Genomic DNA, 144179 nt, shown 5'->3' with positions numbered 1-144179 from the left:
GGGTGCAGGTGGATAGAGACTATAGTGGGTGCAGGTGGATAGAGACTATAGTGGGTGCAGGTGGATAGAGACTATAGTGGGTGCAGGTGGATAGAGACTATAGTGGGTGCAGGTGGATAGAGACTATAGTGGGTGCAGGTGGATAGAGACTATAGTGGGTGCAGGTGGATAGAGACTATAGTGGGTGCAGGTGGATAGAGACTATAGTGGGCGCAGGTGGATAGAGACTATAGTGGGCGCAGGTGGATAGAGACTATAGTGGGTGCAGGTGGATAGAGACTATAGTGGACGCAGGTGGATAGAGACTATAGTGGGTGCAGGTGGATAGAGACTATAGTGGGTGCAGGTGGATAGAGACTATAGTGGGTGCAGGTGGATAGAGACTATAGTGGGTGCCGGTGGATAGAGACTATAGTGGGTGCAGGTGGATAGAGACTATAGTGGGCGCAGGTGGATAGAGACTATAGTGGACGCAGGTGGATAGAGACTATAGTGGGTGCAGGTGGATAGAGACTATAGTGGACGCAGGTGGATAGAGACTATAGTGGACGCAGGTGGATAGAGACTATAGTGGACGCAGGTGGATAGAGACTATAGTGGGTGCAGGTGGATAGAGACTATAGTGGGTGCAGGTGGATAGAGACTATAGTGGGTGCAGGTGGATAGAGACTATAGTGGACGCAGGTGGATAGAGACTATAGTGGACGCAGGTGGATAGAGACTATAGTGGGTGCAGGTGGATAGAGACTATAGTGGGTGCAGGTGGATAGAGACTATAGTGGGTGCAGGTGGATAGAGACTATAGTGGGTGCAGGTGGATAGAGACTATAGTGGACGCAGGTGGATAGAGACTATAGTGGACGCAGGTGGATAGAGACTATAGTGGGTGCAGGTGGATAGAGAATATAGTGGGTGCACATGGATAGAGACTATAGTGGGTGCAGGTGGATAGAGACTATAGTGGGTGCAGGTGGATAGAGACAATAGTGGGTGCAGGTGGAAAGAGACTATAGTGGGTGCAGGTGGATAGAGACTATAGTGGGTGCAGGTGGATAGAGACTATAGTGGGTGCAGGTGGATAGAGACTATAGTGGGTGCAGGTGGATAGAGACTATAGTGGGTGCAGGTGGATAGAGACTATAGTGGGTGCAGGTGGATAGAGACTATAGTGGGTGCAGGTGGATAGAGACTATAGTGGACGCAGGTGGATAGAGACTATAGTGGGTGCAGGTGGATAGAGAATATAGTGGGTGCACATGGATAGAGACTATAGTGGGCGCAGGTGGATAGAGACTATAGTGGGCGCAGGTGGGTAGAGACTATAGTGGGCGTAGGTGGATAGAGACTATAGTGGGTGCAGGTGGATAGAGACTATAGTGGGTGCAGGTGGATAGAGACTATAGTGGGTGCAGGTGGATAGAGACTATAGTGGGTGCAGGTGGATAGAGACTATAGTGGGTGCAGGTGGATAGAGACTATAGTGGGTGCAGGTGGATAGAGACTATAGTGGGTGCAGGTGGATAGAGACTATAGTGGGCGCAGGTGGATAGAGACTATAGTGGGTGCAGGTGGATAGAGACTATAGTGGGTGCAGGTGGATAGAGACTATAGTGGGTGCAGGTGGATAGAGACTATAGTGGGTGCAGGTGGATAGAGACTATAGTGGGTGCAGGTGGATAGAGACTATAGTGGGTGCAGGTGGATAGAGACTATAGTGGGCGCAGGTGGATAGAGACTATAGTGGGCGCAGGTGGATAGAGACTATAGTGGGTGCAGGTGGATAGAGACTATAGTGGACGCAGGTGGATAGAGACTATAGTGGACGCAGGTGGATAGAGACTATAGTGGGTGCAGGTGGATAGAGACTATAGTGGGTGCAGGTGGATAGAGACTATAGTGGGTGCAGGTGGATAGAGACTATAGTGGGCGCAGGTGGATAGAGACTATAGTGGGTGCAGGTGGATAGAGACTATAGTGGGTGCAGGTGGATAGAGACTATAGTGGGTGCAGGTGGATAGAGACTATAGTGGGTGCAGGTGGATAGAGACTATAGTGGGTGCAGGTGGATAGAGACTATAGTGGGTGCAGGTGGATAGAGACTATAGTGGGCGCAGGTGGATAGAGACTATAGTGGGCGCAGGTGGATAGAGACTATAGTGGGTGCAGGTGGATAGAGACTATAGTGGACGCAGGTGGATAGAGACTATAGTGGGTGCAGGTGGATAGAGACTATAGTGGGTGCAGGTGGATAGAGACTATAGTGGGTGCAGGTGGATAGAGACTATAGTGGGTGCCGGTGGATAGAGACTATAGTGGGTGCAGGTGGATAGAGACTATAGTGGGCGCAGGTGGATAGAGACTATAGTGGACGCAGGTGGATAGAGACTATAGTGGGTGCAGGTGGATAGAGACTATAGTGGACGCAGGTGGATAGAGACTATAGTGGGTGCAGGTGGATAGAGACTATAGTGGGTGCAGGTGGATAGAGACTATAGTGGACGCAGGTGGATAGAGACTATAGTGGGTGCAGGTGGATAGAGAATATAGTGGGTGCACATGGATAGAGACTATAGTGGGCGCAGGTGGATAGAGACTATAGTGGGCGCAGGTGGGTAGAGACTATAGTGGGTGCAGGTGGATAGAGACTATAGTGGGTGCAGGTGGATAGAGACTATAGTGGGTGCAGGTGGATAGAGACTATAGTGGGCGCAGGTGGATAGAGACTATAGTGGACGCAGGTGGATAGAGACTATAGTGGGTGCAGGTGGATAGAGACTATAGTGGACGCAGGTGGATAGAGACTATAGTGGGTGCAGGTGGATAGAGACTATACTGGGTGCAGGTGGATAGAGACTATAGTGGGTGCAGGTGGATAGAGACTATACTGGGTGCAGGTGGATAGAGACTATAGTGGGTGCAGGTGGATAGAGACTATAGTGGGTGCAGGTGGATAGAGACTATAGTGGGTGCAGGTGGATAGAGACTATAGTGGGTGCAGGTGGATAGAGACTATAGTGGGCGCAGATGGATAGAGACTATAGTGGGTGCAGGGTGGATAGAGACTATAGTGGGTGCAGGGTGGATAGAGACTATAGTGGGTGCAGGGGATAATAGGGGCTTTAGTGAATGCAGAGGTATAAGCCAGCTGTGATGGGTGAGCTGTACTAGGTACAGGGGATAATAGGGGCTGTCGTGGGTAGGTAATGATGGCTAAAGTAGGTAAAGGGGGATGGAAGATACGCTCTTTGATGGTGGATGGGGCAGCAGAGAGGGGATAATTGATCATTTCATAAATGTAAAAGTAAAAAAATATATAAATTCATAAAAGCATTTATTCCCCCCGGCCTGAGCCTTATCTTTGGCCAGTGAGGCGGGAATCCATATCCCTGGCAGTCCGAATGGGTATCAGATCATTACCGCAGTAACGCGCGCAAACACTCTGAAACAGTAGAAGGAAGGAGATTAAGTTCTCCCGCCTCTTGCTCGCCATTGGCGCAGCCTGGCCAGTGAGGGAGATTTAGGATTAACCCACCTGCCATAAAACTTAGTGCAGGGGCACAATACGATTCCCCCCCCCCCCCTTATCCCCTGTAGCAATGCCTATGCTAAAGCCACCATGATCACTACATTGTACTGAAGTGGTTATGGTGATTACGACTTAAGAAGGAATTCTCAGAAAAGCATCATAGAACATCTTATCATATCAAGTATAAAATAATTTAGCTATTGTACTGTGCATTTTTATTTATGTTTTTTCCCTAGAGAGAAAAAAAGTCTACTAAATGCCAGGATTTAAACTATAAATCTGATTACTATCGAGATCAGGTTTTAGACAACCGTCAGCACTCCAGATGTTGTGGACTACATCTCCCATGATGCTTTGCCAACATTATGGCTGTAAGAGCATTAAAAGAGATGTAGTCCACACAACAACTGGAGTGACGAAGGTCGGCTTCCCCTGATCTAGACGAAGATATGAGAGATGAGCAGCTTGAACAGATGTACTTTTATCCACGTTTACACCAATCACTCGAACAGCAGCGAATAAAAAAAAAATATATATATTACAAAAAAAGTCAGATCTGGTTATTTTCGCCAGCTGCTGTCAGCCAGTTAGGAAAAGCGAACAAATGTAATTACTATTTATATAGAATGAGGCAGATCTGCTCGCTAATTGACACGTTTATTGCAAATGGGAATGAAGCACGCACTCCTACACACCATCTCAGCGGTGACGAGAAACACACAAAGAGACCCGACGAGAAATAAAGTGATTTGGGGGCAAATGAGGGAAATTAAGGTCGAGTTTAACAGCGCCATAACGTTCCAGTTATCTGGTTAATATACATCTTTTCTTTAAGATTTCGAACTCCTGCAGTTTCCCCCATGCTCTCTCTAGATCTAGAATGAATGTTTAATTTGTTCGGCAGGTATTGCAATGTTCTGCTCTCCTGCATGCCGGTCCAATTTAATCATTCAAGCCACATTCACAACCCCCTCACAGCACTCTCTATACCTCCCACATGTCCCGATTTGTAGGATGCAGTCCCAATGTGGGTTCAGCATCACACTTGTCCCCGCTGGTGTCAGGTTACTCGAGGCAGTCTAGTCCTTATGCACCCTTAGTGGTCCAGCATTCAGTAATCTCTTAGTTATATCTCAATGATGTTAAAGATGGACTGTTTATTGTTGGCGATGTATGTGAAACTACCATGGGAAATGCAATTGGCTGGCTACGCTGTATATGCGGTCATCTGACATGTCGGAATTAGAGGCCACACAGTCATGGGTCAGAGAAAAGCCATTTAGAATTTTTCAAGGTATGCCAAACCACCGTCCATATTTACCTTTTCAGAATTGATAACTCTGTAAATAACCCACAGCTTTCTACACCATTATAAAGTGCACAGTGATCTGATTTAGAAAGCTCGCTATTATTTAGGGGGGTCATTCAGCAAAGTCTTGCCAAGACTCATCAGGTATGTCAAAGATTTTGTCCATGAATTTCTCTCATTGTTGGTTCCATTGTTCAACCATCGTCCAAGGTCTAACCTCTTTGAAGGCAAGTCCAAGGGGACATCTAGGCTCTCTATCGACTTATATGGCACATAAACAGGGTGAACTTCAAATATAAAATTGACTGCTTGTCATACTAAAGGTTTTATTTCATTATACTGAAATTGCTAATTACAGGATGTTACTAAACAAAGCAGAAATTCCTGGAACTCGTCTTACAGCTTCTGTCATGCCGTGCAACCCCACCATGTTGTCTAACACCTGCCCACGTACTCAAGAAGTCTATCGAGCAGCACCATTCTGTGAAATTTACTGCTTGACTCATTATAACAGATTTAAGATGAATATGTCCTTTCCTAGAACCCAATTCTTTAAAAGATACAAATCACATCCCAGCTACCCAGTCGAGTCACGCATAGTTGCCAACGGTCCAGAATATGCTGGGACAGTCCCAAGTTTTGGGCTCCTGTCCCAGCAAACTGAGTTCTGGGTTCTATCCCAGTCCACAATCCAGGAGCAGAACTACTGGTGGTGCAGCCAGTGTAGCCACCACAGAGGCCTACAGGAAAGTGGCTAGAAATACATGTTTATTTATTTGTGTGTGTGTGTCATTTTGTGTGTGTGTGTGTGTGTGTGTGTGCCAGTGTGCATGTGTTATTGTGTGTATCTGTTTGAGTGAGTGTGTGTACATTTCCATGTGTACTTGCTAAAAAGTGTTCCTGGAATTTTCTCAAATGTTGGCAATTTATGGGGTAAATCCCTCACCCAGGCCACATTACGTTGGACACATGGCAAAAGGGTACACTGATCACTGATCATCCACTGCCCTACTAATTTTTCTACCAATTGAAACATCCCATTTTTATTTTTTTATTTTTTTACAAAGCAGGATAATACGCAGAAGCATTAAGATATCACAAAGGGGGCGAAAAACATCCTTGTGAATATTTAATAAATAACTCATCATTAGCGGATGTTACCCTCCGAGCATCACCTACGTAAATCCAGATACAAGCTGGTACATGGAAAGTGAGAAAATGGAACACGTGACATGTAGAGGAACGCAGTCACGCAGACATAATACATAGCTATTAACGTGTCTGTTATGCACAGAGATTCCAATAATATTAGCTGCGACGAGGCACTTGGAAAGGAAATTATCATATACTAAACAATGCTGCGATTTCAAGTGAAGGATGATATTAGTGATCTGTCCCTGGCTGTAAACCAGAATAATAATAGAATAAATTGAGTTTAAAGAGTCCTACATTAAAATAAGTTATGTTTCTGATAATAAACACAATAACTACCTGGGATCTTGCTAAACGAGTGAATCCATAAATTCATCATACTCCGCTGTAATACTCCCCCAAAAATATATTCCTTATGGTGACCCAACAAATGTGAAAATCAAAATGCTTCTAATGTACGAGGATATCCTACCAAAGCAGGAATTACATTCATCCCCAAAACCTAAAAAATTGTCCCTCAACATTGAAATAATGATAATTAAAATCTAACTTCCCCTGCATTCCGAAACCCTGCTCATTCTTACTGAGAATTTGGGAGTCTGCCCCATCATCATAAGACTTGTCCTCTTTGCCTCAAGAATCTGTCGATTCATCATGAGGCTCTTCTTCACCAAGAGGACTTGCTTGTTCACCACAAGAATCTGCACAACTTCCTTGTCATTCATCCCGAGACACAGAGACCCTAGCCATTCGTTGTGTCTCTTTCGTCTAGAGCTCAGAGAATCTACTTGTTCTCCCCCAGACCCAGAAAATCTAATCTTTCAGGCTGGTAACCCAGTGAATCTACTTATTCAGTCTGAGACCTCGAGAATCTACTTATTCAGTCTGAGCCCTCGAGAATCTACTCATTCAGTCTGAGCCCTCGAGAATCTACTCATTCAGTCTGAGACCCAGAGAATCTAGTCATTCAGTCTGAGATCTCAAGAATCTACTCATTCAGTTCCGAGACCTCGCAAATCTACTCATTCAGTCTTAGACCCAGAGAATCTACTCATTCAGTCGGAGACCCAGAGAATCTACTCATTCAGTCTGAGACCTCGAGAATCTACTCATTCAGTCTGAGACCCAGAGAATCTACTCATTCAGTCTGAGACCCAGAGAATCTACTCATTCAGTCCGAGACCCAGAGAATCTACTCATTCAGTCTGAGACCCAGAGAATCTACTCATTCAGTCTGAGACCTCGAGAATCTACTCATTCAGTCCGAGACCCAGAGGATCTACTCATTCAGTCTGAGACCCAGATAATATACTCATTCAGTCTGAGACCCAGAGAATCTACTCGTTCAGTCTGAGACCCAGAGAATCTACTCGTTCAGTCTGAGACCCAGAGAATCTACTCATTCAGTCTGAGACCCAGAGAATCTACTCATTCAATCTGAGACCCAGAGAATCTAGTCATTAAGTCTGAGACCTCGAGAATCTAGTCATTCAGTCTGAGACCCAGAGAATCTACTCATTCAGTCTGAGACCTCGAGAATCTACTCATTCAGTCTGAGACCTCGAGAATCTACTCATTCAGTCCGAGACCTCGAGAATCTACTCATTCAGTCCGAGACCCAGAGGATCATTGTGAGTTCTGTAAAAAAAGTAATTACGGGGGAAATTGCTGCAAGTGGAACAATCTGCAGTAATATTGGTTTCCATAGCAATTGCTCCTTTTGAATAATTTGACCTTAGAATTCCATTGTATACGAAAGCTGCATAACAGGCAACGTGTTTACATCATTTTTACAGCAACCTTGAGCTTTTGTTACCTTAATGAATACAGGTTCTATGGTACTTTTAGACAATACTCCTAGAGGAATTTAAACATAACCAGAGTGACCTCGAGATGGAGGAGGAGGCTATGTGTTGTTATGTGATATAGGAACCCTTACAAATGGACTATAGAGTCTAATTAACTCCTGTATGACTGGCGACAATGACTAGGGATTTGCCTAAATCGGTCCTGAAAGAGGTAAAGACAGATAAATAAAGTGATAACTTCCTTTTAAAGAAACACTATAGTGTTAGGAATACAAACATGTTTTCCTTACACTACACAGCTGAAATCTATATTTAGGTCACCGGCCCCTTTTTCGCAGAGATTCAAATCTTAAAACACGCTGCGCTGGTCTCGCCTCCATGGCTGAGATTAATCTTGATGATCTCAACCAATCCAATGCTTTCTCATTGGATAGGCTATTGCGCATAAGGAGGCCATTGCGTATGAGGGGCAAAATGGCGTGCTGCGCCAATCAGCATCTCCTCATAAACAAAATGCATTAAATCCATGCATCTCTATGGGGAGTGTTGAGTTCCTCCATGCAAAGGGTGGAGACACTGAACTTCAGTACTGCGCACTGTGTAGCACAGCTCCACAAAGCACCTCCAGTGGCCGTCTGAGTGACTGTCACTAGAGGTGTTACTAGGCAGCAATGCAAACACTGCCTTTTCTCTGAAACGACAGCGTTTACATTGGAAAGGCTTCAGAGACAGACTATAGATAACAGAACCACTACATTAAGCTGTAGTGGTTCTGGTAACTATAGCGTCCCTTTAAGTATAATTTCAAATATAAAAGGTACAGTGTGATTTTTTTAAATTAAATGTTGTTGAATATTATTTTAATATGATAAAAAAAAAAAAAAAGCCTTGAAAAACTGATTTTAAAAAGTCGCCATCATTTTAGCAGTGGTATAATGTAGCACTACTGCGCTGTTTATAATGCCAGATGTCATTATAGTGCTGTGTAAACTGCTGCTGACGCTGTAAGGGTACAGGATAACGCACTATATATCCTGTTAAGTCATTTAATTAGTAGTTAGGTTTTGGGGTATTAAGCTTAGGATAATTAGGGCTATTGGAGAACCTGCCTTCATGACGCTGTGCACGTTAGCTTTCACTCTCAGTAAGGTTTCACCCTGGCCTTGAACACTCCCTAAGCTCCCTAATCACCCCAAACGATACAGATCCTCATATAATTTTTCACCCATGGGTAACACCATGTGAGATCATTCACAGGTTTGGAGAATCCTGGCACCATAACCACTACAGCATGCTTAGATTTTCATTTACAAATAAAAATCATTACCCTGCTTTTAATTCCCAAGAATTAAAGTTCTCCATTACACCAAGTCTGTTTGAAGAGTAAATCATGCATCTCTTATTTTTATCTACTATTTAAGATCTGCGGAGAGGGTTAACGTAGAGTATTTCCATAGATAACTACAAAAGGAAATTAGCAGGTGTGTGTTCACACAGTGCTGCGTATTTATACCGATTAATCCACTCCGCAATCATTCATCTGGGTCCCCGAGCCGTGGGGACAGAATTTCAAAGGGACGTAATGAGACTCCTCTGTCAGATCGCTTTTATATTCATCAGTTGAAATGGAAAAGCAAAGTACACAGCAAGTGTTAGAAATACTAATGTTTGGTATAAAAAGGTATGATTTATGCAGGGGATTAGAGATCTCATTTCATTCGAATTTGTAATCTTTGTATCCATGAGATGAAGACTAAAACATGAGGTTTTGATGTAGGAGTAACTAGGGATAATTGCCATTATTACCCATTGCCCAGATATCTTGCAGACCATGAACAAGTCTGTGCCCAAAATTAAGGATCATATATTTTAGCCACAGACAATGCTAACTTCTAGCACTAGAAGTACATACCTCCTTAATGTAATTACACAACCCTGGGTTATCCCTTTGGTGTCCTCCTCTTTTTAGGAGGGGGATGTATACATGCTTTAACACCTATGCAGTAACACCTACAGCAAAATTTCAGATTTTCCACTCGCCACTAGCCATTGGCCAGTGAAATTTATGCCCTAGCATGTACAAATTTTAGTGACATCGAATTTGTCATTGACACATCCCCTTTCATAGCTTTGACCCCTCCTGCCCTGAACCTTTTTTTAGAAAAATTAGTAGGTATGAAAATGCATACATCACCACTACTAGACCTTGACCTTGTCGTGGACACCATTTGTAGTTTGGCCAATAGAATTATTCCAGTTTGTTTTTGGTATTGACCCAGTTAACGTCTCGATTGTATGGACCTTTAGAATGTTTGACATGGCTTGTCGAGTGACTGCATTTATGGAGACCCAACCTCGGCTGGTTTTGTATTGTTCTGATCACAGTCACTCTTTCTTTTCAACCACTCTAAGAATGACAAAGCCATCTTACTATACTTGCCCTACCCCTGATGTGTAGCTCATTTCTCATTTCTCTCCTCTGCTAGCTGGGGGCACATCTACTAGAGATGCCATCATGGAGGGCAATAAAGCCCAATAAATGTAATTCCATCCCTACCCTCACGGTGTCTGGCTTTTACCCCTCTTGCCCTTTACTAATTCACCCTGTGCCCTCACCCACCCTTCCTTTGTACCCTATACCGTCTGAATGCCACCCCAGCCACACTTATATACACTGTAAAAGCAGAATTCACTTTAAAGATATTTAATCTGCCCTTATCACCATTTCTTGATCTCTCCGTTTAGACTCTCTCTCTATTTCTCGGTTCTGCTCTCCTTTTTCTCTTGCCCCGTAACCCGGTGTCTTACCTTGAGAAATGGCAATCTCTGATTTAAAGGCTACTTGATGTTTCCCATGAGAGAGAATTACATTTAATAAATTGATGTTTAGTAATTACAAAGGCCTGGGAACCATATTAACACTGTATAAGAGGTCACCAATGTCACATTTTGACACATAACTGTGCTGTAGCCAGAAGAAAGCCCTGTTTTTATTGCTGTTGGACCTGAGGTCCTTTATAATGGATTCAGTAAATTCTGTCCTTAAGAAAAATAAACTAAATGCTCCCTATGGGGGATGGGAGGGTTTGCCAGGTGACTGATCTTCTTCCGAGGATAATTAATCAGTGAAAAAGGTCAGGGTGGGGGTCAGATGACTGTACTTTGGAGGAGATGAGGGTGGGGGAATGAGATCAATAGAGGCCAGCTGAATCTATCCCAGCAGCAGAACCTACATCTCTCTGAACAGCAATTAGGTTATTTAAGGACTCAGATTCTGTCCTTCATTCTCTGCCACCTAATGAATTGAATGTGCTAAAACTGAGCGAGGACCTAGTGGGGAGAGGAGAACACATTAACTGAGATAGGGATAAGGTTATGAAGTCACAATTGAAACCATACAAGTCAGGTAGTTTAAAGGGACACTATAGGCACCCAAACATTTTTTTGCTCATTGAAGTGGCCTGAGTGCTGTGTCCCTGTTCCCCTAAACCTGCAGTGCAGAACATTACCGTTTTAGAGAAACTGCAATGATTTCATTGCAAGATTAAGAAAGCCTCCAGTGGTTGTGTCCCAGATAGCCACTAGAGGCGCTTCCTCAATTCACACTGTGAAACGTCATTGGACATCGACACGCTTCACATGAGGACATCCAGCGCCGTGAAAATGCCCATTGGAAAGCTTGGGGGGAGGGGACGCAGAGGCAGAAGGACACTATAGTGTTAGGAATACAGTTTTGCATTCCTTTAATAGCACATCCAAACTGTTTTTGCTGTGTAAATCTTAATTATATGCCGACACCCCATTCTGCTCGTTACGTGTTTCATTAGTGAGGCTGGGTGGAAATGGAATCTAGGAGAATGGACAGAGTGATAGAGATTCTCAGAGTGAAAGGGCAGATTCTCAGGGCAACTGGGCAGATTCAGGGTGAATGGGGACAATTCTCAGAGTAACTGGGCAGATTCTCTGGGTAAATGTGCAAATACAGAGGTGAACAGGCAGACTCTAAGAGTATTGGTGTGAATAGACGGATTTGCAAGGTTTCATAACATATGGGTAGGTCCAAGGGACAAGGAGGCATTTTCCTCACAATCTGTGGCTAAATTCGGATGTTTTGAAAAAAGCTAAATAAAAAAAATTAAAAAAAATAGTTACCTGCACACTTTCCCAGATCCCTTTGCATATTTATATAACTGGATGTTTTTTAGGATCACTCCAATGGCCATTAAAGTGTAAGCTCTCCTGCCACGTCAAGGTTAATCTTAAATGAGACAGAAAGGCGTATTTTTGTGAATCACTACACACTTATTAACCCTTAATAGGGAAAACATGGGGGGGGGGGGGCGGCAGCATTGTAACATGGTTATTCGACATATTCTCAATGTTATCGAATGTTTGTAAGGTTTTATCTCATATGGGCAGATCATAGGATGAAGAAGCATATTCCTACAATACGTGGCTATATTCCGAAGTTATAATGATAGAGGAGAAATTCTGATTTTGAACAGGGAGATTTTCAGGGTGAATGGGCAGATTCTCGGAGTATAGGGCGAACATTTTAAAGTGGCCGTACGTGATAATAACACTAATTAAGTGGTCATGATTCCCTAAAGCGCAGCACCCCAGATTGCTGGCCACGCTTGGAATACCACCCCTGCCCCGTGGCACCTCTCCTCGTTCAGTTAAAGTGCAGATATGAATTAATAATTTAGGGAACAGGTGCGCACAGAGAACGAGAGGGGAACTGTGCCAGGCACACCAGGTGAAGGCAATAATGTGAAATAAGATATAGAGGCAAATCAATGAGAACCAGTAACCGTATCAAGATCCCAAATCAAGGTAATCAGAGAAAACAGATATTTAAAGCCTCGTTACGTTGTGCCCTGGTGCCCAGCTGGCACATCTTTCTCATTATTCCCAGAAATGTTTGCTTAATGAGGAGAGAGGAGGCTCATGGGAGGACACAGGAGACAGGCAGATTCACTAAGAAGGAAGCATCTGTGATAAGGTGACCAGGGAAATAGTCTGTGTGTATAAATACACAGCTATGTATATACTCCAATCCTGGGTATTGATTAAAGGGACACTATAGTCACCAGAACAACTACAGCTTATTGTATTTGCTCTGGTGAGTATAATCATTCCCTTCAGGCTCTTTGCAGTAAACACTGTCTTTTCGAGACAATGCTGCTCCACTGGCTACTCCTCAGGTGGCTACTGGGGAAGTGCTGCACAGTGTGACTGTCATTCAGTGTCTCCACCCTCTGCATGCAGACACTGAACTTTCCTAATAGAGATAAGTTGATTTAATTCATCTCTATGAGGAGATGCTGATTGGCAAGGGGGGTGTTTCTGGCTCTACCCTGATCTGCCTCATTGACAGTCTCAGCCAATTCTATGGTGAAGCATTCTGATTGGCTCAGACCACCACTTCTGGTGATGTCAGCAGACAACAGGCAGGTCAAGTAAGATTTTACTATAGTTATGGGGGCTAGATGGGGGTTTTATCACTATAAAACATGTTTGTGTTTCTGACCCCAGTCCCACCCCCCCCCCCCCCCCCCCCGTACTAAATCCCAGTTCCCCTACCCTATGATGCACATTTAAATGTTATATAAGTGGAGTTTTAATCAAAATGGGGATTCAAAATAAGAGAAATATGGGCAAACCTCTTAGAGATTTGTTTATCTCTCTGGCACAGCTTGAAAATGAAAACAAACAGAATACAACAATATACAGAACAACACAAATAGGAAATCTCCAAAAGGAGATAAAAATAGACTAGAACTTAAAACATCAAATGCAATCGTGAAACTTAACCAGTATTGGTACCACGGGGACAACAGGGTGGGTAAACCCTTTTCAAAGAAGTTAAAATTTAAGAAAACATTAACATCAACTGGAAAAATAATAGAAGGTAATAAGGTACATTTATCCCCAGAATCGATAAGTAAAGCTTTTGGAGATTTTTTTCACAAATCATTGTACAATTTACCTGCCCCTACTTTACCACCAACAGTAGCGACGGTATTTAAAAAAAAAAACAAACAAAAAAAAACTTAAACTTCCAAATTTAGATAGTATAACGCTTAATAATTTGAATGCTCCCATAACAATGGACGAGATTTCGAGGAATATTAAAAACTTGAAATCAGGAAAAGCCCCTGGCCCAGATGGGTATACGGTAATGTAAGAGATTTGAGCCTCAGATTTTGCCAATATTTCATAAACTATTCAATGGTATCAGCAAGCAAGATGGAATGTCCCCATGAAATGCTTCAGACAAATATACCAATATACCAAATAATAAAAATTTTAAAGCCAGGCAAGGATCCTAATTTTGTTAGTAATTATCGGCCAGTTTCTCTCATAAATATTGATATTAAGTTATTTTCAAAGATAGTTGCGGAAAGAATGAAGAAGGTGATACACAGATACCTAAATTGATCCACCACGATCAATCAGGTTTTGTTACTAATAGATGTGGTAGTGATAATATTCACAAAATTTTGAACTTGATTCAAGAAGTAAATTGTAATATAGATCCTGTGGTATTCGTGGCTCTCGATGCAGAAAAGATCTTCGACAAGGTTAGTTGGCCCTACCTGTCGGAGGTCTTAAAAGTCTTTGGGATAAAAGGTACTATATTCGAACGAATAATGAGCCTGTATATATCTCCATCTGCAACAGTTTGTGGAGGGGTATTAGACTTTGATGTATTTATGATAAATAATGGGACGAGACAAGGCTGTCCACTTGCCCCCATGCTTTACATCCTTACTATCGAACCCCTAGTCACAATGATTAGATAATCAAACGAGATAATAGGAATTTAAATAAATAACAATCAATACAAAATTTCACTTTATGCAGATGACGTAATTCTCACTCTTGCCAGCCCAGAGGTATCAATCCCGGCCACACTTAAGTGTATACACTATTTTAATATCATATCAAACTATAACATTAACGTGACTAACTCTTATGCCATATATTACAATGTAACAATTTCAGCGTTAACTATTCTAAAAGAGAAATATGAATGCCGAGTCTTTGGATTACCTGGGAATCAGACTGGGATTTAATTGGAATGACAGTATTCGGAATAACTACCCCTCTCTTCTTCAAGAAATAAAAAACTCATTATCCAAATTGAAACCAATATACATCTCATGGTTGGGTCGAATTAGTGTAATAAAAGATTATATTATACCTAAACTCAAATATGCAATGCGCTCTATTCCACTGAGGATACCCAAATAGATCCTGAGCGAGTTTCATTAAATTTTCCTGAAATTCGTATGGAGTCAAAAAAAACAAGTACTTGTCATAAAATTCTTTGTCATAATCAAAATGAAGGTGGAGATTCATTTCCAGATGTATTCATGAAACATGATGCAATTATGATCATGCACCTTCTAGCTTCAAATTTTAAAAATCCAGATCAAATAGCATGGATAGAATTTGAAAAGTAGGCTTTGGAACATTTAGAGCCTTCCTGAATGAATGCTGGGGAATTTCACAAGATATCAAGTTTATTTCAGTTAAAATAAAATTCCCTAGGAATGGTATAATGTTATTGAGTACTGCACATTAAAGATATCATGGAATTAGAAAAAACAAATGATGATTTGGTATTTGATATCAACGATCTTAAAGACTAAGAAAATACAAATTAAATACCAATTTCTGATGTGAATTATTTTTTTTTTCCAAAAAAATCCCAATCCTCTATACTAAGTCCCAGTCTCCCTCTCTCTACTAAATCCCTGCACTCCACTCTACAAAACCCCGGCCCTGGTTTAAAAAACATCCAAAAACAACAATATTAGCCAACAAGCAGACTCCACTCACATTGCCACTGCCAGTATGCAACTCTGGAGTCCAGCCTCTGGTATACCCCGAATGGCCTTTGCCAAAGTGGTCCTCCCGCTACTCACCAGCGGCAGTGTGAGTTATCAAGAGTAGAGACAGCCGGTCTCACTCCCCAGCGGCAGATAACCATGGGAACTGGGGGTGTCGTGGATGAAACTTCGGTCACCACAGGCACCCTGCCAGTGGAAAAATAAGCTCCTCCGACTCTTCCTGAGGCTGACCCCAGCGACCTGTTATGGTCTGGTCAGCGGGTAGCAGGCGAGACTACGGCCGCTGCTACCCATTCCCTGCAGGATGCACCTGCATCCGAGCAGAGCGCAGCCAGCCTCTGCTCTACCTTCCCCCGGTTCATGACCCTAGCCATTTTGCAGGGTCCGGAAGGCAGTTTAGTGTGGAGACGCGGGCAGGTAGCCTCTGCCCACTCCTGGTACCTAAGCTGGGCCCTGGCAGCTGTGCAGTGCCCCAGAAGTGAATAGGAGTAGAGGCACGGGCCTCAGGGCAGTGGGCAAATGGCCTCTACCGATCGGAGCGATGATCCCCGGGCACGGGTGCCGCCTGCACCGCTCCACAGCAGCCTCCCACCCCAGAAGCCAGCCACGACCCCAGCGATCAACTGGAAGCGGAGCCGCAACAGACTTTACAAACAACTCCAATCATCTTCAGCCAGTCGAGAAAACCGCAGACACCCCGGTGATGGAATGGTTGGGAGGGCGCGCTTGTTTGGGTGGAGGTTTTTATGGACTCTAAGACTCCTGTGTACCGGAACCTGGGCTGGACGGCCACCCGGACAAAAGACGCCTTATGTCTAAGTCACCCTATTCCTAGGAGGGTGCAGGGTGCAAAGCCGGACAGATCCCAGGACAGTAGGGGCTGACCAAGGACATTTACTGTTGCAGGCATGGCACTGACAGACTATATGTCCACTCCAGGCAGCCGCGAGCTGACCCGTGTGGATCATGCTGTGGCTGTCGGTGGTGGACAAGGGGGAGATGTGTGACGGAACGCCGTCACTGCGTGCCATGCCTGTCTAAAACAGTGTCTGCAAAAGACTATAATTATATCTGTTACACCCCTTTGTTCCAGCCCCCAAGCTTACCGACTCGGGAGCTACGAGTCCGGGCAAGTAGCTGCCCAAAGAGCGCTCTCTCCGGTGCTACCTAAGCGGAGATATCCACTGAAGAGAGACACGAGCCCTGGCCGGCCCTCTGGAACTGTGAGTCAGATTCACAAGCCGCAAAGTCCCACTGGCCGCCTGGAAGTTCGTGCCGGACAATAGGAGAATGGTTACCATTCAAACTGGTTTCGCTCCCTTTCTCCCGGTTGGCGGGCAAAACACCTCCCCTCCCTGAGCACCGATTGGTGCAAATTGGTTCATGCCCTTTTTTGGATTGGCCGCTGCATGGTTTAGGTGCGAAATTAAATCTACCAGCCTAAACCAAGTAATTCTCTGGAACTGTTTTCGGGTATGTACAGAGCTTCAAGCCCAGACTTTGTACGGCGATTTCTTAGTCTCTGTACATGCGGTAGCTCTTCAATTTGCAGGGATCATAGCTGGGTCCAGGAGCTATTTGGGATGTATGGCATGTAGGGATGTGCCGGGGTGGGCTTATGTTTTGTATTGCTGTAAATGGAGAGCCCCTGCGGGGGTCTGTGCATAAATACTGTGTATCTTGCCTACAATAAACAGTTTTATTTCACCCTTCACCAAGTCTCGACTAGTGTTTGGGTGATACCACGATTGCCCTTCTGCAAACGACTATGATCACTGGCTAGCCGCTCTAATCACTCTAGGGCTGGGCACAACAAGGAAATCAGACCACAGGCGGTAGTAACCCATCCTCAAGAGGGTATACTGCCACACACAAAAACCTCAAAAATAAACACCATAGAGTAACGCACCCCCACATACCATACATCCCCGAATAGCTCCTGGTCCCAGCTATGAACCCTGCAAATAGCGGAGCACTCAGATGTACTGAGCCCGAGAAATCATAAATCGGGAGAAAGGGCGCAAAACCAACCTGCACCAATCGGTGCTCAGGGAGGGGAGGTGTTTCGTCGGCCAATCAGTTTAAATGGTAGCCCTTCTCCTATTGCCTGACATGGACTTCCAGGCGGCCAGCGGGACTCTGCGGCTTGTGAAGCCGACGAACAGTTCCAGGGATCCTGCTGGGGCTCGTGTCTCTCCGGTGGCGGTATTCAGTGACGCGTTCCGTCACAGGGATACTATCATGAAACATAGGAAACATAAAGGAAAGGCCTAGGAAATTGGAACAGATTACACAATAGGAATTAATGGACTGTGAGATTTGTAAAAAAGGAGTTAAAAAGTTCTAGGGAACTTACTGCCAGTTATTTACTAAACCCAGAAATGTCCAGAATTGGTAAACTGCAGATTTTAGGCCAAAACAGTCAAATTGTAAATTTTCTACAACTCTGCAATGTTCTCATGATGGCTATGTTGCCCTATAATTTGCAATTCCCCACAATTCTCTGTTTAGTAAGTAATAATAAAAAATAAAACAAAATTAATTATTTGTTACCCGGCTCACCAGCATGAGTGGGTTAGCAGAAGCAATAACCAGGTAGACAACTTATTCGGTACAAGCATCTTACTATACACGTTACTATGCTGTCTGTCACGAGTGAGCAGTGCGTGGGAGCACGGGGTTTTTATTGTAAGAGCATTATGGTCTATGTTGGATGATCATAATTGGTTCCTGGTCTAAAGTGGTCGGTCATGCAATTAGTCTGAACCTGTGGGTTATCTCCAGCCCGTGGGCGGGAATGCATAAGGACTGTCCAAGGGTTTGTCCTAGTTTGGGCCTCTCTCATTGGAGTTGTGTGTGTATCCAGCTAGTTGTATGCGCCCTACGCCAGTGTCCATGCCGCATACGTAGCATTGCTGGTCTCAGCTCTATGTCGAACGGTATTCGTTTGCGCACCTCCAGGCTCTTGTAACGTCAGAGGACATAACAGGCCTAGTCTAGGAGGTGGGGGAGGGAGGTCCCTTGTGTGTCAATGGGCAAGGTTAGGGTGTGTAGTCACGTCTGTGGTAGTAAATAATAAGGGGTTGTCATCATAAAGTACACTTAAAGTAATAGCAAAAACATATATAACTTCGAACCGCATATGTAAGCTCAGGAACTGGGGCCATTGTAGGTGGGCCGAGAGTCTAGAGAGTAATTTTGGCTGATGAGTAGATCCAGGTAGACAGAAAAAAGTTGTTTGGAAGATCATAACGCATAAGACAATAGGGCGAGATTCCAAAAAGTAGCCTTTAAAAATTCAGATGACATGTAATGTGACATTATCACCAAGCTCCTGATGATCACCCCTTGCTGATTCTCTGTTAGACTAATACTTCGCTCTCTAAGTGATATTCTTCAACCTTGAGTTTCCATAACCGACAATAAACCTCAAAATAAAAAAAGTGAAAGAACAGAGTAGTCCCTATTCAAGACGGATCCTTTTCACCACACTATCTTCCAATGAGATAATGCCTTACAATTATCGTAACAAAATTAATCTAAATTCAAATAGAGGATTGCTTTAGTTGAATAGGCAGAGTGTAAGACTTCCTCTCCGTAATTAGCATTTGACAAGTCTGCGTGAATCACCCAAAAATGATAAAAAAAAAAACCCTTACATTTCTAAACTGGAGCATTCTTACTTCCAGTCTTTCATCTGCATTTCTAATCATTTCTCTCGTCTTCTGCCGTGTGGAACAGCTGTCAGACAATGAGCTCTGTATTCTCCTTACAAATACCGCCTAATTGTCTTAAAAGCACAAACCGGCTGATTCTCCATCTCTCTGCCATGCACCGGCCCGATATATCAATTCTGGAATCCATTCAACAAACGCGGATTGTAGCTCGCAGGCAACAAGGCACTCACATTCCGAGATGTGATTTATAGCCTTAGAACATGATTCAATCCCTCCAAATCTTTATGTTGCAAATGTCACAGGCACCTATATGATTCCAATGGACTCTCAAGGAGGATATTCTAAAATATAGGAGTGTAAGCTTCAAGGCCAAGCCAGTTAATCTATACCAGTTAGAATTTCTTTGGGGTATTCTTGTTTCTTTCTTTTTTTTATTCCTATTTGGTTAGTGGGTGGAGGCAGGAGAGAGCGTTCATAGGGCATCCTGTCTGAAAGGGGAAGATTTTTATGAGCAGTTCCAGGCTGCCCGGGTCACGTGCTGGGGGTGCAACTAGCCCCTGATATAGAAATTTTCAATGGATAAATCATTCAAGAGATAACCAAAGGCTCCTAATAATATGTACGAGCGCTCGGGAGAACCGATAATAAAACCAGACTTACTCCGTTGTATTTCAAATATCATCTCATCTTTTAATTGGGAGAGCATTGCATATATAGTATAGCATCAGTCTACTGCGCATGTCTGTGTACGTTAAAACAAGCAACAATTACTTACTTGAGAGTCCTATCTAAGCTAGGCTGGAATACTAAGGTTAAACAAAAGTAAAATTTCCCCTTTTAACCCCTGAAGACGTGGAATGCCTTAACTAAAGGAAAAGGTCTTAACCCTTTATTTACCTTTATCTATGACACCCCCTCCACACAATTAAAAATAACTCTGCATGTGCAGTAATTCAAGCTGAAACATATCCAGACTCCTACCACCATGACCACTTCAAATCCCTGCAGCAGTTATGGTGGTTGGAGTAACTCTTTAATCAGCACTATGTTCGTTGGATGTTCGCTGACGAATGCTAAGGATGTTCGTGACAAATTATAACAGGCCTCTCAACTGACCCGATTTTGGTGGGACAGTCCCTATTTAGGGTCCTGTCCTGCCATACCTGCCTACATAGACACAGGGGAGCTGTCTCTGGCCAGCACAGTGTCCACACACAAGTCCTTATCTCATAACTCCCAAGGATGGGAGGAGGGATGTAACAATATACCTCAGATTGTCTTGCTTGTTTCTAAAGTAACCATTCAAGTGTAAGAACAATTTGAGTTTATTCATTAAATGGCGAATTTTGTTGAATATAAAAACGAACTTCTAAGCTAGTATAGCTACATTGGAAAAATGTTCCTGCTCAGCTTTATTTTGACAGTTTAGTAAATAAACTATTTGTGTCTGTATTTTTGTCACTGAAAGTGCTCCTTTTAAGCCTTAGTCATAGGGCTGTGCCTCATTAGAGTGTTACTCTGCTGGTAGACAGTCCTGGATTACTCTAAACAGCAAATATTTATATGCGGGAACCGGTGGCAGTACTACCACGGGGGGGGGGCCTCACACTTATAGCCACCTGATGGGTATCTCTGATCAGGGGCTTGGTTGGGCGCTTCTGCCCTTTACCCATTCCTGACGTCAGGGCGTGCTATAACATCATTAGGGAGGCACTGGAGCACCCTCCGCGGTGGATCCGATCATGAGGGACTGCCTAACAACTGAGGCAGTCCCTCTGTAGCCAATTGCGTTGATCCGAGTCATGTGATCGCGACAACACCACGATCACATGACTCGAATCGTTGCAATTGACAGATTGCCTGCAGCGGGATTGCCTGGGTTGTCAGGCAGAGCCCCCGACTTACAACTAATAAAATAATATAATTATACATAAATAGGGCCGGGCAGCTCAGTCGCACATCCCGAGAGCTCCGAGGGAAAAATCAACGAAATACCCTTAATCGATGGTGTAACGGATCAACTGGCACCCCGACTGGGTACCTCCGTTGAAAGATGCTCCTAGCGCTTCCAGAGGACTCCAAGCACTCCACCAGACACCATAAGCACTGCAGGCTGCAGCTATCTCCCTTCAGAACGAAGCAGGAACAAGCTCTTACAAGAGCTCAGTGATTATAGCAAGGGAATATGCCTAGCATAGCAATCCCTTGTAGCAGATTCCCCCAATAAGAGACAGGACTCAAGTTGAGGGTAAAAATAGAACTCTCTGGCTGCTAGCTTGCAGCCCTTTTTATTAGGTGCTCCCATGAAGGGGAGGGACACACAGTAACGTACATTAACCAATCACACAATAGTTACATCCCACACATAGCCCTCCCCTCTACCTGTAAACTAATTATCTGTACACACAGGAAATACAATTATCCTAGGTAGGGAAAATACAGTTTTTACACAACATTCATAACTCCCAAAATATACATCACATTCGCATAAAAATACATATACACAATCAATTCATTCGGGGGAACAACATACTCAAAAATCATACGAATTGGACCAGGGGTTCAAAAGTTAGTACAAATGTGCATTTGACCTTCTGGAAGCATGGTTTTTAGAAGCTCAAACTAGTTCCCCAGAATCCTCTATCCTGGAGACAATGGAGAAGCTGATTTAATTATATCCAGGGACAAACACAGCCTCCATTAAGCACATGTTACCAGCAACCACCAAAAGACATAAAAATACATAACTCCTGTTATACTAAACAGAACCCCCACATTCAACCCATCCCCAGATGGCTTGGATCTGAGCGCTCAACATATCCAAACAGCGTTTAGATGCCACAAACACAGTTCAAACGCCATGGGGTTTAAGTTTCGTATGGGCTGATGAGAGGGCCCATAATCCTGGGGCAGCCCAATAACCCACAGTATGCCTAAATACCGTGCATGAAGGGCCAAATCGCCCAGGGACCGTAGTCACAGGGTAAGAGGCGGGCAAGCAGCCCCCTCCAAACCACAGTGGCGAAGTGGCTTTCGCTACATATCTTCCCATTCGGGGGTAGACTAACCAGGTACCTGACCTTCTGCCGGTCAGTACCTAGATTAGTCGGGCAGCCCACCCATAAAACAAAATTAGCAGAGTAGCCCACCCACAAAACAAATTTAGCAGTGTAGCCCCCCCACAATAAAGAATTCACAGAATGGCCCACCCACGGTACATAGTTCACAGAGGGTCTAACCCACAAAACAAATTTAGCAGTGTAGCCCCCCCACAATAAAGAATTCACAGAATAGCCCCCCAACAATAAGTCATACTGGCCTGTAGGTCCCAAGTTGTGGGGTGAAACTGTGGCACCCTCGGCCTTGCTGGGCAAATGGCTGTGAGTACTTGGGGGCCAGATGCCCGATGTGCTCTGCTCCGGGGTCAGAGCTGGGGTAGTCTCAGGGTAAGGAAAAAAGGAAGGACAGAGGCCAGCGGCGCTCTGCCCAGTTGCCAGCTCTTCCGCTGAGGCAGCCTGTAGAAAGTCAGGCTCAGGGGAAGGAAACAAGGGAGGACAGAGGCCAGCGGCGCTCTGCCCAGTTGCCAGCTCTTCTGCTGGGGGGTCAGGGAACAAAGGAGTTGACTGGGGAGGAGAAATATCACTTACCTCCCCCTGGTACTCCGGCTGCTGCTGGGGGGGGAGGTCGATGCTCTCCACTTTCTGTAACTCCAGCTCTAGTTGGGGATCTGGGCCGGTTGCCCAGCATCCCTGTAGGGCCGGTGGAGAGATCTCGGTCCCATCTCCACCTGCCTGCAGGGGGTCCTCCCAGGACCAGTCTATGAGGTCCTCTACCTCGGGTACCTCTGGTTGCTGTTGGGGAGGGAGACCGGTTGTCTCTTCCTCCAATAACACATTCTGTCGCTGGGGAGTGAGACAGACTGTCTCCCCTCCCTGTAAAACATACTGCCGCTGGGGATCTGGGCCGGGTGCCCAGCATCCCTGTAGGGCCGGTAGAGAGACCTCGGTCCCATCTCCACCGGCCACCTCGGTTTCTTCCTCGTCCCACTCTACCTGTGGCTGGAGTTTCTCCCAACGTGCCCACTGGCCTTCCCTCAACGCCCTGTGTTGTAGGTTCCGGGTCACCATGTCCCACACGAACCGCACGTATTTCTCCTCTGGATTGGGTCCGTAAAACTTCAGGCGCAACCCTACCATCGTGCCAAACTCTAGTACGGAGTAGCTATACGCCATGCTTGCTGTAGCCACTGCTGGTTCCATTATGTTGCTGAAGATAGGGACGCTGCACAACTCCACACGTTACCGGTGTCTCTGAGCTGCTTCTCCTCGCACTAGGACGCCATCCCACCGCTTGCCACCAATGTAACGGATCAACTGGCACCCCGACTGGGTACCTCCGTTGAAAGATGCTCCTAGCGCTTCCAGAGGACTCCAAGCACTCCACCAGACACCATAAGCACTGCAGGCTGCAGCTATCTCCCTTCAGAACGAAGCAGGAACAAGCTCTTACAAGAGCTCAGTGATTATAGCAAGGGAATATGCCTAGCATAGCAATCCCTTGTAGCAGATTCCCCCAATAAGAGACAGGACTCAAGTTGAGGGTAAAAATAGAACTCTCTGGCTGCTAGCTTGCAGCCCTTTTTATTAGGTGCTCCCATGAAGGGGAGGGACACACAGTAACGTACATTAACCAATCACACAATAGTTACATCCCACACATAGCCCTCCCCTCTACCTGTAAACTAATTATCTGTACACACAGGAAATACAATTATCCTAGGTAGGGAAAATACAGTTTTTACACAACATTCATAACTCCTAAAATATACATCACATTCGCATAAAAATACATATACACAATCAATTCATTCGGGGGAACAACATACTCAAAAATCATACGAATTGGACCAGGGGTTCAAAAGTTAGTACAAATGTGCATTTGACCTTCTGGAAGCATGGTTTTTAGAAGCTCAAACTAGTTCCCCAGAATCCTCTATCCTGGAGACAATGGAGAAGCTGATTTAATTATATCCAGGGACAAACACAGCCTCCATTAAGCACATGTTACCAGCAACCACCAAAAGACATAAAAATACATAACTCCTGTTATACTAAACAGAACCCCCACATTCAACCCATCCCCAGATGGCTTGGATCTGAGCGCTCAACATATCCAAACAGCGTTTAGATGCCACAAACACAGTTCAAACGCCATGGGGTTTAAGTTTCGTATGGGCTGATGAGAGGGCCCATAATCCTGGGGCAGCCCAATAACCCACAGTATGCCTAAATACCGTGCATGAAGGGCCAAATCGCCCAGGGACCGTAGTCACAGGGTAAGAGGCGGGCAAGCAGCCCCCTCCAAACCACAGTGGCGAAGTGGCTTTCGCTACAGATGGAAAAACAGTCCACAATTACTACTATAGCAGCAAAGCTACTCTGTAACCGGGTGGATCCCCTGATCGAAGTTCCGATTGTGACTTGGGCGGAATTTGGAGGGGCTCGTGGGGAACAAGCTTGCGGCCTACTACAGGTTTACTCACTCAGCTGGAGGGAAGCGGCCGATCCCTCTGCCTACCGTCTCATGCCTCACAAAGAGCCTACTCCACTCGCTTCCCCCCCCCCCCCCTACCGGTGAGGGATATCCCGGTAATCATCACAAGTGCCTGGGTGACAACCCTCAAGCGGCACTCCACAGGCCACAGCTACTCTGCCAACCACAAGATAGCGACCGCCACGTGTGAAACTACACCCCGAGTCCAGCAGCCTTGTATCCTGGACAGGCTGAACAAGTTGTTTGCAGACTTTTGGTCTAAAATCACCCACCGCTTGGAAACACCAGCAGCGGTCCCGAAGGCTACCATCTGGCCTCAGCCCACTCGTCAAAGCATACCTCCAACTCCACGCAGCGGCACTCATAAGGCAACCTATAAACGGAAAGCAGCCAAAAGACGCAAACCGAGGCAACTTTGACACCGCCTGCAGAATCACTTCGGGGACAGACGCTATGCCCGTATTCGCCACGGAATGCCAGAGACCTACCAGCGCTGGATACCAACACCACACTTGCTGAGAAGACCACCACAGACACCTGTGAGCCGCCTCTCACACTCACCAGGCTCGGGCACCTTCTCACTGTCTGGGCACGTGGACCACAGGCGAGCCGCTAACTTGCTGGACTGTGATGTATACCCGAAGGGCATAGGTTAATGGGACAATGAGCAGGCACCCCTGGGAGTCATGGTCACTATAGGCACTCACCCACTCCTTGCTTAGGAAGTTTCCTTCCTGCATGTGCCCAGATCCTATTTACATCCTAATTCTACTGAGCACTACTACCACGCTATATGCCATCCTGCTTTGAGCTTTTAACATTATTACCTACATGTGTTTGCCTAAACCGTATCATGTTAACAACTAGCCCTATCTAAACCTAAGCCCGACTAGCAATGTTTTATGTAGACATAGCCTAGCATGATGTACTGTAAATTACTGATGACAAACCTATCCTATCACAGACAGTAAGAAAAGCTCACCATTTCTAAATGTCTCCCCACTGTCTATATCTCCTCTTAACAAAAACTAAAAATGTGTTGCCTATTCATATGCCACGTTATGTTTAATATGTCTGTTATTTTACTGCTTGCGACTGCTATTGTGGCTGAGCAAGCCTATTGTTATAACATGCACAACAAAAAATAAAGAATTGAAAAAAAATTATACATAAATAATATATAGAATACATTAAAAATCAAATTACACACACACACACACACACACACACACACACACACACATACATACATACAGATAGAGTCAATAAAAAGAAAGCACACTCGTGGGAATTGCTGTAGAATTTTTTTCGCTGCTTTATTTAATGAAAAAACAGGCAATAGCATACACCGATTGTAAGCTACAGTTTGCATTTTCATGAAAGAAAGTAAAATTTTTCTATAGCAAATCCCACGTGTGTACTTCCTTGTTTATTGAGTGTGTTAGCTGCCTGACAGTTGCACCAGGGTAAGAAAACATAATTTATTAACAAGTGTGCTCGTTTTCAATACATTATCTATTAATATAAAAATATACTTGGAATGAAATTATATATCATTTGATTCTTAACGTATTTTCGATATCACTTGTAAATTATGATATAATTGTATTAATTATATACTGTATTCAGGGACCTGCCTGACAACCCAGGTAGAAATACCAGAGAATTTAATTTGCAAGCCCTGTATTTGACCCTGTAACTTTCCAAAACCCCATAAAACCTCTACATGGGGGGAATTTGTGAGACATCGCTGAACACAAATATGTGTATTTTATTGCAGTTAAAGCAAACAGTACTATGACATTCACAGTTAAAATGTCAGGCAGAAGTTAAAAATTAAATTTCTCAGTTTCTCACACTTTGTTTAGATTTTATTCATATTAAATTATGCATCACATATAAATATTTGAAATGAAAGCTCTGTTTCTCCTGAACAAAATGATATATAATAAGTGTGGGTGGACTTGAACAGACTTATAGTCAAATTCTAGGTTTTGTTTTGGTCAGAACTTGTACAATTGCCTCCGTCCTTAAGGGGTTAAAAGTGCATGAGTGGGCACATGTAAAAACAGCAGTGCGGGGAGGAAGTGAGTACAGGTCAGACTAAGCAAGCCTCAGACAAGCCTCAGACTCCCATCAACCTCAGCCAGATCCTACTGGACCCAAGGAAGCTAACCTCTTACACCCAAAAGATATGGAAACAGGCCGGTGGCTATAAATATGTAAACAATAACTTCTATATGTGTGTGTGAGTGTGTATGTGTGTGTCAGTGTGTTTGTCTTAGTATGTGTCAGTCTGTTTGTGTATAAATGTTTGAGTATGTGTGTCAGTGTTTGCCTCAGTATGTGTGTTTCTGTGTGTGTATAAATGTTTGTGTATGTGAGTCAGTGTGTTTGCCTCAGTATGTGTGTATCTCTGTGTGTATAAATGTGTTTCAGTGTGTTTGTCTAAGTATGTGTATATCTGTTTGTGTATAAATGTTTGAGTATGTGTGTCAGTGTTTGCCTCAGTATGTGTGTTTCTGTGTGTGTATAAATGTTTGTGTATGTGTGTCAGTGTGTTTGCCTCAGTATGCGTGTATCTGTGTGTGTATAAATGTTTGTGTATGTGTCAGTGTGTTTGTCTCAGTATGTGTGTATCTGTTTGTGTAGAAATGTTTGAGTATGTGTCAGTATGTTTCTCAGTATGTGTGTATCTGTGTGTGTATAAATGTTTGCATATGTGTCAGTGTGTTTGTATCAGTATGTGTGTATATGTGTGTGTATAAATGTTTGTGTATGTGTCAGTGTGTTTGTCTCAGTATGTGTGTATCTGTTTGTGTAGAAATGTTTGTGTATGTGTCAGTGTGTTTGTCTCAGTATGTGTGTATCTGTTTGTGTAGAAATGTTTGAGTATGTGTCAGTATGTTTGTCTCAGTATGTGTGTATCTGTGTGTGTATAAATGTTTGTGTATGTGTCAGTGTGTTTGTCTCAGTATGTGTGTATCTGTTTGTGTATAAATGTTTGTGTATGTGTGTCAGTGTGTTTGTCTCATTATGTGTGTATAAATGTTTGTGTATGTGTCAGTGTGTTTGTCTCAGTATGTGTGTATCTGTTTGTGTATAAATGTTTGTGTATGTGTGTCAGTGTGTTTGTCTCAGTATGTGTGTATAAATGTTTGTGTATGTGTCAGTGTGTGTGTCTCAGTATGTGTGTATTTGAGTGTGGCATATGTGAGCATCCAAAATGACAGCACCACGCACAATTACAGTCCTGCATTCAAATACCAACACTACATACAAATGCCAACAATACACACAAACACGCCGTGCACTCTAAATGACAACACTACTTACAAATACTCCACTGCAATCAAATGGCAATACCACGCACAATCACACCCCTGTATTCAAACACCAACACTACATACAGTACAAACGGCAACACCACACACAAACACATCACTGCATTTAAAAACTAACAACGCATACAAACGGCAACACACACTGCACACAAACACACGCGGTACACAAACATACAACTGCATTGAAATGCTAATACTACACAAGAATACACACACCCCCACACACAAAAAAAACCACACCAGACAAGTGTTTAATCTTCCTAGTACGCACACACTCCACGTTTACATCTTCCTCCCTTATTGCCACATTCTTATTAAAAGGTTTCTGAGTGGCAGACACTACAGTCATTTTATTGACTATACTGCATACTAGATCCTTTTGTACATGAATAATGTGCCGTATCGTTTGACCATGTGCACTTATTATTGTTTTTTGTTCTTGTTGCGATTTGTTTCCTTCTGATTTGACTTTTTATGTCTTTTATGACTGTGCAATGTTACTCTTATTGCCTGTACTACGTGAGAATTGTACTCATTGTTATTCAAAAGTATTCATTGTATCATCACCTAAAATACAAAAAACAATACAATTACGAATGGAAATTTTTTAAGAAAATACAACACAGCATTCAAAAGCAAACACACACCTGTATTCAAACACCAACATTCACAGACACTCCAGACAAAAAACATGCATACATTAGAACACACATACACGGTTTACAAATACATCTCTGCACGGGTGGGCAAATGACAGATCCCCAGCTGGCAAAGCATTTTGGAAGTTGAATCTATACTCCCTTATCAATTCCTGGCAATTTCTAGCCTAGTGTATTACACCTCCACCTTTATCATTTGACTGCTGAAGTGTGACTGTGCAATAACCAAGGACCCTCCCTGAGCTACTCCCTTTAGATATTCACTTTTTGCATGTCACAGTTTTACCTTTCGTATTTCAATTTGCAAGAATTTCGAGTTTACTGAATAGCCCCCCTTGTTTTTATTTGCTAATGAACCCCATTACATACGCTAATCACCAGATTCCCGGTTCTATATGTCTTCTGCTATTCGGACCTGTATCCACCCACTGTTCACTGACACGCCATTAATTCTTAAAATGACAAATCGCTATAGTTCTATGACTGCTCTTGCTCAATTCTCCCTTCAAAACATCCATCTAGTCATCTACCTACTAAGCTGCTCACTTGCACTATCTACAGAGCATGCCTGTCCTTTGCAATGTGAACACCCTCTTCTACCCTAATCCACTGTAACTAATTTCTCGCATCACTGGACCAGGAGTTAAAGGGACATTAAACATTCATTGGACTGCACAGAACCTGCACCAAGCCATGCATATGCGAGCCTATCTACCACCCATTTCTGCATTTTATTGGATTAAGTAAAGTTTGTTATTAAACGGATTGTACATTTTAACCTGACATTTTTTTTTCTCTTTATAACTGCGAGTTAACATCCGCCCCCTCTCTGCAATTCCGCGTCTCGACATCTGATGTTATTGTCCACGGTCTAAATAATCATCCACGCAATGAAAGATTGTATATAATTAGCATGACGTCGACCTTGGCAAGGTCAAATACTGAATTGCAAAACAATGATATAATAAAAACCAATTAGATGTGACAATGCTTTGTTGAATGAAAAAAACAAAATAAAACAAAATACAACAGAGTGCTTAACAGAGACGCTTAAAAGCCAAGAATTAGATTAATGAGTACGAAAAATACCATCATATATTGATTCTTTGATAGTTCGAAAATGTACTAACGGCAAAATGTAATGACAAATACATCCAATTTTGCAAATTAAATAACCCACTGGTATATTTTTCACAATTACTGGAAACCGATATATTTTTTTCTAGAACAGATTGCATTCACTTTTACAATAAATTGTTTAATTTGTTTGCTAGGAGTCTAATAAAATGTTGTGATTTCAAATTAAAATGCAGACATAAAGTACTGACAAATGTTAATAACAATGTTAAACAGACTGGAATTTGCAGTAAACACTGGCAATATGTACTCACATAGCTTCACGTGTTTTGTGTTTTTGCTATTGGATTTTTCCATTAATTTTACTTTTTTTTTGTTTTTTACAAATAAGGCTTTAAAAGTATTGTGTCCTTCTATAATGATTTTTTTTTTTGGCCACTAATTCAAGTGGTACTCCAAGCAACGTGATCACTTCAGTGATTTGAAGTGATCATGGTGCCTGGACTCTGTTTGAGCAAAATTTTGCTTTGAAACACTGCACATACAGAAATTAACCCCTTAGTTACTGAAGATATAACCCCACCATCAACAGTCTCATTAGCTAAACCAGAACAACACCCTTCACCCACACCCACACACACACACACACATCACCCTTCAAACACATACTGTACCCTACACTCACACACACATCACCCTTCAAACACATACTGCAGCCTTCTCACACACACACACACACACACACACATCACCCTTCAAACACATACTGTACCGTACACACACATCACCCTTCAAACACATACTGCACCCTTCACACACACATCACCCTTCAAACACATACTGCACCCTTCACACACACACACACATCACCCTTCAAACACATACTGCACCCTTCACACACACACATCACACTTCAAACACATACTGCACCCTTCACACACACACATCACCCTTCAAACACATACTGCACCCTTCACACACACACATCACCCTTCAAACACATACTGCACCCTTCACACACACACACATCACCCTTCAAACACATACTGCAACCTTCACACACACACACACATCACCCTTCAAACACATACTGCAACCTTCACACACACACACACACACACACACACACACATCACCCTTCAAACACATACTGCACCCTTCACACACACACACATCACCCTTCAAACACATACTGCACCCTTCACACACACACCACCCTTCAAACGCATATTGCACCCTTCACACACACATACACACATACACACAACTGCACCTCTCTCTCACACACACACAGAAAAAAGAAGAATAGAATACAGAAAAATAACAAAAAATAGATACATTTAAGTACATATTTAAAAAAAAACCTCCTTTCTAAAAAAAATAATCACACTTGCGCTATGAAATTACTGTGGCACTGATGGGCGGAAAGAACATTTTTCAAATCAACAAAGATACAAAAGTTGGCGGTAGGTATTAAAAGGTTGACTAGCCCTGGTCTAACCAAAAGCAGTGTTCTATGAAAACACTAGTTTCTGGTTGAAGCAACCCTTTAAGAAAAAGCTTAGAGGGTATGAAGTCAGTGATGGATGGCTAATTAAAGTTTGGCAGATGCTAGTAGACAGCATTTCCTATAAAGCTTAGCCAGGATTGAGAATATTTCTACCTAATATTCAATTTTTAGGTCTGTACCCCCGAAATTAAGCCTTATAGAATAGACTGAACACAGCACAGAGACTTGCCTTGAGGTTTAGAAAATCCAGAAAACTGATATAAAATGTAGATTAGTATGCTTTATGCTAAAAAGGTCAATGTTGTAACATAACCTATATTTAAGTTACCGTAGTAACCATTTATTGCATCCAAGTACCACCGCTAAACCTTTCCTATGAGGGATATTGTCATTCTCTAATACTGCTATAATCCGCGTTCTACCAAATACCATTAAGATCTTAGCTTAAAGAGAGATTAATGTACCCCCCGCTCCACCAGATGCACCCCATGGGTTACAGGATGAAAAGCCACGCTCTATAACATCATCCAATTACAAAAGAGTATTTATTTTTCCAAATCCCAAAACTCTGACTACTTCACAACATTCTTCTTTTCTCTCCTGTGGGAATCACACAAATAGCCCAGCGGGAACTTGCTTGGAAAGGAATGACGTGGTTAATAGCTAGAGAAAGTCAAAATTACATACATACGCACACAATATGTTATTTGTGTCTCCTCTAATGGGCTATAAAGACTCACAATTTCATCAGCGACTCTAACCTCCACTGCACGTCCTATGAGCTCTCAAGGTCAAATGTCAAGTCTATTTAGCCCAAAAAGTAATTGAGAACAAGGATGAATTGGGTATTAGGAGAAGCTAGGGTATGAGGGAAACGTAAGCCGATTTAAGGTGCTGAATGCCATTAAGAAGGCTTTCACACCTTAAAGGGAAACTTCACGTCTCAGAATTTTTAATATAGGTCTATTTCTCCCTGTTATTTAACAAATGTGTGCTTGTGAGCTATGCAAAATAAAATAAAAATGTAAAATCCACACTTGTGTATTTACATTTATTTTGAGAAATGGCAGCACCATCTTTGTTGCCTGTCAATCATTGTTCGAAGTTCTGTAATTTACACCTGTCAGTCAGATAGATCATAGCGAAAGGAACCCTGGGGGTTATAGGATAGGAGCGACCTGGAATTATTGAAAGTATCCTATGGTGTGTGGAACGTAGCAAAAACTCATATATAAATCGGACCGGAGAGGATCTGCATTAGAATACATCAAATTCCAAAATAATATTACTGACTGTGAGACTAAACCTATTCACCAATTTAACCATTTGGAAAGTATATTATAAGATCAGCTCTATGCTTAAAATTGCAAAAAGGACTTTATTGACTAAGCCTATTTTTAGCAATATTGTCGACAAATCAATGCTGTTCATACACACCTAAATATATTGCTCAAAAAGTCTGGTATTCGCTCAAAAGTAAAAGGGCTAATCAAATCTCTATAAATTAAGTGTTACAATGTTCCTTTTTTCTTATTCCTGATTCCTGAGATTCCTGAGATTAAAAATATCAATTCGCCCTTATGATGGGGTTATGGTATCGCATACATAGGTTATGCAAACCGTTCCATCACAGTGCCATCAAAGATAATCGGTTCCACGGACCATTGTAGTTTTGCGTTGGCATAAGTGGTGATACCTTAATGTAAATTGATGCTTATGAAAAGTACAGTGTATTCAAAGCGGCCTTCGCACCTTACCGTGCATATTCCATTTCTTCATAAAAGGCACTGACCTCTAGGCTTGACGTTGAAACAGAACGACTATGAATCTTCAGCTGCTGACGCTGGCTGGAAAATGGTTAATCGTTCCGCTAAGTTCAATTACGTTTTAATGGCTCCTTTGACCAGTGATCAGCAAAACAGGCCATCATTTACCAATTTCCAGTAGAGTGGGGAGAAAGGTTGGGCACTTGCCGTAAGCTGGGCTTCAGTCACACAGTTAATGGAATGTTAATAAGATAAAAACAGCCCGGTGGGTAATTTAGCCGCTCCGCACACACTACAAGCTCCAAGAAGCCAGCTATGTCCTCTGGTGTTTAGCAAGCATCCATACATAAAGGCAATTAGCATGTTTAATAGAAGAGGGACGTTCAGATATGAAATATAAAGCACAATGATTAATGGTACACACAGATGACTGATTGTAAGGAGTCGGCCTTACTATGTTAGGGAATCGCTAGAAATTCAAATAGTATTTACAAAATAGTCCCAAATTCGACTGATTGCAGAATTCTCGATAGGGGAGGTGAAGTACAGCAGGTATTGTAGTGTGTTCACCAGCTTATGCGGATTTCATGAAAAGAAAGGATGGCAAAATAGTGTAATATTGTACATGATAGAAATAAGGTAATCAAAAATTGCACTCACAAACAAGTAGCTATATATTAGCTCTCATGTATCAGTGTCTGACAATACAATCCTTGTCACGGGATATGTAGTAGATAAACACTCTATTAGGAACACCAGTATGTATAGTGACACCATCACAACATGCGCGACTCAGCGATACAGCTAATGTATAGCTCCTTGTTTGTGAGTGCATTTTCCATTACCTTATTCCTCACCTCTGTCGTATACAATATCACACTATTTTGCCATCCTCGTTATTTCATATCACGGAATCGGCAAAAGCTGGTGAACAAGCAATTTGTGTCTTAAGAAAATTAGGTTTATCTGTAATCCTCAGCCAGCTCCTGTCTTTTCTCACTCCCCCAAGCTCCTGCCCCTCTACTCTCTCCCCAAATCCACCAACCCCTGGCTGCAAATTCCCCCTCTCCTCCAATCACTACCTGTGTCCTCGCTGGGTCTCAATGGGGGTAGCATGGCAGAAAAATAAAGTCACCCACTGATTTGCTTCTATTTCTGTTTTCCGATTGTACAGAAAATGAATGCAAATGAAATACTTAAATTCAGACGTATTTAGGGGAATATGTGCATTTGAATAAAATTTAGATTTTTCCCCCCCCTACTTTAATTACTCCTACGCTACTGAACTATTGCCCAAATCAATGAGCTTTTCATAAATGAAACAGAATGTAAATTTGTATGTGTTAAAAATAAACCTTTGTGCTAACGAAAAGAACACAGGGGGATTTATTTATTGACTAAATCAGGAATTCTGAAGAACTGAAACGCTCGAGAATAACAAATGTATTAAGCAGGGTAATTTTATTTTTCTTTACAATCATATATTTGGAATGATGACCACATAATATTTAGATGTACAAACTGAATGCAGCTAATGAGAGCCTGGATCGGTTCACTGCGGAGAGAGGCAGAACGCAGTACTCGGCGGACCCAGGTAAGTAGTCAAACTGTTGTCAAATGGTTTCACTACTTACATTAGGGGGCACTGTAGTGGTTATGGTGCTTGGAGTATTCCATTAATATACTAAACTAGATAAAGTCAGAAAAAAAACTAAAATTAGTCAATTATTAGAATAGCTTCCCAGTTTAAGTGGTAGGGGCAAATTTAAATAATTTTTTAAAAATGGCTGAAATTGGAAATACTATATATAAAAAAACAACCTAAATCATACATGAGTTTTCAATATACTTATAATACGAATAAAGTACATTATCGAGATACAAACACACTTTATTTCCTCCATACTCTTTATCCTCTTCGTATGTTGTCCTTCTGCTGTTGCCGTAGAAACACTGGTTACCAGGACAACTGTAAATTATAGCCTACAATATTTTTTCCTTTTTTTTTTTGAATTAAGATCTTGACTTCCATCAGCAATTTACTGCTTTGTGGGGGGTTACCAATAAACAATCAGCACTCTCTCCAATTCTCCCCCCCCCCCTTCTCCGAGCTTGTTGAAATTACCTCCCACCCCCCCCAAGTGATCCATTGCGCCAGTTGGGTATTTATATAGCCTGTTCAATCTGTTACAGAATTAATTTATTTTCTGGCTGGAATTAAGTGTCTGTGACACTCGAGACTCGAACCGGCAAATTGTTCGTATTACTGGCTCGCAATGATTTGGCCTGTGCGCTGGTCGGGCCTGCCAATGCTGTGAATAATTAGCAATCGCAGACATTTCAGTTCCTGTAATTGCAGGAAGTATGGGAAGATCTGGGTAGTATGTTTATGTTGGATGTAAAAAGAAACTCCCAGTGTGGGCTATTAGACAAATAGACCCTGAAAATATCAATGGCCGAGAGAGATTACAGCATGCCTTCTGGCGTCCCGGCTGCTAGGAGTCCAATTCCCATGACAGCCTTTACAGTCAGTCCGCAGTTTGCTGAGCATCATGGGATTTCGCTCGAGCAGTGGCAGACATATCGTCTTCATGGTTAATGATTATGAAGAAAGCCCACAATAAAAATACACACTATTTCAAAGAATTAGATTAAGGAACTCTTGTTTATATATAGGAAACAATGTGGCTCTCACACCTTTGGTCTATTCAAATAATAACTCCCAGAAGCCTTTGCCAGTCGCTTAATTAAAAAAGATTAGATAACAGCATTGCAAGTGTGTAACTAGAACGCTCAGTCACCTAATTTTGTGCAAAAAAAAACAAAAAAAAACCAAGCCAAATATAAAACTGTGAATTACATAATAATAATTACTTTTATGTGCTGGACACAAAATGATGTCATCTGAAATATAATACACCCGTTTACCAGTCCTTAACGTGTTAACTTGTGTATGGGAAGATACAGTATATGTATACACATGTATATATATATATCTGTAGAGAGGACAGAGTTTAAGCTTTTTGGTTGTATGTGAGACACCATTTGAAAAATAATTTTTATACATTTAGTTGATGCTAATGTGGTAATGCCAAAATGGTCTAAACAAGCCTCCCAACCATACGGATTCCAACAGGACGGTCCCGATTTTAGCGTCCTGTCACTAGGCATGCCTGCGCTGTGCTCAGGGCACGAAGACCCTGCAAAGGAGACTGAAAACAATGCTCCCTGCATGGTCTACCCATGGTCGGCCATTTTGGGCATTCACGTCTGGCTGACTTGCCAGTTCTTCGACCTAACTCACCTTCTTTGGACAGAACCAGTAACAAGTTTTCCATCACTTGCTGCCCACATTTACCAGATCCCAAGGTGTCCAGCTTCATGGGACTCCAATGTTGGATAATTATGTTAATACATTTGCAAGCTCCTATTCAGTATCCATATTTTTGAGCATTATCATCAACCATAGCCCATGCCCTGTTTTTCGGACACTATAGGCTCTTGGAGTGCCCCCTCCCTCAGGGCCTCCCTCCTTCGGCGCTGAAGTGGTTAAAACCTCTTCAGCCACTTACTTTAATCCAGTGTCGGTGACCTCTCCTCCCCGCCGTCAGCTCCCGAGTGGAGCCGAAAGCGCATGCGCGGTCAGAGGCGTGGGCGCATTCAAACCCGTTTGTAGGAAAGCATTACTCAATGCTTTCCTATGGGCATCTTATTTGACGCTGGACTCCCTGATTTACTCAGCCACTAGAGGCTGGATTAACCGTCAGTGTAAACATAGCAGTTTCTCTAAACCGGTTATATTTTCAGCTGCAGGGTTAAAACTAGGGGGACCTGGCACCCAGTAGTCTGGGTGCCTATAGTGGTCCTTTAAGATTTAGAGGAAGTTATCTTCATAGTCTTTAGTGGTGACGCAGCTAAATTGATTGAGTAATGCACAGGGGAAGGTTTGTAGAGGTCCTAACAACACACAATCAATAACTAATCCTCTTTACACCTTAACAGCTACAGATATGGCTTTTCCTACCTGACTTTCCAGTGTAGCTGAAATGTATGTTGGATGCAAACCACACACTAAAGCAGATTGGAAATTGCAAAATGCGTTGTCTAAGTGATTAGGCCTCATCCCAACAGAACATTAATTACTTAGATTCTGAATTCTAAAAACATCCAAATACTCCTCTTATAACTCTATTACCTCTATGAAATATGTATGTGACTGACGACGACTGGTTTTGATCTAAACGGATCCTTCCTTCAATTTTATTTGGGTGAAATACCGTAAAAGAAAAAAAGGTCACGGGGGGCAGCCATATTGCTTTTCTAGCAAGCTACATATTACGTGCTACAGCTTTAGGAAAACTTGCGTTACAGCAATTTTTGAGATTTCTGCGCAAGTCCTCATTTCCTCACACTCTAAATTTTTACACAATGTATCATGTTGGATAATGAAGTTTGTTTGTTTTTGTATTTTTGTTTGTGTGCATGTGGTGGGTAGGTGTTGCAGACAAGGGTGTTCCAGCAGGGGGAGTTGGCAGATCAATTTCTAACATGAAATAATAGTCCCTGCTCCTTTGCTAGTCTGTGCTGTCAATCATGATGTACATTCTGTGACTGACAGGGTAGACCGACAGACAATAATTCCGCTGTCAGTCAAGCCATTCTTCTATTGCGGAGTTAATTGAGTGAAAAAAACAGCAATTGCTCATTGTAGATAACCAAGTATATTGTCAAATAAAATGGGTTTGATGGACGACCTAATAGAAATCTATAATGAAAATCCACTATTTCTAAATGCATCACTATTTTCCAGTATAAAACGGCCAGTTTAGGACGATGCTTACAGCCAGACTAGTCTTATCATAATGTTAGATTTCTAAAGTGTATATTTTACAAAACAACCGCAAGTATATTCCTTGCACTTTGTACATCAAGATCACCTGTATTATTATTATTTTATCATTTATATAGCGCCATCACATTCCGTAGCGCTGTACAATGGGTGGACTAACAGATATGTAATTTTAACCAGACAATTGGACGTACAGGAACAGAGAGGTGGAGGGCCCTGCTCAATGAGCTTACATTCTAGAGGGAGTGGGGTATAGTGACACAAATGGTAAAAGTAGGGGTACGAAGTAGGTTGTTAGAAAAGTATTCATTGAGGGCTTACACATAGCAAGACCCTCACATTTATCTAATTACCCACTAACATGCAGAATTATTCATTCACACATACCTAATAAGCTATATTCAAATGCAGACATCCCAACTGTCCCGCATTCAGAGGGACAGTCACGATTTTTCGGACCAGTCCCACTTACATGGGTTTGTGCTCTGGTATCCTGTTTGTTGAGACCCGCTACGAAGCAAGCTTGTGCAGTGTGAACTATACTCAGGATATTGTGATAAAAATATGAGAGATTCACAAATATGGGAAATCAACATTTCTTCCCACTAATCTGTGTTCTCTTTATCAGACTTTACAGATTATTCGGGTCTAATTAGCGCAACAAGCCTATATTTTATTGGCTGCGTGGTCCCAGTTTATTAATAGGTACAGGGAAATCCGTCATCGTAAAGGTTTTAAAATTCTGTCTCCGCTCATAAATGTGAAAATGAGATTTAGCACTCTGGGGATGTGGGAGCATTTTGCCGTGAGCTCTGCGTTCTGTCCCTGTGCTCATAGCGGATAATGAGTCTCAGTACTCACTCTCTCAGTCTTCCTACCGCCTGCTGCTCTCAGTCTGATCTTGTCTTTGCCCGGCAATACCCCATCGCAGTGTCTTTCTCCACTTCCTCTGAGATACTTGAAGTCATTTTCTGGCTATCAGTTAATGAACGGCTTGCTGAGAATTGTATGGGGTTTCTTTTTCTCCTTTGTGACAAATTATATTAATGATTGATGGTTAAGATGTAATTATGGTATGCTGGAATTGTTGTGCAGTCACACTATATCCTACAATATAGACCGGGATCAGTCACACTATATCCTACAATATAGACCGGGATCAGTCATACTATATCCTACATTATGGACCGGGATTAGTCACACTATATCCTACATTATGGACCGGGATTAGTCACACTATATCCTACAATATAGACCGGGATCAGTCACACTATATCCTACAATATAGACCGGGATCAGTCACGCTATATCCTACAATATAGACCGGGATCAGTCACACTATATCCTTCAATATAGACCGGGATCAGTCACACTATATCCTACAATACAGACCGGGATCAGTCACACTATATCCTACAATACAGACCGGGATCAGTCACACTATATCCTACAATATAGACTGGGATCAGTCATACTATATCCTACATTATGGACCGGGATTAGTCACACTATATCCTACATTATGGACCGGGATCAGTCACACTATATCCTACAATATAGACCGGGATCAGTCACACTATATCCTACAATATAGACCGGGATCAGTCACGCTATATCCTACAATATAGACCGGGATCAGTCACACTATATCCTACATTATGGACCGGGATCAGTCACACTATATCCTACAATATAGACCGGGATCAGTCACACTATATCCTACAATATAGACCGGGATCAGTCACACTATATCCTACAATATAGACCGGGATCAGTCACACTATATCCTACATTATGGACCGGGATCAGTCACACTATATCCTACAATATAGACCGGGATCAGTCACACTATATCCTACAATATAGACTGGGATCAGTCACACTATATCCTACATTATGGACCGGGATCAGTCACACTATATCCTACATTATGGACCGGGATCAGTCACACTATATCCTACATTATGGACCGGGATCAGTCACACTATATCTTTTTCTCCTTTGTGACAAATTATATTAATGATTGATGGTTAAGATGTAATTATGGTATGCTGGAAATTTTGTGCAATCACACTATATACTGCAATATAGGACATGAGCAGTCATACTATATACTGCAATATAGGATGGGAGCAGTCATACTATATACTGCAATATAGGATGGGAGCAGTCATACTATATACTGCAATATAGGATGGGAGCAGTCATACTATATACTGCAATATAGGATGGGAACAGTCATACTATATAGTGCTATACAGACCAGTAGCAGACACACTGTATATACAAGGCAAAACAGACTGGTAGCAGTCACTATATATATTGCAATACAGATTGGTAGCAGTCACTATATATATATATATTGCAATACAGATTGGTAGCAGTCACAATATATATATTGCAATACAGATTGTAGCAGTCAGTATATATATATTGCAATACAAATTGGTAGCAGTCACTATATATATATATTGCAATACAGATTGGTAGCAGTCAGTATATATATATATTGCAATACAGATTGGTAGCAGTCCCACTATGAAATACAATACAGACCAGCAGTATATATTTAAATTTCATCTGCTGTCTGTATTTCTATGAATATATTTTTCTCCTGCTGGCCAGGCTGTTCACTACAAATTAATCCTGCTGTTTGCAAGTGCAGGCCCCCTCCTCTCCACTAAATTAATCTCTTCTGTATCTCTGGCTATTAGTGACTGTCTCTCTGCACAGGTTTCCAAAAATCCATTATAGTACCTGATATCACTTCTTTCAAACAGGGAGCAGAACAATTAAGCAATGATGGCTTTATTTACGTATTGGTCCTCGGATTTCAGTACACAATATATTTTATATAAACGGTGACTGTCGAGTAAACATAATAGCTGTCTCATTAGGAGGCTTTAATAAAAATAGGCACACTTTAATTGAAAATGCTATTTTTAACCGTTCAAGTGCCATACAGAGCTTTGCAATTTAAAGGTTAAAGGAAAAATGGCTAAATTAATGGCCAGAGAGAGAGAGAGAGAGAGAGAGAGAGAGAAGATACATAATAGCATAGAATGTATGACGGGAAAATAGCGTAATTGATAAGGCCTGGCAGATTTGCTAAACCATCCCAATAAAATGTTATATCTTTTATACTAATATTTTTGTAAGTTAGGGATAGGTAGGGCCCCTTTAACCCCTTAAGGACACATGCCATGTGTGACATGTCATGATTCCCTTTTATTCCAGAAGTTTGGTTCTTAAGGGGTTAATCTTAGGGCAGTACCTTGACATGTATGTCTCACACTCCTAATATGCTGAGATTTGTGGGAGTTACACTCTCGGGCAACAGCTACTGTTTTTTGGCTGCTGTACTTCATTCAATCTCTCTCGTTTCAGTGATATGCTGGGAGAGGAGCTGGGGAGAGATCATCTTGCCGTATCTGTCTCCCCAACCTCAAATAGTAACTGTGGGCCTGGAGTCTAAAACCCACTATTTTCTAGAAAGCTTAAACAAGCATGTCCCCGTGTCACCCTGAGATCAGAACCCCCGCAGTGTACAATGTCGGTCATACTGTGAATTATGGGCTGTAATTCACAGTGTGATGTCACGATCTGACAAGTAGTGATTTGAACACACGATTAGTGCGTTAAAATAAAAAGATCAGATATATCTTTAACTGGTACCGGTTAACAAAAACCCCTTTCTCGATTTCTTCAGATGATTTACTCCTCTCTGAGAATCTGTCTGTATCGAGTTAATTATTCATCACCGTCTCTAGCTTGCGGTTTATAGACACTTCGTATTATATAATATTTTGCTGTATAATGCCGGCTGCATACACTGTACTCTTCAGTATCTGCGGTAAGGAAAATAGTGTAGACACTGCCTGCAAAGTGATGGCAATTTCATGAATAATTCCTGCCCTAAAGAGCTTACAATCTACTGGTAAAATGGTGACTCACTATGCCAAGGAGCTTACGTTACAGATTCATGATATGAGAATGCTGTGATCCAATAAGCTAGCAATCTATTGGTATAATGGGAAACACTTCCTCCATCAGAGTAGCTTTCAGTACAGTGGGATAATAGGAGACCCTATCCCAAAGAGCTTACAATCAGTTGGTATAACGGAGGCTCTGTCCTACAGACATTACCCATTGCCCTGTCCTACGGGGTTTACAGTCGAGTGGCAAAATAGTACGACCTGTCCCGAAGAGCTTACAATCTAGTAGACGCTGTTGCATGACCATGTTGCATACAATATGGGGGTTTCTAATGCAAGAAGCTTACAATCCAGAGGCAAAATGGGGACACTGGCCATCGTTATTAAAATCTAGTGTTGTAATAGTAGATTCTACACCGAGGGATTTAAAGCCCAGTGATATAACGGGGGATTATTTGGGATGAATCTTATAAAGGAGTGACTTTGTCAATATACATTGGATTATGGGTGACCTTGACCTTAGGAGTTTACAATCTAATGGCACTACATCGTTTCTACCTTTGCTATTGTTTCTGCATATTGACAAAGTGCCAGGAATTTGCCCCAAACGTCAGTCTGATTTGATAAATGGATACTTAACCAGTAAAACCCTAAATCGTGCTTTTAAATGCTTTTCGGTAACATTACGTGTTCAGCAATACATGATATTCATATTGTTTTATCCAATTTCCTTGTCCTTATTTCACCCCACGGTGTGTATCTATCCATCCACGCTTGCCTCTGCTGCCATGTCTTTTTTGTTTTTATGGGTGACACCTGCCCCCCCCCCCTTATGAGAGTTGGGGAACCCCTTACTGGATTTTGGGGTCCTTCAGCACCGTTTCCACTTCAGATGTGAACGGTATTTGTGAAGGAACAGTCGGAAAATAACTATGCTTGGGGGTATTTGGACGGATACACTGCATTACAGCGTTGGAAAGTTTCCTTCCGTCCTTCTACTCCTAGTCGGAGTTCCCTAGTGATTCGGCCAGTCTGCCAGTATCTGAATTAAACACCACAAACCCAGTAAATTCTCTGCAAGATGAACCTGCAAAGCAGTATAGCTTTTCATTCAATGCAATGTCAAAGGTCAGAGGTTACAATGCTTCTAGCAATGTCACCTTTCAAAGCCGAGAAGCATTCAAGTAGCCTCATGCGTCTCAAATGACCAAAAAAAAAAAAAAAGAGGTTGAATTCCGAAAAAAAAAGCCCAACAACCCCGACATTCATTTTGACCCCCAAGAAAACCCAACAATATTTCTGGTTCCTTCCAGTATTGTACACATCAGGATTGGACGAATTGCCAAATCGAGGAGAATATGTCCCCTCCGAGCTCAACAAACTCTTGTAGAAATGTCTGGTTCAAAAATCTGGATTTGGTGCAAATATCTGCAAACTGAACTGCAACCATTTGCATACTAACCGTGCGCCACACGGAGGTGATAGACTGTATATCATGCCTGAAAGTCTCCCGAGAGTCGGAGATGAATTAATCAGGGGGTCAGCATCGGATCATCCGAGCTCCATAACACGTTCTTTTAGGAAACCTTCTCCAATTTTCCCATTACCCAAAGTTTGTCTGCAGATAGTCCTTCCGTAAAGCTCTCCTACAGCACATCTTTTCCCTTATCCTGATAAGCCGTACAACGCTGCAGAATAGGTCAGCGATTTTTAAACCGAAATGATAATTAGGGACCTGTTTTACAGCTTCTAATGATCCTTGTTCTCTCTTGTCCCCTAAAGTCTCTTTTTAAAAATGCCTACATTGAAGTATTTCACTTTTCCCTCACCCTCCCTCCTCCTTGCCCCATTTCTAAAATTCACTTCTCCGGCTCAGGAGTCACAGAAAATTAATTTTGCTCTGTCAAATTTGACCCTCCCTTTTTAACCTTCGTTCTTGTTACTTTTCCAATCCGTTATCTCCTTGACAGTCGCCCAAACTACCCACACTTTTCCTATGTGAACCCCCTTAGTACTTTTGGTGTATACCCCTCAATTTGCTAATCTAGAAGAGCTAGGTCTTAGGGATGAAGACTCTATAATTCCAGAGATTGTTGCCTCTCCTTTGCCCCCCTCCATCCCCCAAATTCACATGGTCTCAGCATTTAGTCACCACTTTTCTTCCCCTTCTTTAAGTATGCTTTCTCTGAACCCAGTTCTTTACTTTTTATTTTCCATCCCGTCCAAAACGGGGACCTCACCATTACTCCTATAGCACCTTCTTTTCTTGACAGCAGCCCCTCTCTAATCCCACAGCCCCACCACCACCGCTGCTGTCTCTCTAGCATGCCTTGATACATAGTAACAGACACTGCATTAAAATGTGTACAGCATGCTTAACACACCGGTAAGAAAAATCCACACCTTGTCAACGGAGCACAGAGACAGACAGAAACAGACAGAAACAGACAGACAGACAGGGCACTGAACTCACCTCGCTCATAATGACTGCAAAGAACAGAGATAATCTGTGTTCACCAGATGTCTCTCCTGCCTCTACGACTGACACTAGTATCCAGACTGACTCTCTCTCTCACACACACACACTCACACACACATATAGAATCCCTATGGAGTTAAAGCCCGCCTGTGACAGGCAGCTCTACGTAGCCAATAGGAAACTCCTAGTGCACTTACTGCATTTCCAAAAAAGGGTGCACTGTGCCTGCTTGGTGAATGGAAACCAATCGGTGCCATAAGAGTTAACCCTTAACTCACTAAGAGAAGGGATGCTGTATACATGCAAAGACAGGCTACAGGAGCGTGCAATTAATTATGGAATATTGAGGATGGGGGGCAGAGTTTAACCCCTTTCGCAGTGGTAACGACATCACTTGGTGTGTGTCTCCGCCAGTATTTAATAAGAATATGAATGCTAATTAAAAAGAATAATGTTAATATTGCAATAGTATTTCCCCCCCCCTATAGATGTTGAGTAATAGCTACAAGGCTCTGACGGTGAATTACTTTACCGCAGAGCTAGCAATCTATATCTTGATCAGCACGCCATGTATTAACGTAAAGATTTCGTACATTGCGCCCCTTATTCCAGGTGTTTTTAACAAAGTTTCGCAATTAATCAGAGGCAAGGCTGTAACGAGAGGTATGATATATCATTAGACACAGCGCTACAAGAGGGGATATCTTATTGCTCAGAGCTATTTGCAAAGGCAAGCGCAATGCATCGACTGGCAGTGAAAGGTTTAAAAGCCAAGCACTGGTGAGGCTCACAGAGAGGATTATAACAGCTGGATGTCAGATGCTGGGCCTGGCAAGCCGCCACATTTTTTCTCCAGGGGAGGAAGAGGCATCGGATTTGACGTTGATTAAAGAGGGTTTTTTTTTTCCACTCTCTTTCTCTTACAGCTTCTTGTCAGGTTTAATTGTATTCACTGGCAGAGTTCAGTGTTGGCATGGAAGGGGCACAATGAGATATTTAACGTGCGCACGTGGGGGCTAATGAGAGGGGTGAGGGGGAGAAGGGAGATGGGACGGATAGATGGGAGAATGGAACGGGAAGAGACGGAAGGAAGGATAATCAGGGGGTTGAAAGGAGAGGAGGAAATTAGAATAGAACGCAAGCATTTAATAGATTGAGAGAGGGAGAAATTACAATGGAATGGGGGAGGGTTTCTGTGTACAAGAGAGGGCAGAATAGAACGATACAGTGTAACGGAAAACGGGAATGAAAAAATAAAGAGACAAAGGTGGAAACAAATGAGAGTGAGAGAATTAAAAAGCGGAAAATAGAATGTGGAGAAAAAAAGAGAGAGACAGAGAGAGAGGTTAAAGTGGTGGGAAAAAAATAGCAGAAAGATAAAAAGAAGACATAAATGGGGAGACTGATGAGAAAAGGGGGGATGAAATGAGATCATAAAGGAGAGAAGGGAAGAAGCAGAAAAAAATGAAAGATGAGATTGCGGGGGGGAGGGGATGCGCAGGTAGGTGGAAGAGAGCAATTATTGGTTGAAAGGTGTTAAGAGTTAAAACACCAAAGTGAAAAGAAGAGAAACAGGTGGAGAAGAGGCTGCGGAGAAAGGGGAAGGGGAGAGGTAGGTGGAGGGAGTGAAAGGTGGACAGGTGGAAGAAGACTAACATTGACAGTAGACTACAAAGAGAGAGACAGGAAAATGGAGAGGAACAGAGACGGCAAGATTTAATCTTTCACAATATTATTAATTTCCTCTGCTGGGAGGCCTATTCACAAATCTACTACTACTCACAGCACCCCTAGTCCAGCTATATCCGGAGAGTAGCTTTGCGTCTAGGAAATTCATTCTGATTGTAAAGCACGCCCCTAATACATTACGCTCAATGAATCGCTTTCTTTCCCTAACTAGTTTACCAGAGAGAATAATTCTCATTTATAGAAACGTTAATGCATAAAATATTTATTTAATCACTGTCTTATTGCCAGGGGTCACAACTTCCACTAGCCCACTAGCCATTGGCAATTGAATTCCGCCCCTGGTGGGTATACCATGGACCCCACCACGTCTGCAGTGGCGAGTAACTTTTAGGTTTTATGAGAAACACTGGGGTTTATTTACTACACAATGAATTACAGTGAACTGGAGACCGAATTGTAAAATGTAAACAATGTTGGCATAATTATCCCACTTAGCTATTTTTTTTGTTTGTTTTTACCTTGAATTTCGAATTTTTTATTTTTTTTTTACTTGATCAGAGTTTGCGGTTTAGTGAATATACCCCACTCACTGTCTTCCGCTACTAAAGGGGTCCGCAACATGTCGGCACTCCAGATGTTGTGGACTCCGCCTGAAAAATGTACAAAATGTAAGATTTGTAAGATACAAAGGACAACACTTAACAGGACATCAGCCAAACGTCAATAAAAATTCCACAAATACTTTTAATTAACTCTTTACAACCAAGTTCTATTCATTAAATGGTTACTCCAATCAAAGAAACAGTGTTCTGCTGGTCTGTCCACCCCACATCCCCCCAAAACAGGTAAATAAATACAGCTAAAACTTACCTGTGTTCCAGCGCCAAGGTCAAGTTAACATCACCCCCATTGCTGGAAGGGAAGGCACGTCAGGGACGGCGGGCTGAGGGGAGGTCGTGGGCGGCACGGAGAAGGGCCTGTTGAACGCCTGTCACCAGGATGCACTACAAGCTGTTAGACGTCCAGTATGCACAGAATTAACATGGAACTCTTGTTCCGGCTGACTAATGATGCCCCAATGAAGAAGCAAGGTGGATTTACACCTCCAGCAGCAGGGGGTCTTTCATAGCAAAATGCTGCACGTGCAAACTTCAGGTATCGTTACCAGGTCAGATCACTGAAGTGGTCATGGTGCAACCCTTTATGAAAAATGCAGATTTTTTTTTTTTTAAAACGTACCATTTATAGCTAGCCCGTAAACATAGGCTAATGCAGCTATTTCATCTCAAGGTGTCGTGATGTAATAATATTTGATTTATTTTTATTTATTGGCAAAAGTTCAATTCTGTTAAAACTCTCTTTAAAATAAAGCCTCTTTTTTTTTTTTTCAAAGAATGACTCCAATCGTTATCAATACTATATTCATTTTAATTTACAATGCCCAATATACGGCATTACTATTAGGTGGAGCCACACTTAAAATTGGCAAAAAATACGTTTTGATGAAGCTCCCAGGGCTGATCTTACACGTCCCGTCCTGACATCATACTGGTACTCAATGCTGCCCAATCACAGGCTTGTCATATAGAAGCCTGTGATTGGACCGTTTCACTGGTTCAGTGCGCATGTGCACAATCTGAGCCGGTGAGGGGAGGGAGATAGAGATGGAGTGTGGGAGGAATATTATTATTATTATTTTGTTTTAATCTACTAAAGTTACAGAGGGAGGCAGCACAGACAGGGTGGGAGGGACGGGAAAGCTATCTTTTCCTTGCTGGGATGATAGCACGGAATTGACATTAGGCTGCCTAAATCCCGTGTCCTGGGGGTGCAACTAGCCACCGGCACACAATGAAAAATAACTAATAATGCATGTGTACTATTTCAAGCAGAAACACAGCACGTCCAGACTCCTACCACCATGACCACTTAAAATCACTGACTTGGTCATGGTGATTGAAGAAACACTTTAATAATCTTTGAAAGGACAGTCAAGACACTACAACCACTTAATCTTCATGTTTGAACAGTGTCACACTGAACAAAGATCCCCCGCAGCCAGTAGCCCAGCACCCACTGGAGGTATGGCTAAAGGGGGGGGGGGGGGAGGGGATTAAACTAAAGCCATACCAATTAATACCAGCAGTGGGGTGGCTGTGAATGGTCGACATATTCTCTCAGCCAATTACAGGCGTCCATCGCTGCTTGGGGTAATGTGAAAGCAGAAGGGAAAAAAGCCAGTGGCCAAAGACAACCAGCCTGTAAGTGTGTCAGGGGGATCCTAAAAGGGGGTAACCCTTACATACGTTTAAAGAAAAAGACAAGAAAGGAAGACCTAAAGAGAGAAGAGGAAACTCCTCATCCCTACACTAGGTCAACCAAGGGAGGAAACCCCATCCTTAATGTAATGCTCAATGTAATGTAATGTAATGCATTACATTAAGGATGGGGTTTCCTCCCTTGGTTGACCTAGTGTAGGGATGAGGAGTTTCCTCTTCTTGTAATGTGAAAGCAGCACAGGGGTTCTAGGCTGCCGTGAATCCTCATTTAGTGTTAAACCATTCATAAAGAGATGGCAGACACCATACCAGTTCCTTGAAATTAACTGGTTACAATGCCTGCAACCTTTGGCGCTCCAGATTTTGTGGACTACATCTCCCCATATGCTTTGCCAGCATTAGAGCATTATGGGAGACGTAGTCCACGACATCTGGAGTGCCAAAGGTTCCCCTATCCCTGCGAGCGCGTCCCTTTAATATTTCATTAACGGCTTAAGAACATAAAAACCTTGCCTTCAGACCTTTTGCAAGGACCTAGATTCCGAGTCTTTTTCCTGAATTACATCGCTAGTCTCTCTTATCTTTGAAAGATAAAATATATCAAACCATTCAGGCTCAGCAGATAGATTTTATGAGATGATGTAGAATAAATCACTGAAAACATTGCACGTTACATGCTTGATCAAGTCTTTATTTTACCCTAAAGTTAAAAGCTAATGGTTGAGATAAGCATTAAATCTCTGTGCCTAAAAAATAACTGAACAGAGAACCAGTGTCCCAGAGTGTCAGCTCATACGAGACACCATTACTAGTGATATTCTTGGGATGCACAGAGAAAGTTAAGCCACATCTGTTTGAAAAAAAAGATTAAATTCTATAGAAAGTCAAATGGCCACTAATGGAATCAAGATCAAATTGTAAGGCTTGCTCGTTTCGGATTCAATGGTCTAAATCCTTTAGGGGATTATTCAATAATTGACGCGGGTTCATGAATTTACAGTGACACTGGAATATTTAGACCTAAGTAACCAAGTGGAAACATGTTCCCATGTTCTTTATAATGGCCTAACTTTTATAATTGACTTATTAATTCCCAACATTCCGTGTTTATTGGTTAAAAAAAAGGAACAGTCTCAGAAGTCTTATCTCGAACACATGAATGAATCGAAATAAATGTAAATGGCAAAATTCAGGCTAACATAATCAAGCTGTGATGAGTGCACAGTAGGACAATGTTTACATACAATTGTTTATATACAGTTATTTAGTTTGCTTAAATGAATAATCAAGCACCATATCCATTACAGCACACTGTAGTGGTTCGTGTGCCAGGTATGTCCAGGTACCTCCCCCAACCGCTTGCAAAATGTCAGAGCATTTTAGAGTGGTTTGACATCTTACCTGGAATCCAGTGAGACTTCTTTCCTCCTCAACTGACGATGGAAAAATAGAAGCTCCTGTTTAGGAGCTTATGTTTGCTCTCTGGAGCTAATTTTGCTCATTGGCTAAGAGACACAGAGGGCTTCTGGTTCTACGGTTGAGGCAACGGAGGACGCACACTCTGTCTGGTTCTGTAGGGAGTCGATGCCAGGCTGACAGGTCGCTTTAATGGGTCTCCCGTCCTGATGTCATACTTACAAATGTTGGGAGTGATGCTGTAGTGGTAATGGTGCTCGCAGTGTGCTTTTTAATTTGAAGTTTAGTGAATAACAGGTATCCCAGAATAAGATGTCAAGCTGTTTTAGTATATTTGACAATGTACCCGATTCTCGTTGGGCGTCCATGACAGCATCATCCAGACTTCCTCAGCGGAGAATCCACTTGTCACTGCAGAGCAGGAAGGAATTCATTGACTAGTGCAACCTTGATTATTCTCGAGGAGAAGGGGTCAAAGCGGGTACCCAGCAGGACTCTGATAAGTTGGCAAACCATACTTCACTGGTATTATATTATTGTTATTATTAGCATGTTATTTTGGAATATGCACCAACATATCCCACAGTATAGAAAGGGGATATTTAAAGGGTGACGAAGGCACTGCACTTATGAGCTTACAATCTATGAGGGTTTGAGAAAGGCGGATATGAATTAATAGATGTCTCACCGAAGGACACTTTCTGGTGAGGTGGTCTAACTGGGGGATGGTGCAAATTCCCTCCTGCAACCATAACCACTACTGGGAAAAAACAAACAAAATTTATTTTGTTAAAATAATATGCTTATAACAGATAGTAAAAGTTTATCCACTAAATGGACACAATAGGCACCCAGACCACTTCAGCTCATTGAAGTGGTCAGGGTACAGTGTCCCTATTGCAATGTTTACCATGCAGCACTAAGTCTGCCTCTAGTGGCTGTCTACTAGACAGTCACTAGATGCGCTTCTTGGCTGTTAATGGACTTTTGGTCCGGTAACGGACGCTGGACATCCTCACACTCTGCATGAGGACATCCAGCGTCAGCTATTTCCACAATGCTTTCCCACGGAAAGGCCTAATGATCACGCGACACTCGCCACGCATGTGCATTAGCACCTCGTTGTAGAGGGACGTTGGAGGAGGCAGAGCCGCGGCCCAGCACCGAGGGACATTGACACTGGGATCAGGTAAGTAAATAAAGGGAGGGTGGAGGCAGAGGAATGCCATTGTGCCAGGAATACAGCTTTGCATTAGTATCCCTTAAAGGGGGCTTCTCTCTTGATTTTCTAAAAATGTTTAAAAACAGGAAACTAAGGTACCCTAAATGTTGTTATAGCCACACTGCTCCCTTTTAATACCAAGTCATATAGTACATTTGGTGGCAATAACAAAATTGCCAGTGATGGAACAAAAAGAGAAAAAGCAAGGGAAGTACTAAACACGTTACTTTAAAATGAGAATACAAGGAGAAACTGGCCGCTGGAGGTCCGCCTTGATCGGCTATTCACAGCCTTCTGGAAGAGGCTTGAGAGCAAACCGAGGACCAAGAAATTGCCGCCTGACACAAGGTACCCTCCCCGCTACGCACCAAGCTCGCCCTGCCAGACGGCTCTTGAGAAACGCCATGATAAGCGGTGGAGGGGACAGGGGAAGCACAAAATCTACTCAAAATCACCTCAACTGGGTGACGGAACTGCCACCAGGCCCAAAGGTGTACCCCAACGCCCAAAGCGCTACCTACGACAGGGACGCGGTACTGAAGGCCGCCCACAAGGCCTTCCCAGGCTGAAGACCACATGGAGTCAGACTCCTAGACACCAACCACACCGTCGGAGGCTCAGCCGCCGCAGGCGGCGGCAGAACATCCGAGCCCCACATGATGCCCGCAGAAGGGACGACCCGGCCTCATTGAGCAACTGTGTCAGTGGAACACAGGTGAGGGCCTTCACAGAGGCCTGGGGCTGGCAGTCGGCTGCCGCAAGTCCGCACCAAGTCATACCCCTAGGGATCTTACAAGCTGCCGTAGCCATTTCTCCCAATCTCCAGACGTGCGTGGCTACACCACCAAGCAGCGGTATAGGCTGAAAAAACCTACTAACCCCCCCTGCAGACAGTCTCACTACCACCACACTTGGCTAAGGACTGTTGGGACATTACCTACTCTGCTACACGACCTCTCTTTGCTGGACTTATGTTTGTAACCTCACCCCCAAGTTACCTGTTCGTTTTATAGCTATTAACTAGCTGTGCTTTGCTGGTTCACCCTAGACCGTATAACGATTTAACCTGGCCTACCACACTGCTTACTCGAATACTGTTATGCTATTCTCAATGGTTTTTCCTACTGTTGAATACACAGATAGTTATCTAGCTTGTTAGAATCCAGAACCCCACGAGTGGCACACCATATGCCCTGTCTACTGTGGTACCAACTACCTAAATGCCTAGCAATTTTAGGCCTATGTTTATAAGGCTATTGTTTGTTTCATTACATGTAAGGGAACTTACGTCTAGATATGATGTGTCTTCATATGCACATGTATGTTTAGAATCAACCTGCTCGCAGCTCACTGTTTGTTGCTTAACCTACCCGACCAGTACCATTAACGCTGAACTAGCCAGACCTGCTTGCATATTGAAGTTAGCATGTACCTAGTATAAGTAACTAATGTTTTTCTCACCCATGTGTAACCTGATGCCTGACTAGCATGACCTAGCGAGATACCAACCCGGATCCTGCGATCCTTAGCTTGTATTTTTAAAATGGAGTTTAACTACACTACAAAAAAAACAAAATGAGGCATTGAAAATCTGGAAATGTACTCTAACTTTGCGTATTGTTGTACCAACCCTATAATGTAACTTGCTTAAACGTTTCCTCCGTCTTCTCTTTTGTACCCCATATTATATGCCTTAATAAAAATCAGATTGACAAAAAAAAAAACAAGGAGAAACTGAAGCACTGCATTCCATAGGAAATATGAAACATAAAACATATCATCGAATCAGGTAAGCATAAATTCCAACAATAAATTGCTGCAGGTGTAATGTAACCGAGTGCTGAGCACCGTTAATCCGGACTAGGGCTACAGGAATGGGAATATATCAGAAAAGGAAAAAGAGAAAAAAATGTGGAGTGGGGGAGGGATAAAAGGCCTGAAGGTGGGGGCGTGGCCTAACTACCAAAGCGGACAGTCGCATGGCCTCTGAGCTCCGGAGTACCGGAGGGGAACAATCGTATAAAATCGCCAAACAAAGCAGGCAAAAATCCCAGGCAGACACCATCACCTGCCCCATGCGACATTAAACCAAAAAGTCAAAACCAGACCACCTCCAGCAGGATATGAGCATTGGCGATCTGTGGCAGCAGGCACATGGCGCCCACGAGCCCAAGATGGCGGCCCTCCAGGGAGGCTGCTCTGACTTCTCAGAGGGTACGTCGGATGAAGCAGAGGGAGACCCTACGCCAACACTGATGTTGCCAGCAAAGGCCCACCTGGCACCGCCACCAACGTGAACAGACACCACACCAGCGACACTGGCGGCTATCAAAGAGCTTATGGCAGACCTCCACCAGAAAATATCTGCGGATGTGGCCATGATAAGAGAAGACCTGCGGGGGCCTGACCGGCCGCCTTGCAGTAGTGGAGGGTACATCACAAGAGCACACTCAGAAAATCATTGATCTGCGCCAAGAGGTGAAAGAGCTGCGGCAAAGGAGTCTAGCCTTTGAACACAGGCTGGACGCCCAGGAGGATAGGAGAAGACAGAAGAACCTGAAAATCAAGGGGGTCCTGGAAAAATGTACCAGCGTGAACTCCCGCACTTCGCCCGACGCCTCATGGCAGCCTTGCTAACCCCGAAACAAGCAAAGGCGATGCCCCTAGAGGGAATCTTCCGACTCCCGAGACCTACCAAAGCACCACTTGCAACCGCAGGGGTCCTGGTGGTCCAGTTTCAAAGCCAGAGGGACAAATCAGCGATACTGACCGCTATCAGGGGGCAATCGCTTTACAGCTTCGAAGAGATGTCACTAGCCTTCTACGCGGATCTCTCTGGGGGGACTCTGGCCTGGCAGCAATCACTTTTGCCCAGTGCTTTTGTTTTGTCGCTTCTTGGTGATTTGCCCAGCAGGCGGGGGGTCTCTGCTCGTGCATCGGGACGGGTGAGGTTTGTTCGACGGCTTGGGGGTATCGTTATCAGGCATGTCGAATTGGAGAAGGACAACACCAATTTGATGTGGAAAGATGGGGTCCACCTAAATCTCATAGGACTGGATATATTTAATGGTGGGTTGCAAGCAGGCATTGAGAGGGTGGTGGCGGCGGGGGAGTGTGAAGGAGGCTGACACCATGGTGGTGGGACACATGGCCAGCGCATGCAAATGCAAGTGCCAATTCGGATTGGGGAGTCGCAGCCTACTTCGGACTCTGGGAACAGAAAGTGATATCTGTCTGGTGGAATAATCACCCTCATCCGCTGACAGTTGGAAGTTAATGCGGATTCAAAAGTTTAATAAAGCTGTGGCCGTTCCCCTTATCCACTATACAGGTGTTTGTATATTTATTGGGCAACGAGAAGGTATTATATGGGTCAGCAGTCAAGGCTAGAAAGGTGGTGGAGTGACGTCATTCATTGTTGAGAAGTTCATGGCCAGTAGTTTTGGGGGCACCCACGACAGCTGAATTTCGATTTATTTCCCAATCATTTCCTATGGGAAAATGATTTATAAAAAAAAAACAGTTATCATACAAGCTCAGCAATGAAAGTAATCAACAAACGAGGCGGAATTGGGCTAGATTATGTCACGTGAAGGCCTATCGTATGGCAGTTGGCAAAAGCAACTTTAGACATCTGATGCTAAGTGACCTGTAGCTGTGACTGACAGCTGGTTAATATTAAGTCCTTGACACTGTGGTACATGATCTAAACCTGTGACAATGGCAGTTTGTGACTATCGGGATCACTATCACATGATGGTATAGGACGAGCCCCTATGATGATGGTAGTTGGCGAATATTGGAGCCTCTATCATATAACGGTAAATAACCTGCAGCTGTAACAAAGGCAGTTGGCTATAGCAGGGCTTCTGTCACAAAATCATAATTTTGTAGCTGCGACTATGGCATTTAGTGGCTACTGTGGCTTTGTGTTCAACGACAGACGACTAGCAGCTGAGACAATGGCAGTAGATGAATACTGCGGTCTCTGTCATTCGATATGTGACCCGCAGCAGTATATATGGTAGTAGATGAATACTGCATTCTCTGTCATTCGATATGTGACCCGCAGCAGTATATATGGTAGTAGATGAATACTGCATTCTCTGTCATTCGATATGTGACCCGCAGCAGTATATATGGCAGTAGGTGAATACTGCATTCTCTGTCATTCGATATGTGACCCGCAGCAGTATATATGGTAGTAGATGAATACTGCGGTCTCTGTCATTCGATATGTGACCCGCAGCAGTATATATGGTAGTAGATGAATACTGCATTCTCTGTCATTCGATATGTGACCCGCAGCAGTATATATGGCAGTAGGTGAATACTGCGGTCTCTGTCATGGGTGGTTGGGCTGTGTATGAGTGTGTGAGTGTATGAGGGTATGTATTGTGATGTATGGGCATTGGGCAGTTGGGCTGTTGGCTGTGAATGATGCACTTCCTTTATTTTGGTTCTTTACTTCCTATTCCTGTTGGCAGTTGGTGGAATGTTCGAGGGATTTGAAACCCTGTGTAACAAGGCTGCAATATGAAGATTCTGTTATATATGTATTAATAAAGTGAGCACTTCGTTTTACAGGAATTATTGGCTGATTTGTACAAAACATCACAGTGGCGAAGAAGCTGTAGAACCCTAACTGACATGGCAGCCATTGGCACTATAAAGGACTTTGATCCTGACTCGGATTTATGGGCCTCTTGGGTTGAAAGACTTGAACAATATTTCACAGCTAATGACATTCCCGACAATAACCAGGTCGCTGTTTTCCTAACGGTTATAGGAGTCAAAACGTATGATACGCTAAGGAGCCTCTTACACCCAGAGAAACCTGCCAGCAAGCCATTGGCAAGCTTGATTACTCTATTAACTGGCCATTTCCAACCAAAACCACTAGAGATAGCAGAGAGATTTAAATTCTATAAAAGAAGACAAGGGGCAGTAATCGCTTGAGAGACAGAGCAAAGAATGCCTATAGAGTACAAATGCAGGTTTCGGATGAACAATTTCCTGTCCGAAATGTAAAAATATATAAAATTGGTTCAAATCTGGCTGCATTCACAGTTCAGGTTGTTGTAAATGGAAAGGAACTGACTATGGATTTGGAGCAGGGTAGAATATACCTAAACATATAAAAAATAAAAGAAAGAATACGCTCATAGGGGATTAACGTAAAACACACGGATGCCCCTTATGTTTATGTCACACTCACAAGATATATGTGGTTGTCAGGCACATCAATTAGATGAATATTCTTGAGTCCCTCAGAGTCAGAATAGTGGTTTGGACATGTAAAAAATAAAAATTGACATAGTATAGCGTTGTTATGGAAATAAAATAACAGCTTTAATGGTTGCACTTACAGTGTAACACTTGTAAAAAGGCCCATCAGAACAAGTCTTTTCCTCCCATCAAAAACGGAGCAGAACGTCCTTGTTGAAATTTCAGGCAGGCAGTACACAATAATAAAATATTAAAATAACAAATAGCAATCATCATCAGTCTCTACACGTTTCGTCCGGATCGCCAGACTTCCTCAGGAGTAGTGGAGTGATTCAATCCTTCTGGGGCTTCCAATCCCTTTTAAATCTTCCCGCCGGCATTTTAGTCCAAATTCTCAATTTCGAACAGCTGATTCTTAATACGTTCGTATGCTCCATATATGGAGTTCCGGCTCACATTCGTGGAACGCACGTGCGTTCCACAGACCCGGAAATACCCGCGTCACCCTGGACTGAGCGGATGTGTGTCACTGGAACGCACGTGCGTTCCACTTCGTCCGGTCGGCGGCGGCATTGGAAAAACCCCATACGAGGAAACAAGATAAAGAAATGGGACGAGAATAAGAACATATTAGATATCCAATATATCATAAGGCACAAAATAAATACAATACAGATCAAATCAAAGTAAATCACCATTAAACTTATAGGTCTAACAGGACCTTCCTAACTATCTATCAGCACTTTACTATGTATTATAAAAACACAAGTCCAAACATGTATCACATAACCAATATTGTGAAATACACTTTATCCATATGTGACAAGGAGTGAGCTTGGAAAGGAGGGATGTGTAGAATAAAGGGGAGGATTCTGGAGCCATTTGGTCAAACATAAAATAAAATAAAATAAAATAGAGAAATAAAATAAAAAATGAAAATGAATAAATAAATAAAAATAAGGTATAAAATAAATAATGTTATAAAAAACAAACTAAATCAAAATCCACATTGAGTCCTAGTGGATGTAAAGTTTTTAGCCTATGGATCCAGAATCCCTCCCTCTGTCTGAGTTTGGTGATGATATCCCCTCCCCTTGCATCCAAATTCACCTGTTCAATAACAGTCCAAGACAGGTTGGAGATTCTAAAGTTTGGGCACTTATTACAGTGTGTGGGAACTGAGTGGTTCTGGACCCCCTTCCTTATGTTGTTCAAATGCTCTAGAAAGCGTACTTTCGCTTTCCGCCCTGTTCTTCCCACGTACTGTGCCCCGCAGCCACACATGAGTAAGTAGACTACATTGTTGGATAGACAGGTTACATTTCCCTTAATTTTAAATTCTTCTCCCGTAATTGTGCTTCTAAAGGTATGGGTAAGACCTGGTCTATGTTTGCAGGCTTTACATTGCCCACATGTATAAAAGACTGTTCTACAGCTTTTACCTCCAGTTGTGTTTATAGGTTTAAAGAAACTCGGTGTAAGGTGTGTTGAGAGATTTCTCCCTTTTCTATATATAACCTTAGGGATGTCTGGCAGTTTCCGTCCCAGGAATTCATCGAGTTGGAGAATTGACCAATGCTTTTTAAAGATCTTATTAATATGCAAAGCCTTGGAGTTAAACTGTGTATTGAATGAAAACTCAAAAGGATTTTTCATATTAGTTGGTGGTTTAACTCTATTTATCAGAAGATCCCCCCTACTGGTGTTCCTGATTTTCACTGCCTCCATCTGTAGTTGGTCTTTTTTATATCCCTTCTCTACAAATTTCTTAATCAGAAGATCTGCTTGTTCTGTATATGACTTCTCATCAATGCAATTCCTCCTCAGCCTCGTGAATTGGCTTTTGGGAACCCCTGAAAGCCATTTAGGGTGGTGCCCACTGTCCGATTGAATAAAACTATTTACATCTGTGGGCTTGAAGAAGATTTTTGTTTTTATTTTTGAATCTTCGATATAGATCGTTAGATCCAAAAAATCTATACTGGTTGGATTAAAAACCGGTGTGAACACCAGAGAAAACTTGTTATTATTAAGATATGAGAAGAAGTCATCAAGTTGTTCATCAGACCCTTTCCAGATTACAAGAATATCATCAATGTACCGACGCCAGAGCACCAGGTTTGCCCCAAAAGGACTGTCCGACCAAATAAATGAACGTTCCCAACAGTCCATGAAGATGTTTGCATAACTGGGGGCAAACCTGGTGCCCATAGCCGTACCCTTGATCTGCAGAAAGAAATCATCATTGAACACAAAAAAGTTATGCGTCAGGATAAACTCTATGGATTCAAGTAAGAACAACCTAAAATTAGGGTCCACAGTCTGATCTCCCTCGAGATTCTCTCGTACAGCTTCTAATCCTTGCTTATGGTCTATCACTGAATATAAAGAACTAACATCCAGTGAAATCCAGATGTAGTCTTTACACCATTCAATCGAATCCAATTCTTGTAATAGATGTTTTGTATCTTTTAGATAGGACTTCGCTGCTTGGGCATATTTCTGTAGTGAGTGGTCTATGAATTGGGACAATTTGGATGTAAGGGAGTCAATCCCGCTTATTATCGGTCTTCCGGGCGGGTGGGTTTTAGACTTATGCACTTTCAGGAGAAAGTAGAAGGTGGGAATTCTGGGATGTTCTTGGAAAAGAAACCTATAGATGTTGATGTCAATTATGTTATCATTTAGTGCTTTTTCTAATAAAGATTTTAGTTCGCCCCTAAAAGATATATTGGGGTTATTAGGAAGTCTAATGTAAGTAGTGGTGTCTCCCAACAGTCTATCAGCCTCTCCCTGATAAAAGTCTGTTGACATAACCACTATGCCTCCCCCTTTGTCTGAATGTTTAATGACTATATCATCCCTTTTTCTCATATCCTCCAAAGTTTTCATCTCTTTTTTAGTCATGTTGTTACAGAACTCTTTTTTGTTGGTTAGTTTTTCCAGATCTTTAGTAACCATCTTGTTAAAAACCTCTATTTGACTACCTTTTTCTGGAGGATTAAAGGTGGACTTAGGTCTAAATTTCATAAGTGCGTCTGTCCCATATTGGAATTCCTCTTTTTGTCCCAGTGGGTCCTCTAGTTCTTTTTTGATAAAGAATCTCTTAATACTCAACTTTCTAATGAACTTCTGGAGGTCTATATAAACCTGGAATGGATCTGGAGGAATATTTGGTGTATATTTAAGGCCTTTTTTCAAAATTAGGCATTCCTCTTCAGTTAGTTTTATTTTTGAAATGTTAAATATACCCATCGCTTCCTCCTTCTCCCGTTGTATTATTTCTATGTTTCCTTCCCTGGGCTTATCCTCCTCCTTTTCCCTGGGGTGTCTTGATCTGTTAGTGGGGTAAAACGATTGGTTAGGTCTATCTTGTGGGACTTCGGAGCAAAGTATTGGGTTATACCCTTTTTCCTGACCCTTTGTTCTTGCCCCCTCTCTAAAAAATCTCTATCTTGGGTTCTTCCCTCTAGATGTGTCTCGTCTCTATTGGATCTAGGTGTCTCATCTCTATTTGATCTAGGTTCATTTCGTACTTTTAAACTCCATTTAGATTGTTGGTTATATGTGGGGACATATCTGTCTCTTTTTATCGGGGAATGTGGTTTGTAACCCTCATCCATTTTTCTTTTTGGCAAGTGATTGTCATATCTTATGGGTTTGGCTTGTTTGCTTTTATTATAGTTAAAATTAAAATTTTGTCCATCTTTATTTTATTGAGGCAAGTGGTTATGGTGGTACAGAATGAAGAGAGGGAGATTTGCAGGGGTCATACAGGTGAGAAACATCATGACAAATTACAAAATCTCTTAGAAGTATCAGCCTCATTTTATATTATATAAACACGCTGGAAAACAATAAGTTGCTAAAACAGGTGAACAGTAATAGAAGTCGTAGTCATCAAGCTTAAATACATGTTAGGGAGCATAAAGTCCAAATGGCTGCATGCTAGAGTGTTATGGCCGGCTATTCTGTGGTGTATGGGTAGACAATATGACCGTCAACATCATTGAATGAAATTTTTACATGCTAGGTTAAGACGTGTATAGATCTAATTTATATGTAGCTTTGCGTCGTTAGGAAAAGACAGCCTTTACGATAATAATGGCAATGGCATGTTATTAACAGTTAACACTAAGGAAAAGATGGTGGTGTGACCGTGTGAAACATGAGTTACATTCTTCTGCGTAATTTTTGTTATTAATGTATATTAGATGTCACAAAGGTTAAACTAAATGCAGGCACCAAGCAATTAACGTTAAAGACCTCGCTAGGTACATGCGAACATGGAAGTAAGATTAATAAGCAAAATTTTAGATATCAACTGGCTGAACAGGCTAACCCTTAATAGGCAGGCATAATACTTGCTCCACTCCTTTATTTTGGTCATAAGACCTGTTTGATGCGTTAAAGGTTTGGGAATGGGAGCAGAGGAGGTAGCCATATTAAGAGATGCAAACCCATCTTTGAGGCCCATTGGGCGACTGTTAAAACATACATATAATGAGACAGTTAAACAGATTGAGCTATTGCAACAGGTCATCTTGCCGGGATATGCCGTGCCATTGAGCCGTGATAGTCCCTCTCAGCCTATTCCCTTCAGGGGCAGGTGATGCACCCCCTGTAGTCGGAGGCCCCATTCACTGCTGTCTCTGGGGATCTGCTGCGGCATCGTTGCTGTGAGGAGAGTGGGTAGACCCTGGGGTCCTGCCAGTTTAGGTCGATAGCGTCTTGTTAGGCCCCTGAGTGTGAGCTGTAGCGGCTGTGTCAGGTAGGTCCAGATGGTGGCGAGTAGCCGAGAAGAAGCTGGGCTCACCCCCCTGCTCCGGGTCTGTGTGAAGGCCAGTATCGTTACTCCACGGGCTCGGGGTCTTTTAAAGGCCGGGCCCTTTCCCGTTGGGGTAGGTCTGGAGATCGTGGTGGTGTTCCGCCGCCTGCGGCGTATAAGCCTCCGCCTCTGTGGGGGATAAATCGGGGTTTCACCCTTTAGGGCCTTCAGCCCGGATGGGATCAGTTGTTGAGCGGTCGTCAGCTTTGTCACATAAGTACCCGGGGGTCCGCCTGGCCCTCTCCGGTTGTCGCCCACACGTGTCAGCTTGGCATCCAGGTTCGCCTGTGCCCGAGTCTGTGCGGCAAGGTGTCGAGCTTCCACTCTCGCCCAGAAGTTCTCCAGCAGCAGTTGCAGGCGTGAGTATAATGATTCATCTGGGCTAAGCTGACGTTTTGGCAGCGCATGGCCTTCGTTAGGTTGAGCATCCGCCATTTTAAAGTCGCTTGTGGCCTGCTGGTTAGGTCCGTAGTTTCGGCTGTCGCCTACGTTTGTAGGCTGCATGAGTGTACAGGATTTGTTGAGTGGGACCGGGATAACCCCCACCGGTCCCAGGGGGGGTAGGGCAGCCCGATACTGCGGGTGCTGCATGCTTTAGAGTACAGGGAGAGCGGCCGCCTCTCCTTTGTTCAGAGTGATGTAGGCCCCGATCCTCTATTCCGGGTTCCCTGCAAGTGATCCAGGCGTGTAAGGTGTCCCCCGGTTCCTCATCCCCCGTGGCACAGGGTGAAGTAAATTGGGGTTCAATATTAGGCGGGTACCCTTTGTTTTCTGCCTATATTTGAGTGTGGGATCGGGAGCTCACTGACTTCGTGTCCGTTCAGCTCCCCGGTCAGGCTCCGCCCCCAAAATTTAAATTTTGAACACTGCGTCTGTCTTTTCTGTTTTTTATGGAAAAGAGTTGGATTTCTTTATCTTTTTTGTCCCTTCTATATTTGTTGTTTTTGGTCTCTGCAATTTTCTCATCCATTTTTTTGGACTCTATCAAATACAATTTTTTCTTTTTCTATAAATTCGGGACTTTTTTTGTTAAAGGGATTGTCAAAATTATCCAGTTCCTCTAAGACATTATTTAAATTTTCCTTTTCATAATCCACTATGATTTCCATCAAAACTATTGCGCATGTTTCTAGGGCTTTGTCCCATCTGTCTGCTTGGCGTGAGTTTTCCAACCCATTTGCGGGATTCTTTGATAATCTTAGGCCCCTTGGTATGAGGCCCTCTTTAATATAACCCTCTAGGAAGGAAATCTCCCACCATTTTTTGGTCTCTTTTATAGATAATTTTTCCAAAGTTCTAAAGAAAGTTTCGATTCCCTGTTGAGTATTTTGGGAATTATCGTAACTTTCTGAGAATAAAGATTGGAATTTATCAGCCTTTCTCTGCTTAAGTTCAGAAAACATGTTACAATATGTGGTCTATGACAAGAGGAAAAATTCTGATACACAAATACAAATTCAGACCACCCAGGTGCAGTGAAAAAATAAGTAAATAAAAAGGATGATTCTAGTCAGGTAAAACAAGAGGATTCCTCTTAATCCTCACAAATATAGAAACAGGGTAGAATATACCTAAACATATACAAAATAAAAGAAAGAATACGCTCATAGGGGATTAACGTAAAACACACGGATGCCTCTTATGTTTATGTCACACTCACAAGATATATGTGGTTGTCAGGCACATCAATTAGATGAATATTCTTGAGTCCCTCAGAGTCAGAATAGTGGTTTGGACATGTAAAAAATAAAAATTGACATAGTATAGCGTTGTTATGGAAATAAAATAACAGCTTTAATGTTTGCACTTACAGTGTAACACTTGTAAAAAGGCCCATCAGAACAAGTCTTTTCCTCCCATCAAAAATGGAGCAGAACGTCCTTGTTGAAATTTCAGGCAGGCAGTACACAATAATAAAAAAAACTTCCTAATAACCCCAATATATCTTTTAGGGGCAAACTAAAATCTTTATTAGAAAAAGCACTAAATGATAACATAATTGACATCAACATCTATAGGTTTCTTTTCCAAGAACATCCCAGAATTCCCACCTTCTACTTTCTCCCGAAAGTGCATAAGTCTAAAACCCACCCGCCCGGAAGACCGATAATAAGCGGGATTGACTCCCTTACATCCAAATTGTCACAATTCATAGACCACTCACTACAGAAATATGCCCAAGCAGCGAAGTCCTATCTAAAAGATACAAAACATCTATTACAAGAATTGGATTCGATTGAATGGTGTAAAGACTACATCTGGATTTCACTGGATGTTAGTTCTTTATATTCAGTGATAGACCATAAGCAAGGATTAGAAGCTGTACGAGAGAATCTCGAGGGAGATCAGACTGTGGACCCTAATTTTAGGTTGTTCTTACTTGAATCCATAGAGTTTATCCTGACGCATAACTTTTTTGTTTTCAATGATGATTTCTTTCTGCAGATCAAGGGTACGGCTATGGGCACCAGGTTTGCCCCCAGTTATGCAAACATCTTCATGGACTGTTGGGAACGTTCATTTATTTGGTCGGACAGTCCTTTTGGGGCAAACCTGGTGCTCTGGCGTCGGTACATTGATGATATTCTTGTAATCTGGAAAGGGTCTGATGAACAATTTGATGACTTTTTCTCATATCTTAATAATAACAAGTTTTCTCTGGTGTTTACACCGGTTTTTAATCCAACCAGTATAGATTTTTTGGATCTAACGATCTATATCGAAGATTCAAAAATAAAAACAAAAATCTTCTTCAAGCCCACAGATGTAAATAGTTTTATTCAATCGGACAGTGGGCACCACCCTAAATGGCTTTCAGGGGTTCCCAAAAGCCAATTCACGAGGCTGAGGAGGAATTGCACTGATGAGAAGTCATATACAGAACAAGCAGATCTTCTGATTAAGACATTTGTAGAGAAGGGATATAAAAAAGACCAACTACAGATGGAGGCAGTGAAAATCAGGAACACCAGTAGGGTGGATCTTCTGATAAATAGAGTTAAACCACCAACTAATATGAAAAATCCTTTTGAGTTTTCATTCAATACACAGTTTAACTCCAAGGCTTTGCATATTAATAAGATCTTTAAAAAGCATTGGTCAATTCTCCAACTCGATGAATTCCTGGGACGGAAACTGCCAGACATCCCTAAGGTTATATATAGAAAAGGGAGAAATCTCTCAACACACCTTACACCGAGTTTCTTTAAACCTATAAACACAACTGGAGGTAAAAGCTGTAGAACAGTGTTTTATACATGTGGGCAATGTAAAGCCTGCAAACATAGACCAATTACAGGAGAAGAATTTAAAATGAAGGGAAATGTAACCTGTCTATCCAACAATGTAGTCTACTTACTCATGTGTGGCTGCGGGGCACAGTACGTGGGAAGAACAGGGCGGAAAGTGAAAGTACGCTTTCTAGAGCATTTGAACAACATAAGGAAGGGGGTCCAGAACCACTCAGTTCCCACACACTGTAATAAGTGCCCAAACTTTAGAATCTCCAACCTGTCTTGGACTGTTATTGAACAGGTGAATTTGGATGCAAGGGGAGGGGATATCATCACCAAACTCAGACAGAGGGAGGGATTCTGGATCCATAGGCTAAAAACTTTACATCCACTAGGACTCAATGTGGATTTTGATTTAGTTTGTTTTTTATAACATTATTTATTTTATACCTTATTTTTATTTATTCATTCATTTTCATTTTTTATTTTATTTCTCTATTTTATTTTATTTTATTTTATGTTTGACCAAATGGCTCCAGAATCCTCCCCTTTATTCTACACATCCCTCCTTTCCAAGCTCACTCCTTGTCACATATGGATAAAGTGTATTTCACAATATTGGTTATGTGATACATGTTTGGACTTGTGTTTTTATAATACATAGTAAAGTGCTGATAGATAGTTAGGAAGGTCCTGTTAGACCTATAAGTTTAATGGTGATTTACTTTGATTTGATCTGTATTGTATTTATTTTGTGCCTTATGATATATTGGATATCTAATATGTTCTTATTCTCGTCTCATTTCTTTATCTTGTTTCCTCGTATGGGGTTTTTCCAATGCCGCCGCCGACCGGACGAAGTGGAACGCACGTGGAAGGGAGAGAGAGATATGGAAGGGAGAGAGAGATATGGAAGGGAGAGAGAGATATGGAAGGGAGAGAGAGATATGGAAGGGAGAGAGAGATGTGGGGAGAGATATGGAAGGGAGGGAGAGATGTGGGGAGAGATATGGAAGGGAGGGAGATATATGGGGAGACATATGGAAGGGGGAGAGATATGGAAGGGGGGAGAGATATGGAAGGGGGGGAGAGATATGGAAGGGGGGGAGAGATATGAAAGGGAGGGAGAGATGTGGGGGGGAGATATGGAAGGGAGGGAGAGATGTGGAAGAGAGATATGGAAGGGAGGGAGAGATATGGAAGAGAGATATGGAAGGGAGGGAGAGATATGGAAGGGGGAGAGATATGGAAGGGGGAGAGATATGGAAGGGGGAGAGATATGGAAGGGGGAGAGATATGGAAGGGAGGAGAGATATGGAAGGGAGGAGAGATATGGAAGGGAGGAGAGATATGGAAGGGAGGAGAGAGATATGGAAGGGAGAGAGAGATGTGGGGAGAGATATGGAAGGGAGGGAGAGATGTGGGGAGAGATATGGAAGGGAGGGAGATATATGGGGAGACATATGAAAGGGAGGGAGAGATGTGGGGGAAGGAGAGATGTGGGGGGGATATGGAAGGGAGGGAGAGATGTGGAAGACAGATATGGAAGGGAGGGAGAGATATGAAAGGGAGGGAGAGATGTGGGGGGAGAGATATGGAAGGGGAGAGATATGGAAGGGAGGGAGAGATATAGAAGGGAGGGAGAGATATGGAAGGGAGGGAGAGATGTGGGGAGAGATATGGAAGGGATGGAGAGATGTGGGGAGAGATATGGAAGGGAGGGAGAGATGTGGGGAGTGATATGGAAGGGAGGGAGAGATGTGGGGAGAGATATGGAAGGGAGGGAGAGATGTGGGGAGAGATATGGAAGGGAGGGAGAGATGTGGGGAGAGATATGGAAGGGAGGGAGAGATGTGGGGAGAGATATGGAAGGGAGGGAGATATATGGGGGAGACATATGGAAGGGAGGGAGACATATGGGGGAGACATATGGAAGGGGGGAGATATGAAAGGGAGGGAGAGATGTGGGGGAGAGATGTAGAAGGGAGGGAGAGATGTGGGGGGAGAGATATAGAAGGGAGGGAGAGATATGAAAGGGAGGGAGAGATGTGGGGGGAGAGATATGGAAGGGAGGGAGAGATGTGGGGGAGAGATGTGGAAGAGAGATGTGGAAGGGAGGGAGAGATATGAAAGGGAGGGAGAGATGTGGGGGGAGAGATATGGAAGGGAGGGAGAGATATGGAAGGGAGGGAGAGATATGGAAGGGAGGGAGAGATATGGAAGGGAGGGAGAGATGTGGGGAGAGATATGGAAGGGATGGAGAGATGTGGGGAGAGATATGGAAGGGAGGGAGAGATGTGGGGAGTGATATGGAAGGGAGGGAGAGATGTGGGGAGAGATATGGAAGGGAGGGAGAGATGTGGGGAGAGATATGGAAGGGAGGGAGAGATGTGGGGAGAGATATGGAAGGGAGGGAGAGATGTGGGGAGAGATATGGAAGGGAGGGAGATATATGGGGGAGACATATGGAAGGGAGGGAGACATATGGGGGAGACATATGGAAGGGGGGAGATATGAAAGGGAGGGAGAGATGTGGGGGAGAGATGTGGAAGGGAGGGAGAGATGTGGGGGGAGAGATATGGAAGGGGAGAGATATGGAAGGGAGGGAGAGATGTGGGGGAGAGATGTGGAAGAGAGATGTGGAAGGGAGGGAGAGATATGAAAGGGAGGGAGAGATGTGGGGGGAGAGATATAGAAGGGAGGGAGAGATATGGAAGGGAGCGAGAGATATGGAAGGGAGGGAGAGATATGGAAGGGAGGGAGAGATGTGGGGAGAGATATGGAAGGGATGGAGAGATGTGGGGAGAGATATGGAAGGGAGGGAGAGATGTGGGGAGTGATATGGAAGGGAGGGAGAGATGTGGGGAGAGATATGGAAGGGAGGGAGAGATGTGGGGAGAGATATGGAAGGGAGGGAGAGATGTGGGGAGAGATATGGAAAGGAGGGAGAGATGTGGGGAGAGATATGGAAGGGAGGGAGAGATGTGGGGAGAGATATGGAAGGGAGGGAGATATATGGGGGAGACATATGGAAGGGAGGGAGACATATGGGGGAGACATATGGAAGGGGGGAGATATGAAAGGGAGGGAGAGATGTGGAAGGGAGGGAGAGATATGGAAGGGAGGGAGAGATATGGAAGGGAGGGAGAGATGTGGGGAGAGATATGGAAGGGATGGAGAGATGTGGGGGGAGATATGGAAGGGAGGGAGAGATATGGAAGGGAGGGAGAGATATGGAAGGGAGGGAGAGATATGGAAGGGAGGGAGAGATGTGGGGAGAGATATGGAAGGGATGGAGAGATGTGGGGAGAGATATGGAAGGGAGGGAGAGATGTGGGGAGTGATATGGAAGGGAGGGAGAGATGTGGGGAGAGATATGGAAGGGAGGGAGAGATGTGGGGAGAGATATGGAAGGGAGGGAGAGATGTGGGGAGAGATATGGAAGGGAGGGAGAGATGTGGGGAGAGATATGGAAGGGAGGGAGAGATGTGGGGAGAGATATGGAAGGGAGGGAGATATATGGGGGAGACATATGGAAGGGGGAGATATGAAAGGGAGGGAGAGATGTGGGGGAGAGATGTGGAAGGGAGGGAGAGATATGGAAGGGAGGAGAGATATGGAAGGGAGGAGAGATATGGAAGGGAGGAGAGATATGGAAGGGAGGAGAGATATGGAAGGGAGGGAAGATATGGAAGGGAGGAGAGATATGGAAGGGAGGGAGAGATATGGAAGGGAGGGAGAGATGTGGGGAGAGATATGGAAGGGAGGGAGAGATGTGGGGAGAGATATGGAAGGGAGGGAGAGATGTGGGGAGAGATATGGAAGGGAGGGAGAGATGTGGGGAGAGATATGGAAGGGAGGGAGATATATGGGGGAGACATATGGAAGGGAGGGAGACATATGGGGGAGACATATGGAAGGGGGGAGATATGAAAGGGAGGGAGAGATGTGGGGGAGAGATGTGGAAGGGAGGGAGAGATGTGGGGGGAGAGATATAGAAGGGAGGGAGAGATGTGGGGGGAGAGATATGGAAGGGGAGAGATATGGAAGGGAGGGAGAGATGTGGGGGAGAGATGTGGAAGAGAGATGTGGAAGGGAGGGAGAGATATGAAAGGGAGGGAGAGATGTGGGGGGAGAGATATAGAAGGGAGGGAGAGATATGGAAGGGAGCGAGAGATATGGAAGGGAGGGAGAGATATGGAAGGGAGGGAGAGATGTGGGGAGAGATATGGAAGGGATGGAGAGATGTGGGGAGAGATATGGAAGGGAGGGAGAGATGTGGGGAGTGATATGGAAGGGAGGGAGAGATGTGGGGAGAGATATGGAAGGGAGGGAGAGATGTGGGGAGAGATATGGAAGGGAGGGAGAGATGTGGGGAGAGATATGGAAGGGAGGGAGAGATGTGGGGAGAGATATGGAAGGGAGGGAGATATATGGGGGAGACATATGGAAGGGAGGGAGACATATGGGGGAGACATATGGAAGGGGGGAGATATGAAAGGGAGGGAGAGATGTGGAAGGGAGGGAGAGATATGGAAGGGAGGAGAGATATGGAAGGGAGGAGAGATATGGAAGGGAGGAGAGATATGGAAGGGAGGAGAGATATGGAAGGGAGGAGAGATATGGAAGGGAGGGAGAGATATGGAAGGGAGAGAGAGAGATGGAAGGGAGAGAGAGATATGGAAGGGAGAGAGAGATATGGAAGGGAGAGAGAGATGTGGGGAGAGATATGGAAGGGAGGGAGAGATGTGGGGAGAGATATGGAAGGGAGGGAGATATATGGGGAGACATATGGAAGGGGGGAGAGATATGGAAGGGGGGGGAGAGATATGGAAGGGGGGAGAGATATGAAAGGGAGGGAGAGATGTGGGGGGGAGATATGGAAGGGAGGGAGAGATGTGGAAGAGAGATATGGAAGGGAGGGAGAGATATGGAAGAGAGATATGGAAGGGAGGGAGAGATATGGAAGGGGGAGAGATATGGAAGGGAGAGAGATATGGAAGGGAGAGAGATATGGAAGGGAGGAGAGATATGGAAGGGAGGAGAGAGATATGGAAGGGAGAGAGAGATGTGGGGAGAGATATGGAAGGGAGGGAGAGATGTGGGGAGAGATATGGAAGGGAGGGAGATATATGGGGAGACATATGGAAGTGGGGAGAGATATGGAAGGGGGGAGAGATATGAAAGGGAGGGAGAGATGTGGGGGAGAGATGTGGAAGAGAGATGTGGAAGGGAGGGAGAGATATGAAAGGGAGGGAGAGATGTGGGGGGAGAGATATAGAAGGGAGGGAGAGATATGGAAGGGAGCGAGAGATATGGAAGGGAGGGAGAGATATGGAAGGGAGGGAGAGATGTGGGGAGAGATATGGAAGGGATGGAGAGATGTGGGGAGAGATATGGAAGGGAGGGAGAGATGTGGGGAGAGATATGGAAGGGAGGGAGAGATATGGAAGGGAGGAGAGATATGGAAGGGAGGGAGAGATATGGAAGGGAGGGAGAGATGTGGGGAGCGATATGGAAGGGATGGAGAGATATGGAAGGGAGGAGAGATATGGAAGGGAGGAGAGATATGGAAGGGAGGAGAGATATGGAAGGGAGGAGAGAGATATGGAAGGGAGAGAGAGATGTGGGGAGAGATATGGAAGGGAGGGAGAGATGTGGGGGAGGGAGAGATGTGGGGGGATATGGAAGGGAGGGAGAGATGTGGAAGACAGATATGAAAGGGAGGGAGAGATGTGGGGGGAGAGATATGGAAGGGGAGAGATATGGAAGGGAGGGAGAGATATAGAAGGGAGGGAGAGATATGGAAGGGAGGGAGAGATGTGGGGAGAGATATGGAAGGGATGGAGAGATGTGGGGAGAGATATGGAAGGGAGGGAGAGATGTGGGGAGTGATATGGAAGGGAGGGAGAGATGTGGGGAGAGATATGGAAGGGGGGGAGAGATGTGGGGAGAGATATGGAAGGGAGGGAGAGATATGGAAGGGAGGGAGAGATGTGGGGAGAGATATGGAAGGGAGGGAGAGATATGAAAGGGAGGGAGAGATGTGGGGGGAGAGATATGGAAGGGGGGGAGATATGGAAGGGAGGGAGAGATATAGAAGGGAGGGAGAGATATGGAAGGGAGGGAGAGATATGGAAGGGAGGGAGAGATATGGAAGGGAGGGAGAGATGTGGGGAGTGATATGGAAGGGATGGAGAGATGTGGGGAGAGATATGGAAGGGAGGGAGAGATGTGGGGAGTGATATGGAAGGGAGGGAGAGATGTGGGGAGAGAGATGGAAGGGAGGGAGAGATGTGGGGAGAGAGATGGAAGGGAGGGAGAGATGTGGGGAGAGATATGGAAGGGAGGGAGAGATGTGGGGAGAGATATGGAAGGGAGGGAGATATATGGGGGAGACATATGGAAGGGAGGGAGACATATGGGGGAGACATATGGAAGGGGGGAGATATGAAAGGGAGGGAGAGATGTGGGGGAGAGATGTGGAAGGGAGGGAGAGATGTGGGGGGAGAGATATAGAAGGGAGGGAGAGATATGGAAGGGGGGGGAGAGACATGGATGGAAGGGGGGGAAGAAGCAAACGGAGTGGAGTGTGCAGCCAAACATTACTCTGCTTGGAGATTGCAGAGGGACTAGGGAGCGAGCTGAGTGGACAGTGTGGCTACCTACCTGGCTGAGGCTGCATTTTGCAGAGGGGCTAAGGGAGCGAGTGGAACGGACACTTCACACAGTGGCATTACTACTGAGATAGTAAGTAACTTGAAGTGAAGCTTTGAGTGAATTATATATATGTACCCAGGATTACATATTGTTTGCATGAGAATGATACAAGTAATTTAAGTTTGTGTTGGTCTACGTTTTTTTTTCTTTTTGAGCGGCCCACATAATCTTGAGCCTTGTATATTTGGCCCGAGTTAGCCTTTGAGTTTGACATGCTTGCTTTAGAACATTAATGATAAACCAGCTGGCTGCAGTATTTATTATATGTGTAATGGGCGTGTAGGTGTAGGAGGGGGTCGGGGGGGGGGGGGGGGAAGGTGTACAAATCAGCATCAAAACAGACAGTGTGTTCTGTACCGGACAAGACAGGCAGGTTAGACTTCATTCTCCGAGCATGCTTGGTGGAACTTTTGGTTTTGTCTTGTACATGACTACCCGCCTCCCTGTTTGTTACACAAGTAATCACTTTCTACACACTTTACTGGACACAACTGAAAATTAATAAAAAGAAACACAAGTTCGTCCTGAGTTTTCGCAATTGGCTACCTCCCTTAAAACCAACAGACACTTTTTTTGGAATTCTACCGAGAGACCACAACAAGGATTACCAGTTCTGAAAAGTTGGGGAGACTTGTGGACTGTATCCTGGCAACACCAAAAAATAAAGGTAACTTCATGCAATGGTATAGGGCATTTGTCTTGTATGCCCTGTTAATTTGTGGGTACTTCTATTTGGATTTAGCAGGTGTTGTTGGGCTACTGCTGACTGGTGTTGAATTCTGGGAAATGTAGTTTACAGCTACCGTTGGGAACTACAAAAATGGGCACCATTGCTTTATATTGTCAAGAAAAGCTAAGAAGGGCATTTTAATTAAAGACCAGACCCATAATGTCTTGAAACTAAAAAAAATGTGCTTCCATGCAACATAGTCTATATGGTAAGTGTTGTTAAATAGTGTACTTCCAGGTTAACTACAACTCCCACGATTCTTTGTGCACACCTGATGTATTTTTAACTAGAGACATTCTTATAGCAGTTGTAGTTTGTTCACAACTTGAGGTTGGGCAATTAATTATCTGCGGTCTACTTCCTAGTTGCACTTGTGACAAAACGTATAAGGAAACGCAAATTCACAGCAACCCTATTTACGATAAAGGAGTGATTGTCTTTGCTCTGCACATGTGTAGTTTTAATCCAGGCGTTCCTTGAGTTGTGCAATAAAATACATCTGTGTGGTTTAGTGATTAACCCGTAGGTAGCACCTGGAGATAATATTACAAGCAATTATCTGGACCAGCAGTTTAATTAGGACATAAATGCAATCATATCTGCCACATGTCTAGAGTTTCAGGACAGTCCCGATGGTTTTGTTTTTTTATTCCTGTCCCAGAATCCTGCTGACCAAGGGTTTTGTTTGTTCCATGTTGTAAAACAAGATTTCTAAGATATTTTCTATAAATTGTTCAGCACAGTCAAATCTACTATTTGCTAAAGTGAGCTCAGTAACTTCGAGGTTCTGCGGTGAGACATCTTTAGAGACCCGCAGAGTTCCATCTATAGAACGTTAAAGGGTATATTGTTAAGTTCAAGGAGGAGACTAGTAAATTCTGCGATTCTTATATCTTTACAATGGTTTCTGTCAAGGGGTGGGAATCGGGATATATTAGTCAGCAAGTAAACAGTCCGTTATTGTATTTTATGTTTTGGAAGAAGGAAAAATGGGCAAGCGAAAAGATCTGCGTGACTTTGACAAGGAGAAATGGGAATTGGGGGCACACCCAGAACATGCATTTCCAAGTAGTGGTACTGCCATAAAGACCAAAATACAGTTAAAGAAACAGCACACACACAAAAACCAAAATACAGTTTTACATTTTACAAGGTTACTTACAATCGCCTCTCTCAGCAAACAAATATGGGGATTCAGTTCCATCATATGGCCATATTGTGTTAAGCCCAACTCTATGTCACAGTACCCCGATATCAGTGGATCCTACACACATTTTAACATGAGAGATTTACATGCTAACTTGCAATACTTACAACTTAAACTGCATCCAGAAACTCTCCTCAATGTATGCTTTCCTGTGGACTATGACGAAGGTCAAATAGTGATGGCTAGATGGCTTTGTCAGAGGCACGGCCAATCCTGGGCTGGTGTACGTGGTGCACAGCGCCCAAGCACCAAGAGATGGCGGGTGCTGCCAGGAGCGGGCCAATTGATGTCACAGGGGGCCCATGATGTCGTCACCTTAGGGTGCCCCTAATACAGGCACTCATTGACCAAGGCAGAGTAGGCACCTGCTTACATGGATGGCAGGTGCCTACTCTAACAAAATACAGTGTGTTCCTCGGGGGAGAGAGGAGGCAAATGGAAGCTTCCTGCTGCTTACTTCTCCCTCTCGAGCCCTCTCTTCTGGTGATGCCAGGAGCAGGAATATGATATAATTCCAAGCCGCGTATCACTAGACAGCGCAAGGAACCTGAAAGAGTATCGAAGTCACTGGACCCCAGGGAGAGCACTTGGGTCCTGGCATTCATGTGGATGTTACTTTGACACATAACTCCTACCTTGAGATTGTTTCAGACCACACACACCCAGGGTTTTTTTTTTAACAAAAATATACATTTTGTTTTTTACTACTATTCATATGCTCTTGCTTAAGGAAATTGAGTATGGAGGGATGTAGGGGAACAAAACTTAAGTGGACTGGCTGACAATGAAATTAGTTAAGGTAATGCACTATGCGAATGTTATTGCTGCTTCAGTCTCTCCAACACTGTGTCATGTTCCTTTTCTTCAACACTCACTACATACATCTTTTCTCTGTCGTAGACTGCATAGCAAGAGTATCTGTCTGCTAGTAATACGGTAAGGTGAAAAGCAGACAAGTGAGTGCTAGGGGACAGTACCCATAAAGCAGAGAGCAAGCGCAACAATACATGCATTTGTGCCAAGCTCAATGCGCTTCTGCATAGTACGCCCTTAGTTGCCCACCTACATGGTTGGCAACCTGACATGCATTCATGTGACAAAACAACAGGTGATAAAACATGCCAAACAGAACTGAAAAAAAATCACAGGGGTATACTCAATCTTAACAATAACCCAATAATGTGTAATAAATTATGTATATACGTACTTTCTCTGGAGTAAAGTGATTTTGTATTTCGGTACCAGAAAAACCTCAAAATAAAACAGCACTTCAACAAAAAAGTAGTGTAATATGTCTTAATGATTTTGCAGACAGTTGAGTATATAGGTGTCTCACTCACACTTTTATGAGCTACTGAGAGCTCTGCTGTTTAGCGCTTTGACGGTCCAATTCCCCGTCTTGGGATATATGCAGAGCCACAATTTTATGTGTCCAGTATGACTCCGAGGGCCGTCTTTAATTTGGATTGGACCCTGGGCAAGCATTTACTTGGGCCCCCCTGACTACATATAGATACGCACAAATACACTACCTGACACACACACGCAGATACACACTGACCGCATATAGATACACACAAGAACATACAGATACACACAGACTACATATAGATACACTGACACACACATAGACACACACAGATACAAACACTGGCATGCATGCAGATACAAAGGTACACACACTGACTTCATATAGATACACCAACACACACACTGACACACAGATACACAACCTGACACACAGGCAGATATACAGATACAAACACTGACACATACAGATACACACACAAACACAAATGAACAACATACAGATACAGAGACACATTCTGACAGACGTACTGACACAGAAAGCCATACTGAAACACACATACACAAAGACATACTGAACCACACAGACACTGATGGACTCACACACACAGACATACAGATACACTGACAGACATACCGGCACATATACACACAGACAGATGGACATACTGAAACACACATACACTGACAGACATATTGACAAACACAGACATACAGAACCACACGGACACTGACAGAATCACACATAGACATACAGACATTCTGGCACACATACAAACAGACAGACATACTGAAACACACATACAGACATACTGACACACTGACAAACATACTGACACACTGACAGACATACACACATACACACATACTGAACCACACAGACACTGACAGACTCACACACACAGACATACAGATACACTGACAGACATACTGGCACACTAACACATACACACATTCATATATACTGACACTGACACACACACACACTCATGCAAAATTTGATAACCACCCTCCAGTTTCTTACCTTTTCCTGGAGGGTGGCTTCCCTGGGGTCCAGTGGGCTGGCTGAGAGTTCAGCTCTCCCGGCCTGGCCCCCTCCGGAACAGCTTCTTCCTCCCGCGCGCCTCCTGTTTCTGTGGGAGGAAGTGACGCGCGGCTGTCACTTCCTCCCAGTCGGCTGCCGAAAAGCAAGGGCCCGGTCGCGTTGTTAAAGCGCCCGCAGCTGCCCCGTTTGCCCCGCGTTAAAGACGGCCCTGACAACTCCAGCATATAAAAATAAAGCAGAGAGGGTCTATTAGTGCAATAAGTTAAACTATATAAGGTGCGCAAAAGCAAAGTTTCCTACTTACACTTTGGAGAGCAATAAACTTGCTAATTGTACGCTCAACAGCAGAGCTCTCAGTAGCTCATAAAAGTGTGAGTGAGATACCTATATACTCAACTGTCTGTAAAATCATTAAGACATATTACACTATTTTTTGTTGTATTTCTATTTTATTTTGAGGTTTTCCTGGTACCGAAATACAAAATGACTTTACTCCAGAGAGAGTACGTATATAGATAATTTATTACGCGTTATTGTTAAGATTTAGTGTACCCCTGTGATTTTATCAGTTTTGTTTGGCGCAGCTTATCACCTGTTTTGTCAAATTTCTGTATCTTATGCAAGGTATGGGAATCCTTGTAGATTTACTGCTGCCTGTTCACATTATAGCGAGCACCTACACCTGTATTTTTTCCTACATGCATTCATGCCAGGCCGACCTTCCAAATCTTCAGGTAGATCTGCCCCCTTTGGGTGGTGTCGTTTAAATGATTCACATCAATGGCCCATCCTTTTATCCAACCACTGCACTGTTTCACTGGACACTGCTGTTTAACAGTTTATTTGATATGCTTTGCTAAAGAATTACATTTTTAAATGACCTTCTGAAGGAATGGAGACAGGGTCAGAGTCCAACAGAGCAGGAAAGGGAGTTCCATAGGAACAGCGCAGCCATTTAAATGTCTTGAAGGTGGGCGTCAGAGGTGTGAGTACGAACAGAGGATAGATGTAGGTCTTGGCAAAGTGTTGGGGCCTGGGCGGGGCATATTTGTGTTTTATTGAGGATAGGCAATTGGAAGTAGCTTTATGTAGAGATCTATAAGCAAGCACCAGAATTTTAAATTTAGCCCTAAGTTTTTACGGGAAGCCAGTGTAAGGACTGACAGAGGTGTGGCTGGATAGGAAGATGAGCCTCGTAGACTCTAACGGGGCAAGCTGGTGATGCATAAGACCACTGAGAAGCAGATTGCAGAAGTCAAGGCGAGAGATGATAGTGGCATAGACTAGCTCCTAAGCTGCATCCAACTGTAGATGAGGCGGGTGCAAGCTATACTTTTGAGATGGAAGAGGCAGAATCTGGCAGTGACTGCACATGAGGGGTGAAGGAGAGGTTGGAGTCAAAGAGGACACGAAGGTAGCGAGCATGCGAGGTAGAGCTAATGGTAGTGCCATTTACTTGGAGGAATACACATACTTGTGGGAGGATAGATGATACGTTTTGTTTTGGACAGGTTAAGTTTAAGGAAATGAGCAGCCATCAATTTAGAAATAACAGAGAGGCATTCAGATGCAAGAGGGGACAGCGAGAGATCAGGAGAGGACAGGTACATTTGTGGAGTAGGGGACCAATGACAGAACCTTGGGGAACACAGACAGATTGGGGTTGCAGAGAATAGGGAAATCCATAAAGAAATACAGAAAAAGCCATTGGAGAGGTAGGAGAGAATCAGAAAAGAGCAGAGTCTTGTAGACAGGAGGATGAGAAGAAGTTGTTGATGATCAACAGTGTTGAAAGCAGCGGAAAGGCCAAGGAGAATTAGAAGAGAGTAGCGGCCACTGGATTTAGCAGCAGTAGATACTTTGGTCTGGGCCGTTTTGACAGAGTAACGAGTGAGGAATCCAGACTGAAGCGGGTCAAGCAGAGAGTTAGGCTCTCTCGAAGATCTTCGAGGCAAACGGTAGTAGTGAGATAGGGCAATGGTTGGATGGGGAGTTAGGGTCAAGGTTGGGCTTTTTTTTTTTTTTTACGGAATCGGGTTGATTGTTCATGCTCGAAGGGTGAAGGAAAAATGCCAAAGGACAGGGAGAGATTGCATATTTTAGTGTTGCATCAGAGCTGTTTTGGGAATGTGGCGGCGAGGCTCATCTTCCTGTCCGCCAGCACCTCCCACACCTCCCCCCTCTGTCAGTCCCTCCATTGGCTTCCCGTAAGATATATGGCTCACTTTAAGATCCTGACACTTGCTTACAAATCTCCACACAATGCTGCTCCCACCTACTTATCCTCACTAATACACAAATATGTCCCGTCTAGCCCCTATGCTCTGCCGGAGACCTACGTCTAACCTCTGTTTGTACTCCTACCTCTGCTGTTCACCTTAAACGTCCTATGGAATGCCCTTCCCCTTTCTGTTAGACTCTCACCCAATCTCCACTCATTCCTTCAAAAAATCTTTGAAAACTTACTTCTTTAGGATAGCATATCAATTATACTGTGAACAGTTTTCCCTCCCCGCACCCTGATTCCTCTCCTGAAATACTATCCTAGTAACCTACCTTTCTACCTTACCCTTACCTTTTGTATCACTATACCCCACTCCGTCTGGCATGTAAGCTCATTGAGCAGGGCCCTCAATCCCTCTGTTCCTGTGCGTCCAACTCGTCTGGTTACAAATACGTGTCTGTTAGTCCACCCATTGTACAGCACTACAGAACTTGTTGGCGCTTTATAAAGAATAATAATAATAACACAATATGGCCATATGGTGGAACTGAATCCCCATATTTGTTTGCTGAAATAGCTTTTTAGAATTTAAAACTGTATTTTTATGTGTGCGCTGTTCTTTAGTCTGTGTTGTGATTAGACTGTGGAGGCCTGCAGGGTTCAGAGTACAGCAATGCATGATTTAGTGTACAGCAATTTCTTTACTCAATCATTTTCTCCGTCTTTGCTAAATTTGCCCATTCTTGAAACGGAGACCTCCACAATAAACAGACTATTTTTACCCATTTTGAATTCCAACACAACTCAAACCTAAATCTCAGAGCGCTTCTCACATGCACTGCTTTAACCCTTTGCAAGCACAATATATTATTGCCTGAGGCGGAAATCTGGATTTCATTACAAGGCGTGCATTCCGAGCTTAGAGTTGTACCATGGAAGGCATTCCATATTCCCAACATTAGAAATGATTTTACCATGACAGAGGGCATGTCTGTGAAGGCAGTTGCTTGTTTATGAACATGCCAATCTGGAACGTATGGATGTACATTGACTGGCATCCAGGTTGGCCAGCATGCCAGGGTTGGCAATGCACACTGCTGTAGCTCTTTCCAATAGACATAATGCAAGATGGCAAAACAATGACCTAAAAACAAGTTAGAAGCATGCCATTTCAATGGAATTGTAGGCATAGTATAACCCTGAAAGACAGGGCTACCATCAGGGGGTGACAACCATGATGGTTGTCATGGGCCTGGTGGTACTGGGGGTCCGAGTCACTGGGCCCACATTCCTAATGTGCACACACCTATATAAGGATTATTGCTACATATATATTTGCCCTGGCAATGGTGGAACTACTGCTGGTGCAGCTGGCGTGGTTGCACTGGGGCTGGCACGCCGAGGGGACCTATCAGGTGGTCCATGCACTTTGGGCCACCAGATGGACATACGTCTAAAGGGACCTGGTCAGTGCTGTCGATCTCTCATACTGGGACTAGGCCCCTTTATTAATCCTGGCAGTGCTGGAACAAAGTGAGTTCCAGTCACTACTTCCCAGCTAACACTAGCGCAGGAGGAAGAGCCAGAGAGGGGGAAAGAGCCAGACCCAAATCATCCCCAGCCAGTAGAGTCCTGCCTCCTGCAGCCAAAAGGTAAGAAACAGGAGAGTGGCTAAAAAAATGACCAGCATATGTGTGTCAGCATGTCTATATCTATGTGTACTTGAGTGTATGTGTGTTTCTGTCATTGTGTCTCTGTCTGTATGTGTGTGTGTGTGTGTGTGTGTCTGTTAGTATTTTTGTCAGTATGACCCTGCGTTTATGTGTGTGTATCTATCAGTGTGTGTATCTGTGTGTGTGTGTGTATCTGCATGTGTGTGCGTATCAGTGTGTGTTAGGCAGTGTATACACTACACACAAATGCAAGCCTGCATGCAAACACCAAGATTCACATACACAAATACTCCATACAAAAACATGCTTACATTCAAACACACATACACTGCTCAGTGCTAAAAACAAGCCTGCAAAGATGGGCAAATTTTATATCACCAGTTGGTAAAGCATTCTTGAACGGCAGATAGGGGTCTACATTTTGGCAACTTTACACACACTGCATACACTACACACACACTGCATCCTTGTGGGCAGATTCAGGGGCTGGCCCCATGGCAAGGGCAAACTCAGGGATGGACCCCGGGAGGCCCAGACATAGAGCTTTGTCAGGGGCCCCAAAATGTCTGATAGCAGTCCTACTTAAAGACTATGTTTAAATATGCCTGTCAGGCATACAACTAGTATTAATTTACATGTCCTGCCCTAGCTGTATAATGTAATTAAACAATTATATTTATATTTTTAAATAGCTAGCTTGTCTAACTATATGGAACAACAAATCCAGAGTTAAAGAGTTACTCCTAGAACCATAACCACTACAGCCTGCAGTAGTGAGGATGATGCCAAGAGTACCCTGGCCTGGGTACCCAGTAATGGGACAAATGGTTTAGGAAGAGTTTGACCCCTAACCTGGGTCCCCACTGGACTCCTAAACTCCTCTCCTGGCAAGAGACGTGCTTACAGCTTCTGCAGATTTGCAAAAACTGCAAGCCAACACAGTCACCATTCATGGGATCAGCTGACCACTCTCAGCCAGTTAATGCAGTTCAGTGAAAAAAATTAAATGTGCAAAGAGTTGACATTAGACAAGTCAAAACTTTAGTTCAGGGTTCCTCAAACTCCGGCCCCCAAATGTTGCTGAACTTCAACTCCCATAATTCTCTGGCTATCTATGTAATTCAAAGAATCATGGGACTTGTAGTTCAGCAACATCTGGGGGGCGGAGTTTGAGGACCCCTGCTCTAGTTGATGACACCCCAGTGACACTGAGCCGAAGGGAAAATCTTCGTATATCCAGCTTTTTAAAATGAAACATTGCACATACAGACTCCAGACAACGTAACCACTTCAAATCACTGAAGTGGTGATTGTACTTGAAGCAATCCTTTAAGAGAGTTCTGACCACCTAGTATCACAAGTAACACAACTTCCCTACACACACTTAGTGTTACAAGACCCACAATAGTTTTCTGAACACATAGAACATCTTCTTACTCACAACAAGTCCTATAACACAAGAGAATGTGACATTAGCTTGATACCAGAGGTCAACCATTAATTAAGCATGAAAGTTCATTGGGCATCCCTTCTTAATTACATTATTGATTTATTCTTTCCTACAGTATATAAATCATATTTGTGGCAGGGTAGCCATTGTTCAGAGACTCGGATGAGGTCTCTGATGATGTCTCCGATGAAGTGCGCGTAACGCGTAAGCGGCTTGTCTCTGATGCCGAGACCCAATCACAAATTTTAAACAAAGCAATAAAGGGACTATGTTTCACACCTTCTTCGTGCAACTCGGCTCTCTTTTCTCCTTGCAAATGTCTTTGGAACTTTGTTAGATGTGTTACAGGCTCAGAACCTGTTGCTGCCCTTGTGAAATTATTCTATAAAAAAAGGTCAATTATGTAATACCAGTAAGCTATTTACGGTCACATGTAGATACCATTAAAATCAAAGGGAGAAGGGGCATTTGTCCCCTACTGCTCTCTGCTGCGGACCAGCAAAAGCCTTTATTGGTCACCAGGGCCGGTAGTGATCTGAAAAATGATGGCATTGCCAATTAAATAAACAAGGGAGAATGACCCCCGATGCCCATCATAATCAGGTGTCCCCATGTAGCCTTAGAAATATTTAGAAGTTGCCTTAAAAAGAAAATAGAAAAATACATAATAGACTATGAAGTCTCAAGAGTTAAAGGGATCAGTTTACAAAACTGCTAGTAGAAGAATGAACTCTACCCTGCAGATAAGAATAGATTTTCCTAAAACATACATAACAAGTTGTGCTTGAAAACTATGTGAGCATCGCTGGGTAACAGGGTGGGAGAGGTGAACTAAGGTGCGATGTGCTGCCAACTGCAGGAAATTAACTTTAACTAGACGTGGAATCAAGGCCCTGGGAAAATCAACCAAAGCTTAGACTTTGAAGTTTAGTTCGAACCCTGACAGCCTTAGGCATGAGCAGTTTGAGTTGGTGTGAGAAAGCTCTATAGCTACAAGGGTCAAAAGGTAGATTCCCAGCTGTGTAGAACTACAACTCCTGTGATGCTGTGCAAGTGTTAACACTAGTAGAGTATCATGGGGGTTGCAGTTCCACACCACTTTGGGTTTACTTTTGGTCAATGTATTTTCAAAGCAGTCAGAGAGCACAAGGGTCTGCTCTCTATGGTTTGCTTTATGCCAACTTGAGCTAATTTAACTGCTAAGTAAAACCATCTAAAATGAGAGAAAGTAAAGAGACACTCGGGGGTCTTTAAAAACCCTATTTCACATTGCTCACTCCATAGTGTATGTAACTGAAAATTGGCAAAAATCACTGGTTATCAGACTGCCATTTCTAAAAGGGACCTCAACCTTGGAATTTTATTTCCTAATTTGAAATCAATAACCCACCCACCTTGTATGGATGGCATGCGCATTCCGGGTGGGCGCTTACCGTTTACGACCCTCTCCCTCTCGAGTAATTCAATTTCAGTAGCTAGGGAGAACACTGTATGCAGCTCTGTTCACAAAAGGGTGAATAGGGACATCAATATTATTAATATTATCACCATTTATATAGCGCCAACAGATTCCGCAGCGCTTTACAATATTATGAGAGGGGGGATTTAACAATAAACAGGACAATTACAAGAAAACTTACAGGAACGATAGGTTGAAGAGGACCCTGCTCAATCGAGCTTACATTCTATAGGAGGTGGGGATAAAACAAATTAGGACGGGGAATGACAATCTAATAAGGTGGGAGTAAAGCAGAGCTGGAGGAGAGAGTAGAGTGCTGTTCTTTAGGAGAGAGCAAAAGACAGGTATGTGAGGTAGACATGGCCAGATTAAGAGCCCAGTGGGCCTGGTGCTGACAATTTTGATGGGGCCTAATTACAGAATCTTATTGACCAAAAACACTAAAACAGTCATACCTCCCGAGCGTCATGTATCTGATGGAGATGGTGTTGGAGGGAAACTCAAGGATGCAGCTATGAGAAAACACATACTCTATGCTAATCTCTCTCTAATTTATGCTTTCATTTTTCAAGTAAATTCATACCCTCTAACACATTGGCGGATTCAGGGGGGGGGGCAATTGCCCCGAGATTCTCCCCTGCCGGCTAGTGCAGGGCTGGCATTGCCCAAGCGCCAGCCCTGCAATGTGCCTGCGGACCGGGGAGGGAAATCGGTGATCTCCCTCCCCGGTCCGCAGGCACATTACTGACAGCCGACCGGAAGGGGAGGGAGAGAGGACCCGGGAGCTGTTACCAGCAGCTCCTCCGGGTTCTCCTCTCGCGAGATTTGGAGCGTTGCCGCGGTTACCACGGCAACGCTCCAAATCTTGCGAGAGTGAACTCTAGCCCTGGAGCGCGGGCTAGAGTTCACTGGAACCACTGGACCACCAGGGATTCCCCACTGGGACCACCAGGGATCCATAAATGTCATCCCTCCTCCTCAATAAAGGTAAGAAGGGAGGGGGGACATAAATATATTTTATTAAATACATTTTTTTTATTTTTTATTAAAAAGCCTCCCTTCCCTCCTCCCCTTCCCCCCATACACACTGCCCCACATACACTGCCCCCATACACACACTGACCCCATACACACACTACACACACTGACCCCATACACACACTACACACACTGACCCCATACACACACTGACCCCATACACACACTGACCCCATACACACACTGACCCCATACACACACTACACACACTGACCCCATAAACACACTGACCCCATACACACACTACACACACTGACCCCATACACACACTGACCCCATACACACACTGACCCCATACACACACTAAACACACTGACCCCATACACACACTGTCCCCATATAAACACTGTCCCATACACACACTTCCCCCTTACACACACTGACCCCATACACACACTGACCCCATACACACACTGACCCACAAACACTGCCCCACATACAAACACTACACACACTGACCCCATACACACACTGCCCCCACATACAAACACTGCCCCCCATACACACACTGCCCCACAAACACTGCCCCCATACACACACTGCCCCCATACACACACTGCCCCACAAACGCTGTCCCCATACAACACTGTCCCACAAACACTGTCCCCATACAACACTGTCCCCATACACACTGTCCCCATACACACTGCCCCACAAACACTGCCCCATACACACACTGCCCCGCACACACTGCACACCTATACACACACAGTGCCCTACACACACTGCTGCCCCCCCATACACACATTGCCCCAAACACACACACACGACCCCCCCATACACACAGTGCCCCCCATACACACAGTGCCCCACACATACATACAGTGCCCCCCATACACACACTGCCCCACACAGACATACAGTGCCCCCATACACACACTGCCCCCTAACACACACACTGCCACCCTTACGCACTCACACTCACTTCACCGCTCACACACACACACTGCACCTTTCACACACACTTCACCCCTAACACACACCACTTCTCCTATGCCCTATATCCCAGCAGACCCCAGGTAAGTTGTCAAACTGTTCTTAAACGGTATGACTACTTACTCTGGGGTGGGATCCTGGCACTACTGGCACCATAACTACTACACTGAGCTGTAGTGGTTATTGTGCTAGGATTATTTTTTTAAAATAATCTACAAGTGCCCCTCCCGAGATCAGGCTCTGGATCCGCCACTGCTCTAACAGCAGTGTCCAGTGAAGAAGGAAGTCAATGGGTGGAGTAAAAGGGAGGACCACTGACGTGAATCACGTGACCAGAACTGCCATAAGGGCGAACATTCCCAAAAAGGGGGCATGTCTGTCCAAAGAATTGGAAAGCCAGCCTGGCATCAGTGTCCCTATGTATCACAGTGTCAGTGTCCCCATGTCGCCCAGTCCCCTAGTCTCCCAGTGTCTGAGTGTCCTCATTTCTCCCCGTGTCCCCATGTCTCAGTGTTTCCCGTGTCACTAGGATACTAGGGGACACTGAGAGACATGGGGACACCGAGACACCAGGGGACACTGGGATACATGGGGGCACTTGTGAGTACAGACATTTGGACACTGGGAGACATGGAGACACTGGGAGAAATAGGGACACAGAGACATGGGGACACAGACACTGGGAGACATGGGGACACAGACACTGGGAGACATGGGGACACAGACACTGGGAGACATGGGGACACAGACACTGGGAGACATGGGGACACTGGGACACTGGCTGGGAGGCATGGGGACACTTGTGGACATAGACATGGGGACACGGAAAAATCTAGGGACACTGTTAGACATGGGGACACTGAGACACTAAGGAAACTAGCAGGGAGACACGTGGACACTGGGAGACATATTTGGGGACACTGGGAGACATGGGGACACAGAGACATGGGGACACAGACACTGGGAGACTAGGGTACACTGGGAGCCGTGGGGACACTGAGACACTAAGGACATAGGCTGGGAGACATGGGGACACTGAAAAATTTGGAGACACTGAGAGACATGGGGACACAGACACTAGGGACACTGGGAGACAGATCTTTGGGGACACTGGGAGACATGGGGACACAGACACTGGCTGGGAGACATGGGGACACTGGGAGACATTGAGACACTATGTCCCTATGTCTCACAGCGTCCCCTAGTGTCTCAGCGTCCCCAAGTGTCTCCCTTGCTGCCTCTTCCCACCATCCTTCACTTCCCTGAGCTGTAGTCTGTCTCTGCAGGCTGAGAGCTGCTGTCTGAACTCTGTGCTGTGTAGCTGCTCCTCTGCAGATCAGTGAGTAGAGAGAGGCAGGGAGGAATATGCTGTAACTTCCTATCCCTGCCTCTCTCCACACACAGTGACCCCTACTGGCTGGTGCTGGTATTGCAGAGAAATCTCTGTTCATACTGAGAAAAATGTCTGCATTTGTATTGCCGGTATTACTGCAATACCTGCAAGACCAGTCAGCCTAAAATACCAGTTAGGGATTTTAACCCAAGAGTAGTGTGAAAAAAAAAAAGTTACATTTTTTTTTTCAATGGGCCTATTCCATTGGGCTGGAGCTGCAGCTCCATCAGCCCCTATGTAAATCCGGCCCTGGAGGTAGAGGTTACACTGAGAGGCCATAAGCTTTCCTAAAGAGATGGGTTTTGAGGCACTTTTTAAATGATTGAAGACTAGAGGAGAGTCTGATAGTGGTAGGGTATTGGAAGTGGGCCGCTCGCGAAAAATCCTGCAAGCATGAGTTGGCCGTACGGATGCGGACAACGGACAGGAGAAGGTCACGGGCAGAGCGGAGAGACTGAGAAGGGGCATACCTATGGATCTGTGAAGAGATATAATAGGGGCTAGAATTGTTCAGTGCTTTATAGGTATGGGTTATCAGTTTGAATGGACTCCTATAGGATACAGGAAGCCAATGTAAGGACTGACAGAGGGGTGAGGTGTGAGGATCGACAAGAGAGGAAAATCAGTCTGCCGGCAGCATTCATTACAGACTGTAGTGGGGCAATACGGCTTTTGGGAAGACCAATTAGTAGAGGGTTAAAATAATCCATGCAGGAAATTACTAGAGCATGAACAAGCTCCTTGGTAGCATCTTGCGTGATAAAGGGGCGGATGCGGGCTATGTTTTTTTTTTTTTTTTTATTCTTTATTTTTGCGTGCAACAAGGGTTATACGGCTCGCAGAGCCTCAATTTACACATCAAAACAGATAAGGAGAAAAAAAAACTGCGGCTTGTGAGACTTATGCACATTTTTGTTGGTTTATAAGTCTAAGGAACACAGACAGGTGTCTCTCTATTGTAGGCTGACCATCGCTGGACTAACGAAGAAGAAACTAACTGTAATGGGTTGTTAATGTAATGAAGTTGAGTAACTGAACTAGTAATTATCCTGCTTGTTAGCTGGAGATGAAACATAATAGGGCCACAAGATTGTGGTGCTAATAGCAGGTATGCATTGGGACTAAAGTTACACCTCCAGCCTTCCAATTTTACTAAGCTCGTTTGTCGGTGGCAGGGGAGGTGGGGGGGAGGGGGGTAGGGTGGTAAATATGTCACATCTAGTTAACTAGCAGTCCATAAATACTTGGCGTAGTGGATCCACTACAGCATGGACAGTCCTCAGGTCTTCGCTGTGGCAGACGTTGTGGGTTCTTTCCCTTTTGGGTAGAATGGCGTTATGGTCTTCGGGTTCCACCGTGCGGGCTATGTTTTTAAGATGGAATCTACAGGATTTGGCAATATACAGGATGTGAGGCCAGACTCAAGTATAATGGCAAGACAGCGCGCTTCCAAGGATGGACTTATGTGGATACCACTAACTTAAAGGGAGAGCGAAAGAGGAGGATCAGTATTAGGAGGAAAGACAAGGAGCTGTTTTAGAGAAATTGAGTTTCAGAGACAGGGAGGACATCCAGTCAGAGATGGAAGAAAGGCAAGCAGTGACACGTTGCAGGACGTCAGGGGACAGGCCTGGGGAGGAGAGATATATCTGGGAGTCATCAGCGTACAGGTGGTAATGGAATCCAAAAGAGGTAATAAGTTTGCCAAGAGAGGCAGTATAAAGAGAAATTAGAAGGGGACCAAGGACAGAGTGCCTTGGGGGACTCCAACCGAGACAGGACGAGGAGAGGAGGGATAAGAGGAAAACCACGAGAGCACAGAGACACAGAGACCGAGTGATCGAAGAGTTTGAAGGAGAGCATGATCAACGGTGACAGCAGAGAGGTCAAGACAAATTAGTATGGCGTAGTGGCCTTTGTATTTAGCTGCGATTAGGTCGTTAGTAACTTTGATAAGAGCAGTCTCAGTAGAGTGGAGAGGGCGGAAACCAGATTGAAGAGGGTCAAGGAATGAGTTGGAATTGAGGAAGTGAGACACACTGGTAAAGACAAGTGTTTCCAGAAGCTTTGAGGAAAAAGGGAGAAGGGATATGGGACGATAGTTAGAGGGGGAAGACAGGTCAAGAGATGTTTTTTTTTCAGGATGAACTTGTCAGCTTACGGAGTGATTTCACTCATCAGATCTAATGGAATGAAATGTGAAGCTCTCAAAGCACCTCTATCACCTTCTTGGGTCTTTGCATATATTGTTCAGCTTCCAGTGCGGTGGCCCGGGGGTGCAGAGTAAGGTAGTTTTCACTTACCTGAACCTGGCCCTTGCAGGCAGGGCCAGACTGGCCCACCGGATACCAGAAAATTTGCCCTAATGTACCCTTTAGCGTATTTTCTTTTGGACTGTAACAGCTTTATACAGTCCGAGGGAATTCAGGAAGAAGGTGCTGGGGGCTGGTGCGGCTGCATTAAGGCTGCTGGTGGCCGGAAGGAGCACTGAGTCTCCATTCACAATTCCCAGCAGCTTTCCCAAGCTCCCAGGCATGCAAGCTCCGCTTCCACGCACACAAGCTCCCCCTCCCGTGCATAAGCCCCACCTGCAAACAAACAAGCTCCACCCCACACCCAAGCTGAAGACCTTGCTGCAGGAAGAGGCCTGAGAATGGCTGCTTGACCTCCACTGCCAGGTAGGCTTGAAATACTCAGCTGTCCATGACAGAGTGATTATAGCGTTTCTGCAAGATTCTGTCGGGGTGGCTGCACAGAAACTCAGCAGTCACAATGACAGAAATAATACTTACCTTGCTCGCGGCAAACCGCTTACCGACCTCCTTCCGTCCCGGTCCTGTCTTGCTAAGGATATAGTTTTTGCCCACATTAAAGATGGTGCTTACGTGTGTGCAACATCACGTCATAGATGTGCACACACATTTTGGGGTCGGAGGCCATATACAGCCAATTACAGCTTCAAGAGGGTTATTTAAACCCAAATTGCCTCTTGATCTGTGCCCTGTCGTGGTTTCCCTTTGATGGTTATCCGAGAGTGTGTTCCTAATTGTGTTTTTCTGGTTTGTGACTTTGGCTCAGTTTTAACTTCCCTGATTTCTGGTATCCTTGACTTTTGGCTTTTCCTAATCATTGTGTCTCATTCTGTGTCCCTGACCTCAGCAAGTAATTTGACTATTCTCTGATATGTGAATATGTGAAGTCCGGCATTTCTAAGGTCCGGTTAGACATTATCCTTAGTGATAGGTGTGATACTATTTTTGCGTGCTTGTGTGTATATGTGCCTGCTAGTGAGTAAGTTTGTGTGTGTATGTGTGTGTCATTGAGCTTGTCTGTAGTGAGCATTTGTGTGTGTCAGTGAGGTCTGGATTTTGACTGGGCCATTGGAACACATTGATTATTTTCTTTTTCAGTCATTCTGTTGTAGTTTTGCTGATGTGCTTGAGATCATTGTCCTGCTGCATGACCCAATTTGGCCAAGCTTGAGCTGTTGGACACATGGCGTCACATTTTACGCTATAATATTTTGAGATACAGAGGAGTTCATGGTCGACTCAATAATTGCAATGTTTCCAGGTCCTGTGGCTGCAAAACAAGCCCAAATCATCAACGTGCTTGACCCTTGGTATGAGGTGTTTGTGCTGATAAGCTGTGTTTGGTTTTTGCCAAACTTGACGCTGTGCATTATGGCCAAACACCTCCACTTTTTTCAAAGGACTTTGTTCCAGAGGTCTTGTGGTTTGTTCAGATGCAGCTTTGCAAACCTAAGCCGTGCTGCGAGAAGATGCTTCCTCCTGGCAACCCTTCCAAACAAACCATACTTGTTCAGTCTTTTTCTAATTGTACTTTCATGGACTTTAGCATATCACAGTCAGACCTTGGGGTAAATTTGCTGGGATGTCCACTCCTGGGAAGATTGGCCACTGTATTGAATATTTTCCACTTTTGAATAATGTTTCTCACTGTAGAATGATGGACTTTTAATTGTTTGGAAATGGCCTTATAACTCTTCCCAGTTTGATTGACAAGAACAATTGCTTTTCTAAGATCAATGTGCTAATGTCTTTCCTCCTTGGCATTGTGTGTGTGTGTGTGTGAGTGTGTGTGTGAATGATGAATGTTTTCAGTTGGTGAGTGTGACAGGGTGAGTTTGACATGGTGAAGGGGGTAAATGAAAGAGTTGGGAAGGTGTGTAACAGAATGAAGGAGGGTGAGAATGATAGGGTGACATGGCTGGCGGAGGGAGTGTGACAGGATTGGAGGTGGTTAATGTGACAGGGTGCGTGTGTGGGGGGAGTGACAGGGCGTGTGGGGGAGGGGGGCTGTGGGGTGACAGGAATAGTATGTGTGAAGGGCTGTGACAGGGTGGGGTGGCTGTGAGGGAGTGTGTGAGGACAGGGTGTGGGGGGCTATGACAGGGTGTATGTGGGGTGTGGGATGACAAGGTGTGTGGGAGTGGCTGTGACAGTGTGTGTGGGGACAGAGGGTGGGTGCTGAGAAAGGGTAGTGGGGGATGAGTTTGATTAGGGGGGCTGAGAGAGGGTGGGGGAACTGAGAAAGTGTAGTGGTGGCGCTGAGAAAGGGTTAGTGGCTGAAAAAGGGTAGTGGGGGATGAGAGAGGGTAGGGGGCTAAAAGAGGGTGGGGGCTGAGAGAGGGTGGATGTGGGGGTGACAGGTTTGCGGATGCTTATAAATACCTTATTTTTACCCCCTTTAATTATTCCCTGGTGGTCCAGTGTCTCTGTCCCTGATGGTCCGGTGGGCAGGTTCTCTGGTCTGCAGCTCCGCTGGGCGGAGAGCTGCAGACCACGTGGTAAGTCTCTTGCGATCTCCAGTCAGAGCATTGCCGTGGTAACCCGCAGCAACGTTCCTATACACTGAAGATCGTGAGACAGTTCAGTCCGTAGCTCTGCGGCTCTGGTTAACACACAGGGCTGCCATCAGAAATTTTGGGGCCCCCCAGACCTGCCTCCGAGTCTGCCCACGGGGCCCATTCTGAGTCCGCCCATAAGGATGCCCTGTCTGTGTGGTGTGTATAATGGATACAGCTTGCACGTTTGTATAATGGATGTAGTTTTGTGTGTTTTAGATAAAGTGTGTGTTTGTGTAATGAATGCAGAGTGTGTTTGTGTTGTGGTTTTAGTGTGTGTATGGTGAATGCAGAGTGTGTTTGTGTTGTGGTTTTAGTGTGTGTATGGTGAATGCAGTGTGTGTTTGTGTTGTGGTTTTAGTGTATGTAAATGTGTAAAATAGGGGGCTGCATTGGGGGGTGGGAGGGGAGCCTTTTTGGCGGTATTTACATTTTATGCCCCCCTCCCTGTTTCTTACCTGACTAGGGAGGGGGAGATTGCATCCCTGGTGGTCCGGTGGTCTGGTAGAGGGAGCCAGCCGCTGTAGAATGTAGACCGGGGCCAGCCAGCCACATCTTAACTCTCCAGCAGCTCCTGTGTCTGTAACTCTCGCGAGCTGTGCCTGTTTGCCGCGCGGAGCGTTGCCATGGTAACCAGTGACAACACTCTGCCGGCCGTGGAGCTCGCGAGAGTTACAGGCACAGGAGCTGCTGGAAAGTTAAGATGGTGCTGGCTGACCCCCGTCTAAATTGTACAGGTAGCCGGGGCCCGAGGTGAACATATAGATAGCGATAATCGCTATCTATATGTGCACAAATGAAATGTGGGGCCCGGGACTCCCAGAGCAGTCCGGGCTCCCCACGACCGCCGGGCCCATGACAACCGTTGTCATGCCCTGATGGCGGCCCTGTTAACACACACCTGAATGCTCCAGACTAGCAAATTGCTAAAAATGCAGCTTTTATAGAGGTGGTCACACTTGCTGATGATCAATTAATCAATGGCATTTGATTAGCAGAACTGGTCTGCTACTTAGCCTCTTAATTCCTATGGAAGCAGTCAAGGTGTAGTTTTTCACACATGGCTTCTCCACTTTAGCTTTATTTTTGTTAAAGGAACACTATAGGAAAACAAACATGTATTCCTGACCCTATAGTGCAAAACCCATCACTTAGCCCCACTTACAAGAAATTAAAAGACCTTATTACCAGCGTCACGCTGGTCCAACGGCACTGGCTCTGCCCCTGATCCGCCTCCTTGATATCATCAGAATTGCCAGCATTGGATTGGATAAAATGGGCAAGGAGGAGGGATGGGGGTGGGGCCAAATGCCGTTTTGGTCAATCCGCACTTCTTCATAGAGATGCATTGAATCAATGCATCTATAATGAAAATTCAGCATGCAGAGCGTGGAGAGGCTGAACAGCAGAGCTGCTCACTGTGCAGCACTGACCCAGGAAGCATCTCCAGTGGTCATCTGAGGAGTAGCCACTTGGATGTGTCCCTAGGGGCAATGTAAACACTGCGCCTGAAGGCAATGATTATACTCACCAGAACAACTACATTAAGCTGTAGTTGTTGTGGTGAATATAGTGTCCCTTTAATTAAATCATGACAGTGTAATATGTCATGTGTTGTTCATCTGAGGTTGTATTTATTGTAAGGCCTGCTAAGGAACAGATGATTGTTATTATGTTCTGATTTATGTTGTGAGTAGCACTCTACTCTCTCCTCCAGCGCTGCTTCACTTGATATTTCCTGTCCAAATGTGTTTTATACCCCACCTCCTATATTTCCTGTAAGTTTTCTTGTAATTGTCCTGTTTATAGTTAAATCCACCCTCTCATAATATTGTAAAGCGCTACGGAATCTGTTGGCGCTATATAAAAGGCGATAATAATAATAATTTGTCAAACCATAGAATTCAGAGAGGGTGTACTTTCTTTTTCCCATGACTGTATACAGATTAATTTTTTTTTTAGAAATGTAAATGTATTAGAACTATTTTTTTGCCTCAATATCTTTTTTAACCCCTTAAAGACCAAACTTCTGGAATAAAAGGGAATCATGACATGTCACGTGTACTTAAGGGGTTAATAAACAAAGTTATAATAAATACTCTAAACGGTTTTCTGTATGTGTGTGTCGGTGGACAGATACATTTCCACTAATCTCAGCCTTTTTTCTCCTTATGTTTTCTCTGTTTCGCTTGCTAGTCTAACATTTCCTTATTCACTCTCTTCTCCTCCCATTTATAACAGTCAGCCTCCTCCTTCGTGTCCAAAGTTCAAATTCCGTTCTTTCATATGACAGCAATTAAAAGCCATGGGAAACAAACCCAACGCTTCTCTGCTGCACTGTCATTGCGTTCAATTACAAAGATCCAGAGGCCGTTCCGTCTTCCATTTTCAGTGGATAGGTGAGATGCCACCACCCGAGGCTTGAGGTGAGCCTAGTTTACCATCTAAATCATCTTAGTTTCCTGTCCTGCTGGCCTGTCATGACAGCATGCAGTGCTGACCATTGGTTTAAGTCATATGTTACACAGCACTCCTCAGCAATTCTTTTCTTGAAAAAAATACTTGAGTGAAACTGCTGCCTAAGCTGATAGCATTCCCAGAGCTCCTGCTATCAGCTTATGAAGAGCTGTTGCAACACCCCTGTACCTTTACTGAATTTACGGAATACTGAAGTTGCTGTTGGAACTGTGAGCGTCACTCACATGTGCTTGGGAGTCATACAAGCACTTTGATCAAATGAACGGTTTAGGAGTGAGGATGAAGTTATGGCAAACGCAGAAGACAGGCAACAATCATAGAATTCAGACGACCTCACCAGTAAGTGTCCTTGGGCAAGATATTTAACGATATGCATCTTCAAACCCTCACAGATTGCAATCTTGTTTGACCAGGGCCTTCTTCATCTCTCAATATCCCTTTTCTTAGTGCTTTATAAATTATAATAATAACATGCTATTGTGGTGTGGAGAGTCCCTTTCATCACTAGAGCAGCAGTATTCAAACCGTAGGCCTTTGGCTATTCATAACCCCCAAAACCTATACCAGCCAAAATACCGTCAAGAGGCTGGCCGAAATATAGATTTTTTTTGTAATATTTAACTTATTTCCTACACTTTGAAAGCTGGTACTTTGATCACACATCTATTTATGATTTATATTTAGTGTTAATAGTCGATCAATGTAAGATTCACAACAAATAAGCAGGGCTGTCTTTCCGCATGGGCATGTTGGGCAGTTGCTGCGTGTGAGAGGTACTGTTAAGGTGGCACTGCAAATAAAGTCTTTTGCAACAAGGAACTTAACATAAAGGTCATTTTCCACCTTACAAGTAATCATTTCAAAGCATAACAGTGAGATTAATGTTTCAGAATATCTCAGATACTACCGTATTTACGCGAATCTAATGCACAACCTTTTTAGAAAATAAAGTTTTCAAAATTTGAATGCGCATTAGATTCAATGGCTCATTACATTCGAGGCAAAAACACAAAAATTGAAATTCACAAATTCAAACAGGTGAATTCATTCCAGCAAATTCACACAAGCAAATTTTGTTCCTGAAAGAGGGCTTCAGAAAGAATAGACTTAACATGTAACACTAAAATTAAAATACCATCAATATTACTATAGTGTAAGGCAATAAACATTTTCATTGTAGCACAATGTTGTATAGTAGTATCTTCTTGTATAAATGCGCATCACATCCGCCAGCAAAAACATTTTTCAGCTTCCAGGTTTCAAAAATTAAGGTGCGCATTAGATTCAATGGCGCATTAGTTCGAATAAATACGGTATATCTCAGAGATAAAAACTGAATTGGAAAAGTTCTGCAACTCTGTTTCACAGTACAGTTATTTTAATCTAAAATCAGATAAAAAAAAAAACTAAAGGGAAGCGTACAATTGTGCATATAACACAAAAAGTGATAAAGAAAGGCACTGTACTTACAGAAAATGCTGTTTTTCCATAGTTTAGAACAGCGGTTCCCCAACTGTGTGCCGGGCACACCGGGCAGCCACAAGATATTTTGCCGGTGCTATTATTATAATACTGGTAACTGTGCCGCCCTCTTCCCGGCAGTCTCTGCAGGACAGGAGGAGAGATCAGAGATCTCCCTCCCCGGCCCGCTAGCTGTACAATGCTGGCAGCCGGCAGGGGAGAGAAGACCAGGGGGAGCTTTAACCTGCAGTTCTGCCGGGTTCTCCTCTTGCGAGCTTGGAACGTTGCCTCAGTTACCACGGCAACACTCCGAATCTTACGAGAGTGAACTCTAGCAGCTCCCGAGTTCACTCTCACCACTAGGACAGCCAAGGCTTCTCCACCGGACCACCAAGGATTAGTACTGTCCCCCCTCCCAGGCAAAGGTAAGCAGGGAGGGGAAGATATAAAAATTGTTTTTCTTAATTAAAAAGAAATATATATATATATTTATTTATTAATCTACCCTCCTCCTCCTACCCTTCCCCCCTATACACACACACTGCCCCCTACATCCTATACACACACTGTACCTCTCACACTCACTGCCCCATACACACACACTGCACCCCTCACACTCACTGCCCCCATACACACACACACACACACACACACACAACACAATGCACCACACACACACACACACCATCCTACACACACTACATACTTCACAAACACAATGCAACCCCATACACACACTGCACTCCCCCCCCCCCCACACACACACACACTTAACCCCACACACATTGCACCCCTCACACACACCACTGCCCCAATCGCCTACTAAAAACCCTATCCCGGCAGACCCTAGGTAAGTTGTCAAACTGTTCTTAAAGGATCACTATAGTGTTAGGAAAACAAAGCGTTTTTTCTGACACTATAGTGCCCTGAGGGTGCCCCCACCCTCAGGGTCCCCCTCCTGTGGCGCTGGAGGGGTTAAAACCCCTTCAGCAGCTTACCTTAATCCAGAGCCGGGCTCTCTCGGCGCTGGTGACCTCTCCTCCCCATCCAACGTCAGCTCCCTAGTGGAGTGGAATGCGCATGCTATGGACGCTCTTCGTGATGGATCTCCGGAAGACAGCCACTAGAGGTTGGATTAAGCCCAAATGTAAACATCTGAAGGGTTAAAACCTGAGGGACCTGGCACCCAGACCACTTCATTGAGCTGAAGTGGTCTGGGTGACTATAGTGTGCCTTTAAACTGTTCTGACTTACCCTGGGAGGGCACCACAGCACTCCTGGCACCACAACCACTACAGCGTGCTGTAGTGGTTATTGTGCCTGGATTGTTTCTTTAAATAGTCTACAAGTGTCCCAAGATTAGGTTCTGGATCTGCCCCTGACAGGGAAACATTTGACTTGGGGCACCTTGGAAAAATATTGAAACATTAAGTGCGCCTTGAACCTAAAAAGTTTGCGATCCACTGGGTAAGAACATGGGTAGTCAACCTGGTTCCTACCGCCTAGTTCCTACTAGTGGGTGGTTTGGGATTTCAGGTTTGGCAGTGGTGGGTTCTGCAGAAAACACGCAGTGGGGCTCAATGGCCGTGTACCAAGGCCGGCAGGGGAGATCCTTTCATTTCCCCTGCTGGCCCATGCAGAGCCAGCCTTGACGTAAGCCCTCTTGGGATGGTGAGGAGATCAAAGATAATGGAGTGGTTTTAAAAGACGGTGTTTGCACTCACATGTGCCAGAGCCCACAGATCAGCTCTGAGTGTCTCATTCTCCCCTTCCCCAGCCCTTCTGTGAGTCTCCTTCCCAGGCCCCAGCATCTCTACACTAGCCCCCCTCCCATCCCTTCTAGTGTCCTTATAGCCCCCCCCAGGTGTCTTATTAGTCTGCCCCCGCCCCCCTCCAGCTCTCCATGTATCTTGCTGTAGTGTGGCCGAGCAGGCAGACCGTGGTGGAGGAGCTCTTGCTCGCTGTACCCAGTCTGACAGGAAGCAGTTCTGTGCTCTCTGTGAGCATTTCCTATCAGACCGGGTAGGGAAACAGAAGCTCCTCTACCGCGGTCTGCCTGCTCAGCCATGCTACATTCTGTGACCGGCAGGAGGGAAGCCCATCCCCTTCGCCGTGCCGCCACGCACTGGCCCAATAGTATGCCGGTCCACCGGAAAATTTCCAGGTATCCCGGTGGGCCAGTCCGGCCCTGTCTGCAGAGCTTTATAGCAAAACCATAAAACCATGCACATACATGACATACATGACCACTTCAAATCACTTAAGTGGTAATGTTGCTTGGGGTAATCCATTAAAGCTCTTTGTGTCTTGAACGTTAAACTGCCCAGCACAGTAAGAAATCCTTGAACACACAGACATATCCAGACAGCTGTAGGATGTTGTTAATATATAAAATATAATGACATACTACTGCTCCATCACATTATTATTATCACCAGTTATATAGCGCCAACAGATTCCGTAGCGCTTAACAATATTATGAGAGGGGGGATTTAACTATAAATATGACAATTACAAGAAAACCTACAGGAACGATAGGATGAAGAGGACCCTGCTCAAATGAGCTTACAGTTTATCGGAGGTGGGATGTAAAACACAATAGGACAGGAAATAGCAATCAGACAAGGTTGGAGTGAGGCAGAGCTGGAGGAGAGAGTAGAGTGCTGACCTATAGGAGAGAGCAAGAGACAGGTATGTGAGGTAGAGGTTACTCTGGGAAGCCATAAGCTTTCCTGATGATGTAACTTGCCTAAATTGTTACAATTCTGCAAATTACATGACAATCAAAAAGCATTTTAAAAAGCAGCTGTGGCATATAGTAGATGTGTGCAAAAGTTGTTTTGGATTCCTCACCCCAATAAATTGATCGTTCAGGATTTACCTATGAAGTCTTATTCATGTTGGCCTTCAAAAAGAACTCTTAAAGAACACAAATGTGTTAAAACACTATTAAGCTTCGCAGCCACTCCATGCCCCCCTTAAAAAAGTATAAAAAACATACCTTTTTTCCAGCGCCACGTAGTTCTGCTAGTGCTGGCCCCCGATCCGCCTCCTTGGCTGACATAATCAAAATAAATGATCTCAGCCAATCCAATGCTTTCCCATTGGAGGAACCCGGGAATTACACATGCCCTGTGGCACACACATGCCAATGCTTCTCTATGAATTAATTCAGCAGAGGCAGAGTAAGCTTTATAGCAAATTGGTAACCCCCCCAATAAAATAGGGGGACTAGTATTCTAAGCACTTACACTCGAACATTAAAACACAAATATATAGTTTTTCCTTAATAGTTGTACATTATAGTTTTTTGTTTTTTTACATTGACTTTATCCTAACATTTAACTCCAAAGGACATAACATTCTCAGACGAGATTGAAACTTAGATAAAGTTGTGAAATTGTGTAAAAGGTGATGAGTGCATGGCATTTCTAAACATGTCTGACAAACAATCCTCTGAAAGTACACATGCTCAAATTTAAAGTCTTGAATGTAGGAAATCCTGTTTTTTAAAAAATGTTCGTGCGGCCAACAATAGGGGCTTTCTAAACAAAGCTATACTTGGAACAGAATGGTCAACCTTTGGCGCTTTGTATTTTTACTTGTCTTTGATATTTACAACAAACAAATCTGTGAAAATATAGTAACAACTATTAACATATTTTACAACCAATATCAACAGACTGGAAATTGACCTTCTTTTGTGAAGATTAGAGTTTTGCAAAGTGAGAAAATCTGGCATTTTTCTCGAAAACAGAACATTTTTTCGGGATGCAAGGATTTCGTCAGTGTCAGCATGGCTCAGCAAATTATATATACTGTATATGTGAAACCAAGAGGCCGAGCCAAGCCTCTTGAACATGCATACATGTAAGGGTGATGCTGAGGCCAATTCATACAACATACAAGATCCAGAGCACTCGCAATTTCCAGTCTCACAGAATGTAATCGGTTTATTTCAAAACACCTCACCTAGGCAAAAATAATGGGGGTTTAGTGACAGGATACAATCATACATTACATAAGCCTGCCAAAACTTCAAAGTACCCCATTCTTGGCCGTTCCTACTCTAACACCTAATGCCTGCTCTTATTAAATTATTCCAACTCGCCCCGCAGAGGGCCTCAGGAGGAAGCATTTACCAAATAAGTGGATTAATCAGTGAATAAATATATATATATTTACTGTTGTTCCTTTTTCACTAAACTCGTCACTTCCCATTCGATCTGTGAATAAAATCACTATTTAGTGATAAACCGACAAATTTCGGGGTAATACCCCCATCTCCAGCCTGAATCCTGGCACCCACACTCATAATCCTGCCAGGGGACGAGTTGCTGCACATAGTGACTCCACTCTTAAGCTCCTGAGACGCAGAGGGCCCGCGGAGAATAACTGCGGCCTGCAAGTGACCAGGTGGGGGGGAAAGGCGGCCGATTTCCCCACTCTCATGGTTGCTGAAAAGAACTGCTTCAAATAGTTCCCCCCCCCCCCCCTTTTGGACCGGTGGGGGTTATCCCGGTCCCCACTGGACTGCTACAGCTAAACCCTGTGGTCAGATAAGAGAACCTACATGCATGCGACAGGAACCTCCAAAATGGCGGACACACATTCTCCAGCAGAACTGACTAAACTACCTACCAGCACTGGCCCCAGCTTCTCTGTCAAGCACTCACTGGAGAGACTGGAGGCAATATTCACCAGCTTCTGGGCAAAATTGGAAGCACGAGCAGCAGCTTCAGCTTCTCAACAGAAGACTTCTATCCATCAAGCTGAACCACGTGGAATGAGCTGACCCCCTACGAGCACCGAGGGTAAGCAAGTGCACTTCCCTCCACCCTTATCCCAACCTGGGCCAAAAAACAACCAGGGCTCAACAAAGCCATTCCAGTGCCCGCCCGCTGTTACTCTGAAGGGGACCCATCATTACAACCCACACGGGAAGGACTTGGGCACTCTGCGCCATCAGGCGAGCGAAACGGAGGCACTAGACACCACATGGGCCCAGTACCGGGTGGACACCCTCTCACAACGCCGCCCCAGCGCTCCCTCTAGCAAAATCTCTGCCTACACCGTAGGCCACCCGGAGCCAAGACAGGGAATGGGGTGAACTCCTACCAAGGTCTGCCTGGGCATATCAGTGACTACCATGCTTTTACCACACTGACCGATCTGCCCCGGCCTGAGCCAGAATTGGATGTGCCACATCACCTGCTAATTCGACCTCATTGGACTTCCTTTATTAACCCTGATGGTACCGAGTTCTACCCGACCTGAACAGTAAAGCTTGATGTTTAAATGTTAATTGTTAAATGTTTATGCCTTTTACACCCATTGACCAGGCTTACCCAGTGAGAACTACCCATTTGATTAAACTACTGGTCAGATTGCTACATACCTTCTTCATTCACATACTATCTTGAAATAAAGTGGTCCCACATGCTAGTTGCTGATATAAGCATGCTTAATTTCCATGTACCAATCGTAGGGTATACATAGTCAGCAGTAATTAGCAGGTTCGCAGCCCAACATGTTTACCCTTATATAAAGTTGCATAGCATGTCTCCTAATAATGCAGCTCACTTAACTATGCTGGCATACAGCCTGTCTCCCGACTATCTCGATAGTACCCAGTACACAACATGTATACTAACACCACTAGCTTCTATACACTTTAGACCCATCACTTGTCTATTGTCTCAAGCTCAACTTACTTCACACAACCCAGTACACCAGACACACTAAGCTAGCCTGTCATACTAAATATGGTTTCTTGTTTTCACACCTCTATCAACATGCCTAGGATTTTGAATCGACTAGCTTCTCTTGTCTAATATGTAACCTAGACATGCTTTGCTTAGCTTGTAATTTACACTGCTTAAAAGAAAAATGTGCAGAATACTCAAATGCCTTGTAGCCAATATACGCGATGTCTAACTAATTGCCTAGTCAGTGCTGTTGGGGCATTGAAAGATTATCTGTAAAACATGTGCACTCAAAAATAAAGAATATAAAAAAAAAAAATCACTATTTAGTGACTGTCCTCTGACCATTAATCATCTCAATTTACATAATCAACTCTTTTTCGGCACCACGGGCATAAATCAGAATCACGAACCAAAGCGGACGTGCTCAGCCATTGTGCGTTTTTGTAGTTTTGTGATTCTGATACATTTCAGCACAGAGATTCAGAATTCAACCACTCACTCTTCTGCAGTCTATTGTCAGACAATTCTTTGGCAAAAAGTCTGCGCCAAGGAATTGACTGACAGGTGGAAGAAAGACTATTTTTATATATCGATTTGTCTCCCAAACTACACATTTGCGATAAGATCTGCTAGCATAATGTATACATAGAAGAGCATACGTTCTGTCTAGCACAGGGGTAGGCAACCTACGGCACTCAAGGCTGCTAGAGCCAAACAGGCTCTGGTCTATCAGGAGTCCAAGTAAAACTTCAGATATCTGCAAATACGAAGAGGTGGTGAAGGACAATCCTCAATTTATGCATTGCAGCATGCAGAGGAAGTGATCTCCGATCACTTCCTCCCAGCACTTGTAAATAGGAGTCCACACTGTAGTAGAGCAGCCTGCAGCGGCTGTTGCAACTCCTGTCCTTGACCTGTACCTGGCCAGCCTGGTCTCCACTGGACCCCAGGGAAGCCACCAACACTGCTAGATGTACACCGAAATGCAGAATAACCCTCCCCTCATACAAAATAATATGAACAGCCCAAACACAAACATACACACAATCCACCACAAACGCAATACCACTAACAATCCACATCCATGCGTACAACCCCACATGCAATACCCCAAACAGCCCCCACACATACACACACTACCAAACACACAATGTGACATTTCCATCCACACACACAATTCCACAAGCAGCCCTCATACAGAGCCCACATTCATAGGCATCATACACGATGCCATAAACTACTAATGAACATATACAATATAACAGCTCATACACGGACAAATACAACGATACAAAGCAATCACAGTAAAAATAACACAAGCAGAAGACAGCAACATACACACCGCAATTTTAAAAAATAGGATCGACACGCTACGGGACATCACAATCGTATATCGGCACAGTGCTGCTAAAAGGTTGCCTACCCCTTGTCTAGCATGACAGGTGACCTTTAGTTATTACAAAATGGTTGTGACCACTACACAATCCAACCAACACCCAAGCATCTTTTATTTTGTCCACCAAGAACCAACCCTTCTGAGTTTGTTGATTTACTGTCACCGAGGCGCTTTTCAGCACCCTGTGCCTCTCTTAAACTAGAGCTTCTTCTATAAATTTCATTTTAAGTATTTCAAATAACAGTTTTTGTATTATAAACCTACAGAAACCCTTCACCATCTTTTGAATACCAACCATCGTACCTCCGGTTCTTGCTTCCTTGTGGGACACATTCTCGACTATGACCTCTCCGTCACATCTCACGTCCAATCAATTTCCAAATCCTGACACATTCATCTAAAAATATGGCCGATTTACCCATTTTATAATGACAAAAAAAAAAGCAACTTAAGCTTTTTCTTCACCCACTCATTATCTTCGTATTGACTACTGAAACAAACTGGTCATTGATCTCATAACTTACAGTTCAGAATTAAAATGCGACCTGACTTTAATTATAATCCGTATTAACTGAACATATCACATTACTCTTCTCATACCTCATCCGATATCAATATATCTGCGTCTTATACACTACAGAATTTTAATTAAATTTAGATTTTTACCCACATTTTACATAACTGCACCTTAAATTGTACATGCCTACCAATTATCAAGTATATCTCATCTCGTTATATGTGCTATACCGATGATCTATAGAAAACAAAGTGCTTTTGACGTTTCTAATTTTGTAATCAAGGTGCAAGTGCAGCACTAAGCAAAGTTACAAAAATATACAGGACACAAACAGTAAATAAAGTGTGCACAGTGCTATCTATAGGTGGTTATTCCCTCAATAAAGACTTTTTCTTACTGCATTTTTGAAGTACAGCAGAATGATATCTATAATGGGGAAAATATAAAAATGTCATAGTATAATATATAAGGCAAATTTAGTAATAATCAGATCCACTCACATTGTTCAGAGCTGTACACAGGCTCTGAAAGAAAGGATTACACAAGGGTGACCCTTCAAGAACTAAAATTTGGAATTTAGCAGGAACCAGTATTCGAAAAAAAGTATATTTATTATACACTTAATAACACTGCTCTTTTTTTTGCTTATTGTATTAAATGTATAATAAAGATACTTTTCATTGCAAATCTGCTTCCTACTAAATTCCATCTTTTAGCGGCTCTGGACAATGTGAGTGGACCTGATTATGACACGATTTGCTTTATATACTATACTATGCCATTTTGCATTTATTCTCATTATAGATATCATTCTGCTGTATTCCCACTAGACAATAAGGAGAGTATCCTACGAATTGTCTTTATTCTGGGTATATTCAACCAATTGATAGCACTTGGCAAACTTTACTTTTTGACTTCGACTGTTTTTTGTTCACAACAAACCTCTTGCTTAAAAGACTTTTAGGACTGTCCCATTCATGTGCAATGGCTTGTCACCATCAACCCATCTATTGTCCAGTTCTTGTCAAGTACTGAACGGGAAAATTAACTCCTTAATGATCACGGCCACAAAATGTTGCAAATATCAGAGGATTTGGTTAATCCTTCGTTGTAAACAGAGTATGCTAAAATAAATAGAGATGAAATAGGTCAATTCATTTTTTTATCAGGGCAGTGCCCAACGTCACATTGGCCAAATCATACGTGGCAGTTCTGGACGAACTGAACAGTCTAAAGTCTCTCTGGCAGACTTGACTCTATAACATGGGCCAGATACAGTATTTATTGTAATATTGAGAGCTTGGCAAATTACTACAGTCACAGAAGGGCAAACTCATTGCGATCCCTCAGCCAATAAAGGGTTAAAGTTGGATGACCTAGAAAAATCAGGAATATGCTGTGGATGCCTCTGGGTTGGATACAGTGATATTTAAAATTGCATAAGATTTGAATTTTGGATGTTTGCTCTGAAAAATATTGCAGGGATTTTCTATTTCCACGATGCTTATGAAATACATTTCAAAAAAATATATTTTACAACTAAGGAAATTGTATTTTTGGCATTTAATTTGGGATGTAAGACCAAGAGATAACGTGGGATGAGACAGACATATTAATAGCCAAGAAAAAAAAGTTACCTGCGCTCTTCCCAAATCCCTATGCATATTTAAACAAATAGAGGTTATTCAGTTTCTCCAATAGCCATGAGAGACTTTTGACTACCTGCCACGTCAAAGCAAACTTTTCAGGTGGGTCCTACACTAACCCGTCATCTTGCTTCTTTGAGCTTCTGGCAAAGATATCTTTTAATATATACCCTGTTACGAACGCTGGTATGGTAGATCCCCGTTCACCTATTTCCTCCCGAACTGCTGAAGCCTGAGTGATTATAGCTCGCAGTTCGGGTGTAGATTCGAACGGTTCCAGACGAATGCAGCATTCAAGTAGTTTCTCCCCAGCACGTAGACAGTTACCCAAACACCAGCCTAGACTAGATGAAGGGTACAACAGGAATGAAGTTTAATGGTGCCACACTGGCTTTTATACAAGTCCCCATGCAAGGGACACTCCCAGTGGCGTACACATGACCTATGGGGCCCCGGTGCGAAAATTGATCCGTGGGCCCCCCCCCCCGCACGCTTACTCTGCGCAGGCCAGGGCCGCAACACATGGCGGCGGGCACCTGGTCACACCGCGACCGCGGTATGTACACCAGTGCATGCAGATGCACACACACTTAACCCCTTAAGGACCAAACTTCTGTAATAAAAGGGAATCATGACATATCACACATGTCATGTGTCCTTAAGGGGTTAAAGGACCACTACAGACACCCAGATCACATCAGCTCAATGAAGTGGTCTGGGTGTCAGGTCCCTCTAGTTTTAACCCTGCAGCTAAAAGCATAGCAGTTTCAGAGAAACTGCTATGTTTCACTGAGGGTTAATCCAGCCTCTAGCGGCTGTCTCACTGACAGCCGCTTGAGGAGCTTCCGCGATTCTAAGACACTGAACGTCCATAGGAAAGCATTGAGTAATGCTTTCCTATGGGCGGTTTGAATGCACGCATGGCTCTTGCCGTGCATGCGCATTCGGAGCTGAGCGGCGGAGGGATCCCCAGCGCCAAGGGAGTCCGGCGCTGGAGAAAGGTAAGTGCTGAAGACACACACACACTCTCACGAACAGACGCATACACACTAGCTAACAGACACACACATTTACTGACAGAGACACACTCAGCGACAGACATACATACACACTCACTAACAAAACATACACTCTCACTGACAAACACACACTCACTAACAGACATCAAACAGACTCACTAACACACTCAGTAACAGACACACACAGTAACACACTCAGTAACAGACACACACAGTAACACACTCACTAGCAGACACACACTCACTGACACTCACAGTAACATACACACTCACAGTAACACTAACACACACAGTAACACTCACAGTAACACTCACAGTAACACTCACAGTAACACTCACAGTAACACTAACACACACACTAACACACACACTAACACTAACACACACACCAACACACACACACTAACACTCACAGTAACACTCACAGTAACACTCACAGTAACACTAACACACACACACTAACACACACACACACACACACACACACACACTAACACATTTTTTTTTTAATTTAATCCCCCCAGCCGCCTTACCTTTTGTAGTGCTGAGGGGATTCCCTGGGGTCCAGTGGTGCTGCTGGGCTCCTGGGGGGCTGGCCACCCGGCGGGCAGTCAGGCTGGCGGGCGCGCGAGGGAGCACTGTCCCCTGAGTGCTTCCTCTTCAGCTCCCTCGCGCGCCGCGTACTGATACCGGTGCCGGAAGATGACGTCATCTTCCGGCTCCAGTATCATTGCGGTGCGCGAGGGAGCTGAAGAGGAAGCACTCAGGGGAGAGTGCTCCCTCGCGCGCCCGCCAGCCTGACTGCCCGCCGGGTGTAAGCAGGGCCAGCCTCGGGGGGCCCGGAGGTGGCCGGCTCCTGGGCCCCCCAGGAGAAGAGGCTGGCCCATTGCGTACATACCGGGTCACAGGGGCGGCCGGGCCCCCTGGTGGGCCGGGCACGGTCACAGCCGCGACCCCTGCGACCCTGGTATGTACGCCACTGGACACTCCCACTTGGACCTTGTGGGGGTCTCCAACACAAAGTTAACAACTAATTACAGTTGAGTTTTGAATTCCATGGATGTCTTAATTTGAACGACCGCACACGAGGCTTCTGCCCAGAAATAGTTTCATGAGTTTAGGTTGTGCGGTTGGTCTATTTCGTGAAGTCTTGAAACCGAACAAATACACAAACAGTACCCCCTGGCTCATAGCAGCGATTGTTCCCCTACTTTGTGGGAACAAAACAACCAAACAGCGCTTTTCCTGGTTGTTTGGGAAAATGAAGCAGGCGTTCGTAAAATTTGACCAGTGTTCGGGAAGTCGAGTGTCCAATTTTAGTTCCAGACACTCGAGGACCAAGTCCCGCTGCTTCCTTTCGTGCAAACACAGAGAAAACACTTAATCGACTGTTCTCTTTGAAATTAATGAGCCAGGGGGGTGGTCGGTGTTCGGTAGTTTCAACTACCGAACCAAAAAAAGTCAAAATCCCAAATAAACAGTGTAGTTTCATCACATGCCCCTACATGCTTATTAACCCCTAATAGGGAACACATGGGATGGGCGGCAGCATTATAACCTAGCTGTGTGATACAAAAGTGAATACAAATACAAAAAAAACAAGTCCTGCGCTCAAACTCCCATCACTCCTGGGCGGCAGCAATGACCATAGTACACCTCAGCCCCAATACATACAGTAAAAACCAAAGAAAAAAGTTACTTGCGCTCTTCCCAAATCCCTATGTATATTTAAACAAATGGAGGTTAGTTATCTCTCAATAAAGGCAATATATAGAATACTCCTCTTACTGCAAATTGGAAGTACATCAGAATGATGTCTATAATGGGGAAAAAAATAAACATCTCATAGTATAGTATAAAAGGCAAATTTAGTAATAATCAGATCCACTCACTTTGTTCAGAGCTGTACACAAGCTCTGCAAAAATTAAACAAGGGTGCCCCCTTCAAAAGTTAAAATATGGAATTTAGCAGGAACCAGTATTCCAAAAAAGTATATTTATTATACACTTAATAAGGCTGCTCTTTTTTTTTGCCTATTTTATTAAATGTATAATAAAGATACTGTTTTTTGCAAGTCTGGTTCCTACTAAATTCCATCATTTAGCATGTGAAGGGGGCACCCTTGTGCAATTCTTACAGAGCCTTTGAGCGGCTCTGGACAAGGTGAGTGGATCGGATGATGACAAAATTTGCTTTATATACTATACTATGACACTTTGCATGTATTCTCATTATAGATATCATTCTGCTGTACTCCCACTAGACAACAAGGAGAGTATCTTACGTAATGTTTTTATTCTGGGTATATCCAACCTATTGATAGCACTAGGCAAACTTTACTTTTTGTATACCGATAACAGTCTGTTTTTTGTTCACAACCCACCTCTTGCTTAAAAGACTTTTAGGACTGTCCCATTCATATGCAATGGCTTGTCACCATCAACCCATCTATTGTCCAGTTCTTGTCATGTACTGAACGGGAAAATTAACTCCTTAATGATCACGGCCACAAAATGTTACAATATCAGAGGATTTGATTAATCCTTCGTTGTAAACAGGGTACACTAAAAAAAAAAAATGGAGATGAAATAGGTCAATTCATTTTTTTATCAGGGCAGTGCCCAACGTCACACATTAGCCAAATCATACGTGGCAGCTCTGGAAGAACTGAACAGTCTAAAGTCTCTCTGGCAGACTTGACTCTATAACATGGGCCAGATACAGTATTTATTGTAATATTGAGAGCTTGGCAAATTATTACAGTCACAGAAGGGCAAACTCATTGCGATCCCTCAGCCAATAAAGGGTTAAAGTTGGATGACCTAGAAAAATCAGGAATATGCTGTGGATGCCTCTGGGTTGGGAACAGTGATATTTAAAATTGCATAAGATTTGAATTTTGGATGTGTGCCCTGAAAATTATTGCAGGGATTTTCTATTTCCAAGATGCTTATGAAATACATTTAAAAAAAAAAAAAAAAAAAAAACAATTTTACAACTAAGGAAATCGTATTTTTGGCATTTAATTTGGGATGTAAGACTAAGAGATAACGTGGGATGAGACAGACATGTTAATGGGAAAATTCCGTTGTGGCATATTGCAATTTGCTATGCTGTTTGTTGTAAGAATTAGAGAATATGCTTTTGTATAAAAGGCTTTGTATTACTGTTCATGATTTTGGAACATTTTGGTGGCATTAACGTGTTATGAGACACATATAATTAGGGTTATGTTAGCACAAATCCCAAATGACTCTGTGAAGCTCCAAGTGTACTTTGGTGGGGACAAGCTCTGTAAATAACCTATGACGTTATTGGCCAGGCAGGATAAAGAACGCAGAAATAAATATACAAATTGTTCTGTTCTATTCTATATAGGACAGTGGTTCATTGTGTTTAAAGTACCCATAATAACTTCATGTATTAAAATAGATGATTACTTATGATGAGCCCCGGATCCAGCACACCTAGAGAAACACAGATTAAATCTGTAAAGCATAATAGGATCATGTAATAAACTAACTCTATTGGCTGGTAGGCAACTTTGAAATAAAAAGGTGATAAAAGTACATTAGTTCAAGCAAATCTAATTTAGGAACTAAAGTCTTGTGAAAAAAAGTGTTATGGTACTTTTTGAAAGTAAACCAAAATGTTCAAAGTCTATCTGTTCCTGTCCAAATCAATAAATTAAATTGCGTATATACGCTGAAGTAATTAAGTCTGACACACGAGGTTCAGGTTAAAATAACTTCGAGAAAGTTTATTGGCAAGTGAAGAAAAAGCGGGCGCGCAGGCCCTTTTAAGAGGCATTTTACGTCATCATTGATTATTAGAATATCAGCAAATAAACATCATCAATTGGATTAATTGTTAAGTGACGGAGTTAGTGTCTTACCTATTGGTTAGTAAAATTAAGAGGTTAGTCCCGTGCCCACCCATCAGAGGTGGGATTATTCTGGACACGGGTGGGGGACAAGGGGGTCCTAAGCGTCATTTTACACGGTCAATGATATCAGGCTTTATGTCCAGGTGCAAGGTCTCTTATGAATAGAACATTTCATTACTACTGTGTTCTGTGGCCTTCAAACTGTACTATCTTACAAGCTCTAAGGAGTAGCCAGCAAGTCTTAAGGAGTAGCCAGCACCTCCTGGTACTTGTCCTTGAAGGAAACACAGTCTTTGTCTACTGTATTAATTGGGTTGAGAAGTTCAGTCACGTAATGTAGTTTTAAAATGAACAAGTTAAGTCATGAGGACAAAATGGAGGATTGAAGAAGTCAGGTTAGGAGGACAAAATGGAGGACGAAGTCACAGTATAAAGTTAAAATGGAGTTAGTACAATAATTCAATACAAGTACAATAAAGATTTTTAATAATTCCACATCAGTCCCCCCTATGAAATGTTAGATTCTAAGAGATAAAACTTTATTATGTTAGTATCAGAAGACGTGTTAACCCAAAGGCACAGAAACCCCGTGGCCGCTAGCTAGATGTTAATGCAAAGTGCAAGGCTGTCCCTAGATCTGACCCTAATAGGCTAACCATCCGTCAGTATGGCTCTCGAACGCTTCACACCCAAGGGTATCCCATGGCAGCTAACCCACCACTTCTCCACATGGGGCCTTTACCATTCACTGACAGATGCTGTCCCTAATCTAGTCCCTGACTAGAATTCCTGCACTTTATCAACAAAGGGGATAATTTGCAGCGGCAGACAGGGTGAGTTGATGTCTTGAAATTCTTGGTCATCAACTTCGAGATGGGTAAAAGCGGGTGCCGCTTGGTCAACAGTCTTCATGAGGGATTTTCTCAGACATGGGAGGACACAACAAAAGAGAAGAGCAAAAATAAAAAGAAAAATTAGTATAGCCATACCAATCTGCATTAAAGCCTTTTGCCATCCTGTCATCCAACCAAACCATCTTTCCCAGGGATCTTTTATCCCGGAATTCCTTTTTAACTCTTCAGACAGGTCATTTAATTTTTCTATAGCTAGTGTGACTTTACCATTAGGGCCTGTGTTTTCTGGGATGTAGGTACAACATGTCATAGTGTCGGGCAAAATCTTACAAACCCCTCCTTTTTCGGCTAAGATCATATCTAGGGCCATCCTATTCTGAAAAGTCATTTGGGATGTGGCCTGTAACTGTTCGGCCAACCCCTGGAGGGCGTCTCTGGTGTAATTGACAAAACGCTGTTGATTATAATAAATGTAATTTATCCAATTTAGATTCTTGTTTGCGGTAACTATGGTAAAAATTGATTCAAATCCTGCAGCAACTTCATCCCTAGCTTTAAACTCATTGGGCACCCCCCTGGGCACTCCAATGGCATCAATATATACATGAGGATCAAAACTTCCTTTCACTGGGGCGTCACGTTTAACCTTAGTGTGGCTGAACTCATGGGTGTTGAGGTGTGTGTCAGAAATAATATGTATAGGCATGATGGCCTTAGTCAAAGTACACTCTCCCCACCATTCCGTGTCCATTCTGGATCTCAGCTGTAAATCCCCACACAACCAGTAAATGTCTCCTAGTGACCTAGTATGGTGTTGCAGCAAGCGTACAGGAACAGTTCTGTATGTAGCACAATAACCTTTGGAAAAGTTACCCACAAATTTACCAATACCATCGTACATGGCATAGCAAGTGTAATTACCTTTATATACGGTAATACCATCAGGGGGTTTGACATCGTTGGCTAGGAGAGGATACTCCTTTGTCCATGCAATACATATGGACCTGTTAAAATTATAGTGATAGGCAAAAAGGCTTAAAATACATTCTTCTATATCTACAGGTAGGATTAAAGGTACGGTACCTAGGTGAGGCCGGGCACCGCCACACACGTAACATGCAGTTCTATTATGCTTATTAGCATTATATTTCATCCATTCTAACCATAAATTTACATCATTAAAACCTGTTTCAGCGGCCATGGTATCTTCAAAGGTGGGGTTAGCAATGGCCATCATGTCTTGAAAGGTCTGGATATGAGGTTTTAATGGGTTAGGGACCATATGGGTGGCCCCTTGCCACTCAGAAGAGTTGCACATATCTTTAAGGTAGAAATGCCCTAACTTTTTATAGGAACCCTTTTTCCAATACATCCCCATCACATACTGGTCTGCATCCGTTGGGCTTGGATGCTCAATATTAAGAATTAATTTCATTGGTGTACTCCCCCCGGGCTTTCTCAAAGTCATCCTCTGGAGAAGGGATCTACCATGATCATCTACTTTAGATGCGGCACTTTTTGGTTTGTAACCCCAGGCAGGCCCGGCATTCCATCCCGCCGCCCCCCAGTGATCACAATTGTGCCCCCATTGTTTGTCAACTACACAAACATATGGGTCTTTCGAATGAGGGATATCTCTATAGATGCTCTGGATTTGTGGTGTGGGAAATGGGCATTCTACAATATCACAGTAGTCAAAGGTATAAGTAGCCACCTGGGTGCATGATGAATTATACCAGAAGGTGTACCCACTAATGTCTTTGGTAATGGCTACTTGTCTGGGCCTTCATAAGGCTAATTAAGGAGAAGATGTACCAGAGATACATGTTTGTGCGATATTCGCTTCCTCTGGGGCAGGAGATTTCTTGCAGTGGGAAGCGTGGATCCAATTTGGCCTACCGGCCAATTTGACGGAGGTTGCGGTAATCAGGAGAACTTGGAATGGACCGTCAAATCTTGGTTCCAGGGTATTTTTCCGCACAAACTTCTTGACCAGGACCCAATCTCCGGGAAGTAGGTTATGGGAACCTGTATCCAATTCGGGATCTGGAATTGAAGAGAAAACTTGGGCATGTATTTTGTTTAGGACATTTGCAAGTTCAGTTACATAGTCTACTAAAACATCTGATTGGAGTTGCAACTGCTGCGGATAATAACAACCTAGTCTGGGTGCTGTCCCAAATAGAACCTCATATGGGGACAGTGAATGCTTCCCTCTAGGTGTGTGCCTAACACTAAATAGAGCTATTGGTAGGCTTTCTGGCCAGGGCATCTTTATTTCTTGTGACATTTTTAACATTCTAGTTTTTAGGGTGCCATTCATGCGCTCCACTTTACCACTACTTTGTGGGTGGTAAGGGGTATGGAAGGCTAGAGTCACCCCTAGAGCAGTCCAAATTTCTTTAGTCACAGTTGCTGTAAAGGCTGGGCCTTGATCACTCTCAATAACTTCTGGGAGTCCGAATCTACATACAATATCTGTAAGTAGGCGCTTTGCGGTTGTTTTTGCAGTGATATTGGCCACTGGGTAGGCTTCTGGCCAGCCTGAGAACATGTCCACTATTACTAGTGCATATTCATGGGGCCCACTCTTGGGCATTTGGATGTGGTCAATTTGAATCCGCTGGAAGGGGTACATGGGCTTTGCCAGGTGTTTCGCAGGTACTTTAACTGGTCTTCCTGGATTGCATTTTGCACAAATGACACAGGCCTTGCAGAAGCTATTGATCAATGTTGTGATTCCAGGTGCTTCATAATACTTCTGTATGAGGGCGGCCATCAATTCTTTTGACAGGTGTGCAGGCCCATGTGCCCATTGGACAACTGCTGGATACAAATTTCTGGGAAGACAAAATTTGAAGTTGTTGTAATATATTCCGTCCTTTTGGACAGCTCCTTTCTTTTTCCATTTCTGGATTTCTTCAGGAGTGACTGCAGCTTGCTGTTCTTGTAAAATTCGCAAATCAGTAGGAAGAGTTTGCAGGGCAAAAATAGGGACTTCTTCTTCTTGTCCGGACACTTCTTCATCCACTTCCTGCAAATCCCTGGCCGCTAACTTAGCAGCCTGATCAGCCAAATGGTTGCCCTTTGCTTCATCTGTATCCAATTTCCCATGGGCCTTTACTTTCAAAACGGCCACTTCTTTGGGGAGTAGGAGGGCATCCATTAGCTCCTTGATTGCAGTGCTGTGTTTGACTGGTGTACCGGCGGTGGTAAGAAATCCTCTAGTCTTCCAAATTAGGCCGAAGTCATGTGCCACGCCTAGAGCATATCTTGAATCTGTATAGATGTTGGCACGTTTTCCTTCGGAAATTTTGCATGCTGAAGTCAGAGCCTGTAATTCAGCTTCTTGTGCAGACATTGCTGGTGGTAAGGATGATGATTTAATAACTTCATCTGTTGTGGTTACGGCATATCCTGTATGATATGTTCCTCCTTCATCGGCATATCTCGATCCGTCCACAAACAGGGTAAAATCCGGATCTGGTAATGGGTTCTCATGCACAGTTGGTAAGTGCACTGTTTCCATTTTCATCTGTTCAAAACAGTCATGAGGTGTTTCTGGGTCATAATCATTCTTTATGACCAGATCTTGAAATTCCTTTTCCAGGAAATGGCGTGGCCATGCTTCTAGAAGGTCAGTTGTTGGGTATTTGACAATACCATTTTCCTGTAGCTGTTCTTCATTCATGGTGGCCCATAGTTTTGCCATGGGCCCAAGATCATTCCATGACCTTGTCTTCAACTTGGTAACAGGAATATGTGGGATAGCAGTATCCCAATGACGGTAAAGGTAGTTAAGTTGTTGAGGTAGCTGGATCAAGACCATACTATTGCCGTCAGAGTCACAATAGAAGTCTTGTGCAGTAAGCTTTACATCGGTCCGGTGGTAAAGCTCATCTTCATAGCAAGGTTCAGGGGTAATGTTTGGTTTGTACCACGTGGTGCAGAAGGCGTGATCTGGGCCTTCACAGAGAGGTTTTTCACCTTCATAAAATGTCAAATGTGGATGCATGACTTTCTTGATACATCCACAGAGCAGGTGAATGTAGGTTTCATCCGTGATAAATCCATAGTAGATACCCCCCTCAGGGAGTGGAAGAAGAGTGGACGGATTAAGCACCTGACATCTTTGGATGGAAATGTTGTCAGGCAAAAGAAGATGACACTGTAAGCGCAGGTGTCTGGCTGGAGACACGTGCTTGAGCTGGACTTGGTTGATGATGGCAGAGATGTCATGAGGGGCCAAAACAACCAGAGGGTGGCCAAGGACCAGGTCTGAGGTCTTCTCTATGAGTTCTCTCGCAGCAAAAACAGCCCTGAGACAGGAAGGAGTCCCTCTGGCCACAATGTCCAGTTGACATGAGAAATATCCAATAGGCCTCTGGCGGCCTCTTAAGTCATTAGTTTGGGTGAGGACTCCTGTTGCGTGGCCTTGTCTTTCAGAGACAAACAATTTGAAAGTTTTGGAGTAGTCAGGTAGGCCCAAGGCAGGAGCAGAAGCAATGGCTCGTTTGAGAGCATTAAAATTGTCCATAGCTTCTTTAGTTAAACAGAAAGGGTCAGACTTAAGTGCGTCATAGAGAGGTTGCATGAGCAGAGAGGCTTCTGGGATCCATGCTCTGCAGTAGGAAATGAGGCCTAGGAAGGCATGAAGAGACTTAGAAGTCCTTGGAGGCGGAATATCCAGCACAGCTCTTACCCGGTCCCGAGTAAGATGTCTGGTACCTTGAGATAGGCAGTGTCCAAGGAAAATTACTGAAGGTTGGCAGAACTGTAGCTTGATGAGCGAAGCTTTGCATCCTTGTTCTGCCAAATAACAAAGCAGACTAATTGAGCACTCTTCGGTAGTGGGTATGTCATCTCCACAGAGCAGCAAATCATCCACATACTGAAGCAGAACAACTTCTGGGTGCTCGGCTTGCCATGGGTCAAGGATGGTGGCCATGGCCTTTGCAAATTGACTTGGTGAATTTTGTGCCCCTTGGGGCATGACAGTCCAGGTATACTGTTGCATCTCATGAGTGAAAGCAAACAGATATTGGCAGGATGGGTCCAGTGGGACACTGAAAAAAGCATTTGCTAGGTCAATAACTGTGAAGAATTTTGCAGATGGTGGGACTCCAGAGAGCAGAGTATGAGGATTTGGTACAAGAGGGGTGTCCAGGACTGTAGCTTCATTAACAGCACGGAGATCCTGAACCATCCTGTACTTCTCTGGCTCACCCTTCGGAGTTTTCTTTTTCACAGGAAATAACGGGGTGTTGCATTCAGATTTACATTTGACAAGGGCACCCTTCTCCAAGAGTGCCTTAATGTGGACAGAAATTGCAGCAGACTGTGCTGGTTTTAATGGATATTGTGGTTTTCTTGGTAACTTAGCTCCTGAAATAAGCTTTACCACCACAGGGGGAACATTTAGGTGACCTATGTCCTCTGGGCCTGAGGACCATAACTTTGCGGGCACCTGTGTTTTTAATTCCTCTGGGAAATTGGACCTTAATTCTGCTGTCTCCTCACGGGGCTTTTCTAAATGCAGCATCAGAGGCAAAGAGCATAGGGCTGAAGTGTCTGATACAGACAGAGGTGTAAACATTTCTACCTGCCCATCCGGGGTAAAGGTGATGGATGCTTGCAGGCGTGAGAGAACATCAGCACCTAACAGGTTAATTGGGCATGTGGAGGATACTACAAAGCGAGCGAGCAGGCTAGAACCAACTCGTAGTGGAGTTGTTAGAGGGCTATGTCTCGGTTGGCCATCCACTCCAACACAAGAGACATCAATATTTGACAGAAAAGATGGGTCTGGCAAGTCTTGTTCTCGCAGAACACTACGGGCTGCACCTGTGTCAACTAGAAATGTGGTGGGGTGGCCTTCAATGGGCAAAGTCACTGTGGCAAGTGGCCCCCCCTTATCCCCTGTAGACACTGCCATTACAGGGGTTACAGACACAGGCTTGCCAGTTTCCTATTCATCGGGTTCCTCAACTATTGGGACCCCTTTTTCGGTCTTAGTGACCGGGGCAGGTCTGGATGGCTTTCTTATCTCTCTTTTGGGTTCCGGGCAATCACTTTTAAAATGACCTTTAGCTTTGCAATTAAAGCAGAAGCTATCCTCTGGTCTGGTGCCCCTGGGAACAGGGATACTGCGTGATACCATAAGAGGAGCAGAGCTTGGCCTTCTGGGGGTCTGGGCAGATTCTAGGCCCCTAGCGACTAAAAGCAGGGTATCCAGGGGAACAACCTTATATTCAGGGCGTGCAGCAATAATTCCCTTGCGTATAGAGTCTTTAACGCCTTGGACAAACGCACCTGACAGCATTTGTGAATGAATTTTGTCAGTAAGATCAAACCCCAAATCTGTGAACATTTGATACAGTCTTGCATGAAACTTTTCCACTGATTCTCCTTTTTCTTGAACAACATCAGTAAGGCCAGCAGCCTGATCTGCAAGTTTGTCCTTAGCCCATTCTCTTAATTGGGTGCAAAAGGTTACCCCGGAGGGGTAATCAACATCACTGGAAAGCAGATCTGTACTAAGGTGACGGGCCATACTTGGCCAATAGGCATCCCCTGCTTTAATAGCACAAATGCTGAGTAGATCACGCCATGCGGCGGAATAAGTCTTTTGAATTTGAACTATCCCTCGGTAAAAAGGCATAGGCTGTTTTTCTGGGTCGGGGAGCGATTTCATTAATGCGCTAGCTTGAGTGGGGTTAAAGGCAACATATTTAGAAGGGGCCTGTTCTCCCCGACCCTTGTGGCCAAAAGGGTCATCGATAGAACGGTGAGTTGGGGCTCCCGCGGCAAGCTCCGATGAGACATGGGACACCCTGTCCATCTCGTCATCATCGAATTCTATGATATTGGCTCTTTTGCGTGGTGCAGGGCCCGAATGAGGTGAAAGGATCGGTGGTTGGGAACGAGCCCCAGATGCAGGGGTGGCTAGTGAGTCATAACCTGGGGATAGGTAGTCACCGGGGATTACCGGCATCAGGGCCGAACTGGGGGCCGCCATATTGGTGGCCGGAGAAGGTGCTACATTAGGGTTAAGGGAAGAAGCGGCGGCCATGTTGGAAGAGGGCACATCCGGGGCAGACTGTGTCGGACTGGGCATGACCGGGACCTGGGGAGTGGCTTGGGGAAGGGGTAGTGGATATCCGGGATAGGGCAGAGTCATGGGATACGGGAAGGGGTAGGGCCAGGCTGGGGAGGGGAAGGAGGTGGGGTATTGGACTGGGGTGGAGATGGGAGGGGGAGGAGTCGGGGCGAGGGTGGAAGAGGTGGTTAGTTGGGCGGATGAGGAGGGGAGGGGGTCATGAACGGAGAGGGAGCGTAGGGAAGGAGTGGCAGATGAAATGTTAGGGGGAGGTACAGCAGGTAGCGTAGGGATGGATGAGGATGATGGGAATGTTAGGGACGGGGAGGGGGAAAAGAAAGATCCATCAGAATTCAGGACCGGGCAAACAGGGGAGGGGGCGGGATGAGTGTTAGGAGGATTGGGAGCGGGGAACATAGTCAGCTGGCTATCACCTACTGCTGACTGAACCTTGGGGATAGACGTCCCCTGGGCGCCACTTTGGGGCGCTGGCTGAGGGTAGACCCCAGCAACACAATTCTGATGATACACAAACAATTTCACACCCTTGTGATTTATTTCTTCCTCAACCCAACCTTCTAGCTGAATAGCCTTCGCTACTCTGTACCATGCTTCAGCAGTCTTTAATAAACCATTATCTGTAAGCTTGCCTTTCATTTCTGCCAGTAACTTTCGCCAACTTTCTGGTTGCAATCTTCCACCCGTTGGTACAGTAATTTTACATACTTTTGCAATCTTTACAACACCTTTAACCATCTCCTCACCCTCTCTGTTTTCTACCAAATCACATGCTAACCAGCCCTTATTGGGCTTGCTTAAATCCTGCCCCATAATCCCTTTACCCCTATACCAGCGTCCTAGATATAGGGAGAGAGAAGGAAAACGGAACAAGAACGTCTACAATGCTCGACTGCCACCCGAGAACCGTAAAACTTTCTCAGGTGCGTCTTCCCAAAACGTAGACTAGTCACTGAATCCGCCTACCCGGGGTGGTAGACACGGATTGGAGCGAGGTGAGAAGTGTGTGACCAATCACTTCTCCTTCAAGAGGAATGGGAGTGGATAGTATAATAATATAGGAAGTACAGAAAAGATGAAAGGCAAGGAAAATCCTTAGAGACAGACACAGGAGTTCATGAGACTCCTATTAAACAAACAAGACAACAATACAGTTGAAATACAGTGCATGCATCACAATTCAAATGAAATCAACAGTAATTCCTTTCCTTTACTCGTGTGCTTACTCCAAAGTCACCTCCCTCAATCCCGTAGTATCTTACTACCAACGGCCAAGGATAACAGCTAACACCGGTCCGAAATCCATATGCCTCCCTCGTCACAGCAGCCCACTCGTAGTGTCTGCGCTACCCTCACCCTTGTAGTGCCCCTATAAAGACCCACTTTATAAGTCCCACTACTCCGTGGTGATGAAGACAGCAATGCCTGCCCGAATTCACACACCACAAAATAAAAATTGGAATGGCTCCAGCTCAGCGCTCAAAGCTGGAGGGTACCACCACTCTGCAAGCAGAGTAACGTGCACAGAGAAGCTAGCTAGGCTATCAAAGTGACACAAGAAGGATCCCCAGGAAACTATGAGTCTACACAATCTCCACAGATCCAACACACCTCTTTTTCCCTACAGCCCCAGCCACGAGGCTCCTAAAAGAGTTAAACAGGAAAAGATGACCCCCAGGAACACATCCACAGGTCAACCCCCCTTTTTCCCTACAACCACAGCACAGTGGTTCCTAAAAGGAGTAAAACAGGCAACAGAAGACCTAGGCAAATCCCCTCAGGTCCACCCCCCTTTATCCCAAAAGAGGTAAAATACAAACAGATAAACAGACAAACCGAAGACCCAGGCAAATCCCCTCAGGTCCACCCCCCTTTATCCCAAAAAGGGGAAAACAAGCAAGACAGAACCCCAGGCAAAACCCCTGCAGGTCCACCCCCCCTTTATCTCAAAATGGGGAAACAAGCAAACAATTCAAACACACCCAGGCAACAGATAGACTAAAATGCAGGTAAACAAGTGAGTAACGAGACACCGGGCAAGATATTACCTGTCTTTGATGTCCTCCCGGGAAGCAGTCACAGACACGTGGACGGGTCAATCAAAGGGGCCGGAACGTACCGGTGGCTCTGCAGAAGTCTCTACCGTGTATCTGGAGGTGATCAATCTCCCTTCCTTCCCCCTGGATTCCTCCGTCCACCCTTGCCTTCCTTAGGACGGCTCACCGGCCGGACATAGCCCGATGCCCCACGTTGGGCGCCAAGTTGTTATGGTACTTTTTGAAAGTAAACCAAAATGTTCAAAGTCTATCTGTTCCTGTCCAAATCAATAAATTAAATTGCGTATATACGCTGAAGTAATTAAGTCTGACACACGAGGTTCAGGTTAAAATAACTTCGAGAAAGTTTATTGGCAAGTGAAGAAAAAGCGGGCGCGCAGGCCCTTTTAAGAGGCATTTTACGTCATCATTGATTATTAGAATATCAGCAAATAAACATCATCAATTGGATTAATTGTTAAGTGACGGAGTTAGTGTCTTACCTATTGGTTAGTAAAATTAAGAGGTTAGTCCCGTGCCCACCCATCAGAGGTGGGATTATTCTGGACACGGGTGGGGGACAAGGGGGTCCTAAGCGTCATTTTACACGGTCAATGATATCAGGCTTTATGTCCAGGTGCAAGGTCTCTTATGAATAGAACATTTCATTACTACTGTGTTCTGTGGCCTTCAAACTGTACTATCTTACAAGCTCTAAGGAGTAGCCAGCAAGTCTTAAGGAGTAGCCAGCACCTCCTGGTACTTGTCCTTGAAGGAAACACAGTCTTTGTCTACTGTATTAATTGGGTTGAGAAGTTCAGTCACGTAATGTAGTTTTAAAATGAACAAGTTAAGTCATGAGGACAAAATGGAGGATTGAAGAAGTCAGGTTAGGAGGACAAAATGGAGGACGAAGTCACAGTATAAAGTTAAAATGGAGTTAGTACAATAATTCAATACAAGTACAATAAAGATTTTTAATAATTCCACATCAAAAGTAAGAGTGCATTCCCCGTGTCCAGATACAAGTTAAAAACTTTTAGAAGGCTGACGCCCAAGACGGCTGGACGCATTTATTTATAGCCCCTGCAACAGAGAGCTAATTTGGTGTTCAATTAGTTAACAATCCTCAGAAATCGTCATCAGTCGGCTGAATACTTTGCCTGGAACCCTTTGTGCATGAATTGCACTGTCCTGGATGGAGACACCACCTCGATTAGTCCTGTGGCCTAGCGGAAGGTAGAAGCGGCCAATCTCCCATCTTAGCGACAACACACACTGAGGACTCTCTACAGCCCCATCACCCCCAACAGGACCTGTGGGGGTTATCCTGGTCCTAATACAGAAAGACACTGGAGATCAGACCGCCCTACCAAAATGAGGCTTCAGTGTCTGAAGACCGCATAGCTGGTCAAAGATGACCAGCATGTCAGAACTCTGGCACTTACAAGCGCAACTGGTGGGCCAGAGGCTAACCTATGAGGAAAAGTTTGATGTCATTTGCCTAAACTTCTGGCTCCGAATCCACAGTCGTGTTCACTCCTTTGGGACCACCTATGTTCCGATCCAGTATTGCAATGACTCTCAGATCTACTTCTGGGCTGGGAACCCAACTGTAGTCACACCCAACCTGGCATCCACATCTCCATGGAGCTCATGCAGGTCTCTCTATGGTCAGTGGTTTACCTACTTTAAGTTAGGGGGCAGGATCAGTGGACATTGGGAACAGGTTCCCGATGAGGCCTGGGCTCAAAGACTGGAGAAGTCTGGGCGCAGCCCCGTCACCCCAGGACCCGTGAGGGTTATCCCAGTCTCCACAGGTAAGTCCTGCCACATTGGAGATCAGACCGCCCTACCAAAACAAAGCTTCAAGCACCTGAAGACTGCGTGGCGGAACCAAGTTGGCCACCACACCAGAGCTCTCACACTTACAAGCTGAACTAGTGGGCCAAAGGTGGGGATTCACCTTTGATGAAATGTTTGATGCCATTTGCTGAAACTTCTAACTCTGGATCCACAGCCAAGCTCAATTCCATGCGGCCATCTCAGATCTTCTGGGCTGGGAACCCAACTGGAGTCACACACACCCAGGGGAGTTTATGCAGGCCTCTCTAGGGTCAATGGTTCAGCTACCTGGAGTGGGGGGGGATCAGTGGACATTGGGAACAGGTTGAGGCCTGGGCTCAAAGACTGAAGGAATGTGTGCAGCAGACGCGGTTTATCTAGTCTCCACGTAATTCTACCCTATCTGGTTCGCCATTAGACAGTGATCAACGACATCAACTGTGGTGATGGCAAGGACTCCCCATTCTGGCCTACTCAGGGTATAGGTTGACCATAAGGGCAACTTAGTCTTTTATTTTCTTAATGGGCAGATGTTATATGCTACATATTTTACTTTTTTATAGCTAGTACACCATGTTTCTATCTATGGTTCAATCGCTACCAGTTGCGATACCCCTGACTTTGATTCTTTTAGCAATAAATCAGACACACTGTGTAATTTGTTTTCATGTTACTTTTTCTTTTACCTTAAAACGAGGTCCTCGAGTTACGTTAGTGAAATTTTGTCTGTCCTTAAACATCAGGTCATGTGTGCTCTGTCCTTAAACATCAGGTAATACCCCTTTCTGTCTCATTAGAGATATTTTTGCCAGAAGCTCAAGGAAGCAAGGTAAATGGTCAGGGTAGGACCCGCCTAGGGGGGGTCTGCATTGACGTTGGCAGGCGGGCCTTGCCTCCAGTGGCCATTGGAGTAACTAAATGACCTCCATTTGTTTAAATATACATAGGGATTAAGGAGAGAGCGCAGGTAACTTTTTCTCTTTGGTTTTTACTACATGTATTAGCTGACGTGTACTGTAGTCATTGCTGCCGCCCAGGAGTGATGGGAGTGAGCGCAGGACTTTTGTTTTTGGAATGTGTGCTCTTTGTCGAACATCAACACCATAATGTGCCTGTTATATATACACACTTTGTCTTTTGAATTAATGTTGCTGCTGTCATGTCGAATATTTAAACTTTATGCCTCAAGAAAAATTTTGATTGACAAAAAAAATTATTTAAAAAAAGAGATGTCCTAAAATGCAGACAGTGCATCTAAACAGTGATGACACCTATATTGTCCATAAATAACCGTACTCTCCATAATAATAGTAAACTATTGCTCTCCTGAATAAGCAGGATCCTGCGGTGCAATGCAGACTTAGGACATCATGGCAGTAGGGCTGGTACATCGATGACGTAGACACATTCCATCCATGCTGTTTGTGTATCTTTTAAAACACTAAGCTATACTGTTGCACAAAATAAAAACACGACATTTTAGCTTGCGTGTTTTTTTTTCCCTTTGATTTTCCTAACCACAACTTAAACGGCAGAATTTTGCGAGTTAGATACATGAGATGAGCTAGGTAAAAGGATGGTACATGAGGAGTCCACTTGAGGAATTCCCACGCAGCATCCAACAGGATTACTGGTATTTATAGCTAACTCAGTTGTTCGATAAAGAAGAGATACAGGAAACCTCTAAAGGCAGAGTTTACATTGCTGTCTAGGAACACCTCTAGTGGCAGTCATTCAGATGGCCACTACGTTCCACGCTCTGCATGGAGACGCTGAACACTCCCTATAGAGATGCATTGATTCAATGCATCTCTATGAGGAAATGCTATTTGTCGCAGCATGTTATTTTTGCAGTGCACGCGCAATAGTCTCCAAAGGCTTTCCTATGTGAAAGCATTGGATTGGCTGAGATCATCAAGATTGATTATCTTAGCCATGAAGGCGGAGCCAGCCGCTGAAAGACCGGCATGGCGAAGGAGAAAAGGTGAGTAAAAATTTCAAGTGTTGGGAATACATGTTTGTATTTCTGACATTATAGTGTTGCTTTATTCCACCTCAAGGCTAGCAGGAAGCTCCAAACAGGAGTCTCTTATTTTGACCTGTTGGCATTAGTTTAGCTCCAGATGCAGTTCCTCTAACCACATAGGATAAGTAGATCTGCTCAATAAACTGATAGCAGGAACATAGCAGTTTCCATCATTTTATATATAGGCTGTCTGGGCACTTGCCAGACCTGGATCTGGGGACAGATATTACATTGATGTGTGATGTCCTACACCAGACACAATGTGGACAGGTATTGTGTGCTGAAGGATGATGAAAAGTTCCTTCTTTGACGTCACTGATGCAGGAGGTCATCTTATGGATGTAGTGGGTTTATTTTTTTGCAAATCACTGCAGTTATAAGGCCTCTCTCTTGGCAAAGTGACAAGGAACAGGACGATCACTGCACAGTGATGTAAAATGGTTATGGTGCTTACAGTGAACCTTTTAACGTCTCTGCTGCGAGCGGTTAGAAAGGTCAGTGGGTATAAATGGAAACTACAGGATGTAATTGGCCTTTATCTTTTTTTTAAACACATTATTTAGATAATGCACTAAAATAAAATATTAAAAATGGAAAAACAAAATCATACACTCACAATTGATGTTATAAAACCCCATTCTTTGCAACTAATCACACATTTTATCTAAATGTCAGTGTCTGGAGACACGACAGGGTGTTAGTTAAAATGTGGAGTTCTTCTGGGGCAAAGTTCCACCAGTGGAGCTATCACCATGGAAACCGACAGAATGTTCCTACGAACTGCCTCACTTTTGAAACTTGGGAATGTTCTTTAAATATAACATTTATGATACACAGTATCATTAACCTATACGAATAAATAAGTTAATTCTAAGCAAAACAGACAGGTTCTAGACAAATGTTCCAGATATGAGATTTCAGAAAGGATCTGTAAGCCAATAATAAACCCCTGTCATGAGCCTTCTAGTCAGTGACTTGATACCATTTCCCTCATTCCTTTAGATGGACCACCACCAGATGGATATGTCAATTGACAGTGAAGATTGGAGCCCAATGTACAATGTGTTTGAAGAAGACAGTAACAGCAGCTGCAGTTCTCTGGGGATGTCCGTGCAGAGTACGAGGACCAATGAGAGTGAAGATAATGAACTAGAAGAAGATAAAGTGTGCACGGTTTGTGGAGATAAAGCGAATGGGTACCACTTCCACGTCCTGACCTGTGAGGGCTGCAAAGGCTTCTTCAGGTAGATAAGGGAAACTGTTGTTTTTTGCATTTAAAATTAGGTCTATGAATTGCAAGACCTACACATGTTCTTGGGAAACCCCTTTGAAGTAAAAAAGGAAAATATGTAAGGAGTCTGACGGAACTGCAAACTGCACAGAGAGAAAAGAGGCAACAGTTATATCTGTATGGGATACAAGTCTGTACGGGTATTAGAAAACACTCAGAACTCCTGGGAGTGGGGAGGGAGAGAAAGAGGGTGACAGAGGTAGAGAGAAAGATTGAAAGAGGTAATGAGAAACTAGAAGTATGGAAGAGAGGCAACCGCAGGTACCTGTGACATATTAGACTGAAGGTGTTAAATAGCATCTGTGAAATGTTCCAGAAGATAAGCAGATTAAACCTTGGAATGTATTATATATATTATATTTATGCCATGCAAAGGGAGATGATTGGAGGTATCTGTAACACATTTCCACTCATCTTTTATATTTCTTCCGTTTACTGTCAGGGATATTCACCAAACTGAGAATTGTCTGGAATTCAAAGTGAATTTAAAAGAACACTACTGGGCTAGGAATACAAACCTGTTTTTCTAATATTATTGTGTCCCTGACCCTACTTTTGTAACCCTCCCCCACACTGTACATCAATTGAGGGCTAAAAACCCTTTTACCTGACCTCTTTCCAGTTCCAAGGCTCCCTCCGCGCTGGTTAGATCTAGTTCTCCCGTGAAATCATAGCGATGGTGGGACCTGAAGCTCATGCTTGGCGAGCACAGTGCGCACATTCAAGCTTCCCCATAGGAAAGCATAGAATCATTGTTTAGCTTTGGGGAACATCAAAGATGTTAGATATCCTCATACAAAGCATAGGGACATCCAACGTTGGATAGCAAAGCAAAACTTCGCTAGTGACCCTGAAAACTCTATAGAGGCTGTCACTTGAGGTGGAGTTAATCCAGTAGACCAGGGCTCTACAAATTCCAGGCGCCAGGTTGCTTTTTCAGCCCCTTAGGTGAACGCTGCCCGAGATTGGAGGCGGACAATCTGCTCACGCAGGGCTTAGGCGTGCAGGCAGGAGGACGGTCGGCTCATTAAGAGCTGAGGAAGATGGGAGAATCAGGGAAGTGGGAGGCGAGCTGCAGAATGAGTGCGGTGGGCCGGCAGCAGCTGAATGAGTGCGGCAGCAAGAGAGCTCTGCTCTGCTCCCTCGCTCACCCTCCAGTGTTGCCGGGAACCGGTATATGACGTCATTCTGGCCCTGAATCACTAAACAGCGCTATAGGGAGCAGAGAAGTGACAGCAGCCCCACTGGACCCCAGGGAAAGCTAATCCACTCCAGCTGGGTGGATTTAAAATAATAAAAGACATGATTTGTGAGTGAGTGTTGCAGTGTGTGTGTTAGAAATCAGTGAGTGTGTGTTAGAAATCAGTGAGCGTTTGTGTGTAAGTGTGTATTTCTGTCAATGAATGAGTGTGTGTGTGTGTCTGTTAGTGAGAGTGAGTGTGTCAGTGAGTGAATGCGTGTGTCTATGTATGTATGTGTGTATGTATGTGTGTCTGTGAGTGAGTGTATGTATTTATATGTGTGTCTGTGAGTGAGTATGTGTATGAATGTCTGTCAGTGACTGTGTGTATGTATATGTGTATCTGTCAGTGAGTGTATGTTTATGTGTCTGTCAGTGAGAGAGAGTGTATGTGTGTCGGTCAGTGAGTAAGTGTATGTGTGTCAGTGAGTATGTGTATCAAATCAGTGTGCCTGTCAGTAAGTGTATGTTTAGGTGACCTGCCCGCCTTGAATCACATGGGAAAGGTGTTTTACTCGCCCTTTTCCCCACACCGTGCTGGTGACGCCACGGCTGTCCCCACCTCCATGGCTGAGATCATCAATCTTGACAATCTCAGGCAATCCAATGCTTTTCCAGAGAAGAACATTGGGAGATTTTTGCACAAACACCATGCTGCGCAATCAACTTCTCCTCATAGAGATGCATTGAATCAATGCATCCCTATGGGGAGCATTAAGGTAAATGCTGCACACTGTGCAGCACTGACCCAGGAAGCACCTCAAGAGGCTGTCCGAGTGACTGTCACTAGAGGTGTTACCAGACCGCAATGTAAAACCTGCCTTTAGTCTGAAAAGTCGGTGTTTACATTGAAAAGCACGCAAGGACAGGATATATACTTCAGAACAACTACATTAAGCTGTAGTGGTTCTGGTGACTAGTGTCCCTTAAGAATTTTATTTTTGACGTTGAAAAACCAGGCTCCTAACTTTTTTAGCTGTCTCCTAGATTTCAAGCAAATTTCAAGCCCTTTCGTGCGGGTCCTTACAACCCGCTGTTCCTGTAACATTTTGTATTTGCATATTGAAAAGCGCTGCAGAACACTATATAAATGCCAAAAATAATAATAATAACAACCCAGCAATTTAATAATTGCCGTTTCTCAAAAACTGCAATGTTGTACATTACTGGGTCAAACAAACAGGAACACTGCACCAAGACCACTACAATGAGACAAAGCAGAGCCTACTTAGTAGTTAATGGAGTTAAGCTATTTTGGTCTTAAATTCCCAATAATTCTCAGTTTAGTTAAGAACCTTCTGTTTGTCTTAAAAAAAAACATAACGAGATACGGCAACCATTGTGCTTTTAAGCAGACACATTTTTCATTGATTGTACGGCTATGTATCAGGTAGAAGATACGGCTAAGACCCTATTTGCTGCAGTTAAATAATTGCAACCACATTCCTCCAGGGATATCTGAGCAGGTGGTTAATTTATTGGTTACCAACTTAATGTGCACTATGAGATCACAAAATTCCTCAGCTGTAGTAAGCTATCAAATTAAATTTTTAGGTTAATTTTCTGCGGGAATACATATATTTGTGGGGATAATATCTAATGAGCCGTAAAAGTGAAGCAACCTTAACGAAAACCAATGGAGTGTTCCTGGTTTCTGGTCCATTTATAGAGATTTCTTTCCCAGAATTGCTCTGTATACAGAATCTCCCAGAATCCTCTTTCTTCTATTAATGTCCGACCTTTGCTCCACAGGCGTTCCATCAGCAAAGGATTAGAATTCACCTGCCCTTTCACCCGCACATGTGCCGTCACCAAGTCTAAGCGGCGGAGATGCCAAGCCTGCAGACTTCAAAAGTGCCTGGACGTGGGCATGAGAAAGGACAGTGAGTGGTGCCATTTTCTATTAGCCTTGCAATTTATAATACACATAGAAAACAACACAGCACAAGAAGCCGGTCCAGAATTCCATTACTCTGTAATACTTAGATCTCGGATGGAACCATTAGACCATGAGCACTTATGAACGCAGTAACAAAGTCCTCGCTACTCTTGAACCCAAAGCAATTACTAATATGGGAGTCAAGGTTCTCTCCCCCCTCTCCTCCACCTCCTGAGGCTCCGATGGAGTCTTCAGAGTGCATTAGAGAGAAGGCGTTGCATTGATTGCAGCAGTAGAGAAATGCTGAGCCTGTCTCCCTTCCAAATCCCAAAAGCCTTTGCTGTCAGCTATCATACTCAGGCCAATTGCAGCGGGTTAATTACTCTGTAGGAAGCTCTGACAGTAATGCAGAGGATGTGGCAACCTAGGACCCCAAGTTGCCTTGTTCTGGTGCATGATCCATGGTGAGATGTGCAGGGCTGCAGGAGGTATTCTATAAATAGAACCATTCTCCCCTCCTCTTCCACCCCCTCCCCATCACTGTTTACGGCTCTGATTCCTTTGATGTACTTTCAATAAACATCAGCCATGCAGCAGATTAATGTAACTAGAAGGACATGAAGCTCGGCACACAGTGAGGCAGGAAAGGAATCTTCAGCACTCCCCCTCTCGCTGCCCCCTAGACCCCAAGGTACCAGGATAAGCACAAGTGAGAACTTTTAATCCGCTATTAAAGGGGACCTGTCACTTCTCTGGAAATTACACCATTGAATATAACAATGAAAGTCACCTATAACTCGTGTTAACATTTTTGTTTTTTGTTATTAAATGCTCTGCTTTTCATGTACATTAAAGATTTAGCAAATGATATCACAATCCAGTGCAGGCCTGGCACAGCCAAGGCACACATTGCATTGGAGCAGGATAAAATTATACATTGTTTCTGTTCCTCTTACTCCATTTACAACAAGCATGTCAAACTCGAAGGCTAGCACAGGCCAAATAAACAAGGTTTAAGTTTATGTGGACCGCAAAAACCAAAAACTTACATTTTCATAGAAACTTTATTTCTAAATCCCATTACCCCCATCTACTAAATCCAAGCCCCCTCTACTAAATTCCAGTCCCACCCCCTTTACTAAACCCCTCCCCCGTTTAAAAAAAAAAATACAAAACCCCCAAAACTCCCCCACAATATAAGCCAACAAGCAGACTCCACTGACATTTCCGCTGCCAGTATCCGACTGGCCTCTGGTATACCCCCAATGGTGCCGTCCGCACCCTGTGCCAAAGGGGATCCTTTGTTAATGTTTACATGGTGTGTTCAATAAAAACATGGCAACATTTCATTCTTTGTGTGTTATTAGTTTAAGCAGACTGTGATTGTCTATTGTTGTGACTTAGATGATGATCAGATCACATTTTATGACCAATTTGTGCAGAAATCCATATCATTCCAAAGGGCTCACATACTTTTTCTTGCAACTGTATATTACACACTAAACACATTGTGCCAATACTCATAGCCTGTACCAACAAACCCATACACACAGAGGGCAAGGAATACACATTATATACTGGATGCCCTCTGCAAACAGATGCGAGTGTTTCTAAACCTTTTTTTTTTTTTACAGGAACAAAATTGCACACATTACATTAGCTTGCAACCTATTCTTGAATTGTAAAACTGTAGTTTAATGAATATGAAAATGAATTTAGAGAAGCCTCTTTAGCAGGGGTGCCCAAAATTTAGATCCATAGATGTTTTTAAATTACAGCTTCCATGGTGCTTCGTCAAATCTAGATCATTCTAAAGGCATGCAAAGCAGCATGGGAATTGTAGTTCTACAACACCTTGGTGACTTTGGATGAGATTCAGTGGCTGAGAAGTGTCATCTGACATGGTCATCCAAAGAATTTAATCCAAACACAAAATTCCTATGCTAATGTGGATGGAGAATATTAGTGATGAGAAGTTGGACTACAGTCACCCAGGTACGTTACAAACCATTTGAATATGGTTTAACAGAAGGACAGCACCATAACATCTACAGGACTTTGTAGTCAATAAGGTACTTAGAGTGCCCATTTAACGGATAGAAGGGTGGATGCTCGAATGTGGCATGCTCTATAGTAGCAAAATCGATGGTCTTGGTGGATGACATTTTTCGAGATGCTCAGCTAACCAAGGATACAGCGGACGATCAGAGGAAATCTAATCCACAACTAATTGTAGTGCCCTCACTGCTATATCACAAATCTCTTGTAATAAAGTAATGATTCATTTGAGCCAATAAGAAAGTCAATGGACAAATCGAAATGTGAGAGCTGGTTGGAGGCAACATCCTGACTAATTAATACATTTCCGATCAATATAAATTAAGAGTTCATGTCAAGCCAGCTGAGATTTTAATTTTCGCAAGCCCTGCAATGTAGAACTGCACCGGACAGAGCCCAAATCAGAGATCGGGGAAGAGATTTGACAGTTGTTGTTTTCTTTGAAATGTATTGATTGATACATTATAACTTGCCGAATTATGTTGTCTAAATAATGGATAGGTCCTTTTCACTAAGAAGATCCCTTTATTATATACAAGTTTCCAGGTAATTTAAAGAAAAAATGTAAAATGGGATACGAGAAAACTGATATATTTCACAGGATAATGTTCTAATCTTCTTCTACCCATTAATATTAGACTACTGTTGAACAGTACATCTGAAGTATCTAAATTAATACCTTTGATGCCCAAAGATTATCAGTTTCCATACCTTGTCTGCCGTTGCCGTTGTAAAACAATGGTGTCCTCTGATTTGCAGTGATAATGACAGAAGAAGCTCTAGAAATGCGTCGGGAACTAAGAAAGAAAAAAAAGCAGGAACGACTACGGAGGGCCCAGCAGGTGAAAGAAGCGAGGTCCTTGACTGAGGAGCAAAAGCAGATAATTGCTATTTTGACTGATGCACACAACAAGCACTTTGACTCAAGTTTTTCCCAATTTGTAGATTATAGGGTGAGTACATTCTGGGAGTCACATCTGATGTTGATAGCACATTTTATTCCATTTCTTCTGTGGGAAATAGATATACTAGAGAAGATAAGAATCGAACAATCTATACGGAACATTAGAATTTAGAATATTGTAATATGATATAGAATTCCAAGGACAGAAAGACTGATGAATACGTAACTCTAAAAACACACTAAACAAACAAATCATTGCTGGGTCCATAAGCAATGTTTATGCTTTAAGTGCAACTCTTTTTAACCAGAAAGTTAACCAAGTCATTAAGTCAGCAAGACCGGGTTCAAAGTGGGATCGTCACAAGTGCAGGAGTCTCTGCAGATAACTGCGTGAATGATTGCCTTCCTGGGTGACCCCAATTAGGGCTGCAAACGTGCTTAATGTCCTGCATTTAATTGGCATACTGTAAACCAGTCTGTTCATTAGAGAGCCAACTGGGACCATGTGACAGGAGCCCGATATCGGGACAGTACCTGCTGAGCCTGGAACTGTTTGGAGTTTCACAATAGCTTTTACTGGGTTGACGGAATAAGGGACAGTCACTTTCAGGAAGGAAAACAAACTAACGTTTTACTTTAAAAGGGCACCTGTAACCACCCCGTAAAACAAGCATGTGAAACATGCGGCCTATGATGAATATCTTTGCAGCCCAGCGAGCAGCGAGTTTGAGACATGCATACGAAGGCAGAGTAGGCACCTGCTCTCCTTACATTGCAGGTGCCTACTCTGCTAAAAATGTACCCAGCCGGGAAGGAGAGGACCTTGGCAGCAGCAGGGGGGCTCAGTCTTCCTGCTACCTCACGCGCACCCTCTGTAGTGGTGCCGGAATATGTTGTCATTCCGGCCCGAGATCACTAAATTGCGTGCGTGTGGGAGCAGTGAGCAGCAGGAAGACTGAATGAATACATCCTGTGTCTTTGTGATATAAAATTTATTCAATGTATATGGAGGCAATTTAAGGTAAGTTACATTTTCCATAAGAGGTTCACTTAATATAACCTGCACAAAATGTTTCCATATTTTATACATAAGTTATGAGATCCTCATCTTTATCAGTGGTAATATGAAAGATTTCTGTTCAACAAAAACCTTTTATCTTGTTCCTTGCAGCCTCAGTTTATAATAAAACAATTAAGCTTTGAGAATGCTCCAGGCTCCACTGCACCTCCATGCCAACCATCCCGAACCACGTACCAACTCCAGTCTGAATACACGGACACCTTCCCAGTTGGTTACCAAATAAATGATAATGTACTCATTTTGCCTCATTTTGCTGACCTCAGCACTTATATGATCCAACAGGTCATACAATTTGCCAAAGCCATACCTGCCTTCCGGTAAGTCCACAACTCAAACCTAAGAGTAGAAGTCAATATGTTGCTTCCAACATTCTTGAGCTCATGGTCTTCCTCTGTTAGCATTAGTTTAGTAATTTCTTTAAAAGGTCAACTTTCACCTCAAAACTATTTTTAATATAATTATTATTTCATAATGTTTTGAAAAGAAATAAATTATAAATAAAAAATGAAGTATATGTAATAAAAAATTACGAAAAAAAACCTCATCCCTACCGTTGCAACAGGATCCTTCAGCCATAAACATGCACCTTTGGTCAGACAATGTTTGAAAACTGACCGTCTCTATGGTCTTCCTTCTTCACTCCCTGCACAGAAGCAAGGAAGGACCATAGAGACTGTGGCGAAACCAGCTTCGCCACTGTGAACTGGAGAGGCCTGGTTGCTAGCCTCCTGCCCTGCGACTATGGCCCCTGGACATATTGCACTTTAAAGACTATATTTGGGCATGTACGAATTTGTATGGCTGCTACTGGCTCTTTAAAATCAGCAATGGACATTTTGGGACTACTGTCCCTTTAAGACTGTGGAGCGTAGTACAGTAATCCTGCCTTTAATATTTTAATGTCATGTATGTATTTTTGTATGCAGTTAACCTGGGTTATATATGTGTACAGCATTCATCTGATTGTTCGGTAGGATCACTCCATTCATTGTATGGGGGAAACTACCGAACAACCAGACCACCCAGGACTAAGTGTGCCTCCAATTACCGTTTGCAACAATGTTGCAAACAGGTAATTGGCAATCATGTAATGTGTTCTGTGTCCTCTGGGTGGCCGCCATTCAGGAAACAACCACGTGGCGGCGGCCATCTTTAACTGCCGAACAGCGGTGTTTTGCCGTCGAGTGTCTGGAACTGAAATCGGACACTCGACTAGGCAAACACCGCTGAGACCTCCAGACTTCCAGGATTTCGTATAGAAACTACCGAATGACCCGTCGTTCGGTAGAAAGAAACATACGAACTAGGGGATTCATGCGAATTCCCCTTAGTCTCTATAACCCAAGTAATTCGCCTGTTTTCATTCCCTTGTTTGTGACCGACCGCAGGGCCAAAATGCATGGAACTGTTTTCGGATACTTTACCCATGCGGTCGGTCAAATCTTTGGAACCCCATATCTCCCGAACCGTTTATCCGAATGGGCTGATTCTTGCATATGTTGTCCCCCTGAATAAGGGCTATCAGGGGATACCTGTTTTGGAGGTGTATCATATGTATTTGGGGTACATCCAGGAATTGGGGAAAAAGGTGTACAGTATAATTGTGTTAAGTGTTAATCTAAGGGGAGGAAATGTGTGGGAGGTACATCCATGTGATTGGTTAATTTCATCCTCCCCCTGGGAGTGTCCTGTATGTACTTGTTGGTAATAAAAGGCAGACTGGGTGTCCCAGTCTGGAGTTCCTGCTTAACCCTCAAAATGAAGTGTCGTCTCGTTCTTGGGGGGGATTGGATTGTAAGCTGACTGCCAAGAGTGTAAGCCGATTGTATGCTTTTCTTGTTCAGCTGTTCCAGTTCGGAGTGTTATTTCGTATCCAGCTCGTGAGTTCTGATGTTCTGCAGTAGCTGTGCCTGTCTATGGAAAAGGGGATTATCGCCTAAACGCATTTTTCCCCTTGTATGCTGAAACGGTCCGTTACAATTGGTGGCAAGCGGCGGGATCGTTCCTACAACCAGAGGGACAGCTACAGACAACACCATTTTTTGGATTACAAATTGAGGGCAACGCTAGTATCCGTACAGCGACCCTATCTACAAAGGAACTCAGAAAATGGAGGAGAAGTTTCAAGTTAAATTGGACGAGTACGTCTGGGAGTCTAGAGCAATGTCAGAAAAGGACCTGTTGATGTACAGAGAGACTGTCAGACTCGAATTGTGGGACGAAGCCCTAGAGGAAGTACAGTATTCACGAGGGGATCAACGCCGCAGCAGAAGGCAACGAATTCTGGCTAGAATGGCAGAGCGGATGGCCCTCCTGGGAAAACAGACCACAGAAAAGTGGGTGACTAGACTCGAGATTCTAGTATACGCAGAACTGGTGCTCGACGACGCATACCAGGCGCTACAGTGGTACGCGGCTCAGTGTGTCCCCAGGATGGCAGAGTATGAGTTCCCAGAAGGCGGAGATTACACTGGCCCCGGTCTATTTTGGAATAATAGTGGTGACGAGGACTTTGGGGAAGATACCGACTATCGATTTTGGGACCTGTACGGCATCCGAGAGAACATGCTGGGTCTCTTTGGCGCTATTGACCTCGAGGCAGACCTACGATATTTAGTTACCCAGGAATGGAACCTGGAGGGGGATTACCGGCGACTCATCAATGAGGCCTGGGAAGAGACAACCGGTCCTCCCGCCCAACAGCAACCAGCAGTGCCCGAGGTAGCAGAGCTCCTAGACTGGTCCTGTGAGCAACCCCAGGGAGATGAAGGTGTCGCCCTTCCTCCCCAGCGGCAGTGGGTAACCCAGGGAGATGAAGGTGTCGTCCTTCCTCCCCAGCGGCAGTGTGTACCCCAGGGAGATGAAGGTGTCGTCCTTCCTCCCCAGCGGCAGTGTGTACCCCAGGGAGATGAAGGTGTCGTCCTTCCTCCCCAGCGGCAGGCTGAGTTACAGGGGGCAGAGGTTGTTGTTCCTGCCCCCCAGCAGCAAAGTGATGTGCCAGGAAGGCAGTGTGAAGTGAAGGGAGAGGAGAGCAGCGTCCTCCCTCCCCAGCGGCAGTGTGTACCCCAGGGAGATGAAGGTGTCGTCCTTCCTCCCCAGCGGCAGGCTGAGTTACAGGGGGCAGAGGTTGTTGTTCCTGCCCCCCAGCAGCAAAGTGATGTGCCAGGAAGGCAGTGTGAAGTGAAGGGAGAGGAGAGCAGCGTCCTCCCTCCCCAGCGGCAGTGTGTACCCCAGGGAGATGAAGGTGTCGTCCTTCCTCCCCAGCGGCAGGCTGAGTTACAGGGGGCAGAGGTTGTTGTTCCTGCCCCCCAGCAGCAAAGTTATGTGCCAGGAAGGCAGTGTGAAGTAAAGGGAGAGGAGAGCAGTGTCCTCCCTCCCCAGCGGCAGTGTGTGTTTCAGGGAGCAGAAGGTGCAGTCCTTCCTCCCCAGCGGCAGTTTGCCATCCAGAGAGAGGAGCTTGTTACACCCTCTCTCCCACGGCAACCTAACCCACCAAGGGGAGATGTTAAGCCCCACAACTGTGCAGATGGGACCGTAGTCTCTGCACCTACCGCACAAGAGATAGTGATGGTCGGTCCTGTTCCCCAGCCTCAGTGTGATGGATCCAAAGGGGAGACAGTCGGTCTCCCCCTCCGGCAGTCGAGCTGTGCACCTAAAGGGGAGACAGTCAGTCTCCAGCAACCAGGCGCCCACCAGACTACTCCCGTGGTAGTGCTGGCAACAGGACAGAGTACCGCTGGTCTCTGCCCCCTCAGCAACCCACCAAGACAGCCTACTCGTCTCCCACCCAGCAGTGGTGAGACACCAGAACTTGGACAGAATTCTTCCTCACCCAGATGTAGTAACCGGTTAGTGGGGGTGGGCTGCTCTGTTATTTCTGTTTTGTGGGTGGGTTGCTGGACTAACCAGGGCACTGACCGGCAGAAAGTCAGGTACCCTGTTAGTCTAATTGGCCAAGGGGAGAAATGTGGCGAAACCAGCTTCGCCACTGTGAACTGGAGAGGCCTGGTTGCTAGCCTCCTGCCCTGCGACTATGGCCCCTGGACATATTGCACTTTAAAGACTATATTTGGGCATGTACGAATTTGTATGGCTGCTACTGGCTCTTTAAAATCAGCAATGGACATTTTGGGACTACTGTCCCTTTAAGACTGTGGAGCGTAGTACAGTAATCCTGCCTTTAATATTTTAATGTCATGTATGTATTTTTGTATGCAGTTAACCTGGGTTATATATGTGTACAGCATTCATCTGATTGTTCGGTAGGATCACTCCATTCATTGTATGGGGGAAACTACCGAACAACCAGACCACCCAGGACTAAGTGTGCCTCCAATTACCGTTTGCAACAATGTTGCAAACAGGTAATTGGCAATCATGTAATGTGTTCTGTGTCCTCTGGGTGGCCGCCATTCAGGAAACAACCACGTGGCGGCGGCCATCTTTAACTGCCGAACAGCGGTGTTTTGCCGTCGAGTGTCTGGAACTGAAATCGGACACTCGACTAGGCAAACACCGCTGAGACCTCCAGACTTCCAGGATTTCGTATAGAAACTACCGAATGACCCGTCGTTCGGTAGAAAGAAACATACGAACTAGGGGATTCATGCGAATTCCCCTTAGTCTCTATAACCCAAGTAATTCGCCTGTTTTCATTCCCTTGTTTGTGACCGACCGCAGGGCCAAAATGCATGGAACTGTTTTCGGATACTTTACCCATGCGGTCGGTCAAATCTTTGGAACCCCATATCTCCCGAACCGTTTATCCGAATGGGCTGATTCTTGCATATGTTGTCCCCCTGAATAAGGGCTATCAGGGGATACCTGTTTTGGAGGTGTATCATATGTATTTGGGGTACATCCAGGAATTGGGGAAAAAGGTGTACAGTATAATTGTGTTAAGTGTTAATCTAAGGGGAGGAAATGTGTGGGAGGTACATCCATGTGATTGGTTAATTTCATCCTCCCCCTGGGAGTGTCCTGTATGTACTTGTTGGTAATAAAAGGCAGACTGGGTGTCCCAGTCTGGAGTTCCTGCTTAACCCTCAAAATGAAGTGTCGTCTCGTTCTTGGGGGGGATTGGATTGTAAGCTGACTGCCAAGAGTGTAAGCCGATTGTATGCTTTTCTTGTTCAGCTGTTCCAGTTCGGAGTGTTATTTCGTATCCAGCTCGTGAGTTCTGATGTTCTGCAGTAGCTGTGCCTGTCTATGGAAAAGGGGATTATCGCCTAAACGCATTTTTCCCCTTGTATGCTGAAACGGTCCGTTACAGAGACCAACGGTTTTCAGACACTATCTGATCCAAGGTGTATGTACATGGCTATTGGGTCCACCATATACTAAAGGTAGCGATGAGTTTTTGTTTGTTTTTTACATATACTTCACTTTTAAACAAATAAAATGAAAAAAAGTCCTTTCAAAATCTGATGAAAGAAGTATATTAAAAATACATTTTGAGGTGACAGTTGTCCTTTAAGTTTGGTTACTATAAAATAGCCAGATTATAGAGTAATATACCTATACTCTTAATAATAACAAGGAACGGGGACATATAAATGTATTCTGTTTTAATTCACAAACGTTCTCCCACCAGTATGTGTAAACTCTCTTTTCCTTTACCTCTAGATCACTTCCAATTGAGGACCAGATCTCTCTATTGAAAGGTTCCACCATGGAAGTTTGCCAGATTCAGTTTAACACGGTTTTTAATTTGGAGACCAAGCAGTGGGAATGTGGGAAGCTGAAACTTAGCATTGAACATGGTGCCATCAGTAAGTCTCTACCCTACGTAGACATTGGGGAAGGTTTTGACAGCTACTTAGGTCATTTATGCACAACAGACGCTATAACTTCAAATATGCCGATTTAAACGAGTATGCAGATCCCCAAGAAAATAAAAATCTGCAATGATTTCCTTCCCATTGGTAGGACGCACTGACAGACTAGTGAATAAGAGGGCAGAATTGGCATTAGATCGAGTAGGAGCATAATTTGTAAGTGAGATTTTGCTAGATCATTCTACCCGGTCCAAGGAGAAAACAGCATTTTGACACTTAATAGAAGATTTGAAGTAGCCATCATTTGAAATACTAGATATACTGTAGACTTAAAATGTAAATTTTTTTGTGCAATTTTTTTCCGACCTTCAATTCCAGGTGGGTTTCAGAAGTTGTATTTAGAACCCCTACAGAAATTTCACATCACATTGCGCAAATTGAACATTCACGAGGCTGAATACGTTTTGATGGAAGCACTGTGTCTTCTCTCTCCTGGTAAGATTACACAAAAAGAATATGCTAGCTAGTCTAGCAATGCTCCCTCCGTTTCACTAGATACTTTAAAAGGAAAAAAAATTAGAAATCACTCCTAACAGCTAAAAACATTTATTGACATTCCTGAACATAACCTTGGTTCTCCTAATGTTCAAAGAAGGATTTGAAAGCTAACCAATCGTGTTTTAACTGCTTTGTAAAAAGGAAAAAAAAAGACCGACAGCAGCCCCCAGGCAGCGAGCATTAGGACACGTGAGAAAGCCCTAGAAATGAAACATACCCTTAAAGAAAGGCTGAATAAAAATGTGACTCACTTTATTAAGGAAGAATACAATAAAGCTACCGTCCTGAATACAGTGAGACAGTCCTGATTTTAGGAAAAGTGATGATAGGAGCCGCACTCAATCCCAGCAACCACCCGGTGCTCCGGAGCTGGACCAGCAATCCCACAACGATAAGGCAACATGAGAAACTCTTCAGGCACTCAAGGTGTTCAAGCCGCAGGCAGTTTTAATAGAACAAAAGGAGCAGCAACGTTTCGACCTGCTAAGAGGTCTTCGTCAAGCTAACACCACAAGGCAAACATAACTGTACATATATCTAACAGTGCAAAAACGTCAACCAATAATTAACTTACACAAACCTCATAAACATCAGTAATGAACACAAATCATGCACATTTTAGATTTTAGGATCTAGTCCCTCTGTCTCAGGTTTGTTTACTGGTGCCCCGCTTTTGGGGACATGAAGAAACTGTCCATAAAAAGCTTAGCACAGGCATATCATTAGATGTACTCGCCCCTATACCAAAGACACATGGCGATCTTTTCAAATGGAAATGTCTGTGAAAACATACAGAATTTACTATAAAGTAAGCAATTACAATTCAGAACACTCTGCTAAATATTAACCATTCGGTGTAAATAAATCTTTTTAACCCCTTAAGGACCAAACTTCTGGAATAAAAGGGAATTATGACATGTCATGTGTCCTTAAGGGGTTAAAGAGCCTTAGAACTCCATCTGCAGAGCGCTACACTCAAATCAACATAATGTGTATTTTCTGGCCAGTACACGTTTCCTTTGTCACACAGTGGTACTAGTCTGCCATGCACCCTTATCTTGTCTCACCCACTCTCTTTCCTCGTTCGATTTTACGGGTACCTACACTAGTTATTACAGTAGCACTGAATAAATAAATACAATTTTGATTAATGCAAGTATTTCTCGTTTACCGCAGACCGCCCAGACATCAGCGGACGTGATGCAATCGACGAGATACACGAGAATATAGCTCTGACGTTGAAATGCTACATTGACTCTCATCACCCTCTGCCAGAAGGCAGGTAATGAGAAAAAACAAAACATGAATTTCAGCAGCCGTGCACAGGGGTCTATTATAAAACATGTACCATCCGTGTGTTTGTGTGTGCATGGATGCGAGTACAGTAATATGTTCTGGAAGATACCGAAAAATCCATTTTAGGGCACACAGGCTACCGCTGTATACAAAGAACGTCCTTGTATGTGTTTGTTCTAGTGAAAATGCAACGTGGGAGAGAATCGTGGAGGAGGTTAGATACAAAACAATCTTTTTCTACTCCATTTATTTTCTTCAACGTCTTCGCTCTTAGTTACCCATCGTTTTGTTACACCCCCCCTCACAAATCTCAACTCCTTCTTTGCCAAAGGGAAGTGGTTTTCTATCCAGAGGTGAAATACGCTTTGAGATCAAGGAATACATTTCACAATTTGAGTCTATCAGCTAGAACCTAGAGAACATAATTCTCAAGAATAGATTTTGTTTTGATACTGGACACTTACCCTTCTATGGGTAAAACAATACTAACTTGTGCAGGCTCTCTCATAGCTTTCCATGAGTGCCTGTGCAGCAGATAAGCTCATGAAGGTATGCCGGATTGCAAAACTATATAAGCATCTAAACAAATACAAACCACAAAAGCGGGAGATCCTGTAAAGGCTTAGAAAACCTATCCATTTTTTTCCTGCATATCTAGCATGAAATCTAGCAAATCTAGCATGAAATGACCATTTATTATGTAGTCAAGACAGTACCACTGATAATTTTTAATAAATTCTGCCTAAAATTAACCTGTCAAGTCACGAGGATAAAAAGCTCTCATTAGACTTAAAAAAAAAAAAAAAAAAAAAAAAAGCGCAGTTGGAGACAAGGTTTCTTGCTGCCTTTGAAGAAAATGCATTAACGGGTTAAATAGACACTCGAAACACGATAGCCTACAGCCTTTTGTATTATTGCAACATATTGCAAGGAAGCTACGGCTTTTGTCCCACTGTTCTCAAAGACCCCAAGATACAGGCCTTGAATTTTAAAGGCGATAGGGAAAAGGGCAACGAAGGGAAAGCCGATAATGAGTAAAATAAAATGAGACTAGCAGAGGTGTACATGATGGATTAAATAGGTGATAACGGGCAAGCTGCAATAATCCAGTAGGACATTTATTGCCCTGTGGCTATGTCAGACAGACTGTGGGAGTGTTACAGAAATCAAAGCAGTGGGATTTAGGGAGTGATTTGGTGGGAACAAAAGGAAACCGTAACACTGAGGTAGCTAGTTAGAATGTTGGCAAGATGAGAGATAACCTAGATCAGGGGTGCCCAATAGGCATATTCCCAGCTGTTTTAAAACCACAGCTCCCATGATGCTTTGCCTGCCCTTAGAATGACAAAGCATGATGGAAGTTGTAGTTTTAAAACAGCTGGGGATCTGCCTTTTGGGCACCCCTGGCCTAGAGCAGTAACATCCTATGTACACCGCATGGTGAGACTGTGGACTCCTAGGTTTCAGGAGTCAGGTGTAGAGATGATGGGATGGATCAGTAACAGCTCAGTTTTTTCAGATGCTACGTTAAAAAGATGTAGGCCATCCAGGATTGATTTCAGGTAGACACGAACTAGTAGAAGGGAGTAGTGAGGGCAATAACCCAGGAAAGGAGAGGTCACCATCATACACAATGGGCTGAAACACACAGCAATCTATTAGTTTGCTGGAAGAGGAATTATAGATAGAAAAGGGAAGAGGACCCAGGACAACCCAAAAGCACAACTAAAGAGATATAATTTGAACCAACAGGCCAGTGTCGGAGGCTCAGTGACCAAGACAGTAAAATAGGTGGTGTTCACTTGTGCCAAATAAAGCAAAAAGATTCAGGAATGGGCTGAAGCGGGTTATATTTTAGTTTCTTTGAAAAGGTCATCAATTACTTTGGTGTGTGCACGTTCAGTAGGTCAATAAAGGACAAAATAGGATGCACCGGAGAAATGTATGAACCTATGACGCCACATGACAATTAAGGGACTGCGCCAATGTACTGGAACCCAGGGTGTCTTTGTCTGAACATCAGCTTACAATTCTTCTAACACCTGAAGGACTGCGGTCCACCCGTGTTTACACAATGTGAAGGTACAGCAGTCCCTAATGTATAAAAATAACATCGTAAAAACAAGCGTGACTAACTCATCCTCACAAATAAAAGGCTGGATTATATACATTTTTGGCTGACATTTTTTGGAGAATTTTGTGAAATTCCTGGGTAGGTTACCAACTTACTACCTCCACTCATTTTGGGAACCTGTCTAGTCTACAAGTAGCTACTTTCTAGCACCTTATTTGTGAACCATGTATTTCTGGAGCTGGGTTAAGAAAGGCCAGTGGACTAGGAGTTCCAACAAAATACTACTTTGTTTTGTGCAAAATGCCTAAAAGTTTTTTTTAGACCCAAGTGACTGTTCAGCGTATTGCTTGTGTAGTTTACGACCATCTAACTAACTTTGACCGTTTAATTCTTCTCTAGATTCCTGTATCCCAAACTCCTGTCGTTGTTGACACAGCTTCGAACACTGAATGCAGAAAGCACTCGTCAGCTGCTACACATCCAAGACATCCATGCAGACGCGGTGACCCCTCTCATGAAAGAGTTTCTCAGCTGAGACGGTCACAGCAAAGCAGTGATTAGGGATCAGATATTCTCATTAGAGGCAGAAAAAATGTACTGTTGACTCAATAAGTTCTTGAAGAGCATGAAGCTGCACTAGGACGAGAACATGGTTGCTCAGGGAAGATGGAAGGGTGTACTCCCATAATGCCAAATGCGTCCCTCTTAATTTGCACTACTGAATATCCTCATTTTGGTAAACCCGTACTAAAGCACTTTCCCATCACTAAAGAAATACTGTTGGACTTTAGCAGTTTAGGGGACCACAAGCTACAACAGGTCCCAAGTTTGTTAAATGTGTATATGCCAAACAGTCACTAAAGGAGAACACTATCTGTGAGAACCACAAGCAAAGACTAAGACTGCAAACATAACGGACTTGCATGGATTCTAGATTGCACAATAGACAAAGGGAATCAAACAGCACTGCTGACCAAAATGGCTTTACGTCTGTGACTGTGACCGGGTCTCCGGTTCGTGCGGCTGTTCGGTTCCTGAACCAAATATAAAATCCCACTAACCAAGTCTGTTCACATATTTTTTTGAAGTGCCCATAGTCTTTTGGTAAGAGGCTGGCCAGCAGGCCCCTCCAAGAACACGTGACGAGGCTCAGTCCGTCACAAGGTCATCAAAAGAAACCAGACAGAAATTGCATGAGATGGTCAGCAAAAAACAAGAAAGGAGAACCTGATTGACTGAGATCATTCTGAAAAAAGTCTTCTCAACCATTTGGAAGACAAAAGGCAGGGTTGGGTGGAGATGAAATGCATATCTTACTCTTATTTTATAGCTGCAAGAGGGGTGATTACTTGATCTACAGCATAAAACCCTTTGTTCAATCATCAGGAGGTGGGGTACATGGATCACTCAATTTTCCCATTGACATGGATAACCGTTTTTGTAGAACGTATACACGTAGTGTTGGTACTCTATCAATGTGAGGGTTGGTATTGGTCAATGCCAGTTTAGAGATTAAGTTGCAATCACAGGTTTGTGTGAAATACCTTAATTTATATTTCTGAATTTTGACAGCAACATCGCACAATTCCCAGAAGCATAAGAACGTGAACATGCTTATGGGAAACATTTTAAAAATAAATAAAATTCAGGTTGGAACAGTGGTCTTTGACTGCCATAATGTAGCTACTTATGGATCTATATGCCTTTTAGATATAGCATTGCATCCAAAGGACCTTTACATTGTACACAAACGTACCATGCTTTCAATATAGCTTTTGAACGAAGAATTGGTCTTTAGATGAATATCAGAGAATTTTATAAGGGCAGCAAGACGAGGGGTGTTTATCTCCGGTGATCTAATACAGATAAAGTGCCAACAAGCCTACATCGGGCCAGGTCAGATGGGCAAAAAACATTTTAAAACATGATTGGGTCACTAAAAAGGTAAATCATTACCTAATAATAGTAGCTTTCCATGGCAAAACAAGCAAAGATTGCAAAAAAGTCAACAATTTCACTAAAGACATCCTTAAACAAAATGAGGGTTTGGGTCAAGGTTTAGAGTTGGGTTTTGGAAGAAAATATACAATATATCTCAACTACAAACATAGCATACTCTGTGTTAAAAGGCCATTTATTAAAATGCAAAATGCACATGCACTAAAACACAAACAATACTAAAAATAAAGAATGCCACATATATGGACTTGGTTAAATGCCATTTGTAGAATTTCAGTTGGAAAGTGTTGAGAGAAATGGAAACTAAAGCAAAAGTTTTATTAGAATTTAAAAAAAACAAAAACATTCCAGTCTGCTGTAGTGGGTTTGGTGCCAGGAGTGCCTTCTGCTGCCGGAAGCTCTGAGCTAAGCAGGCTGCAGTGGTTATGGTGCTTGGAGTATTCTTTTACAATTAACCACATAAACGATATAGTAAATGGGGTGGGGGGGGTGCAAAACACTAGTAAAATTATACAAACTATTACTAGATGTAAAAAAATAAAAATAAAATGTTTGCATTAAACTAAGCATTGCCACACTTGCCTCAAACCCCAACCACGTAGCTTGTGCACTCATGAAAGCAGGGTACAGCGTTAACCTCTAAGACATTACCAGGATGTGTTCTATGTGTGCTCACCTTAAAGACTTCTAGGGCTGCCCCTTCCCCGCTCTGTTCGACTCTCACCCAATCTCCACTACTTCAAAAAATCTTTGAAAATGTACTAATACAGGAGAGCGTATCAATTAACCCCTTAAGGATACATGACATGTGTGACATGTCATGATTCCCTTTTATTCCAGAAGTTTGGTCCTTAAGGGGTTAAACTGTGAACAGCTTTCCCTCCCCGTACCCTGACTCCTCTCCTGAAACTGTCACCAAAACAAAACACTAAGCCCTCAGTGAATACTATACTGGCAACCTGCTTTTCTACCCATCCCTTTGTGTCACTATACCCCACTCCCTTTAGCATGTAAACTCATTGAGCAGGGCCCTCAACCCCTCTGTTCCTGTGTGTCCAACTTGTCTGGTTACAACTACATGTCTGTTCGCCCACCCACTGTACAGCGCTACGGAATTTGTTGGCACTTTATAAATAATAGTAATATAATAATAATGTGTAATTAAGCAAATAGCATCAATTTACTCAAAGACGGTTTTAATTATTTTTGCAAATCAAAGCAGTTGCAAGCAACAATGACAAGTTATAAAGGGATAGAGGGTCTCCTTGCACCATAATCTATTCAGTGATCTTAAGCTTTATTGTGCGTTAAAGGGTTACTTTAATAATACACTTTTTTAGTGCAGCATAACTCTTACTAGTCTGGTCCACCCAAAAGGAAAAATAATAAAGAAAAAAAAGCTATTCATAAACTTACATACTGTGGACAAATTCTCCCAGCTGTCTGATCCTCCCTCAGTGATGTCACCCACAAGTTGGAGTTGGTGGGAGGACAGGCCGACGGTAGGACACCAACTATGTGCAGAATTCACATTAACCAGCCTGGAGCTCTCATTCTACTCCGGCTAATGACGCTGCCCAGAGGTCGACTTACAACTTTGACAACAAAGTGTTTTAATTC

General features: G+C 43.8%; 2 protein-coding genes across 5 annotated transcripts in view; one reads left to right on the top strand and one right to left on the bottom strand.

The window, feature by feature from the left end:
* Positions 1-44603, bottom strand: part of PCP4L1 (Purkinje cell protein 4 like 1) — a 52111-nt gene extending 7508 nt beyond the window's left edge. Inside the window, exon 1 of the mRNA XM_063440103.1 lies at positions 44501-44603. Coding sequence (XP_063296173.1) covers positions 44501-44509 — 9 coding nt within the window. The 5' untranslated portion in view covers positions 44510-44603. The remainder of the gene's footprint in view (positions 1-44500) is intronic.
* A 26888-nt stretch (positions 44604-71491) lies between these two features.
* On the top strand, positions 71492-141766 carry NR1I3 (nuclear receptor subfamily 1 group I member 3). Of its 4 annotated transcripts, none has more exons than XM_063439433.1 (9): positions 71492-71789; positions 123445-123686; positions 126726-126856; positions 129670-129863; positions 130986-131212; positions 136521-136666; positions 137051-137167; positions 138407-138512; positions 141000-141766. In XM_063439433.1, exons 2-9 carry the CDS (start codon positions 123445-123447, stop codon positions 141133-141135), a joined length of 1299 nt encoding a protein of 432 aa, XP_063295503.1. In that variant the 5' UTR covers positions 71492-71789; the 3' UTR covers positions 141136-141766. The 4 variants fall into 4 exon arrangements, with proteins under 4 accessions (XP_063295503.1, XP_063295504.1, XP_063295502.1 ...); XM_063439434.1 differs by lacking the exon at positions 71492-71789 and adding an exon at positions 92750-92878; XM_063439432.1 differs by lacking the exon at positions 71492-71789 and adding an exon at positions 93109-93269.
* The last annotated feature ends 2413 nt before the right edge of the window (positions 141767-144179 follow it).

The sequence above is a fragment of the Pelobates fuscus genome, chromosome 13 (genome assembly GCF_036172605.1).
Source record: "Pelobates fuscus isolate aPelFus1 chromosome 13, aPelFus1.pri, whole genome shotgun sequence".
Classification (NCBI taxonomy): Eukaryota; Metazoa; Chordata; class Amphibia; order Anura; family Pelobatidae; genus Pelobates; species Pelobates fuscus.
This window is presented reverse-complemented; position numbering and strand designations above follow the sequence as displayed.

Coding starts and splice junctions, on each gene's coding strand:
- NR1I3 (XM_063439432.1), top strand. CDS start 93,189: ATGAACGGTTTAGGAGTGAGGATGAAGTTATGGCAAACGCAGAAGACA. Junction 123,687..126,725: donor GGCTGCAAAGGCTTCTTCAG/GTAGATAAGGGA, acceptor TTTGCTCCACAG/GCGTTCCATCAGCAAAGGAT. Junction 136,667..137,050: donor CATTGAACATGGTGCCATCA/GTAAGTCTCTAC, acceptor CTTCAATTCCAG/GTGGGTTTCAGAAGTTGTAT.